At 35.7% G+C, this 120,748-nt stretch overlaps 5 protein-coding genes and 1 long non-coding RNA gene across 7 annotated transcripts; 4 read left to right on the top strand and 2 right to left on the bottom strand.

Annotated features, from left to right (window-relative positions):
- Window positions 1–17,733: 17,733 nt before the first annotated feature.
- LOC146731587 (uncharacterized) lies at window positions 17,734–19,703 on the bottom strand. The gene is made up of 4 exons (XM_085492939.1): window positions 19,139–19,703; window positions 18,614–18,820; window positions 18,012–18,517; window positions 17,734–17,742 (listed from the first exon to the last, which is right to left on the bottom strand). Exons 1-4 carry the CDS (start codon window positions 19,701–19,703, stop codon window positions 17,734–17,736), a joined length of 1,287 nt encoding a protein of 428 aa, XP_085349065.1.
- Window positions 19,704–21,521: 1,818 nt separating this feature from the next.
- On the top strand, window positions 21,522–36,241 carry LOC144355307 (cytochrome P450 3A29-like). The gene is made up of 14 exons (XM_085492789.1): window positions 21,522–21,633; window positions 25,192–25,295; window positions 28,295–28,388; window positions 28,533–28,585; window positions 28,933–29,029; window positions 30,934–31,050; window positions 31,564–31,652; window positions 32,624–32,772; window positions 32,934–33,067; window positions 33,263–33,445; window positions 33,851–34,071; window positions 34,341–34,478; window positions 34,949–35,111; window positions 35,725–36,241. The coding sequence occupies exons 2-14, from the start codon at window positions 25,219–25,221 to the stop codon at window positions 35,800–35,802; spliced, it is 1,593 nt and encodes a 530-aa protein (XP_085348915.1). The 5' UTR covers window positions 21,522–21,633; window positions 25,192–25,218; the 3' UTR covers window positions 35,803–36,241.
- Window positions 36,242–45,375: 9,134 nt separating this feature from the next.
- LOC144349705 (cytochrome P450 3A29-like) lies at window positions 45,376–59,891 on the top strand. The gene is made up of 14 exons (XM_085492821.1): window positions 45,376–45,491; window positions 49,022–49,125; window positions 51,955–52,048; window positions 52,193–52,245; window positions 52,593–52,689; window positions 54,593–54,709; window positions 55,223–55,311; window positions 56,283–56,431; window positions 56,593–56,726; window positions 56,922–57,095; window positions 57,501–57,721; window positions 57,991–58,128; window positions 58,599–58,761; window positions 59,375–59,891. Exons 2-14 carry the CDS (start codon window positions 49,049–49,051, stop codon window positions 59,450–59,452), a joined length of 1,584 nt encoding a protein of 527 aa, XP_085348947.1. The 5' UTR covers window positions 45,376–45,491; window positions 49,022–49,048; the 3' UTR covers window positions 59,453–59,891.
- Window positions 59,892–67,957: 8,066 nt separating this feature from the next.
- On the bottom strand, window positions 67,958–69,149 carry LOC146731586 (uncharacterized). Its single transcript, XR_014926966.1, has 2 exons — window positions 68,975–69,149; window positions 67,958–68,061 (listed from the first exon to the last, which is right to left on the bottom strand). It is a non-coding gene; the product is annotated as an uncharacterized LOC146731586 (long non-coding RNA).
- A 100-nt stretch (window positions 69,150–69,249) lies between these two features.
- LOC144353155 (cytochrome P450 3A8-like) lies at window positions 69,250–92,938 on the top strand. 2 transcript variants are annotated; one of them, XM_085492794.1, is made up of 15 exons: window positions 80,119–80,176; window positions 81,011–81,067; window positions 81,835–81,938; window positions 84,105–84,198; window positions 84,343–84,395; window positions 84,681–84,777; window positions 86,670–86,786; window positions 87,208–87,296; window positions 88,343–88,491; window positions 88,653–88,786; window positions 88,946–89,128; window positions 89,528–89,748; window positions 90,018–90,155; window positions 90,626–90,788; window positions 91,445–92,938. In XM_085492794.1, the coding sequence occupies exons 3-15, from the start codon at window positions 81,862–81,864 to the stop codon at window positions 91,520–91,522; spliced, it is 1,593 nt and encodes a 530-aa protein (XP_085348920.1). In that variant the 5' UTR covers window positions 80,119–80,176; window positions 81,011–81,067; window positions 81,835–81,861; the 3' UTR covers window positions 91,523–92,938. The 2 variants fall into 2 exon arrangements, with proteins under 2 accessions (XP_085348919.1, XP_085348920.1); XM_085492793.1 differs by lacking the exons at window positions 80,119–80,176; window positions 81,011–81,067 and adding an exon at window positions 69,250–69,354.
- Window positions 92,939–95,612: 2,674 nt separating this feature from the next.
- On the top strand, window positions 95,613–118,301 carry LOC102806865 (putative ATP-dependent RNA helicase DDX43). Its single transcript, XM_085493435.1, has 20 exons — window positions 95,613–96,127; window positions 97,686–97,741; window positions 103,714–103,843; window positions 104,872–104,905; window positions 105,645–105,709; window positions 106,666–106,747; window positions 106,834–106,931; window positions 107,023–107,078; window positions 107,700–107,818; window positions 108,714–108,824; window positions 108,960–109,033; window positions 109,339–109,406; window positions 110,335–110,435; window positions 110,571–110,658; window positions 110,970–111,029; window positions 111,131–111,198; window positions 111,451–111,560; window positions 111,977–112,115; window positions 115,483–115,570; window positions 117,002–118,301. The coding sequence occupies exons 1-20, from the start codon at window positions 95,710–95,712 to the stop codon at window positions 117,212–117,214; spliced, it is 2,178 nt and encodes a 725-aa protein (XP_085349561.1). The 5' UTR covers window positions 95,613–95,709; the 3' UTR covers window positions 117,215–118,301.
- Window positions 118,302–120,748: the final 2,447 nt, after the last annotated feature.

Below are 120,748 nucleotides of genomic sequence, written 5' to 3'. Positions count from 1 at the left end.
TGCGTAATAATGCCTTGCAAAATGGGCATTTGTCGTCTCAATTTACAACCAGTTCTTTACTCGACATTTAGGGCATTTCACAGTTTTTATCGCCTGAATTCATTCTTAGACCTCGTATTTAATGTACGGAGTGACAAAGGTCAGACGTTCTCTCCTTTATAACCCATAAATCAAATAACTGATCACACAAATCATATCCTATTTACACTTTATATGGCCAGAAATGTCAATGACTGCTTCATACAAGTTTCAATTCACGTGCCGTACTTAAGTTCCAGAAATTAATCTCATTTATTTTAATTTAATTTACAAATATAAGAAAGTGTTCATTTAATTAGATTCAAGAGGACAGATACATCCGGGTATTTGCTGTTTGTTACCATTTCGAATACATGCATTAAAAATATATATTATTTACACAGTAAACTATTTTTCGATATCACAATCTACGAGACCTGGGAAGGAGAGCCACACTCTAGATCTAGATTTACCTGTAAGTAAGCAATTGTATACTTTCTACTGTTCTATCTAAAGCAGTATATTGATTTTCTTGGGTTTTGTACATTACAATCACAATGTCTGACATCACGGTCTGCTAGAGAGATAAATTTAAGATATTTTTAGATATCATGCATGTTCTTTTGTGGTATCACTATTATTAGACATACAGGGTGTAGCCATATTGCTGTCGTATACACGTATCTATTCTATTCATGTTTCTACAGCCGTTGAATAGCCGTCAAAAAATCAAATATATTTAGTTTTTAACTATCTATAATTATAGGCACTCAATCTGACCCTTTTATCTAGATTTGTTTGGGATGCAATATTATATTTTAAACAATATTGTAACGTTACGTACTGCCACAAAAATGCATCAACACAAGTACGGTATGATTGTCTGATTTGCAAAATACATCGATGTAATTTCTGGATTTCTTTTCCTGGTTGTTGACTCTTCACGATGTGCCTCACATAAAACATAACTTTACACCTCTTCGTGTATTTGCGTATGTTTGGTATTACGATATGTTTGTGAATATCTCGGCTTTCGATGATAATTTCGAAAGTTTGAAATGCCTATCGACCGTGTCTAGGTAATGATTTGTTTTGAATGTCGATTGTCGTTGGTTTTTCCATGCTGAGTTTAAGGTGCGTCAGTGGCGACATCTGTCTTTCAAGCCGAGACAGGACAAACATTGACCAATTCATGATTATCATGTTCAATAATTTGGGGTTGGAAACCTGGCATCGCTATTTTAATAAAAACTACATCAACATTTTCTCGCTTCTCTACTCTTGCACCCAAGCAGTCGGCATTTCCCCTTTCCGGGTCAAATCATTATCTCGTCTTCGATGTTTTTTTCATATTCTGTTATTTTTGTCCATGATTGGATAGAAAAAAAAACGAACTACAAATACTCCATGATTTCTTTGAGTTCATTAAAAAATAAAATCGTTTTTGTGGGATGGAAAACTTTTGAGGTCAAACTCCCTCCCCCACCCCACCCCCCAAACTAAAGAAAATAAGTTTTTTTTATCTGACATCGATCTTTTGACGTTGTCCCTTAATGATAGTTAATACTCGTTGTATCCCCCAAAATGTATCATTGAAACCGCCATTTCGACCACTCCTGTGCCAGCAATCAGTGTTTGGTCGAGCGGTTGGTGTTTTCAATGAGCGCGCGAGAAGAAAAAAACAATAGAATGCGGTCGTTTAGGCGATAAACGGTTGATTATAAAGTGATAAGTTAGGCAAGATGAGCACTGTAGTTCAAGTGATGTTAGCATATTTATAATTTAGTTTTAACTCGTTCCAATATTTATTTACTCACTGTTTACTAAAATATAGAACGTTGTATGTGTCTTCACTTTCATGTTGGTTCTTCTGTCGATTTATCGCAAGCAACAACGTGATTTTTCACTTGGGATTTCCATAAAAATAACATGAATCGTTATGGAATTAATACGCACAACATCTCACCATGTTTCAACTTTTAAATTGACACTAAGCAAGGTTTTTTATAGTAGCACTTCTATGGATTGACGTACTTGAATGAATGGGTTCAGTTATCAGTTTTCACTGATGTCTCATTAACTGGCCCTCTAGAGGCGAAATAACGCCCTGCAAAATGGACGTTTGTCGTCTATTTCACAACCTGTTTTTTTTACTCGATATTTAGAACATTTTGCAGTTTTTATCGTCATAATTCATTCTTAGATCTCGAATTGAATGTACAGAGTGACAAAATCCAGACCTCTGCTCCCCTACAACCCATAAATCAAATAACTGATCACCCAAATCATATTCTAATTACACTTTATATGGCCAGAAATGTCAATGACTACTTCAAACAGGTCTCAATTCACGTGCCGTACTTAAGTTCCAGAAATTAATCTCATTTATTTTAATTTAATTTACAAATAGAAAAAAATGTTCATTTAAGGATGTATGCTACAAAATAAAAAATCTATGGAAAATCGTTTAAAATACTACAGATGTAGAGGAAATATTACTCTAAACTTATAGAAAAGAAAAAAACATGGGGTTAATGTACTAATTTTTAAGATACACAACTCACAATTATGCTGAGTCAGCATTTTTAAGTAGCTTTCATAAATAACTTAAGTTGTCATTTATACTCAGTCTTAATCCAAATTTTTACTGAAATTGGTTTTATCCTATCAGCACATAATATGAGTTCATATTTAAATTCAATTCTAATGAATTTAAGAAATTACCTATTTAAAGAAAACAATAGTTTCCTTCATTTGGTTTTGTATTTTAGATACAAAAATTCATAGAAACTGTCCTACAAAAAATTTCATCCATGGAAATCTCTTGAAATTGTGTATATGTTGAGTACTTCTGAAGTTATTCCATATTATACATTGAAAATGGTATGCTTATGCACTACTTTTTGAGAAAAAAATAGTTTAATTGTCAGTTTCAATAATCTTGGTGGCCATTTTGGATCATTTACGTGACCTTTGACCTTTGTCAGTGCCCTTGTCAAGGGCTCATACCACTAATTGAAACTCCATAGACGACAATGTTAACATATGATGAGATTGCTATATGAAAATAATAAACAAAGTTGAACACATAGCTCTAAAATGGGAAATCAACATGCCTGTAATCAACCACATGAAAAAAACACATGTTGGCCAGCTCAAACTCTCGCAAAACTCGGGTAAACAAGACACACCTACTGTATTTGGACTGCACCTAGAGAAATCACTGGAAAAACACCTAGATTAGAACATCCAAATACACACAGAATAATCCCACAGGTATACAGCCGCTAAGTAGTAAACAAAAGACCACATGTTAGTCTCACCTCTGACCCAGGTGATCGCGCCCTCAAACAAGGAACACCTGAGAAAAAAATATTAAAAAAATGTCATTGGTTCTTGCTAGGCATTTAAATTGATTAGTGGCATGAGACCTTAATATACATACCGGGGTACATCAAATATGGTCATTTACATCCAACATCAGTAGATTATATTGTTTTATATATGAAGTACAGTTTATATATATTGGCTGGGTGCTTGGGAGAATATTCTTACCTTTCATTGGAAATATAGAAATTCAAAGTGAAGCCACTAATGCACTGAAGTATTATTTTTTTCTGAGGGATACTGATGAAAGCATTGTATTCTCAGTTAGGGCACAGGTGTGTATGGTGGTGGGAGGGGTGTGGTGTGCTGTAACATACATACAAGGCAGAGTATGACTAGTGTAACATACATGAAGTGACAAAAAGATCAGTATTGTTTAGTTGTAAGTAATATTTATATTGTGTTCTGTTTTTTTAAATATTCATATATCGATAAATAAATAAAAGTGGTCCATAAATACTAATATAATTAAATATTTCACATATTTTAAAATCATATAACACTTGCTTTATCATTTTATGAATATACAAATGTATAAATCTGGATATAAATACATATATTTAGATACAATGGACAAGAAAAAGTGTTTTCTTTTCTGAAAATATGCCAATATGCCTGTTAATTAAAAAAATAATATAAAATTGAAAAATACTGATAGCATCACTGAATGACACCCCCCAACATTGCATGAATAATCCCATTTTCACCCTATGAGACATTTACATACCAAATATCAGTCTAGTGTTCTTAAAGAAGTCATGTAACGAATGGATGGATTAGTGACCTAAAAAAATATCACAAGAGTCATTAATCATTGTTTTAAATATAGTTACTTCTTTTCAAAAAAAAACTGTGATAGTGACAAGAATGTTTTTTTATGTTTGATTACCCGTGGATGACCAAAATAATCTTCACTAAGCAACTTCACCAATCCATCTATCCCTCCTCTGCTATAAGCCAAGTTCAAGTGACAAAAAGCCAGACCAGAAGCAGCTTTTTTCTCATGCATACACTTTATAATTACCTTCTTACTTATTAGTTGACTAAGAGAAGACAGATTTTTCTTTTTACACAAAAGAAGTTCAAGAGCTTCTATAATAAAATCAACAGAGAAGCTATGTTTACTAATATGGCTGATGTCAGCATTACATTTACCAATCAATTGTTGAAGCATATGTACATCATGTTTTACATTGTGAGCACTGTATTCAGTGTGTAAATAATCATTAACCAGGTTTTCTTCAGAGTAAGATGATCGAGGTGGAAAAATTTCACGAAATACAGAGAGGGTATCAGAAAAGCAGCAATGTTTATGTTTCAGTTTGTCTAAAAGACCATATCTTTGCACACAACTAACCAGAATCCTAGCATAAACATTCTTACAGTTATGTGCAACTAACACAGAATTTAATGGAATCCATTATATAAAACTCTCAAGAACATCTTTCTGTGATAATGTTGGTACTAAATTAAAGTTATGAAACAGTTTACCACATGTATATGTCAACTCAGTTACTTTGGATGCTGCTGGATGTATTGGCTGACAGGGGTCAACATACTCATCAAATATTTTACCATCATAAGATGCAGTAATCTGACAAATTGAGGAATCAATACCAAATGATGTTGTTTCAAGATCAAATACAAGAACAGGAGAATCTTTAAGTATTTTTACTGGAAAACTTACAGGAGCATTAACTGGTTCAGGAATACATGTAATATCAATGTCATTTCTAATTGCAATGTTTGTGTTGTATGTGTCACCTTCTCTTAACTCAGTAGCATTACATTTTTTGTTTCGCTCCTCTTTTAATTGTATACGTCTAAGTTTGTATTTTTTGTTTTCTGTCTGCATCTTTCTTTTTCTTGCTTTATTGTCTAGTTTTATTCCCCTCATATGTGAAACAATTCCAGGAGATAGTCAATTTTCTTTGTTAACACTACAAACATATGTGTATCCACTATTTTTCTGTGAAACTGCTGCTGCAATGCGGATATTTAAACTTTCTGATTTACTGTAATGTCTGTTTTTTGGTGCTTTAGAAGCAACAGTGTTATGAAAGATTTCATTGGATTGTTTTGAACTCATAAGAGAAAGTTTATTTGCACATGCAGCATAAATTTCAAAAATAGATTTTAAATCTTTACGCAATTCTACCTCAGATCTTTACCATATGGAAGACGTTTGTGGCAGTAAGTATCTGGCTGATGTTGGTAACCATACCATTTACGATCACATGATTCATGAGATCCAAATGCATGGGGAACAATGGCAAGCAAGTTTTGATTGATTAAAGCTGGCCTACCTTTGCTCTGAGTAACAGCATAGGAAAAACATGTTTGAAAATACTTGATAACACGTGGTGTTAATATTTTGTGAGTTTTTGAAAGTTCATATAGTTTATTTCCTAGACCTTTTTTGGTGTGGTTCATATCTGGTCTCTTTTCAATATCTTGGTTAATTTCTGTTCTTAGTTTATGAATGGTTGTTGTATCATCATCCATAGTTAAAGATACTGTTTTAGAACTAGTTTTGTTAATAGTTTTTACCACTTCAACAGCAATATCTCCTTCCATACCTTTGGAACTCCCTGTCCAGTTTTTACGACAGTCATGTTTTCTTGTGTTCATATCCCCATTTTCACAAATTTTGCATCCCTTTGAACGCACAGCTTATCACATAATTTGACCAGTTGCTTCCCGTATAGCAGCACCATGACCTGACAGACTGTTATATTCTTTGCCAGAGCCACGGCGCTGCCACGCACCATCAAAGGAAATATCAACTTGATTTTCATGTGAACTAAGTTTTTGTTCTTCAGTTAGAGCTTTAACACACAGTCGTTTTGCAACATTATCAATACCAACACCTGCTTCTCTTTCTTTTTTTCTTTAATGTCTTGTTGTGTATTCCCGGTATATTCAGTGATACAAGGAAGTGATTCACATGAGTCTCTCCCATTCCACTGTGTACCATTCCTATGATAAGAAATAAGAAACAACATAGATTCAACATTTTATAAGATTAGTTTTTGCTGCCCTACATTACTAAAAGTATGACCACCAATATATGAACATAAGAGGTTAATAATTGAGATGAATCCTTAGTTTGGCTGTAAATCTTACCGGTGGCTAATTTGGTATTTACATCAAATATAGGTAATCCTTGGTTTGATTTTGCATTCCTATGTGTCGAACCTGTATACACATGGTTTACAGCACCACATCTCTGGCAAGGTATATACAGTACACTACCAAGACCATATCGTCTATCTTCCTGGCAATCCATCAGAACAAGATGTTCACAACACACAGCACAGGCCTTTAATCCCTCAGCTAGAACAGACAGCTGTACTATTCTGCGTCCAACATTCCAATTTATAGCACTTTCTGAAGTAACTTCTGTAAAGATAAATCAGATTATCATTACAGTCATCATGTAAATAAATTTCATGCAATTTACACTACTATACTGGCTAACAGATATTGACAACAGTAAGATGTTAACATACTATCTGTACTATGCATAGGAAATGTATGAATATTTACAGAAATAAAAAGAATCCATTATTCCAAAATCATCATTTCTGAAGGAGCCATAGGCAAAACAGAAACTCTCCCACATTCAGATAAGGTACATGTAAAAATAACAATAATGAAAATGTTTAGATCATGGCTTATTTTCAGAAAAAACATTTATTGGGAGAAAATGTCCAAAAATATATATTACAATGTATTTTAGAACAAAAATATTTGACACAATAACAAATAGAAAAAATAAAATTGAAGTATCTACTATAATATGCAAGTATTTTAATTTTAATTTCCTTAACACAACCGCAAGTTCATCATGTTACATGTTAATTTTTTTCTGAAGAGTAAACAGATGAAATTTCAATGCTCTAAATTTATAACACTAGGAAAATAAGTAAATGGATTTCAAAACAGCAAAATATAGACAATATTTGAACATGCTGTTTATTCATAGTTAAAATTGTATCCCCTTGGTTATATGGAAGTGTGAGGACAATCATGCCCTCAAATTGGGAGTTTTGTGCGTATAGTTAAAATTATCAGTTCGCAGTTGAAGGCGCCTCGTCATAAACAGACAAACTTCGTTGTCAAATATTTTTTTTATCACAATTTCTGTATTTAGTGAAATTAGGAAAAAATAAACACTGTTTCCCCAAAAATAAGCATAATCCGATGTCCATAAAACAAATAAAATGCGAAAATATATTGATTCGAGTTGTGGATACAGTTGCAGACGACTCAACCAAAGTTTACGTCGTACACTGACACCGTACGTACGTACCTGAATTTGATTCTAAAACTACTTCAGCAACTTTCTTATGTTAGCGGTTCGCCAGGATAACTGCCAATCTTCTTCTCTTGTCTTTCTCGGTCAAAAATCCTTTAAATTTACGTGCTTTCGGCGATCGCGAAGCGTACTTGTTTGTTGTGGCAGCCATCTTGAAAGTCTGCTTCAAATGCGAAGAACGTATGCGCAGTGCATTTCCGCGCATACAACCTTAATTATATTCAAGAGGACAGATACATCCGGGTATTTGCTGTTTGTTACCATTTCGAATACCTGCATTAAAAATATATGTTATTTACACAGCAAACCATTTTTCGATATCACAGTCTACCAGACCTGGAAAGGAGAGCCACACTCTAGATCCTGACTTACTTGTAAGTTAGCCAATTTATACGTTCTGGCGTTTTTCTAAATCAATATATTCATATTTTAATAACCGGTTTTCCTCGCGAAAAATGTTGTAGTTTTTACATTAGAAACCATGTCGAAAATCACAGTATGCTAGAGAGATAAATTTAGGATATTTTTAGATATCATGCATGTTCTTTTGTGGTATCACTATTATTAGACATACATGGTGTAGCCATATTGCTGTCTATACACGTATCTATTCTATTCATGTTTCTACAGCCGTCGAATAACCGTCAAAGAATCAAATATATTTAGTTTTTAACTATCTATATATGAACTCAATCTGACCTTTTTACCTAGATTTGTTTGGGATGCAAAATGTTTTTTTAAACAATATTGTAACGTTACGTACTGCCACAAAAATGCATCAACACAAGTACAGTATGATTGTCTGATTTGCAAAATACATCGATGTAATTTCTGGATTTCTTTTCCTGATTGTTGACTCTTCACGATGTGCCTCACATCAAACATAACTTTACACCTCTTCGTGTATTTGCGTATGTTTGGTATTACAATATGTTTGTGAATATCTCGTCTTTCGACGATAATTTCGAAAATTTAAAATGCCTATCGACCGTGTCCAGGTAATAATTTGTTTTGAATGTCGATCTTCATTGGTTTTTTCATGCTGAGTTTAAGGTGCGTCGGTGGCGACATCTGTCTTTCAAGCCGAGACAGGACAAACATTGACCAATTCATGGTTATCATGTTCAGTAATTTGAGGGTTGGAAACCTGGCACCGCTATTTTAATAAAAACTACATCAACATTTTCTCGCCTCTCTACTCTCGCACCCAAGCCATCAGCATTTCCCTGTTCACGTAAATATTTCGATAATCATTACTGAAAGGAGCGAACGACCCTATATATAAATGGAACACAGTCCCGCTCCATCAGCATTTTTTGGAACACAGTCAATTCACATTACATATGTATGATAAATTAACATTAACTAATTTGCTTTAAAGCTGTTTGTTTCTCTTCCACACATCCATCCCAATTCCAAAAAATAAAAAAGAATATTACATTTCATTCGCTAAAATCAGAACAATTACTCAAATAAGTACTCACGTAACAGAGGACACAGTTCAAGTTCCCTTCGCGAACTATATAAAGTGGCATAAATTTGAAGTGTAGTTCAGCATTTAGGGACAACATCAAAAGTTCAATGTAGGATAAAAAACTTAATTCTTTAGCCATTGACGTCATTAACTAGACCCTAAATGCCAGATATCGCCAAGCAAAATGTGCGTTTGTCGTCTAATTCACAACCCGATTCTTTAGGGCATTTTGCAGTTTATATTGCCAGAATTCATTCGTAGATCTCACATTCAATATACAGAGTGACAAAAGCCAGACCTCTGTTATAACCCATAAATAAAATGACTGATCACGCAAATCATATCCTAGTTACACTTTATATGGCCAGAAATGTCAATGACTGCTTCAAACACACATTCACATTCCGTACTTAAATTCCAGTAACTAATTTCATTTATTGTCAATTTAATATACAATTATATTCAAGATGCCAGACACATTCGGGCTTTTCCTAATTTTTACCATTTTGAATACGCACATTTTCTGATTTTTGCTGGTATATGCAATACAAATATATATTAGTTACACAGCAAACTATTTTTAGATATTACTGTCGAGCAGGATGTAATGTTGTTATCTGATATGTAAACATCGTATCTGTTCCTGCCATCTGGCGCATGAGTCATGGTCATTGCTATAAATAAATCACTTGTACTTTAGCATTGAAACGGGTTGTATCTAGTCTTACTTGCTCCCTATTACCCAGGAATTGTTATACGGAGTTGTCAATACGTTACACAGACCAGGAAAAAAACCCACACCCTAGATCCAGATTTACCTGTAGGTTAGCCAAATTATAAGTTCTATCGTTTTTCTAAAGCAGTATATTCATATATTGATAACTGGTATTCCTGGGGGAAAGATGTTTTTATTACAAACATTACAAACCATGTCGGACATCACAGTTTGCCAGAGAGATAACTTTCGGATATTTTTTTTAGATATTATGCATGTTGTTTTGTGGTATCACTATTTTATATATTAGATATACATAACCCACATGATGTATCTATGGCGTATCTACTAACCTGATGTAGACTCGAGCAGCATCGCTATATTTTGACAAAGAGGATTTGACCTCAGTTCAAAAAGGAAAGAAATATACTGAGATACAGTGGGGTACGCAGCCAATCAGCTTTTTCTTTGCGAGTTGAGTAAATAAGGTAAGCCAGACGAGGGTAGATAATTTTCAGAACCGACGGTCTTCTCGGAATCATGAATTTCCAACTGTTCCTCGACCCGTCGCCAAATATTTACGGCAACACCTAAATTTGACACTTTGTTTTGTTTGTGATGCCGAATAAATTATTTATAAATGTCAAGCTCTGTTTGATTTTGTCATGGCATGTGGCCCGTTTTTACTATCACAGAGGAACTGGTTTGGGAAAAATGTTTACAGATCGAGACCAGCCACTGATCATGACTCAATTTTGATGTCAAATGTTACCGAACCGATATGGATTTGGCGTCGTTATTTCAATAAAAAACACTTCAAAATTGTTCTCGCTTCTCTATTTTCGGTCCAAAGGAGTCGGCATTGCCCTATTCACGTAACTGTTTCATAATCATTACTGAAAGGAACGAGCGACCCTGGATATAAACGGCTCCATCAGTCATTTCACATCACACATGTATGATAAAGTCATATAGACTAATTTTCTCTAAAGGTGTTTGTTTCTCTTACTTTATCCACAGTAACACTTCCATCGCAATTTCATGAAATAAAATAAAATATAACATTTCATTCGCTAAAATCAGAACAAGCGCCCAAATATGCACTCGCGTAACAGGGGGCACAGTTGAAGTTGCAATTGCGAACTATACAAAGTGGCATTACTTTAATAATAGTTAATAATTTTGTTTTAACTCGTACACTATTTACACTGTTTACTAAACGCTAAAACGTTGTATGTGTCTTCACTTTCGGGTTAGTTCTTTTGTTGATTTATCACAACCAACAATATGATTTTTCATTTGGGATTTCAAAAAACTTAACTTGAATCGTTATGGAATTCATACGCACAACATCTCACGATATTTGAACTTTTAAATTGTCAGTAAATAATGTCCTCCATAGTAATACTTCTATGGGGTTGACCGCCGCCTCTGTCACCTCAGAGATGGCCGGCTGCAAATAAATGCCAGAAATGCTTGATATTTGATGATTTTTTTAGCACAAAATTGGCCGTCATTTGGTCATTTTGAATCAGGATGTGCACAAATTGTGCATATGAATAATAATATGTATGATGCATGTGTGTAGTTTGAATGTGATTGGTCCATGCATTCTAATTTAGTTTTTAAATTGTACAATGTGTATTTACTCACTGTTTACTAAAAGCTAGAATGTTGTATGTGTCTGCACTTTCAGGTTATATTTCTGTCGATTTATCGCAACCAACAACGTGATTTTTCATTTGGGATTTCAGGAAACTTAACATGAGTCGTTATGGAATTCATATGCACAACATCTCATCATATTTGAACTTCCAAATTGTCATAACAAGATCTTCAATAGTAGTATTTCTATGAGATTGACGTACTGGAATGAATCGGTTAAGTGATCAGTTTTCACTGATGACGGCATTGACTGGCCCTTTAGAGGCGTAATAATGCCTTGCAAAATGGGCATTTGTCGTCTAATTTACAAACCGTTCTTTACTCGATATTTAGGGCATTTCACAGTTTTTATCGCCTGAATTCATTCTTATACCTAGAATTTAATGTACGGAGTGACAAAGGTCAGACTTCCTCTCCCTTATAGCCCATAAATCAAATAACTGATCACACAAATCATATCCTATTTACACTTTATATGGCCAGAAATGTCAATGACTGCTTCATACAAGTTTCAATTCACGTGCCGTACTTAAGTTCCAGAAATTAATCTCATTTATTTTAATTTAATTTACAAATATAAGAAAGTGTTCATTTAATTATATTCAAGAGGACAGATACATCCGGGTATTTGCTGTTTGTTACCATTTCGAATACATGCATTCTATTCTATCTAAAGCAGTATATTGATTTACTTGGGTTTTGTACATTACAATCACAATGTCTGACATCACGGTCTGCTAGAGAGATAAATTTAAGATATTTTTAGATATCATGCATGTTCATTTGTGGTATCACTATTATTAGACATACAGGGTGTAGCCATATTGCTGTCGTATACACGTATCTATTCTATTCATGTTTCTACAGCCGTTGAATAGCCGTCAAAGAATCAAATATATTTAGTTTTTAACTATCTATAATTATATGCACTCAATCTGGCCCTTTTATCTAGATTTGTTTGGGATGCAATATTTTATTTTAAACAATATTGTAACGTTACGTACTGCCACAAAAATGCATCAACACAAGTACGGTATGATTGTCTGATTTGCAAAATACATCGATGTAATTTCTGGATTTCTTTTCCTAGTTGTTGACTCTTCACGATGTGCCTCACATAAAACATAACTTTACACAAACTACATCAACATTTTCTCGCTTCTCTACTCTTGCACCCAAGCAGTCAGCATTTCCTTTTTCACGTAAATATTTCGATAATCATTACTGTTTCTCTTCCACACATCCATCCCAATTCCAAAAAATAAAATAAAATATTACATTTCATTCGATAAAATCAGAACAATTACCCAAATAACTACTCAAATAACAGAGGACACAGTTCAAGTTCGCTTCGCGAACTATATAAAGTGGCATAAATTTGAAGTGTTGTTCAGCATTTAGGTACAACATCAAAAGTTCAATGCAAGGCAAGGGTTGACTTTTTCGTACGACTTCGGTAAAAAATAAAAGTATCATCTAAAATCTAGGTAGTTTTTATAGATGATAACAGTGAGTCCGGTTACAATTAAATTTTGAAGAGATTCATCTACAAGTATAATACCTGAGGTTACTGCGACGGTAAAACTCTGTTTTGTGGCATTTGATTTTTAATAGCACAGGAAATGCTACATGCCGGCATACATCACTGCGTCACATTTTACAGTTATTCTATTCACATCAATTAAAAAACAGGGCAGCTTCCTTCATTAACGTGCAAAATATGCAAAGAAGGAGAGGGTTATCAGTAATTCTTTAGTTTAGTTGTCATTCACTAATTATGGACGAGATAGTAAGCACGCAAAAATTTCCAAGAAAAAGAAAGCGAGGAAGAAAGAAGAAAAACGTCAACAGAATGATCACTCCTGTCAAAAAGATGTTGAAAGAGACGATGCTGGGTCGTACAGAACGGATTTCCCCGTCGAAACCAGTGTCAGCCATGAAGTGGACGAAGACAGTTTTACCGTGACACCGAGAGTCCGATGAATCAGACTTCGATATAGTGGGTGATACTCCTGTTCAAAACGTTCGAGAGATGTTTGTATCTCGCAGGGAAATATTGTTACCTTCCGACGTAGAAGAAGAAAGTGAGAGTGAATGTCACGGCCGATCGTTTGAAGACGGCGAGATTCGACTCGTTGGCATGTCACTGTTGAATGGCGCCCTAGAAAAAGAGATTTATCAATTTTGCAAAGTAGGCAATATCTCAATAGTGGAGCGCAGGCGTCACGGTCTAGGCAGTCAGTTTGTATTTCTTTGCACGCAAGGAGATTGTATTCGATCGAAACTTAGCCAGCCTAGCTTCCCGTCATCCCGAAAAAAGGGAGCAGTTTTTGAAATAAATAGAAAAGCTGCCATTGGAATGCGAGCGATTGGAAAGGGACGGCCGTCGGCGCGCTCTGGTGAAACTGTCAAGCTATTAGGGGTTATCTCAACCAGTAACGGGTCCGCCCTTTCGTCAGTATGTACGAGCTGCCTCCAGGAGACTCCGAAACTCGTGACATGCTTGAACTAATAAGTTTACAAACACAACGGCCCAAAAATAAATACACTGTATTTGCAAACACTTCAACTGCCAAGTGTAGTGTCTTGTATTGTTTGTTACTCGCAAACAGAACCGCCCACTTTGCATAATCCAAGCTTTAATGAATGACGTCACCGTTCGTTATCAGCACAGACCGTCAAAAAACTCCATAGCGTGAAAGAAAACGGCCAAAAAACAAAGTTTTTCACAGATATAAATGTCGGTTCATTTCATTTACAATTAGCCCATGTAAATTTTGCTGCTAAAACGGGAATTAACGTTGATTGAAGTTTGAAATCATAAAAGTGCCGATTTCTCGGTGTTCGGTTTCTGGCAACTTATCGTTGACGTAATTTTAAATGGCGTTTCAGTGAATAGCGCTACGATGTCGCCGTTTAGCTTTTCTTACTCTTGGATATGTTGGCTTCATATCCGTATTTACATATTTGCAAAATTCTATTGCGTTTTTTCACAAACCTCGCGCAAACCACCAGTATACTCTAACTTTAACACCAAAAAACGTGCTTGAAATTTGTGATTTTCGGAAAGAAAAAAAAATTAATGCAAAAAATAGAAATACGGATTTAAACTTCATGACCTTTGCTTTAAAACAGTGTAAAGTTTTTGATCGCTTGAATGACTGTAGAGATGACAATTAAAATTTTATTCACGTTAGTTGAATTATCAGCCCCGCTGATTTTCAGAATCACGTATTAATATTAGGAAAATACAAGTCAAGAGCTTTCCAAACATATATAGATTGTATGGTTTCTTGTAAAAATTATTCCGATTATAGGTGTTTACATTTTTCATGCAAAAAAAATATCCTGCTACCTTAAATACAAATTAATAATCGAACATTAGTATGGCATAGCAGTTATTTCTAGGTCCGTGCCCTGAAATTGACCTCATTTGACGCAAATATTTTCACCCGGGTCAAATCATTATCTCGTCTTGGATGTTTTTTTCATATTCTGTTATTTTTGTCCATAATTGGATAGAAAAAAAAAACGAACTACAAATACTCCATGATTTCTTTGAGTTCATTAAAAAATAAAATCGTTTTTGTGGGATGGAAACCTTTTGAGGTAAACCCCCACCCCCCCACCCCACCCCCCAAACTAAAGAAAATAAGTTTTTTATCTGACATCGATCTTTTGACGTTGTCCCTTAATGATAGTTAATACTCGTTTTATCCCCCAAAGTGTATCATTGAAACCGCCATTTCGACCACTCCTGTGCCAGCAATCAGTGTTTGGTCGAGCGGTTGGTGTTTTCAATGAGCGCGCGAGAAGAAAAAAACAATAGAATGCGGTCGTTTAGGCGATAAGCGGTTGATTATAAAGTGATAAGTTAGGCAAGATGAGCACTGTAGTTCAAGTGATGTTAGCATATTTATAATTTAGTTTTAACTCGTTCCAATGTTTATTTACTAACTGTTTACTAAAATATAGAACGTTGTATGTGTCTTCACTTTCATGTTGGTTCGTCTGTCGATTTATCGCAAGCAACAACGTGATTTTTCACTTGGGATTTCCATAAAAATAACATGAATCGTTATGGAATTAATACGCACAACATCTCACCATGTTTCAACTTTTAAATTGACACTAAGCAAGGTCTTTTATAGTAGCACTTCTATGGATTTTCCTACTTGAATGAATGGGTTCAGTTATCAGTTTTCACTGATGTCTCATTAACTGGCCCTCTAGAGGCGAAATAACGCCATGCAAAATGGACGTTTGTCGTCTATTTCACAGCCTGTTTTTTTACTCGATATTTAGAACATTTTGCAGTTTTTATCGTCATAATTCATTCTTAGATCTCGAATTGAATGTACAGAGTGACAAAAGCCAGACCTCTGCTCCCCTACGACCCATAAATCAAATAACTGATCACCCAAATCATATTCTAATTACACTTTATATGGCCAGAAATGTCAATGACTACTTCAAACAGGTCTCAATTAACGTGCCGTACTTAAGTTCCAGAAATTACTCTCAATTATTTTAATTTAATTTACAAATAGAAAAAAAATGTTCATTTAAGGATGTATGCTACAAAATAAAAAATCTATGGAAAATCGTTTAAAATACTACAGGTGTAGAGGACATATTACTCTAAACTTATAGAAAAGAAAAAAACATGGGTTAATGTACTAATTTTTAAGATACACAACTCACAATTATGCTGAGTCAGCATTTTTAAGTAGCTTTCATAAATAACTTAAGTTGTCATTTATACTCAGTCTTAATCCAAATTTTTACTGAAATTGGTTTTATCCTATCAGCACATAATATGAGTTCATATTTAAATTTTAAATTCAATTCTAATGAATTTAAGAAATTACCTATTTAAAGAAAACAATAGTTTCCTTCATTTGGTTTTGTATTTTAGATACAAAAATTCATAGAAACTGTCCTACAAAAAATGTCATCCATGGAAATCTCTTGAAATTGTGTATATGTTGAGTACTTCTGAAGTTATTCCATATTATACATTGAAAATGGTATGCTAATACACTACTTTTTGAGAAAAAAATAGTTTATTTGTCAGTTTCAATAATCTTGGTGGCCATTTTGGATCATTTACGTGACCTTTGACCTTTGTCAGTGCCCTTGTCAAGGGCTCATACCACTAATTGAAACTCCATAGACGACAATGTTAACATATGATGAGATTGCTATATGAAAATAGTAAACAAAGTTGAAAACATAGCTCTAAAATGGGAAATCAACATGCCTGTAATCAACCACATGAAAAAAAACCTACATGTTGGCCAGCTCAAACTCTCGCAAAACTCGGGTAAACAAGACACACCTACTGTATTTGGACTGCACCTAGAGAAATCACTGGAAAAACACCAAGATTAGAACATCCAAATACACACAGAATAATCCCACAGGTACACAGCCGCTAAGTAGTAAACAAAAGACCACATGTTAGTCTCACCTCTGACCCAGGTGATCGCGCCCTCAAACAGGGAATACCTGAAAAAAAATTTAAAAATTTCATTGGTTCTTGCTAGGCATTTAAATTGATTAGTGGCATGAGACCTTAATATACATACCGGGGTACATCAAATATGGTCATGTACATCCAACATCAGTAGATTATATTGTTTTATATATGAAGTACAGTTTATATATATTGGCTGGGTGCTTGGGAGAATATTCTTACCTTTCATTGGAAATATAGAAATTCAAAGTCAAGCCACTAATGCACTGAAGTATTATTTTTTCTGAGGGATACTGATTGTATTCTCAGTTAGGGCACAGGTTTGTATGGTGGTGGGAGGGGTGTGGTGTGCTGTAACATACATACAAGGAAAAGTATGACTAGTGTTACATACATGAAGTGACATAAAGATCAGTATTGTTTAGTTGTAAGTAATATTTATTTTGTGTTCAGTTTTTTTAAATATTCATATATCGATAAATAAATACAAGTTGTCCATAAATACTAATATAATTAAATATTTCACATATTTTAAAATCATATAACACTTGCTTTATCATTTTATTAATATACACTTGCATGTATTTATTTTTTATATCTGGATATAAATACATATATTTAGATACAATACCCTTCAATGGACAAGAAAAAGTGTTTTCTTTTCTGAAAATATGTCAATATGCCTGTTAATAAAAAAATAATATAAAATTGAAAAATACTGATAGCATCACTGAATGACACCCCCCAACATTGCATGAATAATCCCATTTTCACCCTATGAGACATTTACATACCAAATATCAGTATAATGTTCTCAAAGAAGTCATGTAACGAATGAATGGATTAGTGAACTAAAAAAATATCACAAGAGTCATTAATCATTGTTTTAAATATAGTTACTTCTTTTCAAAAACTGTGATAGTGACAAGAATGTTTTTTTATGTTTGATTACCTGTGGATGACCAAAATAATCTTCACTAAGCAACTTCACCAATCCATCTATCCCTCTTCTGCTATAAGCCAAGTTCAAGTGACAAAAAGCCAGACCAGAAGCAGCTTTTTTCTCAGGCATACACTTTATAATTACCTTCTTACTTATTAGTTGACTAGGAGAAGACAGATTTTTCTTTTTACACAATAGAAGTTCAAGAGCTTCTATAATAAAATCAACAGAGAAGCTATGTTTACTAATATGGCTGATGTCAACATTACATTTACCAATCAATTGTTGAAGCATATGTACATCATGTTTTGCATTGTGAGCACTGTATTCAGTGTGTAAATAATCATTAACCAGGTTTTCTTCAGAGTAAGATGATCGAGGTGGTAAAATTTCACGAAATACAGAGAGGGTATCAGAAAAGCAGCAATGTTTATGTTTCAGTTTGTCTAAAAGACCATATCTTTGCACAGAACTAACCAGAATCCTAGCATCAAAATTCTTACAGTTATGTGCAACTAACACAGAAATTAATGGAATCCATTATATAAAACTCTCAAGAGCATCTTTCTGTGATAATGTTGGTACTAAATTAAAGTTATGAAACAGTTTACCACATGTATATGTCAACCCAGTTACTTTGGATGCTGCTGGATGTATTGGCTGACAGGGGTCAACATACTCATCAAATATTTTACCATCATAAGATGCAGCAATCTGACAAATTGAGGAATCAATACCAAATGATGTTGTTTCAAGATCAAATACAACAACAGGAGAATCTTTAAGTATTTTTACTGGAAAACTTACAGGAGCATTAACTGGTTCAGGAATACATGTAATATCAATGTCATTTCTAATTGCAATGTTTGTGTTGTATGTGTCACCTTCTCTTAACTCAGTAGCATTACATTTTTTGTTTCGCTCCTCTTTTAATTGTATACGTCTAAGTTTGTATTTTTTGTTTTCTGTCTGCATCTTTCTTTTTCTTGCTTTATTGTCTAGTTTTATTCCCCTCACATGTGAAACAATTCCAGGAGATAGTCAATCTTCTTTGTTAACACTACAAACATATGTGTATCCGCTATTTTTCTGTGAAACTGCTGCTGCAATGCGGATATTTAAACTTTCTGATTTACTGTAATGTCTGTTTTTTGGTGCTTTAGAAGCAACAGTGTTATGAAAGCTTTCATTAGATTGTTTTGAACTCATAAGAGAAAGTTTATTTGCACATGCAGCATAAATTTCAAAAATAGATTTTAAATCTTTACGCAATTCTACCTCAGAAAGATCTTTACCATATGGAAGACGTTTGTGGCAGTAAGTATCTGGCTGACGTTGGTAACCATACCATTTACGATCACATGATTCATGAGATCCAAATGCATGGGGAACAATGGCAAGCAAGTTTTGATTGATTAAAGCTGGCCTACCTTTGTTCTGAGTAACAGCATAGGAAAAACATGTTTGAAAATACTTGATAACACGTGGTGTTAATATTTTGTGAGTTTTTGAAAGTTGATATAGTTTATTTCCTAGACCTTTTTTGGTGTAGTTCATATCTGGTTTCTTTTCAATATCTTGGTTAATTTCTGTTCTTAGTTTATGAATGGTTGTTGTATCATCATCCATAGTTAAAGATACTGTTTTAGCACTAGTTTTGTTAATAGTTTTTACCACTTCAACAGCAATATCTCCTTCCATAGCTTTGGAACTCCCTGTTCAGTTTTTACGACAGTCATGTTTTCTTGTGTTCATATCCCCATTTTCACAAATTTTGCATCCCTTTGAACGCACAGCATATCCCATAATTTGACCAGTTGCTTCACCTATAGCAGCACCATGAGCTGACAGACTGTTATATTCTTTGTCAGAGCCACGGCGCTGCCATGCACCATCAAAGGAAATATGAACTTGATTTTCATGTGAACTAAGTTTTTTGATCTTCAGTTAGAGCTTTAACACACAGTCGTTTTGCAACATTCTCAATACCAACACCTGCTTCTCTTTCTTTTTTCTTTAATGTCTTGTGGTGTATTCCCGGTATATTCAGTGATACAAGGAAGTAATTCACATGAGTCTCTCCCATTCCACTGTGTACCATTCCTATGATATGAAATAAGAAAGAACATAGATTCAACATTTTATAAGATTAGTTTTTGCTGCCCTACATTACTAAAAGTATGATCACCAATATATGAACATAAGAGGTTAATAATTGAGATGAATCATTAGTTTGGCTGTAAATCTTACCGGTGGCTAATTTGGTATTTACATCAAATATAGGTAATCCTTGGTTTGATTTGGCATTCCTATGTGTCGAACCTGTATACACATGGTTTACAGCACCACATCTCTGGCAAGGTATATACAGTACACAACCAAGACCATATCGTCTCTCTTCCTGGCAATCCATCAGAACAAGATGTTCACAACACACAGCACAGGCTTTTAATCCCTCAGCTAGAACAGACAGCTGTACTATTCTGCGTCCAACATTCCAATATATAGCACTTTCTGAAGTAACTTCTGTAAAGATAAATCAGGTTATCATTACAGTCATCATGTAAATAAATTTCATGCAATTTGCACTACTATACTGGCTAACAGATATTGACAACAGTAAGATGTTAACATACTATCTGTGCTATGCATAGGAAATGTATGAATATTTACAGAAATAAAAAGAATCCATTATTCCAAAATCATCATTTCTAAAGGAGCCATAGGCAAAACAGAAACTCTCCCACATTCAGATAAGGTACATGTAAAAAATAACAATAATGAAAATGTTTTAGATCATGGCTTATTTTCAGAAAAAACATTTATTGGGAGAAAATGTCCAAAAATATATATTACAATGTATTTTAGAACAAAAATATTTGACACAATAACAAATAGAAAAAATAAAATTGAAGTATCTACTATAATATGCAAGTATTTTAATTTTAATTTCCTTAACACAACCGCAAGTTCATCATGTTACATGTTAATTTTTTTCTGAAGTGTAAACAGATGAAATTTCAATGCTCTAAATTTATAACACTAGGAAAATAAATAAATGGATTTCAAAACAGCAAAATATAGAAAATATTTGAACATGCTGTTTATTCATAGTTAAAATTGTATCCCCTTGGTTATATGGAAGTGTGAGGACAATCATGCCCTCAAATTGGGAGTTTTGTGCGTATAGTTAAAATTATCAGACGACTCAACCAAAGTTTACGTCGTACACTGACACCGTACGTATGTACCTGAATTTGATTCTAAAACTACTTCAGCAACTTTCTTATGTTAGCGGTTCGCCTGGATAACTGCCAATCTTCTTCTCTTCTCTTTCTCGGTCAAAAAATCTTTAAATTTACGTGCTTTTGGCGATCGCGAAGCGTACTTGCTTGTTGTGGCAGCCATCTTGAAAGTCTGCTTCAAATGCGAAGAACGTATGCGCAGTGCATTTCCGCGCATACAACCTTAATTATATTCAAGAGGACAGATACATCCAGGTATTTGCTGTTTGTCACCATTTCGAATACCTGCATTAAAAATATATATTATTTACACAGCAAACCATTTTTCGATATCACAGTCTACCAGACCTGGGAAGGAGAGCCACACTCTAGATCCTGACTTACTTGTAAGTTAGCCAATTTATACGTTCTGGCGTTTTTCTAAATCAATATATTCATATTTTAATAACCGGTTTTCCTCGCGAAAAATGTTGTTGTTTTTACATTAGAAACCATGTCGAAAATCACAGTATGCTAGAGAGATAAATTTAGGATATTTTTAGATATCATGCATGTTCTTTTGTGGTATCACTATTATTAGACATACATGGTGTAGCCATATTGCTGTCTATTCACGTATCTATTCTATTCATGTTTCTACAGCCGTCGAATAACCGTCAAAGAATCAAATATATTTAGTTTTTAACTATCTATATATGCACTCAATCTGACCTTTTTACCTTGTTTTGCAAAGTGTTATTTTAAACAATATTATAACGTTACGTACTGCCACAATAATGCATCAACACAAGTACGGTATGATTGTCTGATTTGCAAAATACATCGATGTAATTTCTTGATTTCTTTTCCTGATTGTTGACTCTTCACGATGTGCCTCACATAAAACATAACTTTACACCTCTTCGTGTATTTGCGTATGTTTGGTATTACAATATGTTTGTGAATATCTCGTCTTTCGACGATAATTTCGAAAATTTAAAATGCCTATCGACCGTGTCCAGATAATAATTTGTTTTGAATGTCGATCTTCATTGTTTTTTTCATGCTGAGTTTAAGGTGCGTCGGTGGCGACATCTGTCTTTCAAGCCGAGACAAGACAAACATTGACCAATTCATGGTTATCATGTTCAGTAATTTGAGGGTTGGAAACCTGGCACCGCTATTTTAATAAAAACTACATCAACATTTTCTCGCCTCTCTACTTTCGCACCCAAGCAGTCAGCATTTCCCTTTTCACGTAAATATTTCGATAATCATTACTGAAAGAAGCGAGCGACCCTATATATAAATGGAACACAGTCCCGCTTAATCAGCATTTTTTGGCACACAGTCAATTCACATTACATATGTATGATAAATTAACATAGACTAATTTGCTTTAAAGCTGTTTGTTTCTGTTCCACACTTCCATCCCAATTCCAAAAAATAAAATAAAATATTACATTTGATTCGTTTAAATCAGAACAATTACCCAAATAAGTACTCACGTAACAGAGAACACAGTTCAAGTTCCCTTCGCGAACCATATAAAGTGGCATAAATTTGAAGTGTTGTTCAGCATTTAGGGACAACATCAAAAGTTCAATGTAGGATAAAAAACTTAATTCCTTTAGCCATTGACGTCATTGACTGGCCCCGAGATGCGAGATATCGCCAATGCAAAATGTGCGTTTGTCGTCTAATTCACAACTCGATTCTTTAGGGCATTTTGCAGTTTATATTGCCAGAATTCATTCGTAGATCTCACATTCAATATACAGAGTGACAAAAGCCAGACCTCTGTTATAACCCATAAATAAAATAACTGGTCACACAAATCATATCCTAGTTACACTTTATATGACCAGAAATGTCAATGACTGCTTCAAACAGGTTTCAATTCACATTCCGTACTTAAATTCCAGTAACTAATTTCATTTATTGTCAATTTAATATACAATTACATTCAAGATGCCAGACACATTCGGGCTTTTCCTGATTTTTACCATTTTGAATACGCACATTTTCTGATTTTTGCTGGTATATGCAATAAAAATATATATTAGTTACACAGCAAACTATTTTTAGATATTACTGTCGAGCAGACCAGGAAGAAAAACCACACCCTAGATCCAGATTTACCTGTAGGTTAGCCAATTTGTACGTTCTATCGTTTTTCTAAAGCAGTATATTCATATATTGATAACTGGTATTCCTAGGGGAAAGATGTTTTTTATTACAAACATTACAAACCATGTCGGACATCACAGTTTGCCAGAGAGATAACTTTCGGATATTTTTTTTAGATATTATGCATGTTGTTTTGTGGTATCACTATTTTATATACATGTATTAGATATACATAACCCACATGATATATCTATCTATGGCGTATCTACTAACCTGATGTAGACTCGAGCAGCATCGCTATATTTTGACAAAGAGGATTTGACCTCAGTTCAAAAAGAAAAAATAGACTGAGATACAGTGGGGTACACGGCCAATCAGCTTTTTTTGCAAGTTGTGAAAATACGGTAAGCCAGACGAAGGTAGATAATTTTCAGAACCGGAGGTCTTCTCGGAATCATGAATTTCCAACTGTTCCTCGACCTGTCGCCAAATATTTACGGCAACACCTAAATTTGACACTTTGTTTTTTTCTGATGCGGAATAAATTATTTATAAATGTCAATCTCTGTTTGACTTTGCCGTGGCATGTGGCTCGTTTTTACTATCACACAGGGACTGGTTTGTGAAAAACCTTTCACAGATCGAGACGAGCCACTGATCATGACTCAATTTTGATGTCAAATGTTACCGGGCCGACATGACTTTGGCAACGTTATTTCAATAAAAAAAACATAAAAATTGTTCTCGCTCCTCTACTCTCGGTCCAAAGGAGTCGGCATTGCCCTATTTAAAATAACGAAATAACGCCATGCAAAATGGGCGTTTGTCGTCTACTTCAAAACCCGACTTATAATCAATATTTAGGGCATTTCACAGTTTTTATCGCCAGAATTCATTTTTAGATCGCACATTCAATGAACAGATTGACAAAATCCAGACCTCTGCTCCACCACAACCCATAAATAAAATGACTGATCACACAAATCATATTCTAGTTACACTTTATATGGCCAGAAATGTCAATGACTGCTTCAAACAGGTCTCAATTCACATTCCATACTTAAGTTCCAGGAATTAATTTAATTTACAAATAGAAAAAAAGTGTTTTTAATTATATTCAACACATCCGGGCATTTCCTGTTTTTTACCATTTTGAATACGCACAATTTCTGTTTTTTACTGGTATATGCAATACAAATATATATTAGTTACACAGCACACCATTTTTAGATATCACTGTCTGCCAGACCTGGGAAGGAAGTCCACACTCGACATCCAGAATTACTTGTAAGTTAGCAAATTTATACATTCTGGCGTTTTTTCTAAAATAATATGTTTATATATTAAGAACTAATTTTCTTTTCTTACATTACAAACCATGTCGGATATCACAGTCACTTTAGGAAATATTTAGATATTATGCATGTTGTTTTGTGGTATCACTATTTTATATATTAGATATACATAACCCACACGATGAATCTATGGTGTATCTACAGTCGTGATGTAGACTATGGCCATTTGTTTATTGAATTAATGAATAGTTTTCAAATATGCTAATTTCAGTATTATTACAAAATTTTGTTGTCAAACAGTGATATCCATTATCCATATGGTTTAAACTTTAATTGTTCAAACAAATAAATCAACTGATTTGCCACATATATTATAGCCTAGTGGCAGTTTATTTGAACAAACGTTTTAGACTTGTCAAATGAATTACTATTTACACTTCCTACGTCCAGCACTTATACATAACAATATGCAGAATATGCCCATCTTTAAATTTGTATTAAAGGAATGTAAAATTTCATCGCAGATAATTTGTCTTATAGGTGGAGCAACAGAATAAGCACTAAGTGATGGAGCTGCTTTTGTCGTCTCTCATGTCATCCCCCATAAGTTTGATTCTTGGAATAGTGGGATCTCTACTATATCTGTAAGTAATATATGATTTAGACCTGGATTGTGATTGTGTACACTGAAATTTGGTAATAACAAATTGGAATAATTTAACTTTGGAGATTTTAATGAAATATAATTGGAGAAAACATCAGGTCAAAGCAGCAATATTGTATTGCTACCAAATGTACATTGCTTTGTCATTTTGTGTTTGTTATTGCTGTCCATGTCCCTAGAAAGTGTGCAATGGTACAAAAAGAATTCTCATTTCTTGGAACTATTGCAGTTTGGGATTATTCAGTGTGATTATAGGCCTCTCAATATACAGAATGATGTCACCAAACAGCGCCTTTCCTAATCAGGACAATAAGAGCGTGATAAGGGTGAATCAGACCGTTCTATGACGCCCATATTTAACATATCTTTCACCTCCTTAATGACTATTTTTTGTCTATCAAAGGAGTTGCAAATTATGTCTGGAGACCGATACTTAAACCATCATCTGCTTGATCTGGTCTGTGGATATGCATGTTAACAGCTCTAAAGCATCTACTTGTGTGTGCGTAATAAAATAAAATGTTTCTCACCTGTATTCAAGGTCTTTCTCTCATACTTTTTTAATATGTTGGTATAGTATAATTTCAGTTTACCATTTGTGTCTATGCGATAGTCCACCTGCCCTACTCGCTCTTTAATTTCATATGGCCCTTGCCATTGCATACGCAGTTCACCTACAGAAGTGGGCAACAAAAGCAAAACCTGGTCACCAACTTTTCTTTGTCAAAATGCAATCTATATCTCTCATTTAACTTCCTGCTGTGCTATCGGCCAGGGGGATTTCAAACAATTATCATGTTAAGTACATAGTCTTATTGGGGATGGCCTCTGGATTGGTAGCCTCCTCTGTCCACAGACCTTACCGCACACTAGTTCAAAAAGTGAGAAGCCTGAGCCAGCCTGAACCTGCTCACAGTATGCAAACAATATAGGTGATATATACCAATCCCAATTCTTTTTGTTATTCAGTAAACATGTCCTTTAAAGTGGCACTAAAACAATGTAGCAGAACATTGCATTGTGAGTGATTATGAGTAGTAGTCAGCTCCTTAATTGACAACAGCTTACTCACCTCCCCAATCACATCACTCACAAACTGTATACCCTGGTCTGTAAATACTAGTTCCGGGACTACTAACCAACAATGCATATGCATAAGGAACAATGCTTCAGCTACAACTTCTGTTGCACGGATTGCATAATCGACCACAGTTATGATATAGTGATGACCAATTAAAGGGCAGTGGTGAGATATTTGTGGGAAATTTGTGTTGATAAATATTGATTTTTACACAATCCAATGCGCTCTTCTAATGGGTAACACAAGTATGAGGTTAACCTGGGCGCGATTTGTACGAATTACCGCCGGTAAGTCCTTTGATACGTATATCTTCCAATCACCTAAAAATACATAATTAAAGCTTGGTAACGTTTCAGTTTGTACTCATTTACCTGTACAACAGTCAAAGTCGCCACCTTTGTTTATTTTAGACCCATATATCTCGCACATGCGTGGCGCGATGACTCCCACCTTTTAAAGTGCCAAGTTTTATGAATTCAACAAAATCCATCACCTTATTAAAAAGTATCGTACCCAAAGGGAACTTTCCTATTTCCCCTTTTGGATAAGTGTGTTGACAATGATGGGGAGTGAAAATGACGATACAGCAACCCTATTTTAAAGAGGAAATTGTAGATATTTGAAGTGCCAGTATTTATTTTCAGTACTTTTGTAGCCAATTCCCTTGCTCACATCAAAGTTGGATCACTATTTTGTGCTGCTTTTAACCCTCAGTTGTGATCAAAACTTTTAATGAAACACTTTGGACCTTAAGAGGGAATTTTGGTTTGTCCCTAGACCAAAACTGTGATCTTGTCTCTACCCCATGCACTACGTAAGTCAGTTTACTTTCAGAGAACACTTTTCCTACGGTCTTTTTTCCCACTGAGTTCGGATTTTTTCAATATTAACACCCTAGAGAAGGTATGTGACCTCCCGGAAAATTTACCTTGCAAACTTGGCTATGACCGTTTTCTGATATAAGTGTCATAGGAACTTCTGTTTGAACACCCCTTGCCCTTTCCTTGGAAGCCTAGCCTTATGGGGGCATGATGATGCTTCTCTGCCTTATTATTATACCATAAAGGGTATTCAAAACTGGGTCCCCTCCCAGTGTATTATGGTGTATACAATTCAAATTCTGCTATACCAGTCCTAATTCTAGATCCACCAATTAGTAAAGTGCTTTCTTCCTCGCTCAATTGCGATGAGTGCACCTAAGAGCCAAGATGTTTACCATCATCCATTGACCAGGATTTGGTCATGACCCAACTTAGCATACCAGCAACACAGCGTTTTTAGTACACATGTAGATGTATTGTGAATACCAGTGTACTGTCGATTTTCATCACAGCAATCAACGCAGGTAGCCATCTCACCCATAGTATTAAGGGCACTCTCTCCGACTTGCATTTCAACTTCATAACTGCAAGTGTATAGATACTGCTCTCTAGCAAATAAATCCATTAGTGCATCTACTGTATTTTTAATACCTGACGGTTCAATCCATCGTAGCGCCAAATAATGTTTTAGCAAAATTAATTGCGTAGCCGTTTCAAACTTAGCAAGTCTAGATTGTCTGAATTGTCTCTTAATCCTTCCTCGGTAAGATGGTATACTTTTAGCATAGCGCATTTCACGCTCGCCCAATTCTTAGTCTACTCAACATCTAATGCAATATATATGCTTTACCTGACAATCGCCCCATTACATGCGACCCCCATACATCTTGGCTCCATTGGCATAAACATCCATATTCTCACATTGTACAAAATCAGGAAAGTCTTTAATATTAATTGCAAAAGGGGAGGTTTTAGATTTAGGTGTAGTTTTTCGGCTTTTTACATTACCCTAAGACAATTTAACACAATATGTATGTCATAGGGAATATATGAAATATATGTTCGTTCTTTTGGCAGGTACTCAACATGGACATTCTCTACTTTCAAGAAAATGGGAGTCCGTGGTCCGACACCATGGGCACTGATAGGCAACATATTAGAGTATAGAAAGGTAAGGGTCATTTGTAGACAATACAGACATCTTATTGTTTTGTACAGCGGATCAGACGTCCTCTATGTCCTAAATTGAATCATAGAATATTGTATTTTATATTACAACTCGATATTGATTGCTTATAATTATTTGTTCTGCCAGGAAGTGATAGTTAAGCACTTAGAATGGACAAAGAAGTACGGAAAAGTGTGCGGGTATGTCTCTATTTGCATATTTGGAAATTATTTCATTATTATTCAAATCATACGTCATGATACAAAATAACCAATCGAAGTATGTATTTGCAACTAGTCACAGTAAATGTCATGAAAAATTAATTTCGTGAATATTGTGTATCCGTAGTAAAAATATTGACGGTTCTTACTATATTGTCTGTTGAAATAATTATGTAAATTGCGATATCTATCTCATCTGATGATGCAATGATTACAACGTGCATATTCCCATTCGATGCGTCTTTAAGATACAAATCTCAAATCAAATTTAAATTGATATGTTCTTGTATTTATGTTCCTCTTTTTTTTGGAAATTTATAATTCAGAATCTATGAAGGACGTAGTCCAACGTTACTCGTCACGGACCCTGAGATGTGTAAACAGATATGTGTAAAACACTTTTCATCGTTCAAGAACAGAAAGGTAATCACAAGCTGGATGCACACTCAATAAATTTGCGTCGCAAACCTATACACAGAAGTGGGCTACAACAGCTTTCAGTGTGTATAAATAAAGTTAAAGTTTTATGAATGCACCGAACTTGAATGTAATGTAATGTTATTAGCCTCGCCTGTTATATATAATTATTGTTCCCGAGTCGCTGTTATTGGCCCAGATCAAAGGGTGTGGCCATGAACAGCCATTTGCGGAAGATAACATGAGTGGTCTAAAGTAGCGTTCATACAGTGCTTGGTTTGGGCCTGACAATAATTGCCACGTGATTACACAAACACATTTGCTAAATTTATGAATTCGAATGAGAGCTATTACTGCCTTTCTTATGGTCCGATCAAATAAGAAAGGTTTGTGCATGTGATGTGAAAGCGCCGAAAAACCAGCGATAATTTAGCCTAGATTTTCTTTAGAAAAAATGTACAATGATGCACAAACGCCTCGGCATATATCTTCCGCGATTAATTACTTTGTGTTTTCATTTATCCGGTTGAAAAACAGAATACACTAACATGAGTATATTAACGAAAATTGTCGAGTGCTCAGCGCCATAGGTAACAGAGCTATGCGTATAATAAATCCCCAAAGCGAGTTAAAATCACTTTCTGTGGAGTAACGCATTCGAATATATCATCCATCTGTAGCAGTTCAAGTGTCCCGTATGTTATGGCATCGGACATGCATTGAGTAATAAACGTGAGCTATTTAAAACAAAGAAAATGCCCGGAGGAATATGTAGGACAATTCCTCTGCAGAACATGCGCAACTGAAAATCTATAAACGCTGGGAAATCTAGAGCAGAATCGATGAAGTTGAAAAATAGCGCTAGCCGGAGCTGCGCTTAAGGAGGCAACAATGGCGGACTCTTGTAACGCGCGATTTTCTTTTTTTGAATATTTCTGAATAAGATTTATTTACAGTACCGTATACAACGTTCATTGCTACGTGGTATTATAATAGGTGATTTTCCGTTCAACTGCGAGATCTCGCGAAATGCATGAAAGACGCGCGTCGAACGTCTGCTGCAAAAATCAAATGATTTGATTTTGAACTAGAATTTCTTTATTTCGTAGCTCACATCGACCGGCCGATCTTCGACAGAGGAATATTGCTTTCGGATATCCTTACTTAATTGAAATTGTGTATCATCAAATGTGTACAGCTTGTTTTTACGTTCGATTTCACGCATAACGCGTGATTCTCGCAGTGAACTGAAAATGGTCTATTAAAATCATAGTATTATTGTTGGCAAGTGAGGTAACATTTCCCACTCTTGTCAAGAAAAGTTTAATGAATATATTCTCGCCGTTATTAACTCAAAGATGCAATGGGTACCGAAAAAAAGTCGCACGTAAACCAAATCGCACAAAACCAACTCGACGAATACGAGTTCGATTTCAAACACTAGTGATTTTGATCTTACGGTAACGGTGTTGTCGAGTTCGATGTAAAAGTGGCGATGACGACCTTGATCTGTGGGTCATTTCAATACGTTTTCAAACTGAACGTATATATCAGCACTCCACACGCCTATGAATTTTAAAGTTAATCAGCAGTCTGTTTATTACCTATTCAAATACTTTATTTTTGACGTTACCGAACTCATCAACAATCATGCATTCCGTTTATTGAAATGAACTAACGTTACTCCTGGACAGGTATACCTGCAATAAGTAAAAAAAAATTCTAGTGAAATCCCCGCAAACCCCTTTCAACAAAATTGCTAAATGATTACATGTATGCATTAGAAGTACGTGGCCGTGACGATTTTATACATTTTGTTGCTCGGGCGAGTTGGATTTGGTGCGGGCTAACCTTAAATCGTTTGCAATAACACGCCAACTATATCATGGAATTGCTATGATTTCTTCCAGAGCTATCGTCTAAATAGCAAACCAATGAATTCAGATATATTACAACTTGATTATGAGCGTTGGAAGGTTATACGGAAAACGCTGACCCCTTCTTTCAGTCGCTCCAAAATGACACTGGTAAGTTTTGTGATGTACACCTAACCAAATAAGTGTTAACGTCGTTGGATTAAAAATTTTGTTTGACAGAATATAACACTTCACTTCTTTGATTCAGTGATGAATTAAAATTAATTAATTAAACTAATACTTTCCTAGTTTTACATTTATATATATATACATTTTTGTGACTAGGCTTTACAAGCGTGCTCAAGTTGGCACCGAATAATCGTTAAATACAACGTCTTAATTGTGTCAACAGTTTTTAAACAAAAGTCATTTCGTTAGTAAAATGCAAACAATCACGAATTAATTTGTAATTTTATAATGACTAGCTGATTTTACTAACAGTATTTTAAAATTGAACTTGTAATAAGGTTCATATGTAGTAGGGCTCCGAAATGTTAACAGTGTATATACAAAAGGGTTTAAATAAATATATTAATATAATAATAAAATCAGTACAGGTCTTAAGTGTTCGCGAATCTGCATATGTACCTTCAGCTACATTTAACTTTTTCTATAATTTTTCAGATGTCTCCTCTCATCAGCAGATGTGCCGATGAGTTAATAAAAAACATGGAGGCACATTGCAAAGAAGGAAAAATAGTAGAGTGTAAAGAGTAAGTATTTTCACTATGAAATCAAATTCATATTGTTAATATAAAAGTACATATTTAATCGATGTATGGTTCAAAATCATAATTTATAATGTGAAAGATTATTCCAGCAAAGATACTTTAATTTAACAGAAACTTGCAAAGTTGAGGAAAGGTATACTGTCACACCCTAAGTAAGGAAATGCAAATGGTTACACCCCAAATAAGAAAATGCAAATTGTCACACACCAAAAAAGGAATACAAATTGTTACACACCAAATAAGGAAATCAAACTGACAAATACCAAATAAGGAAATGCAAATTGTTACACACCAAATAAGGGAATACAAATTGTCACACACAGATTAAATAAATCAAACTGTCAAACACCAAAATAAGGAAATGCAAATTGTCGCAATTAGTTACAATACACTTACAATACTGAATTCAAACAATTACTCTCCGAAGGAATAAATACAAACTGGACACAAATTGTCACAATCTAAATACTGGACACAGACTGTCTTATATGACACTGCAAATACAGAAATGCAAATTGTTTCAGCTGACCCTCCAAATAAGAAAATAGAAAATGTCACACTTCACATAAAGAAATATAAACTGTGGGATTTATCAGTTGTAAGTTGTATTGTGATTCACATTTGGTTTGAAACTGTTTATATATAGAATAAATAGCCTTTTTATTTGTCCATGGACAGCAAATATGCCACTCAGAAAATCTAGAAGGATTTATATGTGACAACAAATTTGCTCATGAATATCATTGTACTTTCTAAGTTTGTTTTATTTGGCACGCACCCGAATTCGACATATTGCAGAATGTGTTAAAGAGGATAATCACTTGATCGATTAATGGGAAAATACTTCACATTTCTGATTTCAATATTAAAAGGCCTTTCAACTAAAGCTTGCAAACAGTATAGGTACCATTTTAACAGTATTTTGAAAAGATACATACATGGTTATCTTTCAGTTTGTTTGGTGGTTATGTTATGGACACTATTGCAAGTGCTGGATTTGGGGTAGATATTAGTTCGCAATCGCAACCAAAACATCCATTTGTGGAAAACGCCAAAGCGGTATTCAAAACTGGTGTGTTCCACCCGGTGTTTGCTATTGTGTGTAAGTACTTATATGGGGGTTGTTAATTCACCTAGGTTTAAAACATCCCTGGAATATTTCGTTTAGTCTTGCACTGTACTTGGAATAAAGCAATTATAGACATCAATAATATCGCAATATTAAAAGAGCTTAACAATCTCATATATTGTCTTTTTTTCTAGTTTTCTTTCCATTTCTTACTCCACTCCTGAACTTGTTTAAGATTCCATTTATTCCGAAAAAAACTATTAGCTATTTTACTGACGTTATTGAGCAGGCTATAAAGTTAAGAGAAAGTGACGAAGATGCTAGCCAGGTAAGTGATATTACGGTCCATTTCAGTGATATTAAATCTGATAAACGAATCAGGTCATGTACCAGCCAGCCTGCCTTGCATAATAGTTCTACATGACCTAATAGTGAATTGCTTTGTCGTATTACTGTACTAATTATAATGTATACGATCATGACAACATATGTCTTGAATTATAATCAGACGAACTTTTTACAGAGAGTTGACTTCTTACAACTCATGTTAAATGCCCACGATGTTTATGATGAATATGTAAAGAACAAAGAAGATGAAGAGGATGCTGATGATAAAGACGAGAACGGAGGGGAATATATTAAAGAAGACATGCCATCTTCAGTTAATTCGTGTAAGAGATTAAGTAAGGATGAAATAATTGCACAGGTACGTTGAACACAAATTCCTATTCCTATTCCATCTTCTTTGTAACTAAAAGAATCAGCACGACGAATCATATTTCTGTCTAAAATGGTGGCCTGAGTGATATTTTGGTAAAACATGGTGATCCAGAAGATGACTTCACGAGAAATGTTTTGTTGGCTCGGGTTTATTATATATATTATATATCCATTTTTATATCCTGCATCTGCATTCCGGTCCCTTCTCTTCTCTTCCCTAAATACTTTATTTCACAAACCTTACATACTTCTACACTCCTGAACTAGTGTTGTATCTAAAATTCAATGGTGTTTCTAAACTTTCAAATCACTAATTATCCAAGTCATCAGTCATTAGTATGCTCGCCAGTCATGCTACTATCTAATGAATGATCTCATCTTATTACAACAGTCTATTGTCTTCCTGGTTGCTGGATATGGAAGTATCCACGCCGCGATGTCATTGGTGTGCTATAATTTGGCAACCAATCCGGAAACGCAAGAGAAGTTACAGAGAGAAATTGATGAGGTCATGTGTAACTATGACGCTGTTGGATTTGAGGCAGTCAGCAAGATGACATATTTGGATATGGTAATTTCAGAGACATTCAGAATATTTCCCCCTCATCGCAGGTATGTAGTGATATTTATAGTAGCAACCATTTGACAATTTTCAAAATCATCTATGAAACGTTGGAATTTGTGATATTTCCATATTTCAGAACCAGCCGATTACATTTTGGCTATGTGACATTAATTTGAGAAGCATATTAGTTAATTCTGCGAAATGGGAGTTCTGAAGATTATGCTCAATACAGTTGCATTACTAGGAATATTGCATTACCTGAGTGACGATAACTGTGTTCATATTATATGTTCTTTTCTTTAACTTGTACTCATAGACTGATTCGCGAATGCAACCAAGACGTTAATATTAATGGAATAAATATCCCCAAAGGAATGACTGTGGTCGTCTCTCCTTATGTCATCCATCATGATCCAGACAATTATCCAGATCCAGAGAAGTTCATCCCAGAAAGGTGTGTATAAACAAATTTACAAAAATAGTATATTATTTTTATTTGGTCTTTCAACGTGCTGTACGTGTGGGGTAATGACAAATTATATGTGAGTTGTGATCATGCAATGTTTGTCTGCGTTCAACAACACGCTGTTTCGAGCCACCATTTTTCTATAACCAAAACGTTTCTTCTAGAATGCATATTGTTAGATATAGGCTCGTAATTTGCGTGTGCTTATATTTATCCAATTGTGATGTCTGAACAACACTTGAACGTCATCAAAGCGGGGGAATCGTCACTTACGCATGTGTCAGGTGGTCTAGCGTGTCATTGTTTACAAACAAGCGTCTACCCATGAGCTTTTGCGTTCTTAGCGTGTGTTGTTATCATCGCTTGGAACTCAATTCCCGCGCGTGCGCAGGTGACGACCCTCCTGCTTTAAATAAACTAGTAATGAAATTATTCTTTCACATACTTCTTCATTATAGATTCACTAAAGAAGAGAAAGAGAAGCGACATCCATATGCCTGGATACCGTTTGGTGCTGGACCTCGTAACTGTATTGGTATGAGATTTGCATTGATTGAAGCAAAGATTGGATTGGTTCGTGTACTGCAGAAGTTCACCTTTGAACCCTGTGCAGAAACGGAGGTACATACCACGTGATAAGGAATATATCTATTTCCCCCACTTAGGCGGTTATATTTTAGTTGGCGTGGTTTGTTCTATAAATTATTTTTTATATTTAATTATTGTCAGGAGAGGGTTTCTTTTGATATAAAGACTAATAGTAAAATTGTATTTAGATTTCGGAAGAGGTCGGGATTTGATTGTCATTTTGGTTGTTAAATCATTCAAACCTAAAACGTTTATAATCAACATTTCATAAAATACATAGGTAGGGTTACATTTATTGAAACATGAACCACTCGATTATATGTTTGGGAGAGTTGGTCCAATTGCTATGAAGATATGGCTTTTTGGATGATTCGTCACCATTGTAGGTATAACTAAAATGGTTATGGACAAATTTTCATGACATTTATGTTTACTTTTGCAATGAAAATCAATGAATTAGATTTTGTCAGAGACAATTAAAAATAGTGTTAATGCAGACATAATTATAATTAAAACAAGACAAAAATTCATGGCGCTTGCAGAGAGAAAAGTGCAAAATATAAACACACACAATCAAATGGAATAAAAACAACGTTCAAAATGTAAATACAATGGATTTTTTTATTTATTTATTTTTCATTTACAGAATCCTCCTGTGTTTGGTAACCGAGCTATGGTGTCTCCACCGAATGGTATTAAACTCAGAGTTAAATCACGAGAATGAAATCATTACTGCTTAGTTTAACGATGATTTGTGTCTGATAACGTATATTATATAATGTTTTTGTCATTCTTTTTAATATTGTATGCATGCACAATATAGTTAGAACTATAAGATGTTTGGATGAATGTAGTTAGCTGAGTTTAAATATCATCACGTTGTTATGATAGAAACTTTACATTCGCAACATATATTCCAGGAATTTGATAACTAGATTGTTTACTTATTATATTTAGTAGTGGTAACTTTGCAAGGCTTTAACCGTAAGACACATCCCTGGTATACACGTGATCGTGCCAACGAGGGTAGTGATTGGCTGATCGCATGTTTACCCTGTCACGCCTTGGAGACTTGGCTTTTAAAATAAAGAGTTTGTAACCTATTGTAAGATGGGGAATGAAGGAGAAAAATGGGTGAATAAAGCTGAACTATCTGTAATGAACTAATGTGTATTCCTTTGGGTCGAATCTTGTATCTCTACGTGTAAGTGTTATCAGCCAAGCGAGACAAAATTCCCAGATCCATGAACACGAACCCCTGTTCAAAACCCCGAGTGTCACTAGATGTAATATCTGATTCAGTACATATTTCACATGCTTTGGTTACATGGGTCTTATACCGCCAATCAGCAGTCGTATCTGTCGTTATCGTGCTGGCATAATGACGTGTTTCATAGTATATTTTATAGTATATAGGCTATATCTGAAGAAAAGAAGAAATTGATACATCAGTACCTTTAAGGTGTCAATTGAGCAGGGGGTAGTAATAGCTTAAACGACTAATAAATAATGTAAATGGTCTATAATGTAAGAAATATTCGCAGTATCATATATCTGTAAGTTTTATGGTCAGAACAATTGATACGAATAAAAGTCTCCATCACTCTGGTACGGGAAAATCGTGTATTCAAAAGGTTACCCGCTCGATAACTACTATGACGCAGATTTCGGGACGTGACTGCGTTGTGTGATTTTTTGTAGATTTCTGCGTCAGCGACCACGTAAAAAAATAACGGAGACAGGCCTTCACGTGTTATGGAGGTAGTGGAAGGTCTTTATTAACTTGCGACATCACCAATGGCAATTCCTGCATAGAATGACGCCATATTGGGAAGAAAATTCTCACTTGACGGGTTGTTGGAAATATGCACTGCAAATGCACATATCAAATAGTCACAGCAGTTTCTCAAAATCATAGTTTCAGAGTACACAGCATGCATCCCAATATATTTAAGCTACTTGGCATCAATGGGCCAGCTGATCACTGACAACAACATCCGAAAATGTCTAAATAAATCTATGATAATTTTGGTTGTCGGGGACAAGAGTATGCTTAACATTGGAATACAAACCTCAACTAACGTAAATACCTAAAAAAAGATGATACATCCGATCCTCAAAATTACATCTGACTAACATCGATACAGGAAGACAATGAGATCTGTCCCTGTACCCAGGTTGCATAAGCGCCGATGAAGTCTCGGTGGACCGGACCAGTTCAGTCACTAAAGGTTGTACTGATCCCACCTCTGTACTCACCATCGATGTCAGCACCCCAGTGGGAACACGCTGTACCACCGTCAGTGTCTCTGAGGTAGCGACCGCCGCCTCTGTCACCTCAGAGATGGACGGCTGCAAATAAATGCCAGAAATGCTTGATATTTGATGATTTTTTAGCACAAAATTGGCCGTCATTTGGTCATTTTGAATCAGGGTGTGCACAAATTGTGCATGTGAATAATATTATTGACTGGCCCTTTAGAGGCGTAATAATGCCTTGCAAAATGGGCATTTGTCGTCTAATTTACAACCCGTTCTTTACTCGATATTTAGGGCATTTCACAGTTTTTATCGCCTGAATTCATTCTTAGACCTCGAATTTAATGTACGGAGTGACAAAGGTCAGACGTCCTCTCCCTTATAACCCATAAATAAAATAACTGATCACACAAATCATATCCTATTTACACTTTATATGGCCAGAAATGTCAATGACTGCTTCATGCAAGTTTCAATTTATGTGCCGTACTTAAGTTCCAGAAATTAATCTCATTTATTTTAATTTAATTTAATTTACAAATATAAGAAAGTGTTCATTTAATTATATTCAAAAGAACAGATACATCCGAGTATTTGCTGTTTGTTACCATTTCGAATACATGCATTAAAAATATATATTATTTACACAGCAAACTATTTTTCGATATCACAATCTACGAGACCTGGGAGGGAGAGCCACACTCTAGATTTACCCGTAAGTAAGCAAATTTATACGTTCTACTGTTCTATCTAAAGCAGTATATTGATTTTCTTGGGTTTTGTACATTACAATCACAATGTCTGACATCACAGTCTGCTAGAGAGATAAATTTAAGATATTTTTAGATATCATACATGTTCTTTTGTGGTATCACTATTATTAGACATACAGGGTGTAGCCATATTGCTGTCGTATACACGTATATATTCTATTCATGTTTCTACAGCCGTTGAATAGCCGTCAAAGAATCAAATATATTTAGTTTTTAACTATCTATAATTATATGCACTCAATCTGACCCTTTTATCTAGATTTGTTTGGGATGCAATATTTTTTTAAACAATATTGTAACGTTACGTACTGCATAAATGCATAAACACAAGTACGGTATGATTGTCAGATTTGCAAAATACATCGATGTAATTTCTGGATTTCTTTTCCTGGTTGTTGACTCTTCACGATGTGCCTCACATATAACCTAACTTTACACCTCTTTGTGTATTTGCGTATGTTTGGTATTACAATATGTTTGTGAATATCTCGTCTTTCGATGATAATTTTGAAAATTTGAAATGTCTATCGACCGTGTCCAGGTAATAATTTGTTTTGAATGTCGATCGTCATTGGTTTTTCCATGCTGAGTTTAAGGTGCGTCAGTGGCGACATCTGTCTTTCAAGCCGAGACAGGACAAACATGGACCAATTCATGATTATCATGTTTAGTAATTTGGGGGTTGGAAACCTGGCATCGCTATTTTATTAAAAACTACATCAACATTTTCTCGCTTCTCTACTCTCGGACCCAAGCAGTCAGCATTTCCCTTTTCACGTAAATATTTCGATAATCATTACTGAAAGAAGCGAGCGACCCTATATATAAATGGAACACAGTCCCGCTCAATCAGCATTTTTTGGAACACACTCAATTCACATTACATATGTATGATAAATTCACATAGATTAATTTGCTTTAAAGCTGTTTGTTTCTCTTCCACACTTCCATCCCAATTCCAAAAAATAAAATAAAATATTACATTTCATTCGATAAAATCAGAACAATAACCCAAATAACTACTCACATAACAGAGGACACAGTTCAAGTTGCGTTCGCGAACTATATAAAGTGGCATAAATTTGAAGTGTTGTTCAGCATTTAGGTACAACATCAAAAGTTCAATGTAGGATAAAAAACTTAATTCCTTTAGTCCCCCCCCCACTGAAACTCAATTGATAAATATTGATCATGTCGTCAGACTACATTCACCATTAAATACAAATTAATAATCGAACATTAGTATGGCATAGCAGTTATTTCTAGGTCCATGCCCTGAAATTGACCTCATTTGACGCAAATATTTTCACCCGGGTCAAATCATTATCTCGTCTTGGATGTTTTGTTTTCATATTCTGTTATTTTTGTCCATGATTGGATAGAAAAAAACGAACTACAAATACTCCATGATTTCTTTGAGTTCATTAAAAAATAAAATCGTTTTTGTGGGATGGAAACCTTTTGAGGTCAAACTACCCCCCCCCATCCCACCCCCAAACTAAAGGAAATAAGTTTTTTATCTGACATCGATCTTTTGACGTTGTCCCTTAATGATAGTTAATACTCGTTGTATCCTCCAAAGTGTATCATTGAAACCGCCATTCCGACCACTCCTGTGCCAGCAATCAGTGATTGGTCGAGCGGTTGGTGTTTTCAATGAGCGCGCGAGAAGAAAAAAACAATAGAATGCGGTCGTTTAGACGATAAACGGTTGATTATAAAGTGATAAGTTAGGCAAGATGAGCACTGTAGTTCAAGTGATGTTAGCATATTTATAATTTAGTTTTACCTCGTTCCAATATTTATTTACTCACTGTTTACTAAAATATAGAACGTTGTATGTGTCTTCACTTTCATGTTGGTTCTTCTGTCGATTTATCGCAAGCAACAACGTGATTTTTCACTTGGGATTTCCATAAAAATAACATGAATCGTTATGGAATTAATACGCACAACATCGCACCATGTTTGAACTTTTAAATTGACACTAAACAAGGTCTTTTATAGTAGCACTTCTATGGATTGACGTACTTGAATGAATGGGTTCAGTTATCAGTTTTCACTGATGTCTCATTAACTGGCCCTCTAGAGGCGAAATAACGCCATGCAAAATGGGCGTTTGACATCTATTTCACAACCTGTTTTTTACTCGATATTTAGAATATTTTGCAGTTTTTATCGTCATAATTCATTCTTAGATCTCAAATTGAATGTACAGAGTGACAAAAGCCAGACCTCTGCTCCCCTACAACCCATAAATCAAATAACTGATCACCCAAATCATATTCTAATTACACTTTATATGGCCAGAAATGTCAATGACTACTTCAAACAGGTCTCAATTCACGTGCCGTACTTAAGTTCCAGAAATTAATCTCATTTATTTTAATTTAATTTACAAATAGAAAAAAAATGTTCATTTAATTAAGGATGTATGCTACAAAATAAAAAAAATCCATGGAAAATCGTTTAAAATACTACAGGTGTAGAGGACATATTACTCTAAACTTATAGAAAAGAAAAAAACATGGGTTAATGTACTAATTTTTAAGATACACAACTCACAATTATGCTGAGTCAGCATTTTTAAGTAGCTTTCATAAATAACTTAAGTTGTCATTTATACTCAGTCTTAATCCAAATTTTCACTGAAATTGGTTTTATCCTATCAACACATAATATGAGTTCATATTTAAATTCAATTCTAATGAATTTAAGAAATTACCTATTTAAAGAAAACAATAGTTTCCTTCATTTGGTTTTGTATTTTAGATACAAAAATTCATAGAAACTGTCCTACAAAAAATTTCATCCATGGAAATCTCTTGAAATTGTGTATATGTTGAGTACTTCTGAAGTTATTCCATATTATACATTGAAAATGGTATGCTAATGCACTACTTTTTGAGAAAAAAAATAGTTTAATTGTCAGTTTCAATAATCTTGAAGGCCATGTTGGATCATTTACGTGACCTTTGTCATTGCTATATGAAAATAATAAACAAAGTTGAAAACATAGCTCTAAAATGGGAAATCAACATGCATGTAATCAACCACATGAAAAAAAACACATGTTGGCCAGCTCAAACTCTCGCAAAACTCGGGTAAACAAGACACACCTACTGTATTTGGACTGCACCTAGAGAAATCACTGGAAAAACACCAAGATTAGAACATCCAAATACACACAGAATAATCCCACAAGTACACAGCCGCTAAGTAGTAAACAAAAGACCACATGTTAGTCTCACCTCTGACCCAGGTGATCGCGCCCTCAAACAGGGAACACCTGAGAAAAAAAATATTAAAAAAAATTCATTGGTTCTTGCTAGGCATTTAAATTGAATAAATAAAAAATGAAAAATACTGATAGCATCACTGAATGACACCCCCCCCCCCAACATTGCATGAATAATCCCATTTTCACCCTATGAGACATTTACATACCAAATATCAGTCTAGTGTTCTCAAAGAAGTCATGTAACGAATGGATGGATTAGTGAACTAAAAAAAATATCACAAGAGTCATTAATAATTGTTTTAAATATAGTTACTTCTTTTCAAAAAACTGTGATAGTGACAAGAATGTTTTTTTATGCTAGGTTACCCGTGGATGACCACAATAATCTTCACTAAGCAACTTCACCAATCTATCTATCCCTCCTCTGCTATAAGCCAAGTTCAAGTGACAAAAAGCCAGACCAGAAGCAGCTATTTTCTCAGCCATGCACTCTGTAATTACCTTCTTACTTATTAGTTGACTAAGAGAAGACAGATTTTTATTTTTACACAATAGAAATTCAAGAGCTTCCATAATAAAATCAACAGAGAAGCTATGTTTACTAATATGGCTGATGTCAACATTACATTTACCAATCAATTGTTGAAGCTTATGTACATCATGTTTTGCATTGTGAGCACTGTATTCAGTGTGTAAATAATCATTAACCAGGTTTTCTTCAGAGTAAGATGATCGATGTGGTAAAATTTCACGAAATACAGAGAGGGTATCAGAAAAGCAGCAATGTTTATTTTTCAGTTTGTCTAAAAGACCATATCTTTGCACAGAACTAACCAGAATCCTAGCATCAACATTCTTACAGTTATGTGCAACTAACACAGAATTTAATGGAATCCATTCTATAAAACTATCAAGAGCATCTTTCTGTGATAATGTTATGAAACAGTTTACCACATGTATATGTCAACCCAGTTACTTTGGATGCTGCTGGATGTATTGGCTGACAGGGGTCAACATACTCATCAAATATTTTACCATCATAAGATGCAGCAATCTGACAAATTGAGGAATCAATACCAAATGATGTTGTTTCAAGATCAAATACAACAACAGGAGAATCAGGAATACATGTAATATCAATGTCATTTTTAATTGCAATGTTTGTGTTGTATGTGTCACCTTTTCTTAACTCAGTAGCATTACATTTTTTGTTTCACTCCTCTTTTAATTGTATACGTCTAAGTTTGTATTTTTTGTTTTCTGTCTGCATCTTTCTTTTTCTTGCTTTATTGTCTAGTTTTATTCCCCTCACCTGTGAAACAATTCCAGGAGATAGTCCATTTTCTTTGTTAACACTACAAACATATGTGTATCCACTATTTTTCTGTGAAACTGCTGCTGCAATGCGGATATTTAAACTTTCTGATTTACTGTAATGTCTGTTTGTTGGTGCTTTAGAAGCAACAGTGTTATGAAAGCTTTCATTGGCTTGTGTTGAACTCATAAGAGAATGTTTATTTGCACATGCAACATAAATTTCAAAAAATAGATTTTAAATCTTTACGCAATTCTACCCCAGAAAGATCTTTACCATATGGAAGACGTTTGTGGCAGTAAGTATCCGACTGACGTTGGTAACCACACCATTTACGATCACATGATTCATGAGATCCAAATGCATGGGGAACAATGGCAAGCACGTTTTGATTGATTAAAGCTGGCCTACCTTTATTCTGAGTAACAGCATAGGAAAAACATGTTTGAAAATACTTGATAACACGTGGTGTTAATATTTTGTGAGTTTTTGAAAGTTCATATAGTTTATTTCCTAGACCTTTTTTGGTGTGGTTCATATCTGGTCTCTTTTCAATATCTTAATTTCTGTTCTTAGTTTATGAATGGTTGTTGTATCATCATCCATAGTTAAAGATACTGTTTTAGCACTAGTTTTGTTAATAGTTTTTACCACTTCAACAGCAATATCTCCTTCCATAACTTTGGAACTCCCTGTCCAGTTTTTACGACAGTCAGGTTTTCTTGTGTTCATATCCCCATTTTGACAAATTTTGCATCCCTTTGAACGCACAGCATATCCCATAATTTTACCAGTTGCTTCCCCTATAGCAGCACCATGACCTGACAGACTGTTATATTCTTTGCCAGAGCCACGGCGCTGCCATGCACCATCAAAGGAAATATCAACTTGATTTTCATGTGAACTAAGTTTTTGTTCTTCAGTTAGAGCTTTAACACACAGTCGTTTTGCAACATTCTCAATACCATGACCTGCTTGTCTTTCTCTTTTCTTTAATGTCTTGTGGTGTATACGCGGTATATTCAGTGAGGCAAGAAAGTTATTCACATGAGTCTCTCCCATTCCACTGTGTACCATTCCTATGTTATGAAATAAGAAACAACTTAGATTAACATTTTATAAGATTAGTTTTTGCTGCCCTACATTACTAAAAGTATGATCACCAATATATGAACATAAGAGGTTAATAATTGAGATGAATCCTTAGTTTGGCTGTAAATCTTACCGGTGGCTAATTTGGTATTTACATCAAATATAGGTAATCCTTGGTTTGATTTGGCATTCCTATGTGTCGAACCTGTATACACATGATTTACAGCACCACATCTCTGGCAAGGTATATACAGTACACCACCAAGACCATATCGTCTATCTTCCTGGCAATCCATCAGAACAAGGTGTTCACAACACACAGCACAGGCTTTTAATCCCTCAGCTAGAACATACAGCTGTACTATTCTGCGTCCAACATTCCAATTTATAGCACTTTCTGAAGTAACTTCTGTAAAGATAAATCAGATTATCATTACAGTCATCATGTAAATAAATTTCATGCAATTTGCACTACTATACTGGCTAACAGATATTGACAACAGTAAGATATTAACATACTATCTGTGCTATTCATAGGAAATGTATGAATATTTACAGAAATAAAAAGAAACCATTATTCCAAAATCACCATTTCTAAAGGAGCCATAGGCAAAAGAGAAACTCTCTCACATTCAGATAAGGTACATGTAAAAAATAACAATAATAAAAATGTTTAGGTCATGGCTTATTTTCAGAAAAAACAATTATTGGGAGAAAAATGTCCAAAAATATATATTACAATGTATTTAGAACAAAAATATTTGACACAATAACAAATAGAAAAAATAAAATATAGTATCTACTATAATATGCAAGTATTTTCATTTTAATTTCCTTAACACAACCGCAAGTTCATCATGTTACATGTTAATTTTTTTCTGAAGAGTAAACAGATGAAATTTCAATGCTCTAAATTTATATCCCTATGAAAATAAATAAATGGATTCCAAAACAGCAAAATATAGAAAATATTTGAACATGCTGTTTATTCATAGTTAAAATTGTATCCCCTTGGTTATATGGAAGTGTGAGGACAATCATGCCCTCAAATTGGGAGTTTGGTGCGTATAGTTAAAATTACCAGTTCGCGGTTGAAGGCACCTCGTCATAAATAATGAAAGCTGCAGACGACGCGACAGACAAACTTCGTTGTCAAATATTTTTTTTATCACAAATTCTTTATTTAGTGTAACAGGAATTAGGAAAAAATAAACACTGTTTCCCCCAAAATAAGCATAATCCGATGTCCATAAAAACAAATAAAATGCGAAAATATATTGATTCGAGTTGTGGATACAGTTGCAGACGACTCGACCAAAGTTTACGTCGTATACTGACACCGTACGTACGTACCTGAATTTGATTCTAAAACAACTTTAGCAACTTTCTTATGTTGGCGGTTCGCCTGGATAACTGCCAATCTTCTTCTCTTGTCTTTCTCGGTCAAAAATCCTTTAAATTTACGTGCAATCGGCGATCGCGAAGCGTACTTGTTTGTTGTGGCAGCCATCTTGAAAGTCTGCTTCAAATGCGAAGAACGTATGCGCAGTGCATTTCCGCGCATACAACCTTAATTATATTCAAGAGGACAGATACATCCGGGTATTTGCTGTTTGTTACCATTTCGAATACCTGCATTAAAAATATATATTATTTACATAGCAAACCATTTTTCGATATCACAGTCTACCAGACCTGGGAAGGAGAGCCACACTCTAGATCCTGACTTACTTGTAAGTTAGCCAATTTATACGTTCTGGCGTTTTTCTAAAGCAATATATTCATATTTTAATAACCGGTTTTCCTCGCGAAAAAAGAGAAACCATGTCGAACATCACAGTATGCTAGATAGATAAATTTAGGATATTTTTAGCTATCATGCATGTTCTTTTGTGGTATCACTATTATTAGACATACATGGTGTAGCCATATTGCTGTCGTATACACGTATCTATTCTATTCATGTTTCTACAGCCGTCGAATAACCGTCAAAGAATCAAATATATTTAGTTTTTAACTATCTATATATGCACTCAATCTAACCCTTTTACCTAGATTTGTTTGGGATGCAAAATGGTACTTTAAACAATATTGTAACGTTACGTACTGCCACAATAATGCATCAACACAAGTACGGTATGATTGTCTGATTTGCAAAATACATCGATGTATTTTCTGGATTTCTTTTCCTGATTGTTGACTCTTCACGATGTGCCTCCCATAAAACATAACTTTACACCTCTTCGTGTATTTGCGTATGTTTGGTATTACAATATGTTTGTGAATATCTCGTCTTTCGACGATAATTTCGTGTCCAGGTAATAATTTGTTTTGAATGTCGATCGTCATTGGTTTTTTCATGCCGAGTTTAAGGTGTGTCGGTGGCGACATCTGTCTTTCAAGCCGAGACAGGACAGACATTGACCAATTCATGGTTATCATGTTCAGTAATTTGAGGGTTGGAAACCTGGCATCGCTATTTTAATAAAAACTACATCAACATTTTCTCGCCTCTCTACTTTCGCACCCAAGCAGTCAGCATTTCCCTTTTCACGTAAATATTTCGATAATCATTACTGAAAGAAGCGAGCGACCCTATATATAAATGGAACACAGTCCCGCTCAATCAGCATTTTTTGGAACACACTCAATTCACATTACATATGTATGATAAATTAACAAAGACTAATTTGCTTTAAAGCTGTTTGTTTCTGTTCCACACTTCCATCCCAATTCCAAAAAATAAAATAAAATATTACATTTGATTCGTTTAAATCAGAACAATTACCCAAATAAGTACTCACGTAACAGAGAACACAGTTCAAGTTCCCTTCGCGAACCATATAAAGTGGCATAAATTTGAAGTGTTGTTCAGCATTTAGGGACAACATCAAAAGTTCAATGTAGGATAAAAAACTTAATTCCTTTAGCCATTGACGTCATTGACTGGCCCCGAGATGCGAGATATCGCCAATGCAAAATGTGCGTTTGTCGTCTAATTCACAACTCGATTCTTTAGGGCATTTTGCAGTTTATATTGCCAGAATTCATTCGTAGATCTCACATTCAATATACAGAGTGACAAAAGCCAGACCTCTGTTATAACCCATAAATAAAATAACTGGTCACACAAATCATATCCTAGTTACACTTTATATGACCAGAAATGTCAATGACTGCTTCAAACAGGTTTCAATTCACATTCCGTACTTAAATTCCAGTAACTAATTTCATTTATTGTCAATTTAATATACAATTACATTCAAGATGCCAGACACATTCGGGCTTTTCCTGATTTTTACCATTTTGAATACGCACATTTTCTGATTTTTGCTGGTATATGCAATAAAAATATATATTAGTTACACAGCAAACTATTTTTAGATATTACTGTCGAGCAGACCAGGAAGAAAAACCACACCCTAGATCCAGATTTACCTGTAGGTTAGCCAATTTGTACGTTCTATCGTTTTTCTAAAGCAGTATATTCATATATTGATAACTGGTATTCCTAGGGGAAAGATGTTTTTTATTACAAACATTACAAACCATGTCGGACATCACAGTTTGCCAGAGAGATAACTTTCGGATATTTTTTTTAGATATTATGCATGTTGTTTTGTGGTATCACTATTTTATATACATGTATTAGATATACATAACCCACATGATATATCTATCTATGGCGTATCTACTAACCTGATGTAGACTCGAGCAGCATCGCTATATTTTGACAAAGAGGATTTGACCTCAGTTCAAAAAGAAAAAAAATAGACTGAGATACAGTGGGGTACACGGCCAATCAGCTTTTTTTGCAAGTTCAGAAAATACGGTAAGCCAGACGAAGGTAGATAATTTTCAGAACCGGAGGTCTTCTCGGAATCATGAATTTCCAACTGTTCCTCGACCTGTCGCCAAATATTTACGGCAACACCTAAATTTGACACTTTGTTTTTTTCTGATGCGGAATAAATTATTTATAAATGTCAATCTCTGTTTGATTTTGTCGTGGCATGTGGCCCGTTTTTACTATCACAGAGGGACTGGTTTGTGAAAAACCTTTCACAGATCGAGACGAGCCACTGATCATGACTCAATTTTGATGTCAAATGTTACCGGGCCGACATGACTTTGGCAACGTTATTTCAATAAAAAAAACATAAAAATTGTTCTCGCTCCTCTACTCTCGGTCCAAAGGAGTCGGCATTGCCCTATTCAAAATAACGAAATAACGCCATGCAAAATGGGCGTTTGTCGTCTACTTCAAAACCCGACTTATAATCAATATTTAGGGCATTTCACAGTTTTTATCGCCAGAATTCATTTTTAGATCGCACATTCAATGTACAGATTGACAAAATCCAGACCTCTGCTCCACCACAACCCATAAATAAAATGACTGATCACACAAATCATATTCTAGTTACACTTTATATGGCCAGAAATGTCAATGACTGCTTCAAACAGGTCTCAATTCACATTCCATACTTAAGTTCCAGGAATTAATTTAATTTACAAATAGAAAAAAAGTGTTTTTAATTATATTCAACACATCCGGGCATTTCCTGTTTTTTACCATTTTGAATACGCACAATTTCTGTTTTTTACTGGTATATGCAATACAAATATATATTAGTTACACAGCACACCATTTTTAGATATCACTGTCTGCCAGACCTGGGAAGGAAGTCCACACTCGACATCCAGAATTACTTGTAAGTTAGCAAATTTATACATTCTGGCGTTTTTTCTAAAATAATATGTTTATATATTAAGAACTAATTTTCTTTTCTTACATTACAAACCATGTCGGATATCACAGTCACTTTAGGAAATATTTAGATATTATGCATGTTGTTTTGTGGTATCACTATTTTATATATTAGATATACATAACCCACACGATGAATCTATGGTGTATCTACAGTCGTGATGTAGACTATGGCCATTTGTTTATTGAATTAATGAATAGTTTTCAAATATGCTAATTTCAGTATTATTACAAAATTTTGTTGTCAAACAGTGATATCCATTATCCATATGGTTTAAACTTTAATTGTTCAAACAAATAAATCAACTGATTTGTCACATATATTATAGCCTAGTGGCAGTTTATTTGAACAAACGTTTTAGACTTGTCAAATGAATTACTATTTACACTTCCTACGTCCAGCACTTATACATAACAATATGCAGAATATGCCCATCTTTAAATTTGTATTAAAGGAATGTAAAATTTCATCGCAGATAATTTGTCTTATAGGTGGAGCAACAGAATAAGCACTAAGTGATGGAGCTGCTTTTGTCGTCTCTCATGTCATCCCCCATAAGTTTGATTCTTGGAATAGTGGGATCTCTACTATATCTGTAAGTAATATATGATTTAGACCTGGATTGTGATTGTGTACACTGAAATTTGGTAATAACAAATTGGAATAATTTAACTTTGGAGATTTTAATGAAATATAATTGGAGAAAACATCAGGTCAAAGCAGCAATATTGTATTGCTACCAAATGTACATTGCTTTGTCATTTTGTGTTTGTTATTGCTGTCCATGTCCCTAGAAAGTGTGCAATGGTACAAAAAGAATTCTCATTTCTTGGAACTATTGCAGTTTGGGATTATTCAGTGTGATTATAGGCCTCTCAATATACAGAATGATGTCACCAAACAGCGCCTTTCCTAATCAGGACAATAAGAGCGTGATAAGGGTGAATCAGACCGTTCTATGACGCCCATATTTAACATATCTTTCACCTCCTTAATGACTATTTTTTGTCTATCAAAGGAGTTGCAAATTATGTCTGGAGACCGATACTTAAACCATCATCTGCTTGATCTGGTCTGTGGATATGCATGTTAACAGCTCTAAAGCATCTACTTGTGTGTGCGTAATAAAATAAAATGTTTCTCACCTGTATTCAAGGTCTTTCTCTCATACTTTTTTAATATGTTGGTATAGTATAATTTCAGTTTACCATTTGTGTCTATGCGATAGTCCACCTGCCCTACTCGCTCTTTAATTTCATATGGCCCTTGCCATTGCATACGCAGTTCACCTACAGAAGTGGGCAACAAAAGCAAAACCTGGTCACCAACTTTTCTTTGTCAAAATGCAATCTATATCTCTCATTTAACTTCCTGCTGTGCTATCGGCCAGGGGGATTTCAAACAATTATCATGTTAAGTACATAGTCTTATTGGGAATGGCCTCTGGATTGGTAGCCTCCTCTGTCCACAGACCTTACCGCACACTAGTTCAAAAAGTGAGAAGCCTGAGCCAGCCTGAACCTGCTCACAGTATGCAAACAATATAGGTGATATACACCAATCCCAATTCTTTTTGTTATTCAGTAAACATGTCCTTTAAAGTGGCACTAAAACAATGTAGCAGAACATTGCATTGTGAGTGATTATGAGTAGTAGTCAGCTCCTTAATTGACAACAGCTTACTCACCTCCCCAATCACATCACTCACAAACTGTATACCCTGGTCTGTAAATACTAGTTCCGGGACTACTAACCAACAATGCATATGCATAAGGAACAATGCTTCAGCTACAACTTCTGTTGCACGGATTGCATAATCGACCACAGTTATGATATAGTGATGACCAATTAAAGGGCAGTGGTGAGATATTTGTGGGAAATTTGTGTTGATAAATATTGATTTTTACACAATCCAATGCGCTCTTCTAATGGGTAACACAAGTATGAGGTTAACCTGGGCGCGATTTGTACGAATTACCGCCGGTAAGTCCTTTGATACGTATATCTTCCAATCACCTAAAAATACATAATTAAAGCTTGGTAACGTTTCAGTTTGTACTCATTTACCTGTACAACAGTCAAAGTCGCCACCTTTGTTTATTTTAGACCCATATATCTCGCACATGCGTGGCGCGATGACTCCCACCTTTTAAAGTGCCAAGTTTTATGAATTCAACAAAATCCATCACCTTATTAAAAAGTATCGTACCCAAAGGGAACTTTCCTATTTCCCCTTTTGGATAAGTGTGTTGACAATGATGGGGAGTGAAAATGACGATACAGCAACCCTATTTTAAAGAGGAAATTGTAGATATTTGAAGTGCCAGTATTTATTTTCAGTACTTTTGTAGCCAATTCCCTTGCTCACATCAAAGTTGGATCACTATTTTGTGCTGCTTTTAACCCTCAGTTGTGATCAAAACTTTTAATGAAACACTTTGGACCTTAAGAGGGAATTTTGGTTTGTCCCTAGACCAAAACTGTGATCTTGTCTCTACCCCATGCACTACGTAAGTCAGTTTACTTTCAGAGAACACTTTTCCTACGGTCCTTTTTCCCACTGAGTTCGGATTTTTTCAATATTAACACCCTAGAGAAGGTATGTGACCTCCCGGAAAATTTACCTTGCAAACTTGGCTATGACCGTTTTCAGATATAAGTGTCATAGGAACTTCTGTTTGAACACCCCTTGCCTTTTCCTTGGAAGCCTAGCCTTATGGGGGCATGATGATGCTTCTCTGCCTTATTATTATACCATAAAGGGTATTCAAAACTGGGTCCCCTCCCAGTGTACACAGCGTTTTTAGTACACATGTAGATGTATTGTGAATACCAGTGTACTGTCGATTTTCATCACAGCAATCAACGCAGGTAGCCATCTCACCCATAGTATTAAGGGCACTCTCTCCGACTTGCATTTCAACTTCATAACTGCAAGTGTATAGATACTGCTCTCTAGCAAATAAATCCATTAGTGCATCTACTGTATTTTTAATACCTGACGGTTCAATCCATCGTAGCGCCAAATAATGTTTTAGCAAAATTAATTGCGTAGCCGTTTCAAACTTAGCAAGTCTAGATTGTCTGAATTGTCTCTTAATCCTTCCTCGGTAAGATGGTATACTTTTAGCATAGCGCATTTCACGCTCGCCCAATTCTTAGTCTACTCAACATCTAATGCAATATATATGCTTTACCTGACAATCGCCCCATTACATGCGACCCCCATACATCTTGGCTCCATTGGCATAAACATCCATATTCTCACATTGTACAAAATCAGGAAAGTCTTTAATATTAATTGCAAAAGGGGAGGTTTTAGATTTAGGTGTAGTTTTTCGGCTTTTTACATTACCCTAAGACAATTTAACACAATATGTATGTCATAGGGAATATATGAAATATATGTTCGTTCTTTTGGCAGGTACTCAACATGGACATTCTCTACTTTCAAGAAAATGGGAGTCCGTGGTCCGACATCATGGGCACTGATAGGCAACATATTAGAGTATAGAAAGGTAAGGGTCATTTGTAGACAATACAGACATCTTATTGTTTTGTACAGCGGATCAGACGTCCTCTATGTCCTAAATTGAATCATAGAATATTGTATTTTATATTACAACTCGATATTGATTGCTTATAATTATTTGTTCTGCCAGGAAGTGATAGTTAAGCACTTAGAATGGACAAAGAAGTACGGAAAAGTGTGCGGGTATGTCTCTATTTGCATATTTGGAAATTATTTCATTATTATTCAAATCATACGTCATGATACAAAATAACCAATCGAAGTATGTATTTGCAACTAGTCACAGTAAATGTCATGAAAAATTAATTTCGTGAATATTGTGTATCCGTAGTAAAAATATTGACGGTTCTTACTATATTGTCTGTTGAAATAATTATGTAAATTGCGATATCTATCTCATCTGATGATGCAATGATTACAACGTGCATATTCCCATTCGATGCGTCTTTAAGATACAAATCTCAAATCAAATTTAAATTGATATGTTCTTGTATTTATGTTCCTCTTTTTTTTGGAAATTTATAATTCAGAATCTATGAAGGACGTAGTCCAACGTTACTCGTCACGGACCCTGAGATGTGTAAACAGATATGTGTAAAACACTTTTCATCGTTCAAGAACAGAAAGGTAATCACAAGCTGGATGCACACTCAATAAATTTGCGTCGCAAACCTATACACAGAAGTGGGCTACAACAGCTTTCAGTGTGTATAAATAAAGTTAAAGTTTTATGAATGCACCGAACTTGAATGTAATGTAATGTTATTAGCCTCGCCTGTTATATATAATTATTGTTCCCGAGTCGCTGTTATTGGCCCAGATCAAAGGGTGTGGCCATGAACAGCCATTTGCGGAAGATAACATGAGTGGTCTAAAGTAGCGTTCATACAGTGCTTGGTTTGGGCCTGACAATAATTGCCACGTGATTACACAAACACATTTGCTAAATTTATGAATTCGAATGAGAGCTATTACTGCCTTTCTTATGGTCCGATCAAATAAGAAAGGTTTGTGCATGTGATGTGAAAGCGCCGAAAAACCAGCGATAATTTAGCCTAGATTTTCTTTAGAAAAAATGTACAATGATGCACAAACGCCTCGGCATATATCTTCCGCGATTAATTACTTTGTGTTTTCATTTATCCGGTTGAAAAACAGAATACACTAACATGAGTATATTAACGAAAATTGTCGAGTGCTCAGCGCCATAGGTAACAGAGCTATGCGTATAATAAATCCCCAAAGCGAGTTAAAATCACTTTCTGTGGAGTAACGCATTCGAATATATCATCCATCTGTAGCAGTTCAAGTGTCCCGTATGTTATGGCATCAGACATGCATTGAGTAATAAACGTGAGCTATTTAAAACAAAGAAAATGCCCGGAGGAATATGTAGGACAATTCCTCTGCAGAACATGCGCAACTGAAAATCTATAAACGCTGGGAAATCTAGAGCAGAATCGATGAAGTTGAAAAATAGCGCTAGCCGGAGCTGCGCTTAAGGAGGCAACAATGGCGGACTCTTGTAACGCGCGATTTTCTTTTTTTGAATATTTCTGAATAAGATTTATTTACAGTACCGTATACAACGTTCATTGCTACGTGGTATTATAATAGGTGATTTTCCGTTCAACTGCGAGATCTCGCGAAATGCATGAAAGACGCGCGTCGAAAGTCTGCTGCAAAAATCAAATGATTTGATTTTGAACTAGAATTTCTTTATTTCGTAGCTCACATCGACCGGCCGATCTTCGACAGAGGAATATTGCTTTCGGATATCCTTACTTAATTGAAATTGTGTATCATCAAATGTGTACAGCTGTTTTTACGTTCGATTTCACGCATAACGCGTGATTCTCGCAGTGAACTGAAAATGGTCTATTAAAATCATAGTATTATTGTTGGCAAGTGAGATAACATTTCCCACTCTTGTCAAGAAAAGTTTAATGAATATATTCTCGCCGTTATTAACTCAAAGATGCAATGGGTACCGAAAAAAGTCGCACGTAAACCAAATCGCACAAAACCAACTCGACGAATACGAGTTCGATTTCAAACACTAGTGATTTTGATCTTACGGTAACGGTGTTGTCGAGTTCGATGTAAAAGTGGCGATGACGACCTTGATCTGTGGGTCATTTCAATACGTTTTCAAACTGAACGTATATATCAGCACTCCACACGCCTATGAATTTTAAAGTTAATCAGCAGTCTGTTTATTACCTATTCAAATACTTTATTTTTGACGTTACCGAACTCATCAACAATCATGCATTCCGTTTATTGAAATGAACTAACGTTACTCCTGGACAGGTATACCTGCAATAAGTAAAAAAAAAATTCTAGTGAAATCCCCGCAAACCCCTTTCAACAAAATTGCTAAATGATTACATGTATGCATTAGAAGTACGTGGCCGTGACGATTTTATACATTTTGTTGCTCGGGCGAGTTGGTTTTGGTGCGGGCTAACCTTAAATCGTTTGCAATAACACGCCAACTATATCATGGAATTGCTATGATTTCTTCCAGAGCTATCGTCTAAATAGCAAACCAATGAATTCAGATATATTACAACTTGATTATGAGCGTTGGAAGGTTATACGGAAAACGCTGACCCCTTCTTTCAGTCGCTCCAAAATGACACTGGTAAGTTTTGTGATGTACACCTAACCAAATAAGTGTTAACGTCGTTGGATTAAAAATTTTGTTTGACAGAATATAACACTTCACTTCTTTGATTCAGTGATGAATTAAAATTAATTAATTAAACTAATACTTTCCTAGTTTTACATTTATATATATATACATTTTTGTGACTAGGCTTTACAAGCGTGCTCAAGTTGGCACCGAATAATCGTTAAATACAACGTCTTAATTGTGTCAACAGTTTTTAAACAAAAGTCATTTCGTTAGTAAAATGCAAACAATCACGAATTAATTTGTAATTTTATAATGACTAGTTGATTTCACTAACAGTATTTTAAAATTGAACTTGTAATAAGGTTCATATGTAGTAGGGCTCCGAAATGTTAACAGTGTATATACAAAAGGGTTTAAATAAATATATTAATATAATAATAAAATCAGTACAGGTCTTAAGTGCTCGCGAATCTGCATATGTACCTTCAGCTACATTTAACTTTTTCTATAATTTTTCAGATGTCTCCTCTCATCAGCAGATGTGCCGATGAGTTAATAAAAAACATGGAGGCACATTGCAAAGAAGGAAAAATAGTAGAGTGTAAAGAGTAAGTATTTTCACTATGAAATCAAATTCATATTGTTAATATAAAAGTACATATTTAATCGATGTATGGTTCAAAATCATAATTTATAATGTGAAAGATTATTCCAGCAAAGATACTTTAATTTAACAGAAACTTGCAAAGTTGAGGAAAGGTATACTGTCACGCCCTAAGTAAGGAAATGCAAATGGTTACACCCCAAATAAGAAAATGCAAATTGTCACACACCAAAAAAGGAATACAAATTGTTACACACCAAATAAGGAAATCAAACTGACAAATACCAAATAAGGAAATGCAAATTGTTACACACCAAATAAGGGAATACAAATTGTCACACACAGATTAAATAAATCAAACTGTCAAACACCAAAATAAGGAAATGCAAATTGTCGCAATTAGTTACAATACACTTACAATACTGAATTCAAACAATTACTCTCCGAAGGAATAAATACAAACTGGACACAAATTGTCACAATCTAAATACTGGACACAGACTGTCTTATATGACACTGCAAATACAGAAATGCAAATTGTTTCAGCTGACCCTCCAAATAAGAAAATAGAAAATGTCACACTTCACATAAAGAAATATAAACTGTGGGATTTATCAGTTGTAAGTTGTATTGTGATTCACATTTGGTTTGAAACTGTTTATATATAGAATAAATAGCCTTTTTATTTGTCCATGGACAGCAAATATGCCACTCAGAAAATCTAGAAGGATTTATATGTGACAACAAATTTGCTCATGAATATCATTGTACTTTCTAAGTTTGTTTTATTTGGCACGCACCCGAATTCGACATATTGCAGAATGTGTTAAAGAGGATAATCACTTGATCGATTAATGGGAAAATACTTCACATTTCTGATTTCAATATTAAAAGGCCTTTCAACAAAAGCTTGCAAACAGTATAGGTACCATTTTAACAGTATTTTGAAAAGATACATACATGGTTATCTTTCAGTTTGTTTGGTGGTTATGTTATGGACACTATTGCAAGTGCTGGATTTGGGGTAGATATTAGTTCGCAATCGCAACCAAAACATCCATTTGTGGAAAACGCCAAAGCGGTATTCAAAACTGGTGTGTTCCACCCGGTGTTTGCTATTGTGTGTAAGTACTTATACGGGGGTTGTTAATTCACCTAGGTTTAAAACATCCCTGGAATATTTCGTTTAGTCTTGCACTGTACTTGGAATAAAGCAATTATAGACATCAATAATATCGCAATATTAAAAGAGCTTAACAATCTCATATATTGTCTTTTTTTCTAGTTTTCTTTCCATTTCTTACTCCACTCCTGAACTTGTTTAAGATTCCATTTATTCCGAAAAAAACTATTAGCTATTTTACTGACGTTATTGAGCAGGCTATAAAGTTAAGAGAAAGTGACGAAGATGCTAGCCAGGTAAGTGATATTACGGTCCATTTCAGTGATATTAAATCTGATAAACGAATCAGGTCATGTACCAGCCAGCCTGCCTTGCATAATAGTTCTACATGACCTAATAGTGAATTGCTTTGTCGTATTACTGTACTAATTATAATGTATACGATCATGACAACATATGTCTTGAATTATAATCAGACGAACTTTTTACAGAGAGTTGACTTCTTACAACTCATGTTAAATGCCCACGATGTTTATGATGAATATGTAAAGAACAAAGAAGATGCTGATGATAAAGACGAGAACGGAGGGGAATATATTAAAGAAGACATGCCATCTTCAGTTAATTCGTGTAAGAGATTAAGTAAGGATGAAATAATTGCACAGGTACGTTGAACACAAATTCCTATTCCTATTCCATCTTCTTCGTAACTAAAAGAATCAGCACGACGAATCATATTTCTGTCTAAAATGGTGGCCTGAGTGATATTTTGGTAAAACATGGTGATCCAGAAGATGACTTCACGAGAAATGTTTTGTTGGCTCGGGTTTATTATATATATTATATATCCATTTTTATATCCTGCATCTGCATTCCGGTCCCTTCTCTTCTCTTCCCTAAATACTTTATTTCACAAACCTTACATACTTCTACACTCCTGAACTAGTGTTGTATCTAAAATTCAATGGTGTTTCTAAACTTTCAAATCACTAATTATCCAAGTCATCAGTCATTAGTATGCTCGCCAGTCATGCTACTATCTAATGAATGATCTCATCTTATTACAACAGTCTATTGTCTTCCTGGTTGCTGGATATGGAAGTATCCACGCCGCGATGTCATTGGTGTGCTATAATTTGGCAACCAATCCGGAAACGCAAGAGAAGTTACAGAGAGAAATTGATGAGGTCATGTGTAACTATGACGCTGTTGGATTTGAGGCAGTCAGCAAGATGACATATTTGGATATGGTAATTTCAGAGACATTCAGAATATTTCCCCCTCATCGCATGTATGTAGTGATATTTATAGTAGCAACCATTTGACAATTTTCAAAATCATCTATGAAACGTTGGAATTTATGATATTTCCATATTTCAGAACCAGCCGATTACATTTTGGCTATGTGACATTAATTTGAGAAGCATATTAGTTAATTCTGCGAAATGGGAGTTCTGAAGATTATGCTCAATACAGTTGCATTACTAGGAATATTGCATTACCTGAGTGACGATAACTGTGTTCATATTATATGTTCTTTTCTTTAACTTGTACTCATAGACTGATTCGCGAATGCAACCAAGACGTTAATATTAATGGAATAAATATCCCCAAAGGAATGACTGTGGTCGTCTCTCCTTATGTCATCCATCATGATCCAGACAATTATCCAGATCCAGAGAAGTTCATCCCAGAAAGGTGTGTATAAACAAATTTACAAAAATAGTATATTATTTTTATTTGGTCTTTCAACGTGCTGTACGCGTGGGGTAATGACAAATTATATGTGAGTTGTGATCATGCAATGTTTGTCTGCGTTCAACAACACGCTGTTTCGAGCCACCATTTTTCTATAACCAAAACGTTTCTTCTAGAATGCATATTGTTAGATATAGGCTCGTAATTTGCGTGTACTTATATTTATCCAATTGTGATGTCTGAACAACACTTGAACGTCATCAAAGCGGGGGAATCGTCACCTACGCATGTGTCAGGTGGTCTAGCGTGTCATTGTTTACAAACAAGCGTCTACCCATGAGCTTTTGCGTTCTTAGCGTGTGTTGTTATCATCGCTTGTAACTCAATTCCCGCGCGTGCGCAGGTGACGACCCTCCTGCTTTAAATAAACTAGTAATAAAATTATTCTTTCACATACTTCTTCATTATAGATTCACTAAAGAAGAGAAAGAGAAGCGACATCCATATGCCTGGATACCGTTTGGTGCTGGACCTCGTAACTGTATTGGTATGAGATTTGCATTGATTGAAGCAAAGATTGGATTGGTTCGTGTACTGCAGAAGTTCACCTTTGAACCCTGTGCAGAAACGGAGGTACATACCACGTGATAAGGAATATATCTATTTCCCCCACTTAGGCGGTTATATTTTAGTTGGCGTGGTTTGTTCTATAAATTATTTTTTATATTTAATTATTGTCAGGAGAGGGTTTCTTTTGATATAAAGACTAATAGTAAAATTGTATTTAGATTTCGGAAGAGGTCGGGATTTGATTGTCATTTTGGTTGTTAAATCATTCAAACCTAAAACGTTTATCATCAACATTTCATAAAATACATAGGTAGGGTTACATTTATTGAAACATGAACCACTCGATTATATGTTTGGGAGAGTTGGTCCAATTGCTATGAAGATATGGCTTTTTGGATGATTCGTCACCATTGTAGGTATAACTAAAATGGTTATGGACAAATTTTCATGACATTTATGTTTACTTTTGCAATGAAAATCAATGAATTAGATTTTGTCAGAGACAATTAAAAATAGTGTTAATGCAGACATAATTATAATTAAAACAAGACAAAAATTCATGGCGCTTGCAGAGAGAAAAGTGCAAAATATAAACACACACAATCAAATGGAATAAAAACAACGTTCAAAATGTAAATACAATGGATTTTTTTATTTATTTATTTTTCATTTACAGAATCCTCCTGTGTTTGGTAACCGAGCTATGGTGTCTCCACCGAATGGTATTAAACTCAGAGTTAAATCACGAGAATGAAATCATTACTGCTTAGTTTAACGATGATTTGTGTCTTATAACGTATATTATATAATGTTTTTGTCATTCTTTTTAATATTGTATGCATGCACAATATAGTTAGAACTATAAGATGTTTGGATGAATGTAGTTAGCTGAGTTTAAATATCATCACGTTGTTATGATAGAAACTTTACATTCGCAACATATATTCCAGGAATTTGATAACTAGATTGTTTACTTATTATATTTAGTAGTGGTAACTTTGCAAGGCTTTAACCGTAAGACACATCCCTGGTATACACGTGATCGTGCCAACGAGGGTAGTGATTGGCTGATCGCATGTTTACCCTGTCACGCCTTGGAGACTTGGCTTTTAAAATAAAGAGTTTGTAACCTATTGTAAGATGGGGAATGGAGGAGAGAAATGGGTGAATAAAGCTGAACTATCTGTAATGAACTAATGTGTATTCCTTTGGGTCGAATCTTGTATCTCTACGTGTAAGTGTTATCAGCCAAGCGAGACAAAATTCCCAGATCCATGAACACGAACCCCTGTTCAAAACCCCGAGTGTCACTAGATGTAAATCTGATTCAGTACATATTTCACATGCTTTGGTTACATGGGTCTTATACCGCCAATCAGCAGTCGTATCTGTCGTTATCGTGCTGGCATAATGACGTGTTTCATAGTATATTTTATAGTATATAGGCTATATCTGAAGAAAAGAAGAAATTGATACATCAGTACCTTTAAGGTGTCAATTGAGCAGGGGGTAGTAATAGCTTAAACGACTAATAAATAATGTAAATGGTCTATAATGTAAGAAATATTCGCAGTATCATATATCTGTAAGTTTTATGGTCAGAACAATTGATACGAATAAAAGTCTCCATCACTCTGGTACGGGAAAATCGTGTATGCAAAAGGTTACCCGCTCGATAACTACTATGACGCAGATTTCGGGACGTGACTGCGTTGTGTGATTTTTTGTAGATTTCTGCGTCAGCGATCACGTAAAAGAAAATAACGGAGACAGGCCTTCAAGTGTTATGGAGGTAGTGGAAGGTCTTTATTAACTTGCGACATCACCAATGGCAATTCCTGCATAGAATGACACCGTATTGGGAAGAAAATTTAAAATACGGAAACATACATTAATAGAATTCTCACTTGATAGGTTGTTAGGAATATGCACTGCAAATGCACATATCAAATAGTCACAGCAGTTTCTCAAAATCATAGTTTCAGAGTACACAGCATGCATCCCAATGTATTTAAGCTACTTGGCATCAATGGGCCAGCTGATCACTGGCAACAACATCCGAAAATGTCTAAATAAATCTATGATAATTTTGGTTGTCAGGGACAAGAGTACGCTATACATTGGAATACAAACCTCATCAACAAACGTAAATAACTGGAAAAAGATGATACATCCGATCCTCAAAATTACATCTGACTAACATCGGTACAGGAAGACAATGAGATCTGTCCCTGTACCCAGGTTGCATAAGCGCCGATGAAGTTTTGGTGGATTGGACCAGTTCAGTCACTAAAGGCTGCACTGATCCCACCTCTGTACTCACCATCGATGTCAGCACCCCAGTGGGAACACGCTGTACCACCGTCAGTGTCTCTGAGGTAGCGACCGCCGCCTCTGTCACCTCAGAGATGGACGGCTGCAAATAAATGCCAGAAATGCTTGATATTTGATGATTTTTTAGCACAAAATTGGCCGTCATTTGGTCATTTTGAATCAGGGTGTGCACAAATTGTGCATATGAATAATATTATTGACTGGCCCTTTAGATGCGTAATAATGCCTTGCAAAATGGGCATTTGTCGTCTCAATTTACAACCAGTTCTTTACTCGACATTTAGGGTATTTCACAGTTTTTATCGCCTGAATTCATTCTTAGACCTCGTATTTAATGTACGGAGTGACAAAGGTCAGACGTTCTCTCCTTTATAACCCATAAATCAAATAACTGATCACACAAATCATATCCTCTTTACACTTTATATGGCCAGAAATGTCAATGACTGCTTCATACAAGTTTCAATTCACGTGCCGTACTTAAGTTCCAGAAATTAATCTCATTTATTTTAATTTAATTTACAAATATAAGAAAGTGTTCATTTAATTATATTCAAGAGGACAGATACATCCGGGTATTTGCTGTTTGTTACCATTTCGAATACATGCATTAAAAATATATATTATTTACACAGTAAACTATTTTTCGATATCACAATCTACGAGACCTGGGAAGGAGAGCCACACTCTAGATCTAGATTTACCTGTAAGTAAGCAATTGTATACTTTCTACTGTTCTATCTAAAGCAGTATATTGATTTTCTTGGGTTTTGTACATTACAATCACAATGTCTGACATCACAGTCTGCTAGAGAGATAAATTTCAGATATTTTTAGATATCATGCATGTTCTTTTGTGGTATCACTATTATTAGACATACAGGGTGTAGCCATATTGCTGTCGTATACACGTATCTATTCTATTCATGTTTCTACAGCCGTTGAATAGCCGTCAAAAAATCAAATATATTTAGTTTTTAACTATCTATAATTATATGCACTCAATCTGACCCTTTTATCTAGATTTGTTTGGGATGCAATATTATATTTTAAACAATATTGTAACGTTACATACTGCCACAAAAATGCATCAACACAAGTACGGTATGATTGTCTGATTTGCAAAATACATCGATGTAATTTCTGGATTTCTTTTCCTGGTTGTTGACTCTTCACGATGTGCCTCACATAAAACATAACTTTACACCTCTTCGTGTATTTGCGTATGTTTGGTATTACGATATGTTTGTGAATATCTCGGCTTTCGATGATAATTTCGAAAGTTTGAAATGCCTATCGACCGTGTCCAGGTAATGATTTGTTTTGAATGTCGATTGTCGTTGGTTTTTCCATGCTGAGTTTAAGGTGCGTCAGTGGCGACATCTGTCTTTCAAGCCGAGACAGGACAAACATTGACCAATTCATGATTATCATGTTCAATAATTTGGGGTTGGAAACCTGGCATCGCTATTTTAATAAAAACTACATCAACATTTTCTCGCTTCTCTACTCTTGCACCCAAGCAGTCAGCATTTCCTCTTTCCGGGTCAAATCATTATCTCGTCTTGGATGTTTTTTTCATATTCTGTTATTTTTGTCCATGATTGGATAGAAAAAAAAAACGAACTACAAATACTCCATGATTTCTTTGAGTTCATTAAAAAATAAAATCGTTTTTGTGGGATGGAAACCTTTTGAGGTCAAACTCCCTCCCCCACCCCACCCCCCCAAACTAAAGAAAATAAGTTTTTTTTATCTGACATCGATCTTTTGACGTTGTCCCTTAATGATAGTTAATACTCGTTGTATCCCCCAAAATGTATCATTGAAACGGCCATTTCGACCACTCCTGTGCCAGCAATCAGTGTTTGGTCGAGCGGTTGGTGTTTTCAATGAGCGCGCGAGAAGAAAACAACAATAGAATGCGGTCGTTTAGGCGATAAACGGTTGATTATAAAGTGATAAGTTAGGCAAGATGAGCACTGTAGTTCAAGTGATGTTAGCATATTTATAATTTAGTTTTAACTCGTTCCAATATTTATTTACTCACTGTTTACTAAAATATAGAACGTTGTATGTGTCTTCACTTTCATGTTGGTTCTTCTGTCGATTTATCGCAAGCAACAACGTGATTTTTCACTTGGGATTTCCATAAAAATAACATGAATCGTTATGGAATTAATACGCACAACATCTCACCATGTTTGAACTTTTAAATTGACACTAAGCAAGCTTTTTTATAGTAGCACTTCTATGGATTGACGTACTTGAATGAATGGGTTCAGTTATCAGTTTTCACTGATGTCTCATTAACTGGCCCTCTAGAGGCGAAATAACGCCCTGCAAAATGGACGTTTGTCGTCTATTTCACAACCTGTTTTTTTTACTCGATATTTAGAACATTTTGCAGTTTTTATCGTCATAATTCATTCTTAGATCTCGAATTGAATGTACAGAGTGACAAAATCCAGACCTCTGCTCCCCTACAACCCATAAATCAAATAACTGATCACCCAAATCATATTCTAATTACACTTTATATGGCCAGAAATGTCAATGACTACTTCAAACAGGTCTCAATTCACGTGCCGTACTTAAGTTCCAGAAATTAATCTCATTTATTTTAATTTAATTTACAAATAGAAAAAAATGTTCATTTAAGGATGTATACTACAAAATAAAAAATCTATGGAAAATCGTTTAAAATACTACAGATGTAGAGGAAATATTACTCTAAACTTATAGAAAAGAAAAAGAACATGGGGTTAATGTACTAATTTTTAAGATACACAACTCACAATTATGCTGAGTCAGCATTTTTAAGTAGCTTTCATAAATAACTTAAGTTGTCATTTATACTCAGTCTTAATCCAAATTTTTACTGAAATTGGTTTTATCCTATCAGCACATAATATGAGTTCATATTTAAATTCAATTCTAATGAATTTAAGAAATTACCTATTTAAAGAAAACAATAGTTTCCTTCATTTGGTTTTGTATTTTAGATACAAAAATTCATAGAAACTGTCCTACAAAAAATTTCATCCATGGAAATCTCTTGAAATTGTGTATATGTTGAGTACTTCTGAAGTTATTCCATATTATACATTGAAAATGGTATGCTTATGCACTACTTTTTGAGAAAAAAATAGTTTAATAATTGTCAGTTTCAATAATCTTGGTGGCCATTTTGGATCATTTACGTGACCTTTGACCTTTGTCAGTGCCCTTGTCAAGGGCTCATACCACTAATTGAAACTCCATAGACGACAATGTTAACATATGATGAGATTGCTATATGAAAATAATAAACAAAGTTGAACACATAGCTCTAAAATGGGAAATCAACATGCCTGTAATCAACCACATGAAAAAAACACATGTTGGCCAGCTCAAACTCTCGCAAAACTCGGGTAAACAAGACACACCTACTGTATTTGGACTGCACCTAGAGAAATCACTGGAAAAACACCTAGATTAGAACATCCAAATACACACAGAATAATCCCACAGGTATACAGCCGCTAAGTAGTAAACAAAAGACCACATGTTAGTCTCACCTCTGACCCAGGTGATCGCGCCCTCAAACAAGGAACACCTGAGAAAAAAATATTAAAAAAATGTCATTGGTTCTTGCTAGGCATTTAAATTGATTAGTGGCATGAGACCTTAATATACATACCGGGGTACATCAAATATGGTCATTTACATCCAACATCAGTAGATTATATTGTTTTATATATGAAGTACAGTTTATATATATTGGCTGGGTGCTTGGGAGAATATTCTTACCTTTCATTGGAAATATAGAAATTCAAAGTGAAGCCACTAATGCACTGAAGTATTATTTTTTTCTGAGGGATACTGATGAAAGCATTGTATTCTCAGTTAGGGCACAGGTGTGTATGGTGGTGGGAGGGGTGTGGTGTGCTGTAACATACATACAAGGCAGAGTATGACTAGTGTAACATACATGAAGTGACAAAAAAATCAGTATTGTTTAGTTGTAAGTAATATTTATATTGTGTTCTGTTTTTTTAAATATTCATATATCGATAAATAAATAAAAGTGGTCCATAAATACTAATATAATTAAATATTTCACATATTTTAAAATCATATAACACTTGCTTTATCATTTTATGAATATACAAATGTATAAATCTGGATATAAATACATATATTTAGATACAATGGACAAGAAAAAGTGTTTTCTTTTCTGAAAATATGCCAATATGCCTGTTAATTAAAAAAATAATATAAAATTGAAAAATACTGATAGCATCACTGAATGACACCCCCCAACATTACATGAATAATCCCATTTTCACCCTATGAGACATTTACATACCAAATATCAGTCTAGTGTTCTCAAATAAGTCATGTAACGAATGGATGGATTAGTGAACTAAAAAAATATCACAAGAGTCATTAATCATTGTTTTAAATATAGTTACTTCTTTTCAAAAAAAAACTGTGATAGTGACAAGAATGTTTTTTATGTTTGATTACCCGTGGATGACCAAAATAATCTTCACTAAGCAACTTCACCAATCCATCTATCCCTCCTCTGCTATAAGCCAAGTTCAAGTGACAAAAAGCCAGACCAGAAGCAGCTTTTTTCTCATGCATACACTTTATAATTACCTTCTTACTTATTAGTTGACTAAGAGAAGACAGATTTTTCTTTTTACACAAAAGAAGTTCAAGAGCTTCTATAATAAAATCAACAGAGAAGCTATGTTTACTAATATGGCTGATGTCAGCATTACATTTACCAATCAATTGTTGAAGCATATGTACATCATGTTTTACATTGTGAGCACTGTATTCAGTGTGTAAATAATCATTAACCAGGTTTTATTCAGAGTAAGATGATCGAGGTGGAAAAATTTCACGAAATACAGAGAGGGTATCAGAAAAGCAGCAATGTTTATGTTTCAGTTTGTCTAAAAGACCATATCTTTGCACACAACTAACCAGAATCCTAGCATCAAAATTCTTCCAGTTATGTGCAACTAACACAGAATTTAATGGAATCCATTATATAAAACTCTCAAGAACATCTTTCTGTGATAATGTTGGTACTAAATTAAAGTTATGAAACAGTTTACCACATGTATATGTCAACTCAGTTACTTTGGATGCTGCTGGATGTATTGGCTGACAGGGGTCAACATACTCATCAAATATTTTACCATCATAAGATGCAGTAATCTGACAAATTGAGGAATCAATACCAAATGATGTTGTTTCAAGATCAAATACAACAACAGGAGAATCTTTACGTATTTTTACTGGAAAACTTACAGGAGCATTAACTGGTTCAGGAATACATGTAATATCAATGTCATTTCTAATTGCAATGTTTGTGTTGTATGTGTCACCTTCTCTTAACTCAGTAGCATTACATTTTTTGTTTCGCTCCTCTTTTAATTGTATACGTCTAAGTTTGTATTTTTTGTTTTCTGTCTGCATCTTTCTTTTTCTTGCTTTATTGTCTAGTTTTATTCCCCTCATATGTGAAACAATTCCAGGAGATAGTCAATTTTCTTTGTTAACACTACAAACATATGTGTATCCACTATTTTTCTGTGAAACTGCTGCTGCAATGCGGATATTTAAACTTTCTGATTTACTGTAATGTCTGTTTTTTGGTGCTTTAGAAGGAACTGTGTTATGAAAGATTTCATTGGATTGTTTTGAACTCATAAGAGAAAGTTTATTTGCACATGCAGCATAAATTTCAAAAATAGATTTTAAATCTTTACGCAATTCTACCTCAGAAAGATCTTTACCATATGGAAGACGTTTGTGGCAGTAAGTATCTGGCTGATGTTGGTAACCATACCATTTACGATCACATGATTCATGAGATCCAAATGCATGGGGAACAATGGCAAGCAAGTTTTGATTGATTAAAGCTGGCCTACCTTTGCTCTGAGTAACAGCATAGGAAAAACATGTTTGAAAATACTTGATAACACGTGGTGTTAATATTTTGTGAGTTTTTGAAAGTTCATATAGTTTATTTCCTAGACCTTTTTTGGTGTGGTTCATATCTGGTCTCTTTTCAATATCTTGGTTAATTTCTGTTCTTAGTTTATGAATGGTTGTTGTATCATCATCCATAGTTAAAGATACTGTTTTAGAACTAGTTTTGTTAATAGTTTTTACCACTTCAACAGCAATATCTCCTTCCATACCTTTGGAACTCCCTGTCCAGTTTTTACGACAGTCATGTTTTCTTGTGTTCATATCCCCATTTTCACAAATTTTGCATCCCTTTGAACGCACAGCTTATCACATAATTTGACCAGTTGCTTCCCGTATAGCAGCACCATGACCTGACAGACTGTTATATTCTTTGCCAGAGCCACGGCGCTGCCACGCACCATCAAAGGAAATATCAACTTGATTTTCATGTGAACTAAGTTTTTGTTCTTCAGTTAGAGCTTTAACACACAGTCGTTTTGCAACATTATCAATACCAACACCTGCTTCTCTTTCTTTTTTTCTTTAATGTCTTGTTGTGTATTCCCGGTATATTCAGGGATACAAGGAAGTGATTCACATGAGTCTCTCCCATTCCACTGTGTACCATTCCTATGATAAGAAATAAGAAACAACATAGATTCAACATTTTATAAGATTAGTTTTTGCTGCCCTACATTACTAAAAGTATGACCACCAATATATGAACATAAGAGGTTAATAATTGAGATGAATCCTTAGTTTGGCTGTAAATCTTACCGGTGGCTAATTTGGTATTTACATCAAATATAGGTAATCCTTGGTTTGATTTTGCATTCCTATGTGTCGAACCTGTATACACATGGTTTACAGCACCACATCTCTGGCAAGGTATATACAGTACACTACCAAGACCATATCGTCTCTCCTCCTGGCAATCCACCAGAACAAGGTGTTCACAACACACAGCACAGGCTTTTAATCCCTCAGCTAGAACAGACAGCTGTACTATTCTGCGTCCAACATTCCAATTTATAGCACTTTCTGAAGTAACTTCTGTAAAAATAAATCAGATTATCATTACAGTCATCATGTAAATAAATTTCATGCAATTTACACTACTATACTGGCTAACAGATATTGACAACAGTAAGATGTTAACATACTATCTGTACTATGCATAGGAAATGTATGAATATTTACAGAAATAAAAAGAATCCATTATTCCAAAATCATCATTTCTGAAGGAGCCATAGGCAAAACAGAAACTCTCCCACATTCAGATAAGGTACATGTAAAAATAACAATAATGAAAATGTTTAGATCATGGCTTATTTTCAGAAAAAACATTTATTGGGAGAAAATGTCCAAAAATATATATTACAATGTATTTTAGAACAAAAATATTTGACACAATAACAAATAGAAAAAATAAAATTGAAGTATCTACTATAATATGCAAGTATTTTAATTTTAATTTCCTTAACACAACCGCAAGTTCATCATGTTACATGTTAATTTTTTTCTGAAGAGTAAACAGATGAAATTTCAATGCTCTAAATTTATAACACTAGGAAAATAAGTAAATGGATTTCAAAACAGCAAAATATAGACAATATTTGAACATGCTGTTTATTCATAGTTAAAATTGTATCCCCTTGGTTATATGGAAGTGTGAGGACAATCATGCCTTCAAATTGGGAGTTTTGTGCGTATAGTTAAAATTATCAGTTCGCAGTTGAAGGCGCCTCGTCATAAACAGACAAACTTCGTTGTCAAATATTTTTTTTATCACAATTTCTGTATTTAGTGAAATTAGGAAAAAATAAACACTGTTTCCCCAAAAATAAGCATAATCCGATGTCCATAAAACAAATAAAATGCGAAAATATATTGATTCGAGTTGTGGATACAGTTGCAGACGACTCAACCAAAGTTTACGTCGTACACTGACACCGTACGTACGTACCTGAATTTGATTCTAAAACTACTTCAGCAACTTTCTTATGTTAGCGGTTCGCCTGGATAACTGCCAATCTTCTTCTCTTCTCTTTCTCGGTCAAAAATCCTTTAAATTTACGTGCTTTCGGCGATCGCGAAGCGTACTTGCTTGTTGTGGCAGCCATCTTGAAAGTCTGCTTCAAATGCGAAGAACGTATGCGCAGTGCATTTCCGCGCATACAACCTTAATTATATTCAAGAGGACAGATACATCCAGGTATTTGCTGTTTGTCACCATTTCGAATACCTGCATTAAAAATATATATTATTTACACAGCAAACCATTTTTCGATATCACAGTCTACCAGACCTGGGAAGGAGAGCCACACTCTAGATCCTGACTTACTTGTAAGTTAGCCAATTTATACGTTCTGGCGTTTTTCTAAATCAATATATTCATATTTTAATAACCGGTTTTCCTCGCGAAAAATGTTGTTGTTTTTACATTAGAAACCATGTCGAAAATCACAGTATGCTAGAGAGATAAATTTAGGATATTTTTAGATATCATGCATGTTCTTTTGTGGTATCACTATTATTAGACATACATGGTGTAGCCATATTGCTGTCTATACACGTATCTATTCTATTCATGTTTCTACAGCCGTCGAATAACCGTCAAAGAATCAAATATATTTAGTTTTTAACTATCTATATATGCACTCAATCTGACCTTTTTACCTTGTTTAGGATGCAAAATGTTATTTTAAACAATATTGTAACGTTACGTACTGCCACAATAATGCATCAACACAAGTACGGTATGATTGTCTGATTTGCAAAATACATCGATGTAATTTCTTGATTTCTTTTCCTGATTGTTGACTCTTCACGATGTGCCTCACATAAAACATAACTTTACACCTCTTCGTGTATTTGCGTATGTTTGGTATTACAATATGTTTGTGAATATCTCGTCTTTCGACGATAATTTCGAAAATTTAAAATGCCTATCGACCGTGTCCAGATAATAATTTGTTTTGAATGTCGATCTTCATTGTTTTTTTCATGCTGAGTTTAAGGTGCGTCGGTGGCGACATCTGTCTTTCAAGCCGAGACAAGACAAACATTGACCAATTCATGGTTATCATGTTCAGTAATTTGAGTGTTGGAAACCTGGCACCGCTATTTTAATAAAAACTACATCAACATTTTCTCGCCTCTCTACTCTCGCACCCAAGCAGTCAGCATTTCCCTGTTCACGTAAATATTTCGATAATCATTACTGAAAGGAGGGAGCGACCCTATATATAAATGGAACACAGTCCCGCTCCATCAGCATTTTTTGAAACTCAGTCAATTCACATTACATATGTATGATAAATTAACATAGACTAATTTGCTTTAAAGCTGTTTGTTTCTCTTCCACACATCCATCCCAATTCCACAAAATAAAATAAAATATTACATTTCATTCGCTAAAATCAGATCAATTACTCAAATAAGTACTCACGTAACAGTTCAAGTTCCCTTCGCGAACTATATTAAGTGGCATAAATTTGAAGTGTAGTTCAGCATTTAGGGACAACATCAAAAGTTCAATGTACGATAAAAAACTTAATTCTTTAGCCATTGACGTCATTAACTAGACCCTAGATGCCAGATATCGCCATGCAAAATGTGCGTTTGTCGTCTAATTCACAACCCGATTCTTTAGGGCATTTTGCAGTTTATATTGCCAGAATTCATTCGTAGATCTCACATTCAATATACAGAGTGATAAAAGCCAGACCTCTGTTATAACCCATAAATAAAATGACTGATCACACAAATCATATCCTAGTTACACTTTATATGGCCAAAAATGTCAATGACTGCTTCAAACACACATTCACATTCCGTACTTAAATTCCAGTAACTAATTTCATTTATTGTCAATTTAATATACAATTATATTCAAGATGCCAGACACATTCGGGCTTTTCCTGATTTTTACCATTTTGAATACGCACATTTTCTGATTTTTGCTGGTATATGCAATACAAATATATATTAGTTACACAGCAAACTATTTTTAGATATTACTGTCGAGCAGGATGTAATGTTGTTATCTGATATGTAAACATCGTATCTGTTCCTGCCATCGGCGCATGAGTCATGGTCATTGCTATAAATAAATCACTTGTACTTTAGCATTGAAACGGGTTGTATCCAGTCTTACTTGCTCCCTATTACCCAGGCATTGTTATACGGGGTTGTCAATACGTTACATTGGCGACGACGGATTCAGGAACTCATGGCGTCCGAAAGCGTCCCTCACTATGAACCATTCCAAGTCCACGAGGAACCTAGCACCTGTGGAAAAAGGTGGGAGGAATGGTTGGAAGGATTTCAAATCCTGATGATCGCGTGTGACATCACGAGCACCAAGAGAAAACGAGCTCTACTTATCCACTACGCAGGGAAAGAAGTACGACGTGAAATCAAAGCACTCCCAGACACCGGCGAAGAAGACGATGTCAAGAAACTCATCGAAGCTCTCAACAAACGTTTTGCTCCAAAACGAACGAAAGCGTACGAAAAACACGTGTTTCGTCAAGCAAAGCAAAAAGATGGTGAGTCGATGGATCAGTACCACGCCCGGTTACAACTTCTTGTGGCAAACTGCAATTATGCCAACCCTAACGAGGAAGTTTGCACACAGATCATTGAACACTGTACGTCGCAAAGACTAAGACGGCGAGCATTGAGAGAAGACATGAAGCTAGAAGACTTGTTAAACTTTGCCAGAACGATGGAAGTCTCTGAGTCTCAGGCTGCGGACATCGAGGGCAACCTGCATGCATCAACAGTCAACGCAGTTAGCCGAGGCTTCAAGTCTAAACATAATAAACGTGGAAAACCAAAACGGGTAGCCGTCAATGAATCGCGATCAACCTCTCGATTATGCTACTTTGGTGGGGGCGATTATCCTCATGACGGTCCGTGCCCGGCAAAAGGCAAGAAATGTAAATTATGCGGGAAAGATGGACATTTTGCCAAAGTTTGCAGATCCAAACCAAACAAGGAAAGAGACCGCAGACCAAAACGATCTATAAGGCGAGTGGACGCTGACACAGATTCGAGTAGTGAGTCCAGCCAAGACACCGACCAAGCGATATACGTATTCGGTATACGCACAGAAACTATTCACGCAACCAAGGCAAAGTTTCCAACAGCTGACATCACAATTCACGGTAAGAAAATTAAATTCTTAATTGATACTGGTGCAGCGATCAACATAATGGATGAAAGTGACTTTGAAAAGCTTAACGGGAAAGTCAAGTTGAGACAGACTTATACAAAAGTATTTCCATACAAGAGTCAATATCCAATCGAAACCCTAGGCGAATTCCGGACAGACATCAAATGTAAAACGAATACTGGAAGAAAATTGCTATCGAATATATTAATTCATGTCGTCAAGCGCAACGGTAATTTCGGGGAATCGCTACTAAGTTTTCAGACAGCAGAAGATTTGGGACTCATACAAATAATTAAACAAGTCGGGAGACAGACTGCAACAGGCAAGCTAGTGAGCGAATATACTGATTTATTCACAGGCCTAGGCAAAATGACAGATTTCCAAGTAAAGCTACACATAGACGAGACTGTTCAGCCTGTAGCCCAACCGCATCGTCGCATTCCGTTTCATATTCGCGAAAAAGTCGAAAAGAAAATTGCAGAAATGGAAGCCGCCAACATAATCGAAAAGGTCGACGAAGCAACACCATGGATATCGCCAATTGTTGTTGTTCCTAAACCAAAGAATCCAGACGATATACGGATATGTGTTGACATGAGACGCGCGAATGAAGCCATCAAACGCGAGAGACACATCATGCCGACGACTGATGAAATCATTCAAGATCTGAACAACTCCATAGTGTTTTCCAAACTTGATCTGAATCAAGGCTATCATCAACTCGAGCTAACACCGGCATCGAGGTACATTACTACGTTTAGTACACACGTTGGTCTACGCCGTTATAAGCGACTCAATTTTGGAATATCATCGGCATCAGAAATATTCCAAAACGCTATTAGACAATCAATCGAGGGTATACCAGGCGCAAAGAACATTAGCGATGATATACTCATACACGGCAAAACGCAGGAAGACCATCAAAACAGTCTGAAAGCTGTATTCCAACGACTACGCGAAAGAAAACTTACTCTAAACAAACGAAAATGTGAATTCAACAAATCAAATCTCATATTTTACGGTCATCGATTTTCAGTGGAAGGTATGTCACCAGACCCAGATAAAGTCGCGGCTGTCAAGAATGCCGAAGCCCCAACAAACGCAACTGAGGTGAGAAGTTTACTCGGTATGGTAACATATTTCTCACGATTTATACCCGACCTAGCGACTATTACGCAACCCCTTCGATTATTAACCATAAAAGACGCGGTATGGGAATGGTCGAGTACTCATCGTAATGTGCTCAACACGATCAAAGATCAATTAACATGTAATTCATTCATGGCATACTTTGATCCGAATAAAGACACTGAAATCGTAGTAGACGCAAGCCCTGTTGGTCGAAGAGCAATGCTCACTCAGAAAAATGGTGATGAAGACGCACCACGAGTTCTGTGTTACGCGAGCAGATCACTTACTCCAGTCGAACAGAGATATTCTCAGACAGAACGCGAGGCGTTAGCTGTTGTATGGGCTTGTGAGCATTATCATTTATACGTATATGGCAAACCTGTAACCATAGTAACCGATCACAACCCGCTAGAGCGTCTCTACAACAACCCAAATGCTAAACCACCAGCCAGAATCAAGAGATGGGCTCTACGGCTACAAGACTATTTATTCAAGATCGTGTATAGGCCGGGAAAAGACAATCCAGCTGATTACATGTCGAGACACCTGAACACGAAAAGCACGCCAAACAGGAGACAAGAGAAAGTCACTGAAGAATATATCAACTTTATCGCTGGTCATGCAGCACCCACGGCGCTAACCTTGGATGAAATCAAAGAAGAAACGAAATCTGATCCTACACTGCAAGCCGTAACCATGGCGATTAAAACTGGTAGATGGTACGACCACACGAATTCTTCAGACATCGATTCTACAGACATCGACCGAATTTCTTTCGAAATGCTGCAAAAAGAAAGAGAATCTCTAACACTGGTGTCAACTCAAGATCTAATTTTACGCGGATCAGGAATTATCATTCCGAAATCGTTACAAGAGCGGACAGTTAGTCTTGCCCACGAAGGACACCAGGGTGTAGTCAAAACGAAAAGATTACTGAGAGAACAAGTTTATTTTCCCAACATTGACAAGCTGGTGGAAAATAAAATCAAAACCTGTTTAGCCTGTCAAGCTGCCACACCACAAAATAGGCGCGAACCGTTACAAATGACATCACTTCCTAACTACGCATGGCAACACGTGTCGATGGACTTCTGTGGGCCGTTCCCCAGCGGAGATTATTTACTCGTGATAATAGATAACTATTCCAGATTTGTTGTTGTTGAAATAATACGATCTACTTCATCGCGAATCGTAATTCCGATACTCGACAAAGTATTCTCGGAATATGGTATCCCTGAAATCGCAACATCAGACAATGGAACGCCATTCCAGGGCCACGAGTTTAGAGACTTTGCAAGACATCTTGGTTTTAAACACCGTAAAGTTACTCCCCTATGGCCACAGGCAAACGGAGAGGCGGAACAAATGATGAGAACGCTAGGAAAAGCCATCCGCACAGCGCAAGTTGAAGGGAAGTCGTGGAAACACGAAATGTACACATTTCTGAGAAATTATCGTGCGACACCACACAGCACTACTGGTATATGCCCAGCTACAGAGGTATTTCAACGTCCAATAAACATAAAGTTGCCGAATTTCAATACTTCTAAGAAGCGGGGGAAAATACAACTTCGGGATAAAACTTCAAAACAAAAGATGAAGAAATACGCAGATAAGAGCCGAAATGCGAAAAAGTCGGAAATAAGAGTCGGTGATTCCGTTCTCGTTAAAAACACAAAAAGAGGAAAACTGGAAACGCTGTTTCTCGCTAAGCCATATGAGGTCACAGTACAGAAAGGAAGTATGATAAAAGCTAAACGCGGTGCACACAATATTACGCGCAATTCGTCATTCTTCAAATTAATACCTGAAGTTGAAATTGATCACCGCGTCAGCGATCGAGATACTGCCAACTCTGAGGATGAAGAGAACATTTCTCCTGTACCAATGTTATCCCACGATCGCCCATGGCACCAGAAATGAGATACCCGACTAGACAACGCAATCCCCCAAAATACTTGGGATGGGAAAAATGAAATAAAGTAACAGTCAGATAGTATAGATAATTAGCATCATAGGAAGTACTTAAGTCATTGTGATGGAGCAGAATAAACCTCCAGACTTAGTATATCGAGAAAGGAAAAGTCTATCCTTATCTCATAGTTAGTTTTGTTGTTTTAAACTTTGTATTCTTTCGAACATTTTTACAGTCTAGTTAGCAAGCAACCACGAGTTGAGTTTTGGAACAATGTAGACTCTAGAAACTGAAATGCGAAACGTGTTGAACTTTTATTAAGATAAAGAGAGATGTAATGTTGTTATCTGATATGTAAACATCGTATCTGTTCCTGCCATCTGGCGCATGAGTCATGGTCATTGCTATAAATAAATGACTTGTACTTTAGCATTGAAACGGGTTGTATCTAGTCTTACTTGCTCCCTATTACCCAGGCATTGTTATACGGGGTTGTCAATACGTTACACAGACCAGGAAGAAAAACCACTCCCTAGATCCAGATTTACCTGTAGGTTAGCCAAATTATAAGTTCTATCGTTTTTCTAAAGCAGTATATTCATATATTGATAACTGGTATTCCTGGGGGAAAGATGTTTTTATTACAAACATTACAAACCATGTCGGACATCACAGTTTGCCAAAGAGATAACTTTCGGATATTTTTTTTTTTAGATATTATGCATGCTGTTTTGTGGTATCACTATTTTATATATTAGATATACATAACCCACATGATGTATCTATGGCGTATCTACTAACCTGATGTAGACTCGAGCAGAATCGCTATATTTTGACAAAGAGGATTTGACCTAAGTTCAAAAAGAAAAAAATAGACTGAGATACAGTGGGGTACACGGCCAATCAGCTTTTTTTGCAAGTTGAGAAAATACGGTAAGCCAGACGAAGGTAGATAATTTTCAGAACCGGAGGTCTTCTCGGAATCATGAATTTCCAACTGTTCCTCGACCCGTCGCCAAATATTTACGGCAACACCTAAATTTGACACTTTGTTTTTTTCTGATGCGGAATAAATTATTTATAAATGTCCATCTCTGTTTGATTTTGTCGTGGCATGTGGCTCGTTTTTACTATCACAGAGGGACTGGTTTGTGAAAAACCTTTCACAGATCGAGACCAGCCACTGATCATGACTCAATTTTGATGTCAAATGTTACCGGGCCGACATGACTTTGGCACCGTTATTTCAATAAAAAAAACATAAAAATTGTTCTCGCTACTTTACTCTCGGTCCAAAGGAGTCGGCATTGTCCTATTCAAAATAACGAAATAACGCCATGCAAAATGGGCGTTTGTCGTCTACTTCAAAACCCGATTTATAATCAATATTTAGGGCATTTCACAGTTGTTATCGCCAGAATTCATTTTTAGATCGCACATTCAATGTACAGATTGACAAAAGCCAGACCTCTGCTCCCCTACAACCCATAAATAAAATGACTGATCACACAAATCATATTCTAGTTACAATTTATATGGCCAGAAATGTCAATGACTGCTTCAAATATGTTTCAATTCACATTCCGTACTTAAATTCCAGTAACTAATTTCATTTATTGTCAATTTAATATACAATTATATTCAAGATGCCAGACAGATTCGGGCTTTTCCTGATTTTTACCATTTTGAATACGCACATTTTCTGATTTTTGCTGGTATATGCAATACAAATATATATTAGTTACACAGCAAACTAACTATTTTTAGATATTACTGTCGAGCAGACTAGGAAGAACAACCACACCCTAGATCCAGATTTACCTGTAGGTTAGCCAATTTATACGTTCTATCGTTTTTCTAAAGCAGTATATTCATATATTGATAACTGGTATTCCTAGGGGAAAGATGTTTTTTATTACAAACATTACAAACCATGTCGTACATCACAGTTTGCCAGAGAGATAACTTTCGGATATTTTTTTTTTTAGATATTATGCATGTTGTTTTGTGGTATCACTATTTAATATATTAGATATACATAACCCACATGATGTATCTATGGCGTATCTACTAACCTGATGTAGACTCGAGCAGCATCGCTATATGTTGACAAAGAGGATTTGACCTCAGTTCAAAAAGAATAAAATAGACTGAGATACAGTGGGGTACACGGCCAATCAGCTTTTTTTGCAAGTTCAGAAAATACGGTAAGCCAGACGAAGGTAGATAATTTTCAGAACCGGAGGTCTTCTCGGAATCATGAATTTCCAACTGTTCCTCGACCCGTCGCCAAATCTTTACGGCAACATCAAAATTGTACACTTTGTTTTTTTCTGATGCGGAATAAATTATTTATAAATGTCCATCTCTGTTTGATTTTGTCGTGGCATGTGGCTCGTTTTTACTATCACAGAGGAACTGGTTTGTGAAAAACCTTTCACAGATCGAGGCCAGCCACAGATCATGACTCAATTTTGATGTCAAATGTTACCGGGCCGACATGACTTTGGCACCGTTATTTCAATAAAAAAACATAAAAATTGTTCTCGCTTCTTTACTCTCGGTCCAAAGGAGTCGGCATTGTCCTATTCAAAATAACGAAATAACGCCATGCAAAATGGGCGTTTGTCGTCTACTTCAAAACCCGATTTATAATCAATATTTAGGGCATTTCACAGTTGTTATCGCCAGAATTCATTTTTAGATCGCACATTCAATGTACAGATTGACAAAAGCCAGACCTCTGCTCCCCTACAACCCATAAATAAAATGACTGACCACACAAATCATATTCTAGTTACAATTTATATGGCCAGAAATGTCAATGACTGCTTCAAATATGTTTCAATTCACATTCCGTACTTAAATTCCAGTAACTAATTTCATTTATTGTCAATTTAATATACAATTATATTCAAGATGCCAGACAGATTCGGGCTTTTCCTGATTTTTACCATTTTGAATACGCACATCAGGGTTCTCCCCACGCTGGACGGCGGTGGACGGCGCCGTCCGGCACTCAGAATTAGCGACCGGCACACATGGCTGCCGTCCGGCACTATTGATTTTGTCCAGGACGCAACAAACGCTCTGAGAGACAAAAGAATGTTCGAGAGAGTGGATAATCAAAGCTTGGGTTGTGTCACCAATTAAAAAAAACAATAGGCGTGAAACTCAACTCAAAGAGTTGGCGACGTAAGACGCCCAGTGGCAATCGACACTACTAAGTGTGGAACCTTATTTTAGCACGGCGGTAACGCATAGAAAAGTGGATTGCCGTACCCATATTTTTACTGCCAGGGTGACGTCAAATATATAAAATCGATATCGGTAAAACCATTCGTCAAAATATAAGGTCAATGGTTAAAACCAAGTTAACGCCATGACTTGTAGCGGCAACATCGTCACCGCCGAGCGGAACAAAGGCAGCCATGCATGATTGGTAAACGACCAGCACAGCCGACGTACCATCACAGACATTGTTGATCACCAAGAAGTCCAGACGAATGCTTGATTAAAGATGTGAATGTTTATATTTTGACGTATGTCACTATTTAAAGTTGAATTTTCTTTAAATCACGATTTAAAAACCCCGGTGAAACGGCCATGCTTTCAACTCGCATCTTAAGTGGAGGAAATAAATTCACTTGTGTTCTTCTTGGATCAAACATTCTGATTGGTTGTTTTTCGCGTCAATGCGTGGCTTTGTCCAATCAAAATCATCGTTACGTAGTATCAGGATGCACACAGTAAAATTAACTGTTTCCAGGTCATAGCTGTTTTCAACGAAGCAAATATCAACAAACTTTCGATTCGAATGAAAATTATTTTTTAAGTATGTATTTTTATACATAATGCTATTATTTTTGCTAGAAACTGTTAACTGCAGATCGAAAATCTTCTATTATGTAGATTTTATTACATTTGATCATCTTGCTTTTTGGCGCCGATGACGCACATTCATGCAAGTTTTTTAATGAACCGAACGTTTGTGCGACAACATAAATTTTATATTGCCACGTCCAAAAGAACAAAAAATACAAACATAAAATTTCCAGCAGTAAAAAAATACAGAAAATAAGTTATAGTACTTTTTTGAAACATTATTTTATTTTGGCTGACTTCATAAAACATTAGTTTTAAAAAAACGAATTAACATCAACAAATAGTAATATGATTTCATATTGTAACTGTTGTAAATATTTTGTGCTTTCAATTAGTTATGCATCATGTCTTCAAAGATGATTTGTTTGTGTATTATTTATCCTGTGTTGTGTTGTGATGTTTCATACTGTATAATAAATATCAATACATATGACCTGTCTTCTTGCCAGTATGTGGCCATTTTGAATATTAATTAGTTCATGCATATTAATGAGTGAATATTCATACCGTCCAGCACTCTCTGTCTGCTGGGGAGAACCCTGGCACATTTTCTGATTTTTGCTGGTATATGCAATACAAATATATATTAGTTACACAGCAAACTAACTATTTTTAGATATTACTGTCGAGCAGACTAGGAAGAACAACCACACCCTAGATCCAGATTTACCTGTAGGTTAGCCAATTTATACGTTCTATCGTTTTTCTAAAGCAGTATATTCATATATTGATAACTGGTATTCCTAGGGGAAAGATGTTTTTTATTACAAACATTACAAACCATGTCGTACATCACAGTTTGCCAGAGAGATAACTTTCGGATATTTTTTTTTTAGATATTATGCATGTTGTTTTGTGGTATCACTATTTAATATATTAGATATACATAACCCACATGATGTATCTATGGCGTATCTACTAACCTGATGTAGACTCGAGCAGCATCGCTATATGTTGACAAAGAGGATTTGACCTCAGTTCAAAAAGAATAAAATAGACTGAGATACAGTGGGGTACACGGCCAATCAGCTTTTTTTGCAAGTTGAGAAAATACGGTAAGCCAGACGAAGGTAGATAATTTTCAGAACCTGAGGTCTTCTCGGAATCATGAATTTCCAACTGTTCCTCGACCCGTCGCCAAATATTTACGGCAACACCTAAATTTGACACTTTGTTTTTTTCTGATGTGGAATAAATTATTTATAAATGTCCATCTCTGTTTGATTTTGTCGTGGCATGTGGCTCGTTTTTACTATCACAGAGGGACTGGTTTGTGAAAAACCTTTCACAGATCGAGACCAGCCACTGATCATGACTCAATTTTGATGTCAAATGTTACCGGGCCGACATGACTTTGGCACCGTTATTTCAATAAAAAAAACATAAAAAATGTTCTCGCTCTTCTACTCTCGGTCCAAAGGAGTCGGCACTGTCCTATTCAAAATAACGAAATAACGCCATGCAAAATGGGCGTTTGTCGTCTATTTCAAAACCCGATTTATAATCAATATTTAGGGCATTTCACAGTTTTTATCGCCAGAATTCATTTTTAGATCGCACCTTCAATGTACAGATTGACAAAAGCCAGACCTCTGCTCCCCTACAACCCATAAATAAAATGACTGATCACACAAATCATATTCTAGTTACACTTTAAATGGCCAGAAATGTCAATGACTGCTTCAAACAGGTCTCAATTCACATTCCATACTTAAGTTCCAGTAATTAATTTAATTTAATTTACAAATAGAAAAAAAAAGTGTTTTTAATTATATTCAACACATCCGGTCATTTCCTGTTTTTTACCATTTTGAATACGCACAATTTCTGATTTTTGCTGGTATATGCAATACAAATATATATTAGTTACACAGCACACCATTTTTTAGATATCACTGTCTGCCAGACCTGGGAAGGAAAGCCACACTCTACATCCAGAATTACCTGTAAGTTAGCAAATGTATACGTTCTGGCGTTTTTTCTATAATAATATGTTTATATATTAAGAACTAATTTTCTTTTTTTTACATTACAAACCATGTCGGATATCACAGTCACTTTAGGAAATATTTAGATATTATGCATGTTGTTTTGTGGTATCACTATTTTATATATTAGATATACATAACCCACACGATGAATCTATGGTGTATCTACAGTCGTGATGTAGACTATGGCCATTTGTTTATTGAATTTATGAATAGTTTTCAAATATGCTAATTTCAGTATTATTGCAAAATTCTGTTGTCAAACAGTGATAGCCCTTATCCATATGGTTTAAACTTTAATTGTTCAAACAAATAAATCAACTGATTTGCCACATATATTATAGCCTAGTGGCAGTTTATTTGAACAAACGTTTTAGACTTGTCAAATGAATTGCTATTTACACTTCCTACGTGCAGCACTTATACATAACAAATATTTATTTTTAATACTCAAAAGTGTGACGAGGTGAAACACGTCCGGTCATTTTCCATGGTACACCATTTAGACACTGCTTACATCCACCCAAAATGTACTTTTATGCCATATTTCTAATAATAGCTAATGCTTTTCACATTCGAGGGGAGCAACGCCTTTTGTCTTTAGTCTGGTGGTTTTTAGAAATAATTGTTATAAAATGTAAGGTGGTTAATGTTGCAGAATATGCCCATCTTTAAATTTGTATTGAAGGAATGTAAAATTTCATCGCAGATAATTTGTCTTATAGGTGGAGCAACAGAATAAGCACTAAGTGATGGAGCTGCTTTTGTCGTCTCTCATATCATCCCCCATAAGTTTGATTCTTGGAATAGTGGGATCTCTACTATATCTGTAAGTAATATATGATTTAGACCTGGATTGTAATTGTGTACACTGAAATTTGGTGATAATAAATTGGGATAATTTAACTTTGGAGATTTTAATGAAATATAATTGGAGAAAACATCAGGTCAAAGCAGCAATATTGTATTGCTACCAAATGTACATTGCTTTGTCATTTTGTATTTGTTATTGCTGTCCATGTCCCTAGAAAGTGTGCAATGGTACAAAAAGAATTCTTATTTCTTGGAACTATTGCAGTTTGGGATTATTCAGTGTGATTATAGGCCTCTCAATATACAGAATGATGTCACCAAACAGCGCCTTTCCTAATCAGGACAATAAGAGCGTGATAAGGATGAATCAGACCGTTCTATGACGCCCATATTTAACATATCTTTCACCTCCTTAATGACTATTTTTTGTCTATCAAAGGAGTTGCAAATTATGTCTGGAGACCGACACTTAAACCATCATCTGCTTGATCTGGTCTGTGGATATGCATGTTAACAACTCATCTACTTGTGTGTGCGTAATAAAATAAAATGTTTCTCACATGTATTCAAGGTCTTTCTCTCATACTTTTTTAATATGTTGGTATAGTATAATTTCAGTTTACCATTTGTGTCTATGCGATAGTCCACCTGCCCTACTCGCTCTTTAATTTCATATGGCCCTTGCCATTGCATACGCAGTTCACCTACAGAAGTGGGCAACAAAAGCAAAACCTGGTCACCAACGTTTCTTTGTCAAAATGCAATCTATATCTCTCATTTAACTTCCTGCTGTGCTATCGGCCAGGGGGATTTCAAACAATTATCATGTTAAGTACATAGTCTTATTGGGGGATGGCATCTGGATTGGTAGCCTCCTCTGTCCACAGTCCTTACCGCACACTAGTTCAAAAAGTGAGAAGCCTGAGCCAGCCTGAAATGGCTCACAGTATGCAAACAATATAGGTGATATACACCAATCCCAATTCGTTTTGTTATTCAGTAAACATGTCCTTTTAAGTGGCACTAAAACAATGTAGCAGAACATTGCATTGTGAGTGATTATGAGTAGTAGTCAGCTCCTTAATTGACAACAGCCTACTCACCTCACCTCCCCAATCACATCACTCACAAACTGTATACCCTGGTCTGTAAATACTAGTTCCGGGATTCCTAACAAACAATGCTTCAGCTACAACTTCTGTTGCACGGATTGCACAATCGACCACAGTTATGATATATATATTTGTGGGAAATTTGTGTTTATAAATATTGATTTTTCCACAATCCAATGCGCTCTTCTAATGGGTATCACAAGTATGAGGTTGACCTGGGCGCGATTTGCACGAATTACCGCCGGTAATTCATTTGATACGCATACCTTCCAATCACCTAAAAATATTGATAGTGCACCAAACAGCCAAGATGTTTACCTTCATCCATTGACCAGGATTTGGTCTTCACATGACCCAACTTATCACACCAGCAACCCAACGTTGTTTGTACATGTGTAGATGTATTGTGAATACCAGTGTACTGTCGATTTTCATCACAGCGATCAACGCAGGAAGCCATCTCACCCACAGTATTGCGGGCACTCTCTCCGACTTACATTGCAACTTCATAATTGCAAGTGCATAGATACTGCTCTTGTGCAATTAAATCCATTAGTGCATCCACTGTATTTTCAATAACTGACGGTTCAACCCATCGTAGCGCCAAATAATGCTTTAGCTGAATAAATTGGGTATTTGTTTTAAAACTTAGCAAGTCTAGATTGTCTGAATTGTCTTTTAATCCTTCCTCGGTAAGATGGTATACTTTTACATTTCACGCTCGCCCAATTCTTAGTCTGCTCAACATCTAATGCAATATATATGCTTTACCTGACAATCGCACCCATTAAATGCGACCCCCATACATCTTGGCTCCATTGGAACCAATTAGCAAATATTTCAAAACGCTTTTTATAAACATCCATATCCTCACCTTGTATAGGAATGTCTTTAATATTAATTGCAAAAGGGGAGGTTTTAGATTCAGGTGTAGTTTTTTGGCCTTTTACATTACCCCAAGACAATTTAACACAATATGTATGTCATGGGGATTCATGTGACAGTGTCAGATTTTCATCATTGAACGTCACATGAAAATATATTGAAATATATGTTCGTTCTTCTGGCAGGTACTCAACATGGACATTCTCTACTTTCAAGAAAATGGGAGTCCGTGGTCCGACACCATGGGCACTGATAGGCAACATATTAGAGTATAGAAAGGTAAGGGTCATTTTTAGACAATACAGACATCTTATTGTTTTGTACAGAGGATCAGACGTCCTCTATGTCCTAAATTTAATCATGGAATATTGTATTTTACATTACAACTCGATATTGATTGCTTATAATTATTTGTTCTGCCAGGAAGTGGTAGTTAAGCACTTAGAATGGACAAAGAAGTACGGAAAAGTGTGCGGGTATGTCTGTATTTGCATATTTGTATATATTTGGAAATTATTTTATTATTATTCAAGTCATACGTCATGATACAAAATAACCAATCGAAGTATGTATTTGCAACTAGTCAAAGTAAATGTCATGAAAAATATTGATGGTTCATATTATATTGTCTGTTGAAATAATTATATAAATTGTGTATCAATCTGATCTTATGATGCAAAGATTACAACAAATCTCAAATAAAATTTAAGTTGATATGTTCTTGTATTTATATTCCTTCTTTTTGTAAATTTATAATTCAGAATCTATGAAGGACGTAGTCCAACGTTACTCGTCACGGACCCTGAGATGTGCAAACAGATATGTGTAAAACACTTTTCGTCGTTCAAGAACAGAAAGGTAATCACAAGCTGGATGCACACTCAATAAATTTGCGTCGCAAACCTGTACACAGAAGTGGGCTACAACAGCTTTCAGTTTGTATAAGTAAAGTTAAAGCTTTATGAATGCACCGAACTTGAATGTAATGTAATGTTATTAGCCTCGCCTGTTATATATAATTATTGTTCCCGAGTCGCTGTTATTGGCCCAGATCGAAGGGTGTGGCCATGAACAGCCATTTGCGGAAGATAATATGAGTGGTCTAAAGTAGCATTCATACAGTCCTTGGTTTGGGCCTGACAATAATTGCCACGTGATTACACAAACACATTTGCTAAATTTATGAATTCGAATGAGATCGATTACTGCCTTTCTTATGGTCCGATCAAATAAGAAAGGTTTGTGCGTGTGATGTGAAAGCGCCGGAAAACCAGTGATAATTTAGCCGAGCTTTTCTTTAGAAAAAATTACAATGATGCACCTACGCTTCGGCATATATCCTCCGCGATTAATTGCTTTGTGTTTTCATTTATCCGGTTGAAATAGAATACATTAACATGAGTATATTCACGAAAATTGTCGAGTGCTCAGCGCCATAGGAAAGAGAGCGTATAACAAATCCCCAAAACGAGTTAAAATCACTTTCTGGAGTAACGCATTCGAATATGTCATTCATCTGTAGCAGTCCAAGTGACCCGTATGTTATGGCATCGGACATGCATTGAGTAATAAACGTGAGCTAATTAAAACAAAATGCCCAGAGGAATATGTAGGAAAATTCCTCTGCAGAACGTGCACAACTGAAAATCGATATACTTACCACGCTGGGAAATCTAGAGCAGAATCGATGAAGTTGAAAAATAGCACTAGCCGGAGCTGCGCTTAAAGTGGCAACAATGGCGGACTCGTGTAACGCGCGATTTTTTTTTGAATATTTCTGAATAAGATTTATTTACAGTACCGTATACAACGTTCATTGCTACGTGGTATTATAATAGGTGACTTTCCGTTCAACTGCGAGATCTCGCGAGATGCATGAAAGACGCGCGTCGAACGTCTGTCGCAAAAATCGAACGATTTGAATTTGAACTAGAATTTCTTTATTTCGTAGCTCACATCGACCGGCCGATCTTCGACAGAGGAATATTGCTTTCGGATGCCCTTACTTAATCGAAATTGTCTATCATCAAATGTGTACAGCTGTTATTACGTTCGATTTCACGCATAACGCGTGATTCTCGCAGTGAACTGAAAATGGTCTATTAAAATCATAGTGTTATTGTTGGCAAGTGAGGTAATATTTCCCACTCTTGTCAAGAAAAATTTAATGAATATATTCTCGCCGTTATTATCTCAAAGATGCAATGGGTACCGAAAAAAGTCGCACGTAAACCAAATCGCACAAAACCAACTCGACGAATACGAGTTCGATTTCAAACACTGGTGATTTCGATCTTACGGTATCGGTGTTGTCGATTTCGATGTAAAAGTGTCGATGACGACCTTGATTTGTGGGTCATTTCAATACGTTTTCAAACTGAACGTATATATCAGCACTCCACACGCCTATGATTTTTAAAGTTAATCAGCAGTCTGTTTATTACCTATTCAAATACTTTATTTTTGACGTTACCGAACTCATCAACAATCATTCATTCCGTTTATTGAAATGAACTAACGTTACTCCTGGACAGGTATACCTGCAATAAGTAAAAAAAATGTCTAGTGAAATCCCCGCAAACCCCGTCCAACAAAATTGCAAAATGATTACATGTATGCATTAGAAGTACGTGGCCGTGACGATTATATACATTTTGTTGTTCGGGCGAGTTGGTTTTGGTGCGGACTAACCTTAAATCGTTTGCAATAACACGCCAACTATATCATGGAATTGCTATGGTTTCTTCCAGAACCATCGTCTAAATAGCAAACCAATGGATTCAGAGTTATTACATCTTGATTATGAGCGTTGGAAGGTTGTACGGAAAACGCTGACCCCTTCTTTCAGTCGCTCCAAAATGTCACTGGTAAGTGTTGTGATGTACACCTAACCAAATAAGTGTTAACGTCGTTGGATTAAAAAATTTGTTTGACAGAATATAATACTTCACAATATATATATATTTGTGACTAGGCTTTACAAGCGTGCCCAAGTTGGCACCGAATAATCGTTAAATACAGCGTCTTAATTGTGTCAACAGTTTTTAAACAAGAGTCATTTCGTTAATTTGTAATTTTACAATGATTAGTTGATTTCACTAACAGTATTTTAAAATTGAACTTGTAATAAGGTTCATATGTAGTAGGGCTCCGAAATGTTAACAGTGTATATACAAAGGGGTTTAAATAAATATATTAATATAATAATAAAATCAGTACAGGTCTTAAGTGCTCGCGAATCTGCATATGTACCTTCAGCTACATTAAACCTTTACTATAATTTTTCAGATGTCTCCTCTCATCAGCAGATGTTCCGATGAGTTAATAAAAAACATGGAGGCACATTGCAAAGAAGGAAAGATAGTAGAGTGTAAAGAGTAAGTATTGTCACTATGAAATCAAATTCATATTGTTAATATAAAAGTACATATTTAATCGATGTATGGTTTCACAATCATAATTTATAATGTGAAAGATTATTCCAGCAAAGAGATTTTAATTTAACAGAAACTTGCAAAGTTGAGGAAAGGTATACTGTCACACCCCAAGTAAGGAAATGCAAATTGTCACACACCAAAAAAGAAAATGCAAATTGTCACGCACCAAATAAGGAAATCAAACTGACAAACACCAAATAAGGAAATGCAAATTGTTACACACCAAATAAGGGAATACAAATTGTCACACACAGATTAAATAAATCAAACTGTCAAACACCAAATAAGGAAATGCAAATTGTCGCACTTAGTTACAATACACTTACAATACTGAATTCAAACAATTACTCTCCGAAGGAATAAATACAAACTGGACACAAATTGTCACAATCTAAATACTGGACACAGACTGTCTTATATGACACTGCAAATACAGAAATGCAAATTGTTTCAGCTGACCCTCCAAATAAGAAAATAGAAAATGTCACACTTCACATAAAGAAATATAAACTGTGGGATTTATCAGTTGTAAGATGTATTGCGAAAATCTATCAGAAAATTAATGATTTATTTGCAATTGAAATTTAGTTTTATCATCAAGTCATTGAAACGTACACGCGATTTACCGTTCGACAATAACCATTTCACAAAATAATTATAAGAATTCTATGCATGCACACTAGCCTTTTTATTTGTCCATGGACAGCAAATATGCCACTCAGAAAATCTAGAAGGATTTATATGTGACAACAAATTTGCTCATGAATATCATTGTACTTTCTAAGTTTGTTTTATTTGGCACGCACCCGAATTCGACATATTGCAGAATGTGTTTCAATAAAGACGATAATCACTTGATCGATTAATGGGAAAATATTTCTCATTTCTGATTTCAAAATTAAAAGGCCTTTCAACTAAAGTTTGCAAACAGTATAGGTACCATTTTAACAGTATTTTGAAAAGATACATACATGGTTATCTTTCAGTTTGTTTGGTGGTTATGTTATGGACACTATTGCAAGTGCTGGATTTGGGGTAGATGTTAGTTCGCAATCGCAACCAAAACATCCATTTGTGGAAAACGCCAAAGCGGTATTCAAAACTGGTGTGTTCCACCCGGTGTTTGCTATTGTGTGTAAGTACATATATGGGGGTTGTTAATTCACCTAGGTTTAAAACATCCCTGGAATATTTAGTTTAGTCTTGCACTGTACTTGGAATAAAGCAATTATAGACATCAATAATATCGCAATATTAAAAGAGCTTAACAGTCTCCTATATTGTCTTTTTTTCCAGTTTTCTTCCCATTTCTTACTCCACTCCTGAACTTGTTTAAGATTCCATTTATTCCGAAAAAAACTATTAGCTATTTTACTGACGTTATTGAGCAGGCTATAAAGTTGAGAGAAAGTGACGAGGATGCTAGCGAGGTAAGTGATATTAAGATCCATTTCAGTGATATTAAATCTGATAAACGAATCAGGTAACGTAGCGGCCTGCCTTGCATAATAGTTCTACATGACCTGTGAATTGCTTTGTCGTATTACTGTACTAATATTATAATGTATTATAATGTAAACTTTTTTCAGAGAGTTGACTTCTTACAACTCATGTTAAATGCCCACGATGTATATGATGAATATGTAAAGAGCAAGGAAGATGAAGAGAATGCTGATGATAAAGGCGAGAACGGAGAGGAATACATTAAAGATGACATGACATCTTCAGTTAATTCGTGTAAGAGATTAAGTAAGGATGAAATAATTGCACAGGTACGTTGAACACAAATTCCTATTCCATCTTCTTCGTAACTAAAAGAATCAGCACGATGAATCATATTTCTGTCTAAAACGATGGCCTGAATGATATTTTGGTAAAACATGGTGATCCAGAAGATGACTTCACGAGAAATATTTTGTTGGCTCAGGTTTATTATATATATTATATATCTCTTTTTATATCCTGCATCTGCATTTCCTTCTCTTCTCTTCTCTTCCCTAAATACTTTATTTCACAAACCTTACATACTTCTACACTCTTGAACTAGTGTTCTATCTAAAATTCAATGGTGTTTCTAAACTTTCAAATCACTAATTAACCAAGTCATCAGTCATCAGTATGCTCGCCAGTCATGCTACTACCTAATGAATGATCTCATCTTATTACATCAGTCTATTGTCTTCCTGGTTGCTGGATATGGAAGTATCCACGCCGCGATGTCATTGGTGTGCTATAATTTGGCAACCAATCCGGAAACGCAAGAGAAGTTACAGAGAGAAATTGATGAGGTCATGTGTAACTATGACACTGTTGGATTTGAGGCAGTCAGCAAGATGAACTATTTGGATATGGTAATTTCAGAGACATTCAGAATATTTCCCCCTCATCGCAGGTATGTAGTGATATTTATAGTAGCAACCATTTGACAATTTTTAAAATCATCTATGAAACGTTGGGATTTATGATATTTCCATATTTCAGAACCAGCCGATTACATTTTGGCTATGTGACATTAATTTGAGAAGCATATTAGTTAATTCTGCGAAATGGGAGCTCTGAAGATTATGCTCATTACAGTTGCATTACTAGGAATATTGCATTACCTGAGTGACGATAACTGTGTTCCTATTATATGTTCTTTTCTTTAACTTGTACTCATAGACTGATTCGCGAATGCAACCAAGACGTTAATATTAATGGAATAAATATCCCCAAAGAAATGACTGTGGTCATCTCTCCTTATGTCATCCATCATGATCCAGACAATTATCCAGATCCAGAGAAGTTCATCCCAGAAAGGTTTGTATAAACAAATTTACAAAAATAGTATATTATTTTCATTTGGTCTTTCAACGTGCTGTACGCGTGAGGGAATGACAAATTATATTTGAGTTGTGATCATGCAATGTTTGTTTGCGTTCAACAACACGCTGTTTCGAGCCACCATTTTTCTATAACCAAAACGTTTCTTCTGGAATGCATATTGTTAGATATAGGCTCGTAATTTGCGTGTACTTATATTTATCCAATTGTGATGTCTGAACAAAACTTGAACGTCATCAAAGCGGGGGAATCGTCACCTACGCATGTGTCAGGTGGTCTAGCGTGTCATTGTTTACAAACAAGCGTCTACCCATGAGCCTTTGCGTTCTTAGCGTGTGTTGTTATCATCGCTTGGAAGTCAATTCCCGCGCGTGCGCAGGTGACGACCCTCCTGCTTTAAATAAACTAGTAATGAAATTATTCTTTCACATACTTCTTCATTATAGATTCACTAAAGAAGAGAAAGAGAAGCGACATCCATATGCCTGGATACCGTTTGGTGCTGGACCTCGTAACTGTATTGGTATGAGATTTGCATTGATTGAAGCAAAAATTGGATTGGTTCGTGTACTGCAGAAGTTCACCTTTGAACCCTGTGCAGAAACTGAGGTACATACCACGTGATAAGGAATATATCTATTTCCCCCACTTAGGCGGTTATATTTTAGCTGGCGTGGTTTGTTCTATAAATTATATTTTATATTTAATTATTGTCAAGAGAGGGTTTCTTTTAATATAAAGACTAATAGTATAATTGTATTTAGATTTTGGAAGAGGTCAGGATTTTATTGCCATTTTGGTTGTTAAATCATTCAAACCTAAAACGTTTATCGTCAACATTTCATAAAATACATAAGTAGGGTTACATTTATTGAAACATGAACCACTCGATTATATGTTTGGGAGAGTTGGTCCAATTGCTATGAAGATATGGATTTTTGGATGATTCGTCACCATTTTAGGTATAACTAAAATGGTTATGGACAAATTTTCATGACATTTATGTTTACTTTTGCAATGAAAATCAATGAATTAGATTTTGTCAGAGACAATTGAAAATAGTGTTAATGCAGACATAATTATAATTAAAACAAGACAAAAATTCATGGCGCTTGCAGAGAGAAAAGTGCAAAATATAAACACACACAATCAAATGGAATAAAAACAACGTTCAAACTGTAAATACAATGGATTATTTATTTATTTATTTATTTATTTATTTATTTATTTATTTATTTATTTATTTATTTATTTTTCATTTACAGAATCCTCCTGTGTTTGGTAACCAACCTAAGGTGTCTCCACCGAATGGTATTAAACTCAGAGTTAAATCACGAGAATGAAATCATTACTTCTTAGTTTAACGATGATTTGTGTCTTATAACGTATATTATATAATGTTTTTGTCATTCTTTAATAGTGTATGCATGCACAATATAGTTAGAATTATAAGATGTTTGGATGGATGTAGTTAGCTGAGTTTAAATATCATCACGGTGTTATGATAGCGACTTTACGTTTGCACATTCGGTTCACACCGACGCTGTTGCACTATTGTATGGAATCAACAACTTTCATGTTTAGGGTAAAGAATAAGGGTATAAACATATATTCCAGGAATTTGATAACTAGATTGTTTACTTATTATATTTAGTAGTGGCAACTTTGCAAGGCTTTAACAGAGAGACACATGCCTTGTAATCACGTGATCGTGCCAACGACGGTGGTGATTGGCTGATCGCATGTTTACCCTGTCACGCCTTGGAGACTTGACTTTTAAGATAGTTAAGATAGAGATTGTGTAACCTTCTGTAAGAGGAGAGAGAGAGAGGGAGAGGAAGAGAAGGAGAGAAATGGGTGAATAAAGCTGGACTTATACTGCACAATATAGTTACAATTATAAGATGTTTGGATGGATGTAGTTAGCTGAGTTTAAATATCATCACGGTGTTATGATAGCGACTTTACGTTTGCACATTCGGTTCACACCGACGCCGTTGCACTATTGTTTAGAATCAACAACTTTCATGTTTAGGGTAAAGAATAAAGGTATAAACATATATTCCAGGAATTTGATAACTAGATTGTTTACTTATTATATTTAGTAGTGGCAAGTTTGCAAGGCTTTAACAGTGAGACACATCCCTGGTAATCACGTGATCGTGCCAACGAGGGTGGTGATTGGCTGATCGCATGTTTATCCTGTCACGCCTTGGAGACTTGACTTTTAAGATAGTTAAGATAGAGATTGTGTAACCTTCTGTAAGAGGAGAGAGAGGGGGGAGGAAGAGAAGGAGAGAAATGGGTGAATAAAGCTGGACTTATACTGCACAATATAGTTACAATTATAAGATGTTTGGATGGATGTAGTTAGCAGAGTTTAAATAGCAACACGGTGTTATGATAGCGACTTTACGTTTGCACATTCGGTTCACATCGACGCCGTTGCACCATTGTTTATAATCAACAACTTTCATGTTTAGGGTAAAGAATAAGGGTATAAACATATATTCCAGGAATTTGATAAATAGATTGTTTACTTATTATATTTAGTAGTGCCAACTTTGCAAGGCTTTAACCGTGAGACACATCCCCGGTAATCACGTGATCGTGCCAACGAGGGTGGTGCTTGGCTGATCGCATGTTTACCTTGTCACGCCTTGGAGACTTGGCTTTTAAAATAAAGAGTTTGTAACCTTTTGTTAGATGGGGAATGAAGGAGAGAAATGGGTGAATAAAACTGAACTATCTGTAATGAACTAATGTGTATTCCTTTGGGTCGAATCTTGTATCTCTACGTGTAAGTGTTATCAGCCAAGCGAGACAAAATTCCCAGATCCATGAACACGAACCTCCTGTTCACAATCCCGAGTGTCACTAGATGTAATATCTGATTCAGTACATATTTCACATGCTTTGGTTACATGGGTCTTATACCGCCAATCAGCAGTCGTATCTGTCGTTATCGTGCTGGCATAACGTGTTTCATAATACATTTTATAGTATATAGGCTATATCTGAAGAAAAGAAGAAATTGATACATCAGTACCTTTAAGGTGTCAATTGAGCATTGCATTGAGTCAGATACTTTGTAAAGGGTTAGCATACATTAAATTGTGTTTTTTAAAAAAAAATTGTTACATAAAAAATAAATAAAAGGAATAAATAAGAAATAAAAAGTTCATGGTCATATATGGATGGATTTTGATAAAAAAAATATAGTGGGAGAAGTTCATTGAAAATTGAAATGATGACTATATAACGTAAAACAATGGTTTGTGTGTGAACAATAAAATGTTTACACGCTCAGTGTACAAGTTTCTTCAGGCCATTTCCCTAAAATATGTGACAGCAGGTTTTAATCAATTCGTCAACAAGGAACACAAAAGATTGACCCGCACTTTGTTGGTGGTCCACGCTGAGCCAAAACGCTACTTTTTAGACCTTACCACATAGATTTGTAAACACACAGCTGCCGTTAAAACACTCCAGTAAACATAATCTATTAGTTCATGGTATCTATTGAACTGGAGTACTAATCATGTCCGGGGAATTCTTTTAAAGTTTGAATCTGGGTGACAAGTCTCAACAGGAACGTCACCGGGCAATTTCCACGTAATGCCACATGAGGGCGTTTATATGCTATAACAGTCTCTCGGACCTTATGGCCCTCGCTTGAAAAATGCCTTCGGCATTTTGTTATAACACCTACAGCGTTTGAAAATAAGTGACTCTTTATTAGGCCCGAGAACTGTCGACAGTCAAAAAAAAATCATTTCACAGAAAAAGTAAATGAGCACATATGTTTTCACTTCACTTAAAGTGGTGGAAATTGCTTTGACTGTAATTAAAAATAACGACTACAAGTACTTTGGCAACTTTCTACCTTCTAATTAAACCTTTCACTATTAGAATCCAGCGAATATGCAAAAATAACAATTAAACGTATTGTATTATAGTAAATATCCCTACAACCTCAAATTCGCTAAATTTAAACATTGTGAATACTTTTTTCTCATTACTGACCTCACAAAATAAAGGGGAATCTTTCAAACCCAGGGATTGCACCAAAGAATCATGGGACGCTATGTTTATGTTCTTAATCTATTCTATAAAACGCAAAGGCTCATGGGTAGGCGCTTGTTTGTAAACAATGACGCTCTATGGTCATCTGACACGTGCGCAGGTGACGAATCCCCCGCTTTAACTACTTTCAGTTGCAGACAGCTAATACGTCTTTTCGACAAGTTGTTGATTTTCAGGCTTTCCAAATTTATACATATCAACTGTTCACGTAAGTTTTCAACGAACATTTCCGGTTTTCGACGATTACAACATTTCAATTAATTTTAACAATGTCTTTTTCAACTTTTCTTCCTTTTTTGTTATTAGTATGCAACTGAAAATCAAATTAACGATTACATGCATTTTGACATCACGAATCAGGCCACAATGTAAAAATGTAAATGTAGACAACATGTAATTTTGACTTATGAAAAGCACGAGTTAGTTGACTGGCTGACTGGCTGACTGGCTGACTGGCTGACTGACTGACTGACTGACTGACTGACTGACTGACTGACTGGCTGAAATTGAAATATATAATAAATGCAAATGCACATATTAGATCGTGGTAAGTGAGTTCATTGAAAATGGAAATATGAGTGTCTGCATAAATCAGTTCATGGTAAGTGAATTGCATCTATTCAAAGGTAATGTTGATACATCAACTATTCAGCTCGTGTGTACGCAACATTTGCGTCTTTCTAATCAATCGATTTTTTTCTATCGCAAACAATCCTGAGCTACAGCCAACAGATGTAAAGAAAAATGCACGATAGCATTACACACATTTACAGGATCACTTCATTTGGCTTTGCACATTTGTATTACGAATACGAATTGAATTTTTACAAATACAAATAAAAATTTCACAAATACAAATATTAACACAAATGAAGGTTTCATAACCACACATGGAGATTCTACAAGGTTTTGTGAATATAAATATGTAATTTATAAATATGAATGTAACTTTTTACACATAAAATACTCGGCCTTCCATAACCGACGGTAGACGGCTGATTCTAGTCGGCTGACAATTTTACTTTTACCACAAGGTAAAATTGCGGGTAAGACGCTGATATAAGGCTCACAGTGCTCCGTGGTCACAGTTAAAAGTCGGCCGACTGACAGCGAGTATAATTTGTTGCAAAAAGAATACAATCTTGGTATTTTCTTTATGAGTAGACTTCTACCTTAAAGTATCAAAAGGTGTGCAGGTTTTATTGTAGTATGCTCACGGAGAATGCTCGTTTTCCCCCTGTTCTTCCCACGGGCTTTACCTTAAAATGAACAATATGTGGCTTTGTTAAAGTTTGTATCACTGTCAGAGCGCCCTCATAGAGTATCCATATCGAGGCAATCCCATGCTGCCGGCCGGAAGTTTGAATTATTGACTGGAAGTTTGTGATTGTGTGGACGTCTTTGTTTTTCTTGCTTGACCAATCTCTGTATTTTCCGTTGCACAATGAGCGACTGGGAGGAGGAAATATCCAGTGATACAGCAGTATACGGTGGTGGTTATGATGAAACTCCACAGACTTCAGGATACGGAGGTAGCCGGGGTAGCCGTGGCGCATTTGGTCGAGGCTTGCGTCGAAGGACTTCGTCGTCATGGAATGGTTTGAACTCAGGCCAAAATCGTTCAGATAGTTTTAAAAACTGGAGGGACCCTCAGCCGGACAGTTCGGACTGCTCGACACCAGACTATATTCGGCCAAGAGAATACGGCCAGTCTGGTGGATCACAGTTCCGTGGGCGAGGACAAGGGTTCGATCGCGGTGCTGGTTTTGGGAGCCAGCGTGGTGGATTCGGGTCACGATCCCGTGATGGGTCAAATGCCAAAACAATTCACGTACAAAATTCCGAAGTCGGAAAAATCATCGGTAAGTGCCTTATAATACTAGTATTTCTTGTTTCATAAAGACGGGGGGTGGGCAACAGTTTCGAAATGTACCAGGAAATGTAACAACTGTTTTTACTGGTAGTTCAAATACAAATGTGGTTTCACAGTCAATATATTTGTGTATGCTGCTTGGATTAGTAAATAAACAAACCCACTGACAATATTATCACTTGTAACCAAAGTACCGTAAATGCATTACAAGTTCACTGGGTTTTAATTTTGCTATTTTCGCCGATAAGTAAAATCCGCTAAATGAAATCTTATGTGAACATGTAAAATAACAATAAAACTCATTGTTTCCTTGCAAAAATTCTTGAAATTAAAACACAGTGAATGTGCTCAAAGCATCAAAATAGTGAAATTAAATGTCAATGAAAATAATTGGTTTTACAGTAATCTTTGTCGATACTGTGAAGTTACCAAAGATTCAAAAGATGGGGTTTGCAAAGCGAGAGAACCACAACATCACTAAAAGTGCTAATGTAAATAAGTGACTCTGTGAAAGAACTGGTTGTCATGTTTATTTTTGGGCCAGCAACTTACCATCAGGGCCAGTATTTTTTCCATGCAATCCTCACAAGTTATCATCCCATTGTGATCATATATGTCCTATATAAGTATTGTTATTTGGGTTTTATTTCTCTGCTAGCAGAATGGTTTTAAATTAACCTAGTGAGTGGGTAAAGTTACCTAGAATATCTAAATAAATTCTTTCACAGACCTGTGAATTTCAAACCAGGAGAAAGCAGTACTGAGATCATAAATAGTGACTCTTAGCGAAAGTTGATGTGATCCTGTACTGCCCAAGTGCATACTTTGCAGTATTCTCTTGATGACTCTTTTTCCACCTTGTAGTAATAATTTAATGAGAGATTATAATATACTAAAATTGTTTTTGAAATGTGCAAAGATTTGCATCTATTGACTATTTCTGTCAATAATAAACAATATAAACAAAGAAACAATATAAACAAAGAAACGTGACATCATTAAGCGTCATTTGGCGATGAGTTTACCCCATATATATAGAAAATTTGAACGTTCAATGAATCCTGCTTAAACATCATTTTAGGAAAGAATAATTTCTATTGTTGTTGGTGCTGGATGTATATTATGAGGTTATTACGATAATGCCTCAAAGTATGCTTGAATACAGTACAGCGGGAGTATCGACCTGCGCGTAGCGGAGGTCGATGTGATGACGTACTGTCTGAGTACATACTTTGAGGTATCCTCGTGATAACCTTGTTATTGTACATTTTTTCCTTCCAAGAAGGATACATCATGGGAGTGCCGAAATCCAAAAGTTTGGAACAGAATCAGCAAACTTGTTTATGTGAAGTCTGGTCTAACCCTGGTGGCAGCCATGTTTGTTTTTATACACTTAAGTGCGTAATCATTCCATATTTGAAAATTCATTTCCTTATATGGTAGGACAAAAATACCTTGTAAAATAGCGCAGAATTACAGCACGCTGCAACTTGTGGTGACAGATGTATAATAATACTTTATAATATGTGCATATTACTGTTTTTCAGGTCGAGGTGGCAGTACAATACGAGAATTACAGGAATCCAGCGGTGTTAGAATCAAAGTAAGGAATATTATATTTATCCAGACGTGTTCACTGTTTGTACATGTACTGTGTCAATAGGAATGTTATGCGGTATACGGTGCACTTCCGTACATTTGTAATGCTATTCACAGAAGAAGAAATGTTGCATTCTTTTCCTGTGGGAGAGACTGAGAAAGAGGCTTCCAGGTGAAACCATGTTTCTGTTGCATGTGACTCTTTATGTAGATGCAGATCGCAAACTGCTACTGTTGTGTATTTGTACAAGTATGCAGAGTTAATCACTTCAAATACAGTGTACTTAAAGGGGCACCTTCCAGTTAAGCCTAATCTCACAACAAATTTACTTTCTGGATTAAATTAACAATGGATAACAAAAGAGAGATTAACATTGTAAACAACATAAACAATAGTGTCCCATGATTCTTTGGTGCAATCCATGGGATTGAGCGGTTCCCCTTTAACTTATAAATCAGCAGTGACATAGCTACATCCTGTGAAATGAGTAATTTTCACTGGGTTTAAATTTCGCATATTCAGTGGGTTTTAAATTCACGGTTTTATCATTTAGATAACGTGTTCTATGCTAAATTTTATATATTCATTGGGTTTTAATTTAGCGCATTTACCAGTCAGCGAAATAAGCAATAATTAACCCTTTTACAGTAACTGTTAGATATGTTCCATTTTCAACTATTAAAATACTGGTAGTTGGCCAAGGGTGGGATTCAAACCCTAAACATCAGCCACAGCAGAGTTGAGTTGAGTTGAGTTGAGTTGAGTTGAGTTGAGTTGTTGAGTTGAGTTGAGTTGTTGAGTTGAGTTGAGTTGAGTTGTTGAGTTGAGTTGTTGAGTTGAATTGAGTTGAGTTGAATTGAGTTGAGTTGTTGAGTTGAGTTGAGTTGAGTTGTTGAGTTGAGTTGAGTTGAGTTGAGTTGAGTTGTTGAGTTGAGTTGAGTTGAGTTTGTTTTATTTCACCAGAAAATATATAATAAATAATATACACAATAATAATAATTATAATAGCAGTAATTCTGGTGAGGACCACAGATATAGTTCATACAAACTACCCTAGTCTGTGGCCCCATAATACCGATGTTATTATTTAAATGCATAGCATACTTAACTTAAAGATAAATGAAAAATAATTATATACAGACTTTTGAACATGGTACGTTTACACATTCATGAGATACAGTTTTAACGTATTTTTAAATACGTATCTGCTTTTGATAATTTTTATGGAATCAGGAAGTGAGTTCCAGTTTTTTGCTGCTGTATAGGTGATACTGTGTTGATTAGTAGTACTGTAAGATTCATTCTAGGAATATAATAATTGGAACTACTAGCTTGACGTGTTGCATAGTTACATGTATGAGGAAAAGGTTTAAAGTAGTGGTCAACCATATGGGCAAACGAATTCTTATTAAGATCAAAAACAAACAGACAGGTGTGAAACTTACTGAGTTTATAGATGTCTAAAATATTTAGTTTTTTAAATAGAAGGGCTGTGGGGGCACGAAAATCTGAAAACGTTATCAAGCGAACAATTTTTTTCTGGAGTAGTAGAATTTTGTCAAGAAAGGTTTTGTAGGTGTTACCCCATATTTCAATACAGTAAGTAATATGTGGTAAAATGAGAGAGTTGTAAAGCAGGATAAGAATAGATCGTGGGACAAAATGACGGAGTTTAGACAAAATACCAATTTTAGGTGAAATAGTTTTACAAATTTGTTCTACGTGTTGTTTCCAATTAAATGTATTATCAATTGTCACACCCAAGTACTTTGTAGACGAGACGCCCTCTATAGTTTTATTTTGGACCTTAACGTTACCACAAGTATGAATTGCTTTCTGGGGTGTTTTAATGAACATATAATTAGTTTTGTCTGTGTTGATGGTTAATTTATTTGCATTGCACCAGTTGCACACCTTCTGGAATTCAATGTTAATGTTGTTGAGATCAATAACATTATTTCTAAAAACTTTGAAAAGGTTTGTGTCGTCCACAAAAAGGCGACAATTGAAGACGCTAGAAGAGTTAGCAATATTATTTATATACAAGAGAAATAAAATTGGGCCGAGAATTGATCCCTGTGGAACACCTCAGAATATATTTCTGGGGGGCGAAGTGCTCGTGTCAATTACAACATACTGTTTGCGATCGGAGAGGTAGTTTGTAAACCACCAGGGTACTGTACCCCTAAATCCATAATTTTCGAGTTTACTGGTTAATATGCTATGGTCAATGGTATCAAATGCTTTTTTCAGGTCAATAAATATACCAATAGTGATATATCCACTGTCCAGATTTGTAGCTATGTCTTTGACCAAGTCAGCCAGGGCCCGTTTAGTATTGTTTTTTTCCGAAAACCATACTGGAATTTTTGGAGTATTTCAAATTTTTCTAAGTAATTAGTTATTTGTTTGCCGACAATTGTCTCAAAAACTTTGCTAATGACAGGAAGAATCGAAATAGGCCTGTAATTTCCCACATATGTGCTGGATCCTCGTTTAAATACTGGAGTAATCTTGGCCATTTTTAGCTTATCTGGGAAAATACCTTTTATAAATGAGCAGTTAATGATGTGAGCAAGGGGAACTGAGATAATGAAAGACGACTGAATTACAAGTTTTGAGTGGATTAGATCGTAACCAACAGACTTTTTTGGGTCTAAATGATTGATCTCGGTGAAAACGTCATACTCAGAAACAGGATGGAAAAAGAATGAATTAGACTGGCATCTATTGAGATATTTGTGATGATCACTGTTGTTAGTTAGCAGCTAGATTCGGCCCAATATTAGTAAAGAATTTGACAAATTCTTCGGCGATATCGGTGTTGTTAGTTAGAATGTTGTCATCAGCAGTGATGAGCTTTTGTGAAATGTTATTAGTGGTTTTATTGAAAATTTCATTGATCACCTGCCATTTCTTATTATTGTTAGCAGAGTTTAATTTATTAGTGTAGTAACGTTTCTTTGCCACTTTGAGCAGTTTACATAGAAGATTCCTTTACTTTCTATAGTAAGTGCGTATCTGGATATTATGTGGATTTTTTTTCATTTTTGTGAAAAGTTTATATTTAGTTTTGGTTGATTTTAGCAAACCTTTCCACAGCCATGGCTTATTGGCATGTTTTTTGTTCATGTTAGCTCTTTTTTTCTTCAGGTGCTCAGAGGAAATAGTGTGGAAAATGTCATAGAATGTGTTATACACTTTGTTAGGATCCAAACAGTCATATACGGGTTGCCAAGAGACTTTGCCTAAATCGCTCAAAAATGCTTCCGAGTTGTAATTGTAAAAATCGAAAATGCCAGATGTAGATTTCAATTTGAATATGTGATGTAGGTTTTTTATGGTGCCAAAGATCGGATAGTGATCAGTAACATCGCTTTCGATAACCCCACACTCAATAAAAGAGTCGGAGATATTAGTTAACAGGTGATCAATGGTAGTATTTGATGTGTATTTGATTTGAAATTATAAGTGCAAGATAATTAGTAGCAGATGGGGAGTTAGTGGATGTGTCAATGTTAAAATCGCCGAGAAGAATACATGATTTACCTTTGGTCGACAACTGGTCAAGACATTCTTCCAAGCTAATTAAGAATTCGTGGTAGGGAATGTTTGGTTTGCGGTAATTAACATCTACAACCAACCTTTTGTTAATAATGGTAGTTTCCACAAGCATCAATTCACAGTGCATAATTTTTATTGTATCTGCGCTTTCAAAGGACAGAGAGCTGTGTATATACAATGCAACACCTCCACCCTGTGAGTGTTGTCGATTGCTTGTAACTAGAGTGTATGATGGCATGTTGTAGAGGGAAGAATTAGAAGTCGAATGCAACCATGTTTCAGTTAATCCCAAAAATAAAGAGCTTTGTTTTGTAATATTCAAAAAGGAAATTAATTCATCGTAGTGTTTTCTAAGGGATCTGATGTTGAAATGCATGAAAGAACACGGGTTTAGTGAAATATTATGAATAAACTGTTCAACTGAGAAAGATTGGCTGTTGCGATTATTATGATTAGTGTTTCTATTTACATGGGTATCCATTAAAATGGTGATAGACAGCAATTAAAGTACAAAAACTAATTACATTATGCGCTGGACATCAGCGAGCTTGGTTATACGGACTGCAGGATCTCCAATGTTCTTTTTGACGAATATTTTTCCATTCATCGACCATATAAACCTCCACTCTTTGGATTTACGTTGTTTGTTTGCATTATAAAATAGTTCCTTATTTTCTTTGGTGAGGTTTTTGTTTATGTAGATCGGCGCTGCTTCTTCAAAACCAATGTCGCGAGTGTTCTTTCCCTTTAGATTTTTCCTGGCATCGTAGATTTCATTTCTTGTTGTGCGCCTCATAAATTTTACTATAATTGTTGATGGACGGTTGTTTGTGTTTTTGCATGGAGTCGATGTGATATATCAATGTCGTTGGATGTGATGGTGACACCAACGACCTCCGCTACCTTGACTGCAATGTTATCAGTGTTCTCGACATCGGTCACAGGTATGCCTGAAATTTCTAGGTTGTTTCTGCGCGAGTATTGTTGCAGTGTTGCGAGTTCCTCTTTTGTTTCACTCAACGAGTGAAGGTGTTGTTGGTAGGTCTATTGATGGGCTCCCAGTTGTGCTTCTGTCCGCCATATTGGTAGCCGGTGATAGCACTGGATCTTGGTTGAGTGGAAATCTTTGGTTTTCACACTTTTTGCACTAATTCAAATCCCCTTGGCATAGCTTCACTCCACGGGTTTTACGACAGTCATCGCAACGCATTTTGCACAGTAAAATTTGCAGAAAAACAGGATTACTGTAAAATCTGTATTAGAAACCGCGGCTTCTATTAAAATGGTACAATGCAATAGAGGGGATGAGGCTTCTATTAGAGCATCTACACATATGAGAAATGACGAATTTTTGGTTCTCAATTATTCAAAAAGAATGGGTGCGACTTCTATTAGGGATGCGGCTTCTAATACAGATTTTACGGTAGTTTTACTTGGAACGGAGAGCCGACGTGAGACACGTCCTACCAAGGTGCATGCGCAGACCACAGGTTATTTTAAAGGTTATTTAAATGCTTTCTATTATACCAAACTGATCACCAAATTTAACAACTGCGTTTTCTTTTTACAATACATTCTGAGTCTGAGTAGAGTCTGAGTAGAGTCTGAGTAGAGTCTGAGTAGAGTCTGAGAAGAGTCTGAGAAGAGTCTGAGAAGAGTCTGAGTAGAGTCTGAGTAGAGTCTGAGTAGAGCCTGTAACGACTGAGGTATTACGAATTCCGATCAAGATTCTCAGCAAAAATGTGCTTTAGAATAATCATAATATGCATTCTGGGATTCCACTAAATTAGCCATAGTCGCTTGTGCTACATCAATTTGCTTAGCAAATTTCATACTGTGATTTAGCATCTTCAGAAATGTGTATACTATATAATAATAATAATAATAATTTATTAACCTATATTGCACTTTTTACAATAAAACTGATCATGAGCATATTACAAAACAAGTATTTTTTGTAACATACACTTCATATCAAGCAAAATGTTTGCAATGTTTAATTTACATTTCTGTGGGTATTGGCATGTTTTTAAATGATGAGCATTTTTGCAGAATAATTCCTGGTTTATAATTTGGCTTATCCATTGGTTGCAAAAGTAACACAATGTATTGTAGCCGAATCTAAATAAAATCTGCTATTGGTGACAGGTGAAGAGTTATTGGAAACTCTGGCATGTCTGTGTGCTAGTAACACAGCAACAGATCGTAGTTTTAAACGCTGTTCACAAAGCCATGCAAATGCTTGCTAAATCTTTCAATTTTATCAATTTTGTTGGGATTCAAGTGAGAAATTTAAAATTAGCGGTTATTTATTGGGAATCTTCTAAATTTATCTGGATTTCAATCTCGGTCCGTATGGCCGCTCACATGTTCACCCTTTACTTTATTTAGAAATATTGATTGTAATTCAGATTGACCAGGACAATGCTGACAATTGTGAGACTCCTGTCTACCTGATTGGAAGTGAAGACAGTTCCAGGAAAGCAGAGGAGTTAATAAAGGAACTTTTAAAACCCAAGACTACTATTATACAGATTCAAAGTTAGTATTTCATCAGTATATACACATTGTAGGTCAGGAGTTTGATACCGGTACCGGTCACTGGTAGCATAGTGGTTGTCGCATCAGATTCTTGATCGATAGACCCAAGTTCATATCCTACCTTAGGCTGAACATCAAAAGGGTTGACCCTGACCCTGGGTGAGTGTGCCACAGACTCAATGGGAAGGCTAATTCCACTGGCCGAGATTCATTCACTAATGAATGCAACTTTGGGGGATCCTTGGTTAAAGTCCACAGGTGCTTGTGTTCTACCGAGCCTGGTTGACGCCAGGATAGCGCATAAAATTGACATTTGATAGGACGATTGCCGCACAGCCCTGTCATGTAGTCGCAAACATGAATATGACTTCTGTGGCAAATATGCACTATGTGTCATCACTCGCACTTGCAATTTGCACATACAAAAAAAAAAGTCGGTAGAGACAACAGTGACATTCAATGTCGGGAACTGTCTGAATACTTTGTAGAACATACAACATAGAACATACAATCCTTGTGTTGTGGAACACTATAAGATTTGGGGAAACAATCAAATGCCTAAAAAAATCACCAATGCTCAGTCATTGAATATCATTGCTCTTTCATCATTTTTTGCAATTATGTGTGTTCCCTGCAATTTGTACAAATTCAGTCCACCAAACAGTTCATATAATAGTTGAAGACCCCAATAAATCTATATAACTAATCCCAGAATGCAATTTTAAGGAACTGGGAACCTGCCAGAGAGCTTTTGAAGTTTTCAGCTTTGTGAGAAAATTTATGTTGTTTAACATTTATCTGGTCAAGTCAATGTAATAGTACATAGGAAGGGCAGAATAAGAGGTAATTTTGTGCATGGTAGTGAAAGTTGACTCAAAGAGTTCCCACCAGATTTTTGTTTTCAAATCATGAGTGTTATAGCTGTAATTGATATTGTCTTGAAACTTGTCTTGAGTGGTTTGGTTTGGTGATGAAGTAACCATACGGAATATTACAGATACTTACAATCTTGTATTTATTGCTTTTAGGGGACAGTATGGATGATGAATTACCACGAGAAAGGTGAATCATATTCTACTGCTACTAGTATATAATCCTATTGTTGTAGGACATTGTGGAGCATAAATAAAAACGAGCACATGTTGCATGATTCATATAAAATAGGGTACAAATTTTTGGGCCCCAAAAATCCAAAATTTTGAAACTTTTCCAAAATACATCACCTGTTGACGCTATGTTTTCTTATTTATTTTGACTATTCATGAAAGCTTTCCACAGGTAATGTGTTTACATATAATATTAGATCTGTTTGGTGGAAAAGAAGATATAAAACAAAACAAAGTTATGATTTGAGAACATCTGCTTTCTCAGTTTCTTGAAATCAGTATACTAGTTACTACTGTAAAATCTGTGTTAGAAACCACGGCTTCTATTAAAATGGTACAATGCAACAGAGAGGATGCGGCTTCTATTAGAGCATCTACACATATGAGAAATGATGAATTTTTGGTTCTCAATTATACAAAAATACTGGGTGCGACTTATATCAGGGATGCGGCTTCTAATACAGATTTTACAATACTATCTTTGTTCTAGCTACTACACCATGAAGTACATAAAGGTCGTTTTGCTGTCAGCAGTTAATAAAACTGTCAATTTCCTACTCGTCATGCACAAAACAAAAATCCATTTCTTTTTAATGTTTTCCACGAATGCATGTCCATCTTCTAATAAAGTCTATAATTAGACTTGAAGCCAGTTTACCAATATCAAAAACAGTATCGTATATAATTTTTCACAGACCTAGAATTGACTGGAAAAAAGTTCACAGCGAGAGAGCAGAAAATGAAGCAAGAAAATGGGCTGGTAAGTGACTACACTTCTTAGTATTTTGAGGCAATGTATGCCCCTACATTTATAGCTTTGTGCTATATCAGTTGATGTTTTACCAACCTGCTGATGTTCATCGGAAACTAATCAAATCACTTGACTTTTCCAGGGTTTGAGCCTCTAGTACAGATATATTAAAGCCAAATTCCCTTGATGCCTAAAGATTTTAGCTTAGTGCCAGCTGATACATGTATACCCCAAATTATTTGTTTATGTTGAGACATTTTTATCAAATTTGGTGTTTAAAGTGAGTGCCCTTTCAACTCTAATGATCACGCCTCTGTGTTCATCACAAGGGGGTTCCGGCCATTAGCATCTCCTCCCTCAAGCAGATAATAAGCAAAGCATATAATAAAACAAGAAACCAGTTTTAATTAGTAGATACGTGTACCACTGGACCACTATACAGTCAAATGTCAGGAGTTATTGTTATAATAATTTCATACCTTATCGTTGGGAGTGCAGAGTTTAATATGTCGCTACTATTTTAACAAAATTCAAACCATGCTGAAATTTAAGCAAACCAATCAAATATATACCCCCTAAAATACCACCAACCCTACCCTTTGTTTCTCTCTCAAAACTAAAGTTTCTTGTGCAATTAAAACTGCTATTCCTTTAATAGAAACATCATTCCCTCTTAAACTGCACTGATGCTTGATTAGTCTCGCTGTATATTCTCAAACGTATATTGTATGTTAATCACTTGGTACAACGTTCATGTTTGACTTTTGCTCCGTTTTCATTATTTTATTTATGCCTTTTCATTGGGGTTGTGTTTCTGACAGTGAATGCATTTATTATACTACTAATTGTCCTTTTATACTGTGACAACATCTTTCATTTTTTGACAGTTTCATCACTATTTGATATCGATATAAAGGAGAAATGTACTTCTCATATACATGTAATTCTTTTAAATTTTTTTCCAGGTCTTCCAACATTGAAGAAAAATTTCTATATTGAAGCGCCCTCTGTGGCAGAAATGACACCTGAAGAGGCGGAAGAGTTTAGGTGTGTAAATTGGAAATCAAAGTCTATTTATAGAATTTTTTTTTTAGAAACTTTTGCGTATATTAATCATATAAATATGTTTACAGGCGGGATAATATGGATATATCTGTGAGTGACCTGTGTGAGAATCCAAGAAATATACCAAATCCAGTGAAAACATTTGAAGAGGCATTTGAGCATTACCGTAAGATCCCAGTTTATCATCTTCGATTATTATAAAATTACTATATGTTAAAATTGTGTGTTAATTTAATGACATTTTTGTTCATTTATAGCTGATATTTTAGATGAAATATATAAACAGAAGTTCAAGACCCCGTCACCGATTCAGGTAAATTAGTATCGATGGAATTCAATGAATTAGAGATTGCTGCAAGTATTTTAATTTATGACTGGAATATTCTAGTCGTTTCTAGTGCCTAATTTAGAATCAAATTTATGTTTTAATGCATATTTATGAGTAGAATGTTTATCATGAAACGGCGTGACTAACGTGAATTCCTATATCGACAATGAACTAGACAGTCAACGTGAAAACTAAATGATGTATATATATATGTGTGATATACATGTTCTACTATAAAATTCTTTTTTTTTTCTTTTTGAAAAATTGACAACCAAAATTTCCCCATTTCTCATATGTGTAGATGTTCTAATAGAAGGTGCATCTTCTCTGTTGCATTGTATTACATGTATTTTAATAGAAGCCGCAGCTTCTAATACAAATTTGACAGTACATGTGACAATATTGGCTAAGATTGAAATATTGTTGTATTCAAGTATGTTTTTACATTGTGTTTGTCTTAAAATGGTAAAGACCTGCCTTTTAAATCGAATTGTAATAATATAAATAATATGTTACTGATTTTACTGTACAAACTCGCTAAGATTGAGTTATTGTTACTGCAGTGTTCCAGCTTGTGTATACATTGTCTTTGTCTATTGTCTGCAGGCTCAAGGCTGGCCAGTGGCTCTACAAGGTCTGGATCTGATTGGTATAGCTCAGACTGGAACTGGTAAAACATTAGCATTCCTTCTACCAGCATTGATACACATTGATCTGCAACCTGTGTAAGTACCCAAATTGTGTCATACTGCTTATTTATTGTAAACTGCTAGAACATTGTTTTTTTTTTAAATTTAAGATGAGTTTTTCTGATTTTCTGACTTTCATCAATGAACAAATGTAATAAGCTGTGAACTGATTTAGTGACAAATCCTTGTTGGTTTTGCAAAAAACAGGATAAGGTGTATATAAAACCAAAGTTTAGGTGAAGAAAATTGCATGACGAAACTCATACTGTGGGTTTAAAACTGTAAACTATTGAGTGAGTGTTTCAGACTTACACCACGAAAAACCATAAAATATGAATATCAGTGTGCAGTTTTCATTGCCCCATGCATAACGCTGATTATAAATTAATTTACGCAAATACAAAAAGTCAATTGTAGACTGTCAGCTGCTTATGGATAATTCAGTGCTCATACCACGTGACACTGAAATGACTATTTTAATGTCTTCATTTGCCAAGAACTTGCATCAGAATCCACAATAGCTCAGTTGATGGAGGCTCTACCTGCTGTGGTTGATGTTATAGGTTAAACCCAGTTGTGGCCAACGTTTCTCTTCATCAACTCTGAATGTTACACCTTGACTAGAGCTGCACAGTCAATAGCAATTTGCAAGTTATGTAAAGTTATCTGTAGCAATTTAACTTGTGAATACAACTGTAGTGATTCATACTATGCGTTCCAATACATTAGTACAAGGGTAGTAGGTTTACAGTTAGCATGAGCAATAGGTCATGTGAGCAAAAGTGGTATCGACAAATTAGCATCACAAATATTGCTATCATGATAACTTCATATTATTGGAAAGCCATAGTTAACAACCTCAGATATAGTGCGTAATATAATCACTGCTACTACAATCCTTTGATTTGTGAATAAATATTTGTTTTTTCAGTCCTCGCTCAGAACGTGGTGGTCCTAATGTGCTGATATTGTCACCGACCAGAGAGCTTGCATTGCAGATAGAAATGGAATGTAATAAGTACCACTATAGGGGAATAAAGGGGTCAGTATAACATTCAATTTATAACATGTACCATTTATTATACATGTGCAATATTGAAGCATGCTATTTTATTAATGCCTCAATTTCATTCCTGTGTTTCATCATGTCGTTACTCTTCTGATTTTGTTTTTTTAGTTGTTGTGTTTATGGTGGTGCTAACAGAAAGGACCAAATCAATATAATCAACAAAGGGGTAGAGATCATAATAGGTAAGTTTTCTTTTGATCTTTGATAGGCAGTAGCTGTGGCGCCACATCCTGTACGATGTGGGACTCATAGCGATGCGGGACTCATAGCGATGCATGAACTTTAACCATGTGCTGTGGGGGTGACCACTGCCCTTTAACCATGTGCTGTGGGGTGACCACTGCCCTTTAACCATGTGCTGTGGGGGTGACCACTGCCCTTTAACCATGTGCTGTGGGGGTGACCACTGCCCTTTAACTTTTCCTGCATATTAGAAATTCATGCAAACAATTTAATCTTGTTTCATGTTGTTCTTGTTTATGGCTAGCTACTCCTGGGAGGCTGAATGATTTAATACAAGCTGGTGTCATCAATGTTAGCAGTATTACTTATCTGGTGAGCATCATCACTCATGTAAATTATGTATTGGCATATCATGTGGGTTATGCATGGCATGTCATGTGACCTGGGTATGCATGTCTTGTGGCCTGGGTATGCATGTCATATGACCTGGGTGTGCATATCATGTGGCCTGGTTATGCATGCCATGTGGGTTGGGTATGTATGTTGTGTGGGTTGGGTGTGTGTGTCGTGTTGTGTGGTTTGGTGTGGTTTGGTATGTTACGTGGACTGGGTTAGCATGTCATGTGAATTGGGTATGCATGTCATGTGGGTTGGGTGTGCGTGTCATGTGGGGTGGGTGTGCGTGTCATGTGGGTTAGGTGTGCATGTCGTGTGGGTTAGGTGTGCGTGTCATGTGGGTTGGGTGTGCATGTCATGTGGGTTGGGTGTGCATGTTGTGTGGGTTGGGCATGCGTGTCGTGTGGGTTGGGTATGCGTGTCGTGTGGGTTGGGTGTGCGTGTCATGTGGGTTGGGTGTGCGTGTCATGTGGGTTAGGTGTGCATGTCATGTGGGTTGAGTGTGCATGTCTTGTGGGTTGGGTTGGGTGTGCGTGTCGTGTGGGTTAGGTGTGCATGTCGTGTGGGTTAGGTGTGCGTGTCATGTGGATTGGGTGTGCGTGTCATGTGGGTTAGGTGTGCATGTCGTGTGGGTTAGGTGTGCGTGTCATGTGGGTTAGGTGTGCATGTCATGTGGGTTGAGTGTGCATGTCGTGTGGGGTGAGTGTCGTGTGGGTTGGGCGTGCGTGTCGTGTGGGTTGGGCGGGCGTGCGTGTCGTGTGGGTTGGGTGTGCGTTATGTATGTCATGTGGATCACGTGTGTGGCATATTTTCATGTCTAGCAGAAATGTTGATTCTGCCAGAGATGTATTATATGTAATGTTTCATGACTCAGGCCCTTATACTGATATTGTTCTCATAACAGGTTCTAGATGAAGCTGACCGAATGCTTGATATGGGATTTGAACCACAGATAATGAAGATTATATTAGATATCAGACCAGACAGACAAACTATTATGACAAGGTAAAATAACTATAAGATATTATGACCAGATGCTTTTTATGAGTCTCCAAACCCAAACTTTCATCTGATTTGTAAAGACTGTTTTCTTAAACCATATTTACAGATCACATATAACACTTTTTTTTCAAACTTTAGTGCAACATGGCCTGAAGGTGTACGTCGTCTTGCTCGTTCTTATATGAAGGACCCTATACAAGTACATGTTGGATCATTGGATCTTGCCGTAAGTAGTCTTGTGAAGTCTCTTGTTCACAGAAGTGTATATCGCTTAATGGAACATAGGTGTCTTGTTGCAGGCAAAGTATTGCTACACGTATGTACTGTTACAATGGATGAAATTGTGGATCGCTTGTAAAGAAAATGATATTGTTATGTCTTCAGTGTACATGAAACAAATGTAGAATGAAATGGAATGATGTGTATGCCACCTGTTTTTTTTTTAGCAGTACACCTGCAACACTGTAGTGGAATAAATACGGTAACAAAAATTAGATGAACATTCAAGTTGCATGTATTGTTTTTATTTGTTCCTAGGCTTGCCATGCAGTAACACAAATTGTAGAGTTCGTAGCTGAAGAAGATAAAAGAACACGGGTAAGTTTTGTGACTTGAAAACTTAAATATATCCATAATTTGTCTGGTAGATATCCGTCTTCCCACTACTGAATCATAGAAATTTATTTGTTTCTTCCTAGACACTACAGTTTATTGATGAAATGGAAGAGGATGATAAAGTACTTATATTTGTTGGCCGAAAGACAACGTAAGTAAGCATAAAATGGAAATAGTATTGTGCTACATATACTAATACAACAGTCACTGTTATTTCTAAAGATTTAGTAATAAAATGCAAGCATTGACTTTTACACATTTGCCACATAAACCAAATAATTTTGGTAATTCTATGTTGCCATCATTCTTAACACCATTATCTTGTCACCCGTGCCAGGGTAGGGGTCTACTCATTCTTGGTGATCTGCTTCCCATAATGAATATCACATTTGTTTATTAATAGCGCTGATGATATCTCAAGTGATTTTTCCTTGCGTAATATAAGCGTACAATGTATCCACGGAGGCAGGGAACAAATGGACAGGGAACAAGCGTTACTGGATTTCAAAGATAGTAAGTTACATTGTATCTAGTTTTATTCCTTTCATTGTTCTATGTGTATCTTGATACAAAAAAAAAAAACAGAATAAAGTGATCATTTCTTGGATGTACTGACTATCAAAGCATTTGTCATGTATATGGGCCAAGCATGACTGAATTTACATTGTGATACATGTGGTTTGTGGCATCCAGGGGTCTAGATATCAAAGACGTAACACATGTATTCAACTTTGATTTGCACTAGGTTCTGTGCGTATCTTGATAGCAACAGACGTGGCATCCAGGGGTCTAGATATCAAAGACATAACACATGTATTCAACTTTGATTTTCACTAGGTTCTGTGCATATCTTGATAGCAACAGACGTGGCATCCAAGGGTCTAGATATCAAAGACATAACATATGTATTCAACTTTGATTTTCACTAGGTTCTGTGCGTATCTTGATAGCAACAGACGTGGCATCCAGGGGTCTAGATATCAAAGACATAACACATGTATTCAACTTTGATTTTCCTCATAACATTGAAGAGTATGTACACCGCGTTGGCAGAACTGGTAGAGCTGGGTAAGTTTTAGTCATTTGTAACACATTGTGTGGGCGTTGCCTCACTTCAAGGGTTGTGATCATCAAATTCAAACACCAACTAGGTGTTGTGTATAAGGGAAGAGTAGGAAATCAAACGGGCGGTGCACCGCGGTCATTACCGCGGTGTACCGCAGAACGCCGGGGAGAGCCGCGGACTGCTTATAATTAGGGGTCTCTACCGCTGTACCGGTCTCTACCGCGGTCCTCGGTAATGTGTGAAATACGTACTTAACAGTTTCTTTGTGATTCCACGAGTCATTGTTTTAAAATCCGATGCTGTAAATGAATACGATATGTGCGCTTGTTTAGTATTTAGTACATGTATTTAGCGTAACACTGGAATAAAGTTTACAATTGAAAAGAGGACGATTTACAAAGTTTCAGCGTATCCAAGCCGTATCCTGGTTCTTGATTGAGTTGGCAGTATCATGTTCACCATTTGTGTCACACTCCAGAAAAAATGGCTAGCAAACGAGAAACTGGCAAACTAATCAAAACAGGTCAGGCTGTCTGCATTGCACTGACAATGACATGATTATTTATTTTCTGTTTCGTTTCACAAATCTTGCCTTGCGCATGTATTCTTGGTTGACAGAATCTTTTTTAAACAAAAGACGTTATTTTTCTGTTACATGTTCGTGTTCCATGGTACTCGTGAGTGTGAAAGGCATTTTGAATGAATAATTATTGAGTTTATGATACCGTACGATAACGCTAGCTGGCTTGATTAGAATTTCATTGCGTGTGAACCGCTGAGGTCATTGCCCGTTACTGTGCCAACCGCACGTAGTTCAAAAGCACCGGACGTTGTTTTGTTTTTTTTCACTGGAAATGTAAGCGATCGAATACTCTGCGTTCCAAGTACGCTGCCCCGAGTTTGAAATTACAGTAAATTGTAACGCGTGGATTTTATTTACATGAAATTTAGTTTATTTCAAAATGATATAGATGTCAAACCATAATTATTATTTGAAATGTTGTTTCTTGACTTGACTTTTCTGGTTTTAATGTTTTGTGTGTGCGTGTTTGTTTACAATATCATTATCAACAACAGTTATTCTGTGGCCCCGTCTCTGAGGCAGTAAGTAGTGATTTCGACTAAGTCGCATAGTTCGATGGCTCCGGACGATTGTATTGTGTTTTGCCGTCAGTTTTAAAGTAGAAAAACTAAGTCTGGTATTATCGCGTATTTATTTGCCCGCTCAATCAGTTGGAGGTGACAGACCGTCAATTACTGAAATAGAAAGGGTGATAGCAGCCTGACTCGAGGGGTCGACAGGGGTATAAAAAATAAGTTTGCGTAATTATTGCAAAGGCAACGCATTATCAAGTCGGCAAAGTTGAAATATTCACAGCCAGTACGTAAGCAATGGAAAATAAGTTTGCGTAATTATTACGAAGGCAACGCATTATCACGTCGGCAATGGTGAAATATTCACAGCCAGTACGGTAACAATTTTTACGTAGGCAATGCAGAGCCAGTAAAAATTTGCGTAATGGGATGTGTATAATAAAAAGGTCAACGCGCGGAGCGCGAATGGTCACCAAGGTAACAACCCACTTGTTCAGCGCGTGACTTGGGGTTAAACTTGGGCCAAGGTTTATTAGATTTATAGTCAGTTTCGCCAAGAAGTGCGCTATTTTTTTCGCTGATCACCCAGTTGTTGTAGTATATATTGTAGCACCAAGTGTGTGACACTCCCTCTTCGACTTCGGCTTGCTTTTCCTACTTAGTGCATGGTCTCGAGGTAACGTAAACTGTGGCCTCTCATCGAGTGTTTTACACTCGGAATTTATACTTCGCCCGATTATATTGGTATACGCGAAACATTAATCTTTTAAAATAAATCCTGAGACTATACATGATGTAAATTCAAAATAATGTGATAATATTTTACATTATGTGGGGTCTACATTATTCTGGGTTGCTTTGCGATGTTATACCAAGACTCGTGAAAATAAAATAGTGTTCTTCTGCGAACTAATATAGACGATTTTTCCAATCTTCTGGTACCACTCGATTTTATTATTTGAACTTGGCGGCAAGTAACCTTTAGTTTCCCAGTCTATTGTGTCCATTCATAGTCTTAACAATAGGGTGTAAATTGCCATGCGAGCCTACCACACACGACCGCGGTAAACCGGGGTCATGGAATCTATGCATAAATTTGCATAAAATGCGGTCGACCGGCGAGCACCCACCACCACCGCGGTAATGACCGCGGTAAACCGCTAGTTTGATTTCCTACTCTTCCCTAAGCCATGTTTTGCCAGATATTACTGCTTGTGAGGCTTGAACAACACTTATTGCTCATCCAATTTTGATTTTAGTGTAATAACCACCTGCATATTAAGACCAATTGCCATAGTGACCATCGGCCGTTAGTGCCCACCTGTCATTAGTGACCACCTGCCCATAGTGACCATCTGTATATAAGGACCATCTGCCCATAGTGACCACCTGTATATAAGGACCTCCTGCCCATAGTGACCACCTGTATATATAAGGACCACCTGCCATAGTGACGATCTGCCCATAGTGACCACCTTGATATTAGAAGCACCTGCGCATAGTGACCACCTGCACATAGTGACCACCTGCACATAGTGACTACCTTGATATTAGAACCACCTGCACATAGTGACTACCTTGATATTAGAAGCACCTGCGCATAGTGACCACCTGCACATAGTGACCACCTTGATATTAGAACCACCTGCGCATAGTGACCACCTGCACATAGTGACTACCTTGATATTAGAACCACCTGCGCATAGTGACCACCTGCACATAGTGACCACCTGCACATAGTGACTACCTTGATATTAGAACCACCTGCACACAGTGACCACCTGCACATAGTGACCACTTTGATATTAGAACCGCCTGCGCATAGTGACCACCTGCACATAGTGACCACTTTGATATTATAACTGCCTGCGCATAGTGACCACCTGTATAAGACCACTGACCATATTATTCTAACAGTTCGATAGCAAATGGTCTTCACTCAGCATTCTCTTGAAAAGTACTCTTTCTTTCTTTCAAATAATTCTGTCCACTATTTTCCTTTGCTCTCAACCTGCTCACTAGGAAAGACTGTTTTTCAAACCAGAAAAATGGCTGTTCTCACATGGTTCATGTAGAGAGTACATCTTTCCCCTCATGTTTTTTTGAGCAGCATCACCCTGGATTCAAACAAACGAATTTCAGATTGACAAGCTGTGTTGATACACGGCCACCCACTGGATAAGCTAAGCAGCTGACTTGTGGTTGTGCTTCTGTTGGAGTTGCACAGATTATAGCACAAATAGGGTATATGCATAACTGGTGTTTTATTTTCAGACGTACTGGTATATCATTAACATTAATGACACGTAATGACTGGCAGTCGGCGAATAAACTCATTAAGATTTTGGTAGAAGCTAATCAGGTAGAGTATAGCATAAAATAAATACTGTAAAACATGTTGAAAAAGCGACATGTAATTTTAGCGAATTGTGGTAAAATGACGTAATAGGGAAATGTTGATTTTAATATAGCGAATCTCTTGTCATTGTTGATTTCCTGTTTTCACAATACTTTTCTGTCGTATGCTAAAACAAACGTGCAGCTATCACCTCCATAAAAACAAAGAAAAACTGTCAAGTGTAATTAGGAAGCACCCTAGATTTTTATGTTCCGGATTACTGTATACAAATCATTAGCGACATTTTGAATTTATAATAAAATCATTAGCGACATCTTGAATTAGCGAATCACTTGTCTCACTTAATTCGCTAGAAAGACATGCTCGCGAAAAAGACATGTTTTACAGTATTCACATGGTGACTTTGTATAGTGAGTTTACAGTTTTACTATCTGTGTTTTATTGTACCTTGACCTTTGCTCTAAAAACCATGTCAAAGAATGGTGAAAACTGATAGCAAGTTCAATTCAATGTGCTAAAAATTACTTGTCAGGAAAGGAAAATATTGTGCTGATTTCTCAAAGTAAATTAAAACTGCTTTGATTTTGTGAGGGCCTAACTTTCAGTGAAAATCGTAAAATTTTGTAGCAATGAAAATGAGTCAGCAAGCATAAAAAATGCCATTAAGTCATTAAATTGTGGAAAACTGTTTTTAATACCCCAAATATTAGACCACATCCTTTGACTTATCTACTCTTACATTTATCATTGCCTTTAAAATGCAGTTGATAAAAACATGAATCATTTCTCAAAAATTGTCTAGTGTGTAGTCCAAACTATTATTGTATTTATTAGCATCTAGTGTGACCGTAGAGCATATTTACATTTTCCAATTCATTATCTCTGACAGTTCATTTGAAATGTACACATTATCAATTAAAGTGAATAAATAATTAATAAGTACTAATTACTTTTGAATTCTGATTAGAAAGACATATTTTTATAGAGACAAGGAGTTAAGAGCTGAAACTGCTTTAATTATGTAAATTGTAAGTTTCGTGAAATCATTAAATTTTGTAGCATTTTTGGTGTTGTATAACAAGGAGTTTCAGTTACTGTATTTCTGAACAACAGAAAATTATCAATCTTAATTCATTCTGTATGTAGTCTTTTTGTTCAATGTAATCATTTTAATCACCCCCTGGAAATTTTGAGCATTTAAATATTAAAATCAACGATAAATATATCACTTTTTGAAAGAGCAAAAATGCAGTTTTTAATAAGCATTTGTTCAGCCATTTTGTGATTAATTGCCAGTGGTTTTGAATGGCTGTGGTTTGAAATCAGAGTTTCCAATTCTTGAACTTGTTAGGAAAATTTCAAAAGTATTGCTGTTAAACTTCATGGATCACTACAATCTATCTCGCAACTTTCCTCTTTATCTGATTGTTTCAGGAAGTGCCTGATGAATTAGTCTCCATGGCAGAGCGGTACAAGAGCTGGCTGGAAAGGAATGGCGGACGTGGCGGTGGAAGAGGAGGTAGAGGAGGTCGCCGTGGCTATGGTGGCTACCGTAGTGATAATGATCGATTCAGTTCTGGTAGCAGCGATCCATTTGGTGGTGGTAGCTGGGGCAACAAAAGACAAGGAGGGTTCAATAGATTCTAGGGAGTGTGGAAACTATCCGTCCATTCATGTACTGCCACTTTGAGTTACTTATTCATGAGGTTGATTTATTTAACCCACAGCTATTTGCATGGCTCAGTGTTGCTATAAAAATGGACCAGTATATCATAGTAGTGCATTTGAGATGCAATTCTAATACAGCAAATATGGTATTGGATTTAATTGTAACGCATTCGAAACAGAACTTTAGTCTTATTTCATATTTGTTGGAAGAGGGTGACAAGGACGGACAAAGGGAGGGGATGTGATATTCATTTGGGGGAAGATTTATACATAGACAGTAGTTTATTGTATGTGGGAGAGGTGGGGAGGGTGGCACTCAGAATCCGTCCGTCTCTTTCACTTCCCTAAAAAATTGCGTTTATCTTTTTCACTATAAACACAATATTAATCAAATCATCAGTTACATATATTTTTGTCCCAGTATGTCATCAAATCCACCATTTTGTTCTTCCCAATTTGTAGCTACTTATGGAGGATTATAAATAGATAATAACATTTGTCATGGCCGTGACTTGGCATTTAAATGTTTGATTGGATGCACCATTGCAAATGTTGAAATGTCTTCTTGCTTGGTGACAATTTTGGGTTCATACGAGCCAATGGCCAAGCGTTCTGTGAAACAACTTTCAAAACAAAGCTATGATCTGCTGATGTAAACTTACAGAATATCTTGTGTACTAAGAACCCACAAATTCTCAATCTGTGTATAAAGCACCAGTGTATTAAAAGTGATCTGATTGTCATCGAATCACTCTAGTCTGTAGTGTCAGCAAATAATATACAAGGACAAAAACAAGAATTCATAGACTGGATCTGATTTTATGTCACTAGTCATCTCGGTTTTCAGCAATGTCTCTTATCATGTCGCTAATTTTTGGCCATTCTAACAAGTCGCACAATCAATGAACATTAGAATTAAAAACCATGTAACTGTAAACAGTTGATTTTAACTTTTTTTTTTGAGTATGTCTCTAACAATTTTTTTCTTTATTTATTTACTTTGTTTTATATTTATGTATTGAGCATTATGTATGTTAATAAAACCATTGTTCATATTGTATTGAAATTTCGAATTGTCCTACAATTTGGTGCATGTATTTTATTTTTAGCTCCGCTGTCGACTTTGTCAAGCGGAGCTTATCATATGACTGATTGTCCGGCGTCGTTCGTGTCAATGTTTTACTTTTTCGACTTCTTCTTGAAAACTACAAGCCTGAATGCTTTGATACTTGGTAAATATGTACCTTGGGTAGACCTCTCTCAGATTTGTTCATTTCAAGATCATATCTTCAATTCTCTAATTTTGGTGAATATTTTTGTAATTTTTGGTAAAAAGTGATATTTTTGACTTCTTGTTAAAAACCGCAAGTCCAATTGCTTTGATATTACATATATAGGTACTACATGTGTATCTCTCTCAGATTTGTTCATTTTGTAATGATATCTTCAATTCTCTAATTTTGGTGAATATTTTTGTAATTTTTGGTAAAAAGTGATATTTTTGACTTCTTGTTAAAAACCGCAAGTCCAATTGCTTTGATATTACATATATAGGTACTACATGTGTATCTCTCTCAGATTTGTTCATTTTGTAATGATATCTTCAATTCTCTAATTTTGGTGAATATTTTTGTAATTTTTGGTAAAAAGTTATATTTTCTTCTTTTGTTAAAAACCACAATCATTTATGGTTAAAAATGATATTTTTGAATTCTTGTTGAAAACAGCAAGTCCCATTGCATTGATACTATGCATATTGTTCATTTTCTAATGATATCTTCTGTTCTTTAATTGAAATGTGCATTGCTAACAGCGGAGCTATCTCAGCCGATAGGCTGCTTGTTATATTTAGTTGTGTGTAAGTTATAGAGGGTTAGGAGTATGTACTGGTACTTTCAGTGGATTCAGTTTTCTATAAAAAAAAAAATAATAAAGTACCATTACTCCAAAATTAAGATTGCATGTTTCACCCTGTAAGCCACAATTGCCCCCTCCTTTTTCTATCAATCTTTAAATAATTCATCTTTGTCAATGTTTTTTTTTTTAAATTGGGAGGGGGGATTTTGAATATCGCCCCCCCCCCCCATGTATCAGTATGCATGCTTTGTCACAACATTTTTTTTCCCCCAGTCCCACCACAATATTCAAAATAGTACACCATGAGGTTTGCTTTCTGCTATTGCAGCATAAACATATACGATTGGTTCATATTTGAAGATTCACTACATATTCAATTTTAGTTTTTAACTTGTCCCATTATTCTAATAATTAAATGTTTTTACAAATAGTTTTTTTTCTGTTTCAAACTCAAAGACACATTTATTTTATTTATATTTGTCTATCATGTTTTAAATCTCATTTTTTTGTAATGTGTAGACATTTGTGTATATGATTAAAAACAGATGTAGTTTTCACTGATTGACTGTTGTATATTGTGCATATGATCTCCCTAGCTGAGATTCTGTGTGTTTTCCCATAGCTGTGATTCAACGTGCTTTCCAAGGTCTCCCTAGCTGTGATTCAACGTGCTTTCCAAGGTCTCCCTAGCTGAGATTTTATGTGCTTTCCAAGGTCTCCATAGCTAAGATTCTATGTGCTTTCCAAGGTCTCCATAGCTGAGATTCTATGTGCTTTCTAAGGTCTCCATGGCTGAGATTCTATGTGCTTTCTAAGGTCTCCCTAGCTGAGATTCTATGTGCTTTCCAAGGTCTCCCTAACTGAGATTCTATGTGCTTTCTAAGGTCTCCATAGCTGAGATTCTATGTGCTTTCCAAAGTCTCCCTAGCTGAGATTCTATGTGCTTTCCAAGGTCTCCATAGCTGTGATTCTATGTGCTTTCCAAGTGCTTTCTAGCTGAGATTTAGGCAGAGGGTTCTCCGAACCTGCCTATTCATATAGTTCATACCCACCATAGAACTGTAGGCATTAATCGGCGATTCTGCCAATGACGGAGAGATAGAATCTAGAATCATGACCCCAAGATTCTTTTCCCTTATGTCACGAACCATATGGCGGCGCCCATGTGGCTTGCTAATCACTTTGGTTCCTTTCTCTCCGCCTCAAGGACTTAGACCAACGCTACGGAAAGAGGGGGTGGTTGGGGGACCCGGAGTCTATGGTGGGTAATTGAACGTTGTGAATTTAGGCAGAGGGTTCTCCGAACCCGCCTATTTACAAAGTTCATACCCACCATAGACTCAGTCAAAATGACTAGTGAGTTAATTGCACAGACCTCATGCGCTCGTACTTGATGTCTGCAAGCTCTGTGTCGAGGAAGCTAAAGTATTATAGACCTCTTATACAGTCGCAGTAAACCATCTGGTTATGGAAGTTGCGGAGGCCGGCCTATCCTGCCTGCCTGGGCCATAACACAAAGATATGTGCCTGGCGCCCCATCCTGAATCCTTAGTACGGTTTGGTAGCAACTCCGTGCTCGAACCAGCCACCTCCGGGCCGACAAAATTTGACAGCCGGGGGATGACGATCGGGTGAGGATCATGTTCTGGGATTTGG

The sequence above is a fragment of the Saccoglossus kowalevskii genome, chromosome 18, assembly GCF_978046115.1.
Source record: "Saccoglossus kowalevskii chromosome 18, keSacKowa6.1, whole genome shotgun sequence".
NCBI lineage: Eukaryota > Metazoa > Hemichordata > Enteropneusta > Harrimaniidae > Saccoglossus > Saccoglossus kowalevskii.
The sequence above is the reverse complement of the archived record's forward strand: the minus strand, read 5'-3'. Positions and strand labels throughout refer to the sequence as shown.

Coding starts and splice junctions, on each gene's coding strand:
- LOC146731587 (XM_085492939.1), bottom strand. CDS start 19,703: ATGGAAGGAGATATTGCTGTTGAAGTGGTAAAAACTATTAACAAAACT. Junction 18,821..19,138: donor ACCAAAAAACAGACATTACA/GTAAATCAGAAA, acceptor TTCCTGAACCAG/TTAATGCTCCTGTAAGTTTT. Junction 18,518..18,613: donor TGGGTTGACATATACATGTG/GTAAACTGTTTC, acceptor TTTCTGTGTTAG/TTGCACATAACTGTAAGAAT.
- LOC144355307 (XM_085492789.1), top strand. CDS start 25,219: ATGGAGCTGCTTTTGTCGTCTCTCATGTCATCCCCCATAAGTTTGATT. Junction 25,296..28,294: donor GTGGGATCTCTACTATATCT/GTAAGTAATATA, acceptor TTCTTTTGGCAG/GTACTCAACATGGACATTCT. Junction 28,389..28,532: donor ACATATTAGAGTATAGAAAG/GTAAGGGTCATT, acceptor TTGTTCTGCCAG/GAAGTGATAGTTAAGCACTT.
- LOC144349705 (XM_085492821.1), top strand. CDS start 49,049: ATGGAGCTGCTTTTGTCGTCTCTCATGTCATCCCCCATAAGTTTGATT. Junction 49,126..51,954: donor GTGGGATCTCTACTATATCT/GTAAGTAATATA, acceptor TTCTTTTGGCAG/GTACTCAACATGGACATTCT. Junction 52,049..52,192: donor ACATATTAGAGTATAGAAAG/GTAAGGGTCATT, acceptor TTGTTCTGCCAG/GAAGTGATAGTTAAGCACTT.
- LOC144353155 (XM_085492793.1), top strand. CDS start 81,862: ATGGAGCTGCTTTTGTCGTCTCTCATATCATCCCCCATAAGTTTGATT. Junction 86,787..87,207: donor GTCGCTCCAAAATGTCACTG/GTAAGTGTTGTG, acceptor ATAATTTTTCAG/ATGTCTCCTCTCATCAGCAG. Junction 89,129..89,527: donor AGGATGAAATAATTGCACAG/GTACGTTGAACA, acceptor TTATTACATCAG/TCTATTGTCTTCCTGGTTGC.
- LOC102806865 (XM_085493435.1), top strand. CDS start 95,710: ATGAGCGACTGGGAGGAGGAAATATCCAGTGATACAGCAGTATACGGT. Junction 97,742..103,713: donor CCAGCGGTGTTAGAATCAAA/GTAAGGAATATT, acceptor ATTGTAATTCAG/ATTGACCAGGACAATGCTGA. Junction 110,436..110,570: donor AGACAAACTATTATGACAAG/GTAAAATAACTA, acceptor TTCAAACTTTAG/TGCAACATGGCCTGAAGGTG.